This window comes from Staurois parvus, unplaced genomic scaffold (assembly GCF_062004578.1).
Source record: "Staurois parvus isolate SC_StPar_1 unplaced genomic scaffold, SC_StPar_1.0 ptg000425l, whole genome shotgun sequence".
Classification (NCBI taxonomy): Eukaryota; Metazoa; Chordata; class Amphibia; order Anura; family Ranidae; genus Staurois; species Staurois parvus.
The window spans coordinates 3,635,659-3,779,837 of NW_028318221.1; the positions used below are offsets into that span (position 1 = coordinate 3,635,659).

The 144,179-nt window shown below is 40.8% G+C and overlaps 3 protein-coding genes across 3 annotated transcripts in view; 1 reads left to right on the top strand and 2 right to left on the bottom strand.

The window, feature by feature from the left end:
• Window positions 1-286: 286 nt before the first annotated feature.
• LOC149454522 (uncharacterized) lies at window positions 287-35,386 on the bottom strand. The gene is made up of 5 exons (XM_089687445.1): window positions 35,216-35,386; window positions 16,962-17,155; window positions 6,979-7,173; window positions 999-1,081; window positions 287-917 (listed from the first exon to the last, which is right to left on the bottom strand). Exons 2-5 carry the CDS (start codon window positions 17,131-17,133, stop codon window positions 879-881), a joined length of 489 nt encoding a protein of 162 aa, XP_089543571.1. The 5' UTR covers window positions 17,134-17,155; window positions 35,216-35,386; the 3' UTR covers window positions 287-878.
• Window positions 35,387-35,439: 53 nt separating this feature from the next.
• PIGG (phosphatidylinositol glycan anchor biosynthesis class G (EMM blood group)) lies at window positions 35,440-95,285 on the top strand. The gene is made up of 13 exons (XM_089687444.1): window positions 35,440-35,709; window positions 42,598-42,803; window positions 50,086-50,295; window positions 52,113-52,301; window positions 52,888-53,026; window positions 54,435-54,647; window positions 54,828-55,045; window positions 56,038-56,319; window positions 61,877-62,325; window positions 72,548-72,739; window positions 76,816-77,125; window positions 87,754-87,917; window positions 90,804-95,285. Exons 1-13 carry the CDS (start codon window positions 35,556-35,558, stop codon window positions 91,027-91,029), a joined length of 2,952 nt encoding a protein of 983 aa, XP_089543570.1. The 5' UTR covers window positions 35,440-35,555; the 3' UTR covers window positions 91,030-95,285.
• Window positions 95,286-136,730: 41,445 nt separating this feature from the next.
• The window catches only part of MKNK2 (MAPK interacting serine/threonine kinase 2), a 140,717-nt gene continuing 133,268 nt past the window's right edge, over window positions 136,731-144,179 (bottom strand). Inside the window, exons 11-14 of the mRNA XM_089687446.1 lie at window positions 141,202-141,396; window positions 140,945-141,109; window positions 138,644-138,687; window positions 136,731-137,137 (exon numbers count right to left, since the gene is read on the bottom strand). Coding sequence (XP_089543572.1) covers window positions 136,897-137,137; window positions 138,644-138,687; window positions 140,945-141,109; window positions 141,202-141,396 — 645 coding nt within the window. The 3' untranslated portion in view covers window positions 136,731-136,896. The remainder of the gene's footprint in view (window positions 137,138-138,643; window positions 138,688-140,944; window positions 141,110-141,201; window positions 141,397-144,179) is intronic.

Genomic DNA, 144,179 nt, shown 5'->3' on the forward strand with positions numbered 1-144,179 from the left:
CCTACATGTTTAAAAAATTATTTAGGCTGAAGACTGCATAAACCCCCAAAACATTATAGATTTTCTGAAATCAAACACCCTAGAGCAGTGGTCTCCAAACTGCGGCCCTTTGCTTGCTTTTATCTGGCCCTTGTGATAATACAGATAATACAAATTAATCTATAGATTAATGACTGACAAATAACCACTGATAAGGTGACAACATTGGTGGCTTGTATTTTACTGTACAGGGAAGGTATAGTTATGCTCTTATCTATTTAGCCAGTACTGAAAAACATGCAAGCAGTTTATATTCTTATTTTTTTAATAAAAACAAATACAAATAAAAGACAATAGGCAAAAGAAAAGAAAGTGGTCACAACATAAGGAGAAAAAAAACACTGAACATACAAGCATACAATCAAAGAAGTAAAGTAAGCCAACCAAACAATCTTTTATTGCCTATAGTAAACAGTTAAGATCTTTGTTTCTTTTCAGTCTCAGAATGCAGAGGTTTGAACCCTGTTGGTTTATATAGTCAAAGAAATTTGCTGTTGGTACAAGCTTATATGAGCCCCAAATGCCTACAACTTGCATGAATCAGAGTATTCACACTTATCCAGTACCTAGTCATCTCACTTTAAATTTGGAATGGATTTTCAAAACCTTTAACACTTAATCAATAACGTTTAAAAATGAACAATGCTGATAAGATTATTATTGATTAAGATTGTCTAGAAGGTCGAAAGATTGTGATATTTAAAAATAATAATGCATAGTTTTGCAACTGTTGCTGTAAAAAGTGTAACTTGTTGTCTGCATACATCAGCGGCATTAGATTAGAAAGCATCAAACTGAGCTTGTGTACTGCAATATTTATCTGCAAAAGGCAAATGGTTTCATGCATCACTTAGCCGATTGACAATTTCTTGAAATACCTACAAGAAAAATATTAAATTTAATAGAAAAGCTTTCTATATAGGAAAATTTTAACAAAAATATATTAATTCTTTACTTACACAAAAATTTGTAAACAAATATGACATTGCGATGAAAAGTGTCTTCTCTTGGTCATCAAATCTCCAACAATGAATGACATGGCCTAATAAGAAAAAAAAAAAGGGTTTAAAGAAAACAAACAGTTAATAATATTATGTTATTCTTTCAACAACTACAGAGACTACAACGACAATTTACTTTTAAGTGGTCTTCACATATTAAATATTTGGGCACACTGATTCCTGCTAACTTAAAACATGTTTTTAATTGAATTTTTTCACTTTGGCTAAAAAGGTTAAAGCAGATCTACGAAACTGGAATTAAGTAGCCCTTACATGGTTGGGACGAAATAGTGTCCTGAAAATGAATATTCTATAACTGCTCCTTTTTTTTTTTATTACAAACTCTACTGGTGTCTTTACTGCAGAGGTTTCTGAAGAATCTAAGGGCCCAATTTCTGCATTACCTCTAAGGAGGAAAAAGGGGGCCAGAATCAGAAGAGCAACTTTAATTCTTCCCAAATCAAGCACTGCCATTGGGTTTCCAGACCCTATTAAAATATTATGCTGCTGACTGACTAAACATGGCTAGAACTAGAACAGGATGCAATTACTGCCCTTTTGGAAGGCATTATCTGGGAGTATCCTGCCTCCTCTATCAGCAGACATATTACAACCCACCCCCTTGTTAGGACCAACGTTTATACTGTTAAATCAATTTTCAAGACCTCTTTCGCCTCATCCTAGTCCGCTTCTGCTGATTCTCAATTCACATTTTTATTATCACATAGTTCTACTGATTTACAGTTCTACAATCTCTATGCCAGAGGGATATTTTGAAAATGCCATCTTTCATTTGAAAATAAACCTATATCCATTGCAGGCATACAAACCATGCTTGGTTCAGACTTGGATTTTTTTTTCCCTTGTTTTCAATTAAGTTCCTGCTTGAGACCCCTTCCACCAGAATATCAAATTGTTTGGTCTCTAGCATTATTTGAGAGGATTTGCGATAGAACAGTGCCAATTAGACATGCCCTATCGCAATCCTACTCCTTGTTGATAGCCAGAGACCATCAACGGGACCCAGGCTTCTTGACAAAATGGGAACAAGATTTGAATATTACGTTCTCCTCCACCCAAAAAGCTACAATTTTATTTTTTGCTAATAAAGCTTTGCTGGAAAACACATAACAAGAAAATGGTTATAAAATTCTCAACAGGTGGGAAAAAAAGCCACAACTTTTACATAAGATCAACTCTCAAGTGTACCCCCTATGCTGGCGCTGTCAAAAAGCAGAAGCTTCCCTTTTACACATCTTTAAGACTGTCCAATGATTAATATTATTTGGTCAGAAGTTAAATCTTCCATTAGAAATCCTACTAAATGGTCTCTTGCACACTTGCCAGCCACATACAGTCATGGCCGAAATTGTTGGCACCCTTGATATTTCTCCAGGAAATCATGTATTTCTCACGAAACGTATTGCATTAACACATGTTTTGCTATACACATGTTTATTCCCTTTGTGTGTATTGGGACAAAACAAAAAAAGGGAGGAAAGAAAGCAAATTCGACATAATGTCACACAAACCTCCAAAAATGGGCTGGACAAAAGTATTGGCACCCTTTCACAACTGCGGATAAATAAGAATGTTACAAGCATGTGATGCTCCTGTAAACTCACCTGGGGCAAGTAACAGGTGTGGGCAATATAGAAATCACACCTGAAAGCAGATAAAAAGGAGAGACGTTCACTTAACCTTTGCATTGTGTGTCTGTCTGTGCCACACTAAGCATGGACAACAGAAAGAGGAGACGAGAACTGTCTGAGGACCTGAGAACCAAAATTGTGGCAAAATATCAACAATCTCAAGGTTACAAGTCCATCTCCAGAGAACTAGATTTGCCTTTGTCCACAGTGCGCAACATTATCAAGAAGTTTGCAACCCATGGCACTGTAGCTAATCTCCCTGGTCGTGGACGGATGAGGAAAATTGATGAAAGATTGCAACGCAGAATAGTCCGGATGGTGGATAAGCAGCCCCAAACATGTTCCAAAGACATTCAAGCTGTCCTGCAGGCTCAGGGAGCATCAGTGTCAGCGCGAACTATCCGTCGACATTTAAATGAAATGAAACGCTATGGCAGGAGACCCAGGAGGACCCCACTGCTGACACAGAGACATAAAAAAGCAAGACTACAGTTTGCCAAAATGTACTTGAGTAAGCCAAAAGCCTTCTGGGAAAACGTCTTGTGGACAGATGAGACCAAGATAGAGCTTTTCGGTAAAGCACATCATTCTACTGTTTACCGAAAACGGAATGAGGCCTACAAAGAACAAAACACAGTACCTACGGTAAAATATGGTGGAGGTTCAATGATGTTTTGGGGTTGTTTTGCTGCCTCTGGCACTGGGTGCCTTGACTGTGTGCAAGGCATCATGAAATCTGAGGATTACCAAAGGATTTTGGGTCGCACTGTAGGGCCCAGTGTCAGAAAGCTGGGTTTGCGTCCAAGATCCTGGGTCTTCCAGCAGGACAATGACCCCAAACATACGTCAAAAAGCACTCAGAAATGGATGGCAAAGAAGCGCTGGAGAGTTCTGAAGTGGCCAGCAATGAGCCCAGATCTAAATCCCATTGAACACCTGTGGAGAGATCTTAAAATTGCTGTTGGGAAAAGGTGTCCTTCCAATAAGAGAGACCTGGAGCTGTTTGCAAAGGAAGAGTGGTCCAAAATTCCGGGTGAGAGGTGTCAGAAGCTTATTGATGGTTATAGGAAGCGACTGATTTCAGTTATGTTTTCCAAAGGGTGTGCAACCAAATATTAAGTTAAGGGTGCCAATACTTTTGTCCAGCCCATTTTTGGGGTTTTGTGTGACATTATGTCATATTTGCTTTTCTGCCTCTGTTTTATATTTGTTCCAATACATACAAAGGGAATAAACATGTGTATAGCAAAACATGTGTTAATGCAATACCTTTTTTGTGTGAAATACTTGATTTTCAGGAAAAATATCAAGGGTGCCAACAATTTCGGCCATGACTGTATCTCTTGCATGATACGTGATTATCTATCAAACTTTATAAACATTCACTCCTAAAACATCTTCTAAATGCTGCAAAAGCATGTATACCGGCCCTGTGTAAACAAATTACTCCGCCTACATTCGAACATTGGCATAATAGGGTATCTTACATCCAACATGGAACAGTTAACAACGTTCATTAAGAACCCACCCAAGAAACACTGTGAGATTCGGATGCCCTGGCAGGTATATTTAGACTCTCAATGAGTAGGCCTCAAAAGCCACAAAGGATGTTATCTTTGGAGGGTAGAGCTGGGTCCTCCCTGCCCCACCCCATCTCTCAATTTGTCCCATTCTTTCCACCACTTTCCAGCCTCCCTTCCTCCCATCTCCCTTTTTTTTTTCTTTAACAACTACTGGTTTATTGTTAAAAAACTGACCTCAACAGTGTATGGAACTTAATATCATGGCGAATTAGTGTATACATGATTACATATCTGATGTTTTCTCTTTTTTTCTTGTTTGTTGCACGTTTTTGTTTTTTTTCAAATTATGGTGACAGTAATTGTCTATTGACTTAAGGAGTGTTGGACTAAATATTGGATTGTAGTAAGATGTATTATTCACCCTGTATTTGGCCGGATTAAAGAAAGTATTTATAAAAAAGAAGGACATAAGGTTAGATAAAATGAATAAAAAAAATTAAAGCGCCCCCTTCCCAAATGCAAACGCATTGCATGCATATGTAAACGCCGATCACACCACAAAAGTGAGGTGTTGCGAATTTCAGAACAAGAACAATAATTCTAGTACCAGACCTCCTCTGTAGCTCTAAGCTGGTAACTTGAGGTAGGGTGGTCACAAAAACAGATGGCTGAGCTGCATTTTTATGATGCAAAAGCAGCAGGAACTAGGGTTACACATGCCGCAGCAAAAACTATATCCTCCCATCACATTTGGTGGGCAATACCACTGCTGAAGACAACCTATTCGCATGAATGGGGCCATGCCTAAACTGCCCTGCAACTGCATGTGATGCACCCAGTGGTGTAAAATGTACAGGATTAAAACAGGGAATGAGGAGGAGATATATTGCCCCCTCACCACCTGTCAAACGCCTCTGAAAAGTGTTTCACTGCAGAAAAGCATACAGTCAGGTCCATAAATATTGGGACATCAACACAATTCTAACATTTATGGCTCTATACACCACCACAATGGATTTGAAATGAAACGAACAAGATGAGCTTTAACTGCAGACTGTCAGCTTTAATTTGAGGGTATTTACATCCAAATCAGGTGAACCGTGTAGGAATTACAACAGTTTGCATATGTGCCTCCCACTTGTTAAGGGACCAAAAGTAAAGGGAATAATAATCATAAATCAAACTTTCACTTTTTAATACTTGGTTGCAAATCCTTTGCAGTCAATTACAGCCTGAAGTCTGGAACGCATAGACATCACCAGATGCTGGGTTTCATCCCTGGTGATACTCTGCCAGGCCTCTACTGCAACTGTCTTCAGTTCCTGCTTGTTCTTGGGGCATTTTCCCTTCAGTTTTGTCTTCAGCAAGTGAAATGCATGCTCAATCAGATTCAGGTCAGGTGATTGACTTGGCCATTGCATAATATTCCACTTCTTTCCCTTAAAAAACTTTGGTTGCTTTTGCAGTATGCTTTGGGTCATTGTCCATCTGCACTGTGAAGCGGCATCCAATGAGTTCTGAAGCATTTGGCTGAATATGAGCAGATAATATTGCCCGAAACACTTCAGAATTCATCCTGCTGCTTTTGTCAGCAGTCACATCATCAAAAATACAAGGAGAACCAGTTCCATTGGCAGCCATACATGCCCACGTCATGACACTACCACCACGCTTCACTGATGAGGTGGTATGCTTAGGATCATGAGCAGTTCCTTTCCTTCTCCATACTCTTCTCTTCCCATCACTCTGGTACAAGTTGATCTTGGTCTCATCTGTCCATAGCATGTTGTTCCAGAACTGTGAAGGCTTTTTTAGATGTCATTTGGCAAACTCTAATCTGGCCTTCCTGTTTTTGAGGCTCACCAATGGTTTACATCTTGTGGTGAACCCTCTGTATTCACTCTGGTGAAGTCTTCTCTTGATTGTTGACTTTGACACACATACACCTACCTCCTGGAGAGTGTTATTGATCTGGCCAACTGTTGTGAAGGGTGTTTTCTTCACCAGGGAAAGAATTCTTTGGTCATCCACCACAGTTGTTTTCCGTGATCTTTCGGGTCTTTTGGTGTTGCTGAGCTCACCGATGCGTTCCTTCTTTTTAAGAATGTTCCAAACAGTTGTTTTGGCCACGCCTAATGCTTTTGCTATCTCTCTGATGGGTTTGTTTTGTTTCAACCTAATGATGGCTTGCTTCACTGATAATGACAGCTCTTTGGATCTCATCTTGAGAGTTGACAGCAACAGATTCCAAATGCATATAGCACACTTGAAATGAACTCTGGACCTTTTATCTGCTCATTGTAATTGGGATAATGAGGGAATAACACACACCTGGCCATGGAACAGCTGAGAAGCCAATTGTCCCATTACTATTGGTCCCTTAACAAGTGGGAGGCACATATGCAAACTGTTGTAATTCCTACACCGTTCACCTGATTTGGATGTAAATACCCTCAAATTAAAGCTGACAGTCTGCAGTTAAAGCACATCTCGTTCATTTCATTTCAAATCCATTGTGGTGGTGTATAGAGCCAAAAATTTTAGAATTGTGTTGATGTCCCAATATTTATGGACCTGACTGTACATCAGAAGCAAACATAACCATTGCAAACAGTATGTATGGAAGACAGGTGTAGGCCGGTCCTTGACAAAGCAAGTGATTGTTACTTAGGGAAGAAAAAGGAGCTAGAATACTTTTAAAAGCAAACAAGAAAATAAAGGTAACTATTTTCATGTCAGCGGTCACCATTCCAGCAACCTTACCTTCTTCTTTTTGCAAACATCCTCCTGTTTCATCTCCAATAAAAAACAATCCTTCATCAAAGCTGATCTGATCATATTTTTCAAAGTTTACTAAAAGATGTGATGAAAGTGGATGATATAGGGTGCTGCCATTCGGCTTCCACTTTTCAGAATGGAAGATTCCTTTGTGGGCATGCAGCTGTACAAAACAATGTCCTGAAAGTTAAAAAGAAAATTAATGCAAAGTAAATACAGTCTACCTTTCAAAAGGTGACTGATCTCCCTAAAGACAAGAATACAAGACTTTTATTTTCACATTCACACACAGTATTCCTTTATTAAAAAGTTTGGAAGAGATATATAAATATGCTAAGAAATTGCAAACACAGGGTAAAAACATGGCACACAACTCCTTAAGGTATTGTAAAAAATCTCTTTCTGCACATCAAAACGATACACATGATTCATAATTTTTAACAAACAAAGATATCATGTTAAATAAAAGGGTTGTGAATGATGTAAAACAGATACCACAAAACAGAGACATAACAGTGAATGTCGTAGATGACATTTGCATTTTGGGTATTTGAGCATCCAAGAGGAGAGTCAGGATGTTCTGATAAGGTAAGTAGATAAGGGAGCTTAGGGAAAACCAGGGGGAGGTTACCAGGGGGAGGTGTCAAAAGAAAGAAAGAATCTAAAATAGTTGGGGGGTAGGGGAAACATCCAGGTTAAGGTATTAGGAGAGTAACAGCCCAGTGGTCCTTTAAAATGGCTAGTTCACGTCTGTATGATGCAAAAAGAGCCAGTTACAATGGGGAGCAGAGAACCTTGTAATGGGCCAAGGTAGTGAAATGTAAACAGAAGGAATGTGTGGACCTGAATTTGGCCTTAGAGTTTAAAAAGGGAGGCATTCAGGTCTTCCATTTTCATAATCTTCTGCACTTTCTCCAGCCATAAAGTTACAGGAGTTTTTTCCCATAGAGTGGGCCTACAGATCTTTGCTGCATTAAAGCGGAGTTCCAGCTGAAAAAAAAAAAGCTGTAGCTGCTGACTTTTAAAATAGTCACTTACCTGTCCCTCAGTTCAGCGGTGTCAACACCACTGGTTTCAATTGCTGTCTTTTCTCCCTGACGCCGGCATCTTCAGTGTGGGCACCCGGCTGTGACAGCGTGCGGCTTCACAGCCGGGTGCCCACTGCGCATGAGTGAGAAGCGCTGCACTTTGTGAATGGCCCCGTAGTTTTTTGGGACCTGTCACGTGTCCCAGAAGACTACGGGGAGGGAGGACAACTTTAGCTTCCGATCACCTTAGGAGATCGCAGCGGAAGTGGGAGCGAGTACCTGTCAAATTAGGGTACCTGCTCCCCAAAGGTGCCAATCCTTAATGGGGAGCGGGGGACAAGGAATTAAAGCGGAAATTCACCTTTTGGGTGGAGCTCTGCTTTAAGCAGATGTATTGTGATAGAGCTTTTATAAGTAGAGATTGGAAGAACGTTGAGGGAGACTATAAGCAGCTAGATCATCTCCAAAAGAGTGGCTAGCAGGGTATCCTTGACTGTAGACCAAAATATCTATCGATAAATTTCCCATAAAATGTACAACATTGCTTTAGGGCTTTTCTCACAATAACAAAAGACCTCTGGGGTGTGATTGTTATACTTGTGTAGAATGGAGTAAATTGTATATCCCTATTCCTGAGATGTATTTGCAATTGGGATTTTTTTTTTTACTTCTTTATTTTCATTAAAAAAAAAAGGACAGTCATAGGACAGTAGGCAAGTCAATATGCACAACAACATGGAAAGACATCTGCAAACCGCTTGTAAATGTCTCATGAACATTGAAAACTTCAACCCATGTAAGATCACAATTCAGCATAGATCACACTCAAACATCTGAATGATGAATAGTAACAGGGAAAGTTGTAACCTGGGGTCTCCTAAGATAGGCAGATTGTAGGAGCAGTGGTGGGTGGATATTCTAGTCCTGGATAGGGAGTCTTGGGAGGACAGCTGCAGGTTTGTCATATCTGCTAGAGAAATTAATCCAATTGAAATTTCTCCACAGAGTGTACTAAACACCGCAGAGGTTGCACAGAATCTATGCAGAGAGGTCCTCTGCCTGTACTAGGTGCCACATGGCACTAGGTACATAATTTCATATGTTTTGGTCATGCCCTAGGGTGGCACAGTTCTGGAGGGAGGTCCTCAACCTTGTAAATACTTGTCTGCAACTGTCCCTCCTGTGCACTCCTGAATTAGCACTTCTGGGCATACAGGATGATGAGCAAAGACCTAAGTACACCAAATCAGGGTGGATTTGATATAAATCAAGATTTAAATCACTAGTGAAAAGGCTTGATTTAAATCATAATTTTTAACCGCCTCTTGCCCGCCATATAAGGAAAATACGGGAGCACGGTGGTTCTCTCGTTCTTGGAGGATGTCAAATGATGTCCTCCCACTGTAACCACACGTGCACGCCCCCTGGAACACAGCGGATCACCAATCAACGGAAAGAGCCGATCACGTTGGCTCTGTCATGTGTCCAATCACAGCTCATGGCGTGTAAATAAGGAAATGCCGGTTATTGGCATTCGTCTCCTCCCCTCTTGGCATTACTCAGAGGGGACATGTGCCCTGATGATCAGTGTAGCCCCATCAGTGCCACCTGTCAATGCCACCTGCCAGTGCCCATCAGTATCACATTATCAGTGCCTACCAGTACACATCAATGCCACAGATCAGTGCCCATCTGAGCTGCCTTTCAGTACCACATATCGGTGCCAGTCAGTGCCATATATGAGTGCTGCCTTTCAGTGCCCATCAGTGATGCCTGTCAATGCTCATCAGTGCCACCTAGCAGTGCCTCCTCATCAGTGCCGCCTATCAGTGCCCATTAGTGCAGCCTATCAGTGCCCATCACTGCAGCCTCATTAGCGCACATCAGTGAAGGAGAAAAATCACTTATTTACAAAATTTTATAACAAACTACAAAAATCCTCCCCCCCCCCCCCCTCATTATCCTCTTGGGACTCTGATAAATGTGGTTTTACCGCTGTACAAATTGACATAGTTATTCTGGCTGAAAAAAAGACAAAAGTCCATCCAGTTCAATCATGAAGAAAAAAAAAAAAAAGTTATCCTGTACCCACAGTTGATCCAGAACAACAATTATAGGAACTGTCCTAGGAAATATGAAACCATTTGGCAGCTGTGGGTGGAATGCTGAGTGCTTCCTTCTCAATTAGGATGGGACTATACCCTTGGAATTCATAGGCTACCCTCGGGGGGTTTCTTCTTCTCCTTCTTGTCCCCCCCCCTATTATATTTGTAATGTTCTATTGGTTTGCTGTGCATTGTAACCTGTCTGCTATGTACCTTATGCTTTATGCTGTGCAAAATATTGTTGCTGTACCTTATTTTGATATCGGTTACCTTTTTTGTACCACTTCTTTGTTCAATAAAAGATCAATCCTGGTTGTTAAAATACATTTGTAGCCTAATCACAGAGTACCTGGACTCGCAGTCATATTCTTTGGTTTGTATTGTACTTAGAAGACCTGACCAACTGGACATAAAACTGGTAAAGGTATAAAAAAAAAGTAAAATAGGAAAATCAAAAAAGAGAAGCTCAAAAAAAGAAAAAAAAGGGTGTGGGTGGCGGGGTGGGGAAGGGTATAGTGTAGAGATAGAATGGACATATGTGACTGTAAAGACCTGTGGGGGAAAAATGTAGCAATTCATCCGAGGATCAACAATGAGATTTCTGGTATTTGAGAATCATGCATTAGAACGCGATACTCAGAGTAAGTAAACATGGTCCATTAGAGCCAACTTTTTTACAAATGTGTTTATTCTTAGAAATATCATCTGCCATCATTTCCTCTATAGTGTGGAGTTTGGTAACCTTAAATAGCCTGCAATTTTTGCAATTAATGCAATTTATGTGTAAATTTCAGCAATTGTTTTGGCTGCATGGGTGTAAATATCATTGAGAGGGTGAATTCACATTTTTTTTATGTACAGGGGGTAAAGTCATTCAGGGGAGCTATAAGTTCCTTGTATTAGAGAGGTAAGGTGTGTCTCACTGGACTTGTACCATTAGGCCTGGGAGAGCCAACCTGAATTTTTAGAAAGTCCATGGCCCTGAACTTTTCACGTGTTAAAACAGGGGTATCCAACCTGCGACCCACAAACTTAAAAATATTGATTTTTTTTTTTACACTTAGTGAACACATGCAACCATAGAAAAATTTGACAGTCTCTTTACTGGACTTTTATAAGTTTTATCTTCCCAAAAAACAATATCCCATTCTTCACAATCACGCCTTATTCATGTCATCAGTTTTCAGCAGCATCTATACCTGTGAGAAACTAATTTTCAAGGATGAAGTGCATGAAGGGCAAAATTAGAACCAAAATATCTGATGAGCACCTTGAGAATTAATTGAGAATTGCTACTATATCCATCTAATCTGGATATATTTGCGTTAGTTTATCAAGAACAGTGTCAAATATCATACTAGTTTTATGTTGCCCTCTTTTACATTTACAATAAAAAAAAATTTTAATTACTGAGATAGGTATATTATCTATATCAATGATCGTTAACTTGTGACCTGCTTGACTTTTTCTGTTCATCAACTATTATTATTGTTAGTGTATTTTTTGTGTGGCTCAAAACAATTCCTCTTCATCCAATGTGGCCCAGGAAAGTCAAAAGCTTGGACACCCCTGAGTTATAACATAGCAAAGATGGGGTCCCCCAAGATCATAGTCATGGGTGAAGGGTAAAGTGGGAAAGAATAATTTTCTAAACATCAGGACAGTCATACCTAGTTTAGACCAGGTAAGTTGAGAGTGTAGTTGTGGCAGGCCACCCCTGTAAACTTGATGCAGATTTGTGTGGAAAAAAAGAAGGGAATTTAACAAGGAGTGCTTGAAGATATTAAATATGTGGAAATAAAGTAACTTTTGGAGCATCGCAACTGCCAAACCAATTCAGGGTTAATTTTCTCCAAATGGTTAGGTCCGCTTTAATTTTGGTAATAAGGAGACAAAATTGGCAAAATGGTAGAATTAAATTAAACATTAGAATGGTGCCCAGGCACTTAATTTTGTTTTGGGCCCACCTAAATGGAAAGTGAGCTTGAATTTCTGAAAGGGCAGAGTGGTGTGGGGAAACAAATTCCAAATAATCCTATTATTTAGGGACTAAGTTACAAAGGCTTTTATATCATCCTGAAGGATATTGGAACAGGTAATTGTCATATGCCACAATCTTGTGGTGTCTTGTTTTTAGTAATGCTACATATAGAACAGAGAAATGGTTCCAGTGTAACTCATACTGCTGCCACTGAGTCAGAGTACAGAGCCGTGATCTATATCATGATAACCCCATACCAATATGCTGTAGAGTGAGTTCTAGAAATCATCATTCTACCTTGTTGAATGCTTTCTCCATACCTGTAGAATGTACAAGTGGTGGTATCAAATTTAGTAATAAAGGGAAGACAATTAGCTAGGGCTCTTGATGTCAGTTAGTATACGGTAATCTTGTAAGATAGAGTTGAAAGCTTGTAGTAAGTATCAGTAAGAAACAGTCTAGGTCAGTGGCTTTCCTGGATTGGATGAAGATAGGGCAAGCCTGAAAATTGGAATTCTTCCTCAGAAATATGGGTCTCTAGACTTTCTCTGTCTTCCGGACAGATATAAGGGATGTCAGGGTTTGTAAAAATTTTTTTCAAACAGTCAGGGGCCAATAGAGAATCTGGACAGTTGAGAGAAGGTTATATGACTAGAAATTAGAAAATTCTACTATGTCTGATTAGTATTTAGTAAGTTTGGTACCACTGGGTGAAAGAATGTTAATTAAGTAGGATCAGAGGTATAAGCCCGAAGGGCTCTAGTTAGCAGTTTACTGGGATGTTACACAATTCAAAGAAGGCCCTACCCTTCACACTTTAAGGGGGCTGGACTGTAGCCAGTGGGAGTAGAAAATGCCCTGGCATTGCTGGGAGTAAACATTACCATAGGCTTGGCAGTCAGTGGGAGTAAAAAAATTAAACCTTTGGTGTGAGTGATGAAGAATAGTACACTATCATCGGTGTCAGTGGGAGAATTAATTCCTAATCTCTTGCGTCAGTGGGAGGAATAGTGCCCCATCTTTGGTGTGAGTGGAAGGAATATTGCCTCATATCAGCGGAAGGAATAGTGTCCCAAGGGCCGGATAAAGGCAAGTAAAAGGGCCACATCTGGCGGCGCAGTTTGGAGACCTGTGGTCTAGTAAATAGCAGGGAGTTTAGGTTGTACAAAGAGAATGGAGTTCACGAATGACTAGGTGTGCTTGTGACGGTTTATGCTTCACCTCAGTTTCCTACATTCTGGACAACAAAAGAATGAATTGAGCAGTATAACCCTGTTAATAGGGGTTTAAAGTGGGCAAAAAATAGACTGATAGGGGCCTGGTCTGAGAGAATATTTATGAAAGATGGCTCTCTAATTAATAAAAGATCCCTATGAGAAATAAAGAAATAATTGATGCTGGAGTATGTTTTGAGTCAGCGAAAACCATGTTTCTTCCACTGATGGAGGGAGGTGAAGGAACGTCAGCAGTGTCAGCAATGAACGCCTCTAGTACCAGCAAGGCCTGCCCGAGTACTAGAATGTGAATGTGTCTTTGCACCTTTCCTTTAGCTTTGGAGGGGTTTGCAGTGGTGAACTGTGGTTTGGCTCTAGTAGTGTCTTTATTCTTTTGACTTGTATGTTGTTTTTCTTGCTGTTACAGACCAAAGCCCCTGACAGGTTCCAGTCTCTTAAAAAGAAGTGTGCTTCATGTAAAGATAGGCTCAGAGATATGTGGAAGAAACACATACCAAACTTTCTTATAAACAAAAAAGTTTAAACTGTTTAAAGTGGAACTTCACAATGCATTGCATAGCAGCGTAAAGCACCATCCAGCTGTGCAGTGACAAGAATGAAGTATCACTATATGACACTTCAAATTTAGTTGAAAAAAAAAAAGTAAAATTAAAAACAAGCAGCGTAATATCCTAAAACACGCAACACATTGCTCCTTGTTGGAGCCTGCTCTTCACTCACCTTCACAGGCTACTGTGAACTTAAGATGAGCCTAAGATGACAAATTTAATTTTACTTTTATTCTCACCTTTACCTTTCACTTCCTTGTGTGTTTCTGAGACAGGAGATTTCCTTTAATTTCCTAACAGTGCTTTTAAATACCCAAATAAAAAAAATGTTGGCTATAAATACAATTCCAATACAAATCTTCCCTTTCAACCACTTTCCCTCTAGAGGATTTACCCCTCTTAGTGCAGCGCCGAGTAGCAAAAAGAGTCCTGGTCATTAATTCAATTGATAACTGCGCAGTCATGCAATGCTGTACCCAAACGAAATTTACGTCCTTTTTTCACACAAATAGAGCTTTCTTTTGGTGGTATTTGATCACCTGTGCGCTTTTTATTTTTCGCGCTATAAACAAAAGAAAATTTTGAAGAAAAACAATATTTTTTTACTTTCAGCTATAAAAAAAATATAGTAAACTCAAAGTTAGTTATAAATTTAGGTCAAAATGTATTCTGCTACATGTTTTTTGGTAAAAAAAAATCCTAATAAGTGTATATTGATTGCTTTGTGTGAAAGTTATAGCGTCTACAAACTATGGTATAGATACTGCAATTTACGCCATTTTTTGCTATACAGTGCTGCACTAGTTTAATGGACAATTGCACGGTCATGCAATACGGTACAGAAATGAAATTGATGTCCTTTTTTCACACAAATAGAGCTTTCTTTAATGGTATTTGATCACCTGTGCGCTTTTATTTTTGGCACTATAAACAAAAAAAGTTTTGAAGAAAACAATATTTTCTCATTTTGGTCATAAAAAATATGCAAAAAAACTAAAATTTCGTTATAAATTTAGGCCAAAATGTATTCTGCTACATGTTTTTGGTTAAAAAAAATAGAGCTTTCTTTTGGTGGTATTTGATCACCTTGGTTTTTTTTTTTTGCGCTATGAACAAAAAAAGACCAAAAATGTTGAAAAAAATGCATGTCTTTGTAAAAGAAATCCCAGTAACTGCATATTAATTGGTTTATGTGAAAGTTATAATATCTACAAACTATGGTATAGAAAATGGAATTTACACAGCTTTTACTTTCTGACTGCTTATCACATTTCTTGAGGTGCTAAAATACCAGGACAGTGCAAACACCCCCAAATGACCCCTTTTCGGAAAGTAGACACCCTAAGCTATCTGCTGAGAGGCATATCGAGTCCATGGAAGATTTATTTTTTTTCCACAAGTTTCTGGAATGACATACATTTTTTTTTTTACACAAAGTTGTCATTTAAATGATTTATTTCTCGCGCAAGCAATGGGTATAAGTGGAATTACACCCCAAAATACATTCTGCTACTTCTAGTGAGTATGGGGATACCACATGTGAGACGTTTTGGGAGCCTTCCAGTTCCAATTCATTAAAAAGATACATGGTACCTTTTTTGTAAGAAAAAGGTCTGATGGAACAATTGTAAAGGTTACAAAAATAAACCATGCATTCTAGAGCATGCATGTAATATGGTATTGAAACTGCGCCAGGACACAAATGTGACATATTGCATTGCACACACACAGTATACACTATATTGCCAAAGTATTGAGACACCCCCTCCAAATCATTGGATTCAGGTGTCCAATCACCTCCATGGCCACAGGTGTATAAAATCAAGCACCTGAGCATGCAGACTGCTTCTACAAACATTTGTGAAATAATGGGTCGCTCTCAGAGCACAGTGAATTCAAGCGTGGTACCGTGATAGGTTGCCACCTGTGCAATAAGTCCATCCGTGACATTTCCTTGCTACTAAATTTAGAGCGGAGACTGCGAACCAGGCCTTCTCGTGCGACATCAGTACCTGACCTCACAAATGCGCTTCTGTAGGAATGGTCAAACATTCCCATAGACACACTCCTAAACCCCTAAACCTTGTGAAAGCCTTCCCAGAAGAGTTGAAGCTGTTATAGCTGCAAAGGGTGGGCCAACTCAATATTGAACCCTATGGATTAAGACTGGGATGCCATTAAAGTTCATCTGCGTGTATAGGCAGGCATCCCAATACTTTTGGCAATATAGAAAAAAAGAATTCCCATGGCGAGTTAGACGTATAAGAATATCAATCATCTATCCATAACAAGGTCAGTCGGGCAAGGCCAGGAATTTTCAGCCAGCCACCCCAAACCCTGTCAAATTTAACCATGCAGCCCCTATGCCCACATGCTCCACCCATTCTATAAGGGTAGGAGGGGAAATACTTTTCCAATGTAGCAACAATAGTTTGTGAGCCCAAAACAGTTCTCTAGATACCACCTCCCTAATAAACTAATCAGTCATCATATCATCGATTATGCCCCAAATACAGCACTTGGGGTCCAGAGTAAGATTAGTCTGGTAAGCCAGAATAATTGTGTTTAGGACGGACTACCAATATTTGCGCAGTTTTGGGCATCATGGTATTCTACTTAAAATGATTATTGTAATTTAAAATTTTTTTTATTGCAATTAAAAAAAAAAACATTTTTAACCTAATAAAAAAAGGCTAGCATAGAATTATGAAATACAACAGAAAAGATATATATGCGATATTCCTTTTTCCTCCATTTACTAGTTCCTTTTTCTAAAAAAGTCAGTACACCTGTTTAGGCATCTCCCTACAAAGTGTTTCACCCCCTATTGGGCTTACTTCTACAATTAAGCCCAAACAGAGGTTAAAACATTTGAGAGAGCAGCATATGCAGAGTGCTGCATATGTATCTTTTCTAAAGTATATTTTAGTTACCAAGAATAGACCCAAGATGGTGCCAAAATCTAGAGGTAGAAAGGCAGGACTGCATGGGATCCTAAAGCTGTGTGCTGAAGGAATGTGAAAGGCTGAATGTGAATACTACAAAATAAATTAGGATAATTTCTGACCTACCTCTTAACCTAGGTGGAGCTTTATAGTCATCGTTCTCGCCACTCTTATCACCTAAATAGCCATTTTCATTCCTTTTCCTTTTGTGGGCTATTCCATTAGAATGTTGTTCACCATTCCATGCAGAGAGACTGCCGTTACATAAACCAAATGTGAATGGATTGTCACATTCCATCTCTGGAGACTGATTTCAAAAACTGTTACCAAAAAAAAGAAAATAACATGTAAAGTAAGTATAAACAGTGTACAATGCTTTACAAGTGTAATACAACACAAAGAAAAAAATTACATAACTCATAATTGTTGTCAGAAAAAAATGCTACTGAAACATAACCCTTAAAAACAATCTACAGTCACCCGGATTTTTTTATTTTGGTATCATACTGTTTTAATTACCCGTGACTGACAAGACTTGGAATATCAGCTTATATTTACAGATATTATGAGGACGTTCAAGTCATATCAGGACTTTAAATTTTTCACGTATAAAAAGTAGGGATGCACCGTTATATCAGTGGCCTAAACATATCGGGTGAAAATAGTGTTATCTACATTTTGCAGATAATAAAGGTGCAGATACATGCATAGTCTCATAGACAAGTCACCCTCTAGTGAATTCAATGCAAAATTGCATCTCGTAGACTTTCATGCAAAGACGCGTCTCATAGACATTCATGCAAAAACGCCCTCTAGTGACTTCAGTGCAAAATGGTGTCTCATAGACATTCATTCAAAATCAGGTCTCAAACGTTAATGCGTCTCATAGACAACGTTAACGTGTCTCATAGATATTTATGCAAAGTTGCCCTCTAGTGACTTCAGTGCAAAATGGCGTCTCATAGACATTCATGCAAAAATGCCCTCTACTGACTACAATGCCAAATGGCGTCTCAAAGACATTCATGCAAAACCACCCTCTAGTTACATCAATGCAAAATGGCGTCTCAGAAAATTACGCAAAAATGCCCTCTAGTGACATCAATGCCAAATGGCATCTCATAGACATTCATGCAAAAATCGCCCTCTAGTGAAATAAATGCAAAATGGCGTCTCAGACATTCACGCAAAAACACTCTCTAGTGACTTCATTGCCAAATGGCATTTCATAGACATTCACGCAAAATCGCCCTCTAGGGACTTCAAAGCCAAATGGCGTCTCATAGACATTTATGCAAAAAAGCCCACTAGGGACTTCAATGCCAAGTGGCGTCTCATAGACATTCATGCAAAAACACCCTCTAGTGAATTCAGTGCCAAATGGCTTCTCATAGACATTCACGCAAAATTACCCTCTAGTGACGTCAATGCAAAATGGCATCTCATAGACATTCATACAAAAACGCCCTCTAATGAATTCAATGCAAAATGGCGTTTCATAGACTTTCTTGCAAAGTCGCGTCTCATACACATTCATGCAAAAACGCCCTCTAGTGACATCAAAGCAAACTGGCGTCTCAGAGATTAATGCAGAAACGCCCTCTAGTGACTTCAATGCCAAATGGCGTCTCATAAATATTCATGAAAAACCGCCCTCTAGTGACTTTGATGCAAAATGGCGTCTCACAGACATTCATGCAAAAATGCCCTCTAGTGACTTCAATGCAATATGGCGTCACATAGACTTACTTGTTACGTCTCATACACATTCATGCAAAAATGCCCTCTAGTGACTTCAATGCCAAATGGCGTCTCATAGATATTCATGCATAATCGCCCTCTAGAGCATTTAATGCAAAATGGCGTCTCATAGACATTCACACAAAAACGCCCCCTAGTGATTTCAATGCAAAATGGCGTCTCAGACATTCACGCAAAATCGTCCTCTAGTGCATTCAATGCAAAATGGCTTCTCAGAAACTCATGCAATAACGCCGTCTAGTGACCTCAATGCCAAATGGGGTCTCATAAACTTACTTGTTGAGTCTCATACAGACTCAACAAGTTGAGACTTGTTGACTTTAAGCAAAAGTTGAGACTTGCAGACTTTAAGCAAAAAAGCCCTCTAATGACTTCAATGCAAAATGGCATCTCATAGGCATTTATGCAAAAACGCCATTTAGTGAATTCAAAGCCAAATGGGATCTCAGACTTTCATGTCGCATATTATACACATTCATGCAAAAACGCCCTCTAGTGGCTTCAATGCCAAATGGCGTCTTATGGACATTCATGCAAAAACGCCCTCTAGTGACTTCAATGCCAAATGGCGTCTTATGGACATTCATGCCACATCGCCCTCTAGTGACTTCAATACAAAATGCCTTCTCATAGACATTCATTTAAAAATGCTCTCTAGTGACTTCAATGCAATATGGCGTCTCATAGACTTACTTGTCATGTCTCATACACATTAATTCAAAAACGCCCTCCAGTAACTTCAATGCCAAATGGCTTCTCAAAGACATTCATGCAAAAAGCTCTCTAGTGACTTCAAAGCAAAATGGCTTCTCAAAGACATTCATGCAAAAACGCCCTGTAGTGAATTCAATGCAAAATGGGGTCTCATAGACATTCACACAACATCGCCCTCTAGTGAATTCAATGCAAAATGGTGTCTCATAGACATTCATGTAAAAACGCCCTCTAGTGACTTCAATGCAAAATGGCATCTCATACACATTCATGCAAAAATGCCCTCTAGTGTCTTCAAAGCAAAATGGCTTCTCATAGACATTTATGCAAATACGCCCTCTAGAGACTTCAATGCAATATGGTGTCTCATAGACTTACTTGTTACGTCTCATAAACATTTATGCAAAAATGCCCTCTAATGACTTCAATGCAAAATGGCGTCTCATAGGCATTTATGCAAAAACGCCCTTTAGTGAATTGAATGCCAAATGGCTTCTCAAAGACATTCATGCAAAAACGCCCTCTAGTGAATTAAATGCAAAATGGCATCTCAAAGACATTCACGCAAAAACTCCCTCTAGTGACTTAAATGCAAAATGGTGTCTCATAGACATTCATGCAAAAACGCCCTCTAGTGACTTAAATGCAAAATGGTGTCTCATAGACATTCATGCAAAAATGCCCTCTAGTGACTTCAGTGCAATATGGCATCTCATACACATTCATGCAAAAAGTCCATAAGTGACTTCAATGCCAAATGGCTTCTCATAGACATTCATGCCAAAACGCTGTCAGGGAACAAGAAGATCGCGCACGAATCTGCACATGCGTAGGATCCCAACAAGACATACAGGCAGGCGGGCACTAGGACCCAGGTGCGCCTGTCGGCGCCGGGCGGGCTATTTAAACTGGCCATTGCAATGTCCAAGTTGCCGTATGGTCTTGATCCTCTGCTTGTGTTCTGATCCTGTGAGTGTACCTTGTTGCCGAACCCAGCCTGATCCTGATTACTGCTGACCGTCTCCTGCCCTGACCCCTGGCTTGCCTTTGACCACTCTTCTGCCTGCTCCTGATAGTCTGGCCTCCTGTTGCTGAACTTGGCCTGTGACCCGACTATCCTCTGCCTGCTGCTCTGTTCCATTCTGCTTCCACAGTTACTGACCCGGCCTGTCTGACTCCGCTACTTGCTTCACGGTGTGTTCGCATCCATCCATCCTGCACGGATCCATCCGTTTACCGCTCAAATCTGCCCTGCCTCTTCACATCAGGCTCTTATCCAGCTACGTCCTGCTGACGGTCCTCTCTACTATCAGTGGGTGTACCCGGGGGCCACGACCTGGTCTCAGCTTGCTCCAAGTCCATCCCCACCATTAGGGGCACTGGTGAACAAGCAGACTGGGGCTTAGACTCTGCACCCTGGGGAATCCCAGACTGTGGATCCATAGAGCTACCGTTAGCGAGTACGTGACAAACGCCGTCTATTGACTTCAATGCAATATGGCATCTCATAGACATTAAAGCAAAAACGCCCTCTAGTAACTTCAATGCAAAATGCCTTCTCATAGGCATTTATGCAAAAATGGCCTTTAGTGAATTCAATGCAAAATGGCATCTCAAAGACATTCATGCAAAAACACCCTCTACTGACTTCAATGCAAAATGGCTTATCATAGACATTCATGCAAAAACACCCTCTAGTGACTTCAATGCAATATGGCGTTTCATAGACTTACTTGCTACGTCTCATACACATTCATGCAAAAACATCCTCTAGTGACTTTAATGCAATATGGCGTTTCATAGACTTACTTGCTACGTCTCATACACATTCATGCAAAAACATCCTCTAGTGACTTCAATGCAATATGGCGTCTCATTAGCATTTATGCAAAAATGCCCTTTAGTGAATTCAATGCAAAATGACCTCTCATAGACATTCACGCAACATCGCCCTCTAGTGACTTCAATGCAATATGGCATCTCAAGGACATTCACGCAAAAAAAGCCCTCTAGTGACGTCAATGCAAAATGGCGTCTCATAGACATTCATGCAAAAACGCCCTCTAGTGACTAAAATGCCAAATGGCATACATAGACATTCATGCAAAAACGCCCTCTAGTGAATTCAATGCGAAATGGCGTCTCAGACATTCACGCAACATCGCCCTTTAGTGACTTCAATGCAAAATGCCTTCTCATAGACATTCATTTAAAAATGCTCTCTAGTGACTTCAATGCAATATGGCGTCTCATAGACTTACTTGTCATGTCTCATACACATTAATTCAAAAACGCCCTCCAGTAACTTCAATGCCAAATGGCTTCTCATACACATTCATACAAAAACGCCCTCTAGTCACTTCAATGCCAAATGGCTTCTCAAAGACATTCATGACAAAACGCCCTCTAGTGAATTCAAAGTAAAATGGCATCTCATAGACATTAAAGCAAAAAAGCCCTCTAGAGACTTCAATGCCAAAAGGCGTACATAGACATTTATGCAAAAACGCCCTTTAGTGAATTCAATGCAAAATGGAGTCTCATAGACGTTCAAGCAAAAACGCCCTCTAGTGGCTTCAATGCCAAATGGCGTCTCATAGACATTAACCACTAGCCTACAGGGCACTTATACCCCCTTCCTGCCCATGCCAATTTCCAGCTTTCAGCGCTGTTGCACTTTGAATGACAATTGCGCGGTCATGCAACACTGTACCCATATGAAATGTTTATCATTTTTTGTGACAGAGCTTTATTTTGGTGGTATTTAATCAGCTCTGGGTTTTTTTTATTTTTTTTTTAAACCAAAAACCACTGAAAATTAAAAAAAAATACTTTCTTAGTTTTTGTTATAAAATTCTGTAAATAAGTGATTTTTCTCCTTCACTGATGTGCGCTAATGAGGCTGCAGTGATGGGCACTGATAGGCTGCACTGATGGACACTGATAGGTGGCACTGATGAAGAGGCACTGGTAGGTGGCACTGATGGGCATTGACAGGCATAACTGATGGGCACTGAAAAGCAGCACTCATATATGGCACTGACAGGCAGCACTGATAGGCAGCACTGATAGGTGACACTGAAAGGCAGCTCAGATGGGCACTGATATGTGGCATTGATGTGGCACTGACAGGTGGCATGGATGAGCAGAGCTGGCACTGATGGACACTGATGGGTGGCGCTGCTGGGGCTACAAAGATCATCAGGGTACACTGATCATCAGTGCTCTGATGATCTGTGTAGATGTCCCCTCCGAGGAATGCCGATTACCGGGTCTCCTTTCCTCTCGAGCTGTCAGCGTGACAGCTCATGAGGAGAGAAATGCTGATACCCGGCATTTCCCTGTTTACATGTGATCAGCTGTGATTGGACACAGCTGATCACATGACCGAGCCGACATCTTCGGCTCTTTCCGTAGATCGGTGATCCGCTGTGTCCGAGGGACACAGCCCACCGCCGATCACCGCGCTGTGTACTCCCGGAGCCATGCATGCGCGGTGAGAATGGGAGGACGTCATATGACGTCCTCCCAGAATGAGAGAACCGTCTTGCGTCTGTCATATTACTATATGGCAGGCGGGAGGCGGTTAAAGCAAAAAAGCCCTGTAGAGACTTCAGTGCCAAATGGCGTCTCATAGACATTCATGCAAAAATGCCCTCTAGTGACTTCAATGCAAAATGGTGTCTCATAGACATTCATGCAAAAACACCCTCTAGTGACTTCAATACAATATGGCGTCTCAGAGACTTACTTGTTACGTCTCATACACATTCATGCAAAAACGCTCTCTAGTGACTTCAATGCAAAATGCCTTCTCATAGACATTCATGCAAAAATGCCCTTTAGTGAATTCAATGCCAAATGGCGTCTCATAGACATTAAAGCAAAAACATCCTCTAGTGACTTCAATGCAAAAATGGCGTCTCATTGGCATTTATGCAAAAAGCCCTTTAGTGAATTTAATGCCAAATGGGGCCTCAGACATTCACGCAACATCGCCCTCTAGTGACTTCAATGCAAGATGGCATCTCATAAACAGTCATGCAAAAACGCCCTCTGATGACTTCAATGCAAAATGGCGTCTCATAGGCATTTATGCAAAAACACCCTTTAGTGAATTCAATGCTAAATGGCGTACATAGACATTCATGCAAAAATGCCCTCTACTGACTTCAATGCCAAATTGAATTGAATGAATGCAAGACATTCATGCAAAAAACGCCATGAAGTGAATGCAATGCAAAATGGTGTCTCATAGACATTCACGCAACATTGCTCTCTAGTGACTTTAATGCAAAATGGCTTATTATAGACATTCATGCAAAAACGCCCTCTACTGACTTCAATGCAATATGGCGTCTCATAGACTTACTTGTTACGTCTCATACACATTCATGCAAAAACGCGCTCTAGTGAATTCAATGCAAAATGGCATCTCATAGACTTACTTGTTACGTCTCATACACATTCATGCAAAAACACCCTCTAATGGCTTTAATGCCAAATGGCGTCTCATAGACATTAAAGCAAAAACGCCCTCTAGTGACTTCAATGCAAAATGGCATCTCATAGACAAGGGGTGGGCAACTGTGGCCCTCCAGCTGTTGTAGAACTACAGTTCCCATGAGGCATTGCAAAACTGACAGTTACAAGCATGACTCCAAAAGGCAGAGGCATGATAGGACTTGTAGTTCACCAACAGCTGGAGGGCCACAGTTGCCCACCCGTCATAGATATTCATGCAAAAAACGCCCTATAGTGACTTCAATGCCAAATGGTTTCTCAGACATTCATGTAAAATCGCCCTCTAGTGACTTCAATGCAAAATGGCATCTCATACACATTCACGCAAAAACGCCCTATAGTGACTTCAATGCCAAATGGCGTCTCATAGACTTACTTTTTACCTCTCATACACATTCATGCAAAAATGCCCTCTAGTGACTTCAATGCCAAATGGCATCTCAGATATTCATGCAAAAACACTCTCTAGGGACTTCAATGCCAAATGGCTTCTCATAGACATTAAAGCAAAAACGCCCTCTAGAGACTTCAATGCCAAATGGCGTCTCATAGACATTCATGCAAAATCGCCCTCTAGTGACTTCTAAGCCAAATGGCGTGTCATAGACATTCATGTAAAACCGCCCTCTAGTGAACTCAATGCAAAATGGCGTCTCATAGACATTCATGCAAAATCGCCCTCTAGTGACTTCTAAGCCAAATGGCGTGTCATAGACATTCATGTAAAACCGCCCTCTAGTGAACTCAATGCAAAATGGCGTCTCATAGACATTCATGCAAAATCGCCCTCTAGTGACTTCTAAGCCAAATGGCGTGTCATAGACATTCATGTAAAACCGCCTTCTAGTGAACTCAATGCAAAATGGCGTCTCATAGACATTCATGCAAAAATTCCCTCTAGTGATTTCAATGCAAAATGGGGTCTCATAGACTTTCATGCAAAGTCATGTCTCATAGACATTCATGAAAAAAACGCTGTCTAGTCACAACAATGCAAAATTGCTAGCCACAATTGTAAAGGGCGTCTGACGCAATCACGGAAACCGGAAGTGCGGATGCGGCCATTTTGAAAGTGGGAACATGCTGGTTTTCCATACCAAGGGCTACACCTGTATTGTTCTGAGCATTGGAAGCTAAATTTCTTAAATTTTAATGTAAGAAATTGTATTAAAGGTGTATAATTTTATTACATACCGCTGATTATCTCCCCTTTACTCTAAGAGGATATGGAAGAGTGGGAACAGGAGGAGTAGGAAGTTTTTTGGAGAGTGCCACTATCCATTTGTATAAACCCTGACATTTATGTATAAGGGTAATTATCCATTTTTCACCAGTTGGAGATCACTTGATATTTCACGGTTATGTGTTTGAAGTGCTAACTATTAGTCTCCAGTATGTGGAGGTTATCATGTGTGTTCATCATTTTGGGTATTGCTATTTTCACTATATAATATTAATTTGAGTTATATAAAATTTATTAGAAATTTATATATATATATTTTTTTTTTTTCCGTCTCATTTTCACGTGTGAAGTGTGCACGTTATGCAGCTTGCATGATACACTTGCTGTCACGGTTTCATTTTGTATGAAGTTAACGGGTAATACACTATCTTAAGTTTTATTTGTTTTTGAGGTCCAAGAGGATTTTGAAAAGTCTACACTTTACACAGATATTTGGAACTATAATTTTTAGGACATCTATAAGTTTTGGGACATTTTATTTTTTTTTTTTTTTTATTGAATTTATATTCGGTAGATTTATGTGTTTGGGTTATTTATATTTGAATCAATGTGACAAACTCCTGCGCTCCTACTTAAAAACTAATACCTACCAACAAAGGTAAAGCTGCTACATACAGTCATATACCCATAGACAAAAATATAAATAAAACACAAATGATGCAGCGCTACTACCATAAAAATTCTTCACACATAAATGAATAAGTGAAACAGTGCAAAATTGGTGACACAAATAACATAAACACACAATATTAAATAGTGCCAAAAAACTCATAAACACGTGTGACAAGTGTCAATACGAGGTCCTAAAAGGACCAAATAACATAAATGGTGCCCCAAGTAATCCAATGGGATCAAATAGTGCTCCAAAACAAACAAGTCACAACAGGACTCAATGCGCTAAAAAACTTCCCACCAGAACTAAAAATCAGTTCCCACCATATAACACAAAACACACGTGCATCCCAATAAACGCATAAACTAAGAACTGATCATGCAAACAAACATGAATAAATGAATAAATATATAAAGTCCCGTGAAGTGTAAAACACCTGACAAATATACAAAAAAAAAATATATAAAGTCCACAGCAATTCTTGAAGAAAAAAAAAAAAAAAAAAAAAAAAAAAAAAAATGTGCTGATAAATGTGCAGAGATATCTGAAAATGGCTGAATTCCCCGCTCACCTCCCTCTTGCGACCTGCACAGGGTCAAAAGGCCTTCAGGATCACTAACACATGGACCCTTAATAGTAGGTAATCCTCCACAGCTCTCTACACTGACCTCCCCTCATGTACAGATTCAAGCACAGGCTCACAGGGCAGGGCAAATGTTTGCCCTGATGAAGTCACGTGTTAAGCGTGATGATACGCGTTGGCGGTGACGCACTTCCGGTCGGACGCCTTCTTTATTTATATTAGGTATCACAAGCACTGTGGATATAACTGGATATATATTTGTCCACATATGGCCAGTGTGGAATATATGAAACTTTGCATTATGTTTTTTCATCAAGTGTTCACAAACACTATGGAGTATTGTTTATGTTACACCATCACTGTTTAGGTTTATAAGTGCACATTCAGTAGATTCATGGATTATTAACATAGGATTGTCACTGTTTAGATATATTTGTAGTATCTGCATACATTATGAGCTGCATTTTTGATTTACTTTTGTGTCCTATTACTGATAGGCGGCGCACAAGTTGCGGGCCAGTCCAGAGACCATTAATCAAGATGGCAGACTATGTTAGTGCTTGTATGGAACAGCATATGGTGATGAAGTTTCTTGTGAACTAAGGCGTAAAACCCGCGGATATCTACAGAAGACTTCAAGCACAGTACGGTGATGAGATGCTCAGCCGCAGTAAGACATTTGAATAGTGTAAACGTTTCAAAAACATCCATACATCCATCAGTGACAATCCTGGCTGTGGTGGTTCCCAACGCACAGCACTCATTCCTGTGAACATGCTGCAGTGCATAGATCGCCTGATCCTGGATAATCGATGCATAACCTCTTGAAATTGCACAAGAGACTAATCTTCCTAAGGGAACGGTGAACACAATCATTTACAAACATTTGCATTTTTGAGACGTTAGCGCACGATGGGTACCAAGACAGCTTTTCGCTTTTGACCAGCACAGAAGAGTTGAAGTCTGCTCTGTGTTGAAGGAGCGATTTGGCAGAGAAGGCCAGGATTTTCTGGATCGCACCAATACATGTGACAAAACCTGGGCACATCATTTCACTCTAGAATCAAGATGAGCATCAAAGCAGTGGAAGCATGCAAACTCGCCACCACCAAAAAATTTCCAACAATTGCGTCTGCAGCTAAATTATTATTATCATTATTATACAGTATTTATATAGCCCCAAAAGGTTTGCTCAGCGCCGTAAATTATAGTGGGGGAATTGATGGCAAGTCTTTTCTGGGACAAATGGCACTAATGACATAGTGAAGCAGGCTGTCCTAGGATGGTTCGGGCACACTGGTAAATCTGTTCATGCCGAAGCTTTCCCGGCATTAGATAAGTCAGGCATGTCCAAAGTCCGGCCCGCGGGCCATTTACGGCCCGGGGGTCGGTTTAATACGGCCCTTCAAGAGCCATCCCTGTTCTGTGTAATGTGGCCCTCCCACGGCCCTCCCTTCTATGGCAGACAGTCTTCTGCTTGAGAGCAGAGGGCAGTGCGCATGCCTGACTGCGGCGCATTCTCCCTGGTCTGTGTAAATGCGGCTGTCGCACGGCCCTCCCTTCTGTGGCAGACAGTCTTCTGCTTGAGAGCAGTGCGCATGCGTGACTGTGCCGCGCTGGGAGCGACAGAGGGCGGTGACGTCAGGGCCGGGCTTCCAGCGTGAAGTGTGTTTCTCTTCCCCTCCCGGCGGCCGAGCAGAGACTTCAGCTCCAGCTACCTTTTTCACCCTTCACATTAGTGCAGGTAAGTTTTTTTTTTTTTATTTATTTTCAATACATTGTGAAAACTCAGCTGTCAGTTGATCTTAATGTTATGAAATGAAAAGTATGTCGTTTGCAAGTAACTTGACATAAAATAATTTATTTGCATTTAATTGTAATGGTTCAAATGTTCGGAAAAATGTTCGGCCCTCCACCATGTTCACTTCATCCAATCTGGCCCTCTTTGAAAAAAAGTTTGGACACCCCTGGGATAAGTGTATAAATGTAACAGGGGACTATGACAAAAAATAACTGCAGTTTCCACTCCCTGAAATGTGTTCTTTTATTATGCAAACTCAAAGGTCCCAGTTTGATTTGAAAGCCCCTCGTATATCGGGTATTACCAATTGGTCATACACTAATTAAAAATTGACTGGTCCAGCAGGGACCAGCCAAAAGACAATCCGTGTGCGGACTGCCCTGCTTGACAGAAGTTGATCAACTTATTTTGAAGGGACATGCTGTAAAATGTTCTATTGATCAACGGCTGCAGGCGCCGAATGATGAAAAATTTTCCAACATCAGTTGGAATAAGTATATTCCTACATCTGCTGGTGCCACTGTCAGAATGCAATGTCCAATCCAACCAAAGTTTGCTGTTCACACTGCTCTTATACAAGCTGAAGCCTACGTGAACCAGGACAATTCGGTGACAGATTCATATACATCTTAATGGCATGTACACAAATCTGTCACAAATTGTGCCATTTGTCACACTACTGCACAACATATTTCTAACAAGTATCTATGACACTCTTGCTGAATTTGAGTTTTGTTTCTACAAGGCAGAAACACACATGGACCCTGACATACAACAAGCACAGATAGAGCAGTAATGTTTTTTACATATACAGCATTTCAAAGCTGGTTATGTCCTCACTTAGGAGTCCTTATCAACAGCAACAGTTTGATTTAATACAATTTGAGACAGAGAAGGACCATGCTATATCCTACAGAGGAAGTGGTTCCTAATAGGAAACTGTTATTGTGACAAAAAGCTACAGCAGCCTTCTTTCAACAGACACCTCTGCAGTCTACCATACAAATAGTTCACTGTTAGCTGGCTAATGTTCCTGTTTTTGTATTTTGCACAGTAGAGCCTTCTTAAAACAAACCTTCAGCCTATATGGCATGTTGTGCTTCCCTGTTTCTTCCCCTCTTCTCTCTGACAGAGTTTTAATGCACTCTATCCTACTTTTGCTTCTCTCACCTAGGCAGAAAAATGCCTCACCCACCACTAGTGCACAGCTGTGCCACAGGTCTCGGGTCTGGAAAGATCCCCACAGAACTGTGCATGCTCCAATTTGCCTGTCTGTCTATCTGTGCATGCATAGGGTCCCCGCACATGTGCAGAGACCACAACCAGGGAAGTACGAACCTTCTGTTATTGCGTGTGTGCAATCACCTGTGTGTATGCAGATGTGCCAGCGCTGAGCGAACTATTGGAGCTTTATAAATACTGTATAATAATAATAATAATAATGTGCCGATGAGTTGTGCCAGGACTCAAGGGCCACACAGATCCCATCAACATATGTGCACATGTGCCATTATGTTGACTCCAGAGGCAGGGAGTGGAGTCAGCAGGAAGGTGGATTGAAGGTCCGCTTTGAGGGCTAATTGACATCAGCAGTCCAATGGGATCACTGCAGTGCCAAAGCGCCAATCTTGGCACGTCACACTGTTAACTTTTTTTTTTAAATCAAACTTAACTGAAATGTCACATTGAGTTCAACTGGTCACCATGTAGTGCAAAGTGGTGGATTACCTCGCACTGTCCTGCACAAAAAAAAAAAGTATGGTATGTCATACTTTTATTCAGTGCACACCACCCACACACCGCCGCAACGCAGTTGTGTAACTGAGCACACAGGAGACAAAGCATTTCTCCTTATCTTGTGTTGGAACTTCCCTGAAATAGCCGCACAATGCACTCCCACCACACCTGGTGTAAATGGACCCTAAGGGTTTATGTCCCTAGGGAGTTAAAGGTATTCCATGCAGCCAGCCTATCCTTTGCGGTGCAATTAGCGTCCATTAACGCAAATCGCACCGCAAAGTATCGGTACTTGGTATCGGCGAGTACTTGACCTTAAGTATCAGTACTCGTACTCACTGATAAAAAAAACGGTATCGGTGCATCCCTACTTGGTAGTTAGAGGATCTGGTTGCATGGCAGATTGGAAGCTACTAAGGATTAAGACAGTGTTGATCGGCTGACCCCAAGTTCCAGTCCCACACCAAAGTTTCTGCTGGCGAGAAGCTGCATTCCAGGCTGGTTGGAGGATCTTCTCATCATTGCTGATCTTGTCTTCAGGTCTCCGACTCAAAAGACAGACACTCTATCATCCTCAACTGATCTTTGCTGCAATATTCACCTGGAGGTATCTCTATTAATAACTATGTAAACGTGGGTATATGTGCACAATTGAACCAGGACTACTATCGTCAGAAAGAAAACAGCAGCAAAGCACATACAAATAACAATACATAATAAGTAATTGATGATCTCGCAGTAAATGCTATTAAAGCATAAAATAGATTATTATATAAGATAAATGCAGTAACAGAACATAAAATGGACATAAGCTACAGCATGATTAAAGATTACAGTAATAGCAAATAGAACATTGAAGGTAATTGCAGTAATTTCCACAAGAGAGTCACTGCATTAAAACAATGATACAGGGGAAGTCATGGAAACGCAGGAGACAACAAATGTAGTAAAAAATATTATATGTTCCCAAAAGACTCATCCATGTGACTGGAGCCCATATAGCCAAAGATGGTAATAGGGGTCACTAGGAAGAACCCCTAATGGTTAGTATAAATGCCATGTACATTCAGTTAAGTTCCCAATGGGCCAGAGACAACCACAAACACGACAACCATTATTATCATTCCCAGTTTCTTATAGAAACTGGTTTGTATGATTGTGACATAAATGTAAGATTCGAGTAGTTGAGATGTGATCAGTAGAAATATGTCATTGTAAATTTAGTTTCATTCCATGTTATTAACCACTTCCTGTCCGGACACTTTCACCCCCTTCCTGTCCAGGCCAAGTTTCAGCTTTCAGCGCTATCACACTTTGAATGACAATTGCGCGGTCATGCAACACTGTACCCATATGAATTTTTTTGAGACAGATAAAGCTTTATTTTGGTGGTATTTATTCACCACTGGGATTTTTATTTTTTTTGCTATATAAATAAAAAAGTCCAAAAATTTTGAAAGTGTTTTTCTTACGAAATTTTGCAAATAAATAATATTTCATCATAATTCTTGGCCAAAACGTATTCAGTTATCTTTTTAGTAAAAGGGTGATGAAGATTTTTTTTTTTCTTTTACACCGATTGCTTTTACACCCATAAAGGCTTGTAAAAGCAATTATTTCTCCCTCTCTCTGGCTGCATTCTTGCAGCCGTTGAGACATACTGTGTGAGCTGTGATTGGTCACAGCTTGTCAAGTGGAACAAGGCTGTTGTGAATAGCCTTGTACCATGTGTCTTCTGTGATCATTCACAGATTTCACACGTAGTAAGCAATGATGTCAGAAGTGACTCTTCATGTGATCACTGATTGGCCAATCAGTGGTCACATGATCGGGACCTCACACAGAGGTCCTGTACGACGATTGGTGTTCCACTCTGTCCGGAGAACACAGCGGGCACCGAATCGCGGTGCAGCGCGCTCCCAGGGAGCACGCACAGTCCAAAATGGCGGGCACCGTTTATGAACAGCAACCCGCCCCTGGACTGCCACCGTCCTGCTGTTTATATACAGAGGCCGGACGGCAAGTGGTTAAAGATAAGTGTTCAGTATTCAGAGACATATGTTCAGCAATTAGCATCTGAAAGGACAGAGCAGCTTCAAGCTGGAGGTGACACCTAGATGTCAATAAAATGTTGTCACCTATGTAGGCAGAGATTTCCACCTTCTTGAAATCTAAAAGAAGAGTTCCAGCCATTTCAGCTTCGGGAAGCAGCAGGAGACCAGGAGAGGGCTCCGCTCTGTCTGCCAGCTCTGACTTATACCCACAGATCAAAGGAATCTATTTCATCTCTCATAAAAGCTAAAATATTAGTTGCAGAGATATGAAAATACTTCCTTCTGATTGGACACACTGTAGGCTACATCTGCATGTAAAACTGTATTTGTAGCCTCTATAGAATCCCAGAGAAACGCAGAAAACAGTTATATGGCGCCTGATTGCTACAGCTGAACAGCGATTGATACTGTCGCGATCAGACTGATGCACCAGATTGTATACAAGATTTGTATCTGCCTGTGCTTGGTCAGCCAGCTGGATTGGAGTCTCCCTCTAGTGGTGGTCAGAGGTAGTGCTGGCTGTGAAAGTGTATCACGGACAGTCATAAGACCAGCATATAAATGCTCAAAGTAAGTCCCCCTCATTCCCTCTTACACAAAGTCACGGCCGGACGTGCACGCCTCGGTTAGCTAGACGCTGTGGGTGTGCGGTTTGGATCCGTGACAATGATATTATCTCATTAAGGCCTGGGGGGTGGATTGCATAAAGTCATTCAATCCACATAGTTTCCTTGCGTAGTAGTTTTTGATCCCAATTGCCACCACGTGGATCTTTAGTAACTACCTCCAGAACAATAAACTCACCATGTGTAGTATCAAATTTGTGATAAAGTCCCAGATGGTGGCTAATAGGAGTCACCATCTTGGCATTTGAGGAATAATATATATGGTCGTGTATTCTCTGATTAAACTGACGTATGGTCTTGCCCATATAGTAGGCTCCACATGTACTTAGCATAAGGTAAACTACTCCCCTTGTTTCACAATTGGCCTGGAATCTGGGGAGGAGTATTTCCCCATTGGGTAGCTGGAAACCTGTTCCCATTCAAACCGAAGGGCAATAACTACACTTCGCACAAGCAGTAACTCCGCTAGATGATATGGGGCCGTGGGCTCCTAGTGTATAATGGATAGATGTTACTGTATCTCTGATGGACTGAGCTTTCCGAAATACAGTTTCAGGATAGTCTTGAGTATATTTATTTAGGCCATCCTTGCGCCCCCATATCTGTCCCTCTGGATGGCCCCTCACCTTCTGGGAACGTAGAGGCCTGCCGTTTATGATTGGAGGGTTTATCGCTGCATGGTGCATGTTAATATTATATAGAAGTCCTATTATATTGTTATATAACCCTTTCTGTGTTTACATGATGTAATTTGGTATATTCAACATATGTATATATTTTCTAGATTTTACTACTAAGCCCCTGAAGAAGCGATTGTTGACGCAAAACATGTTGGGCCATTCTTCCAGCGGCTTAATGTCTCTCACTCCCCCCCCATAGGACCTTCTGGTGGTTACTGTATGGTTTATCACTAGTTCTGTTCCATTGAATATGGTGGGTTGTGGGACATTGTCTGCAGGGGACATTGTACAAAGATCTTATTTAATTGAAAGATGTTTTTCATGACTTATTGTCAAAATAAAACACAAGTGATTTTACTAATATGTATATTCTGTGTCTCTAAAGTCCATTTGCACTTCTCCCCCCCCCCCCCCCTTTTTTTTATAGTTTGAATGTTTTGATAAATACCCAAAAAAAACTAAAACTGTGCCTGTGTCAAAATATATATGGACCTAACTGTAGGTGTGACTTAAAGTTGCAGCGACTTCAAAGTAGTTTAATTCATTACTTTGATCTGACTTTCATGCAACTTGAGGGCCATATACTTCAAAGTTAAAGGGATACTAAAGTCTTGATTGGTTAAATAACAAATATGTCATACTCACTGGCTCTGAGCAGTGGTTTTGCAGAGAGCAGCCCTGATCCTCATCTTCTTCAGTCCCTACACAGGCGCTCCTGGCCCCTCCCTTCTGTTTGGTGCCCCCACAGCAAGCAGCTTGCTATGGGGGCACCCAAGTAGATGCGCTCCCAAGCCAGTGTGTCCATTCACACACAGAGCAGCGGCTCGGCCCCACCCCCTTCCTCTTCTGATCGGCTGACTGGCTGTGATTGACAACAATGGGAGCCAATGGCTCCCACTGCTGCCTCAGCCAATCGGGAGTGAGAGTCCCTGGAGTACTGAGGTTCTCGTGGACATCGCAGGATCAGGATGGGGCTCAGGTAAGTGTTGGGTGGGGCTACTACTTTTAGAAACCCTCAAACATTGCATGAAAATCATATCTGAATGTTTTACATGCAACAATGGGTCCAACTTTGCAGAGGGACAAGTCACATCCAAGTCACACTCATCCAAAGTCACACAGCTCTGAAGTCGTACAAGTGTGAATAGAGCCTTAATATTATATACTGGTTGCAGTAGTTCCTCTGTTCCCACTTACTTTGTTTAGATCAAGGCTCACCAAACTTTCAAACCATAAGACCAGTTTAATGTCCTTCAGACTTTGGGGGACCGGACTGTAGCCATTGTGAGTAAAAAAAAAAAAAAAAAAAAAAGGCCCTTACGTTAGTGGGGGAAAAACCATTTTACACCATCTTTAGTATCATTGGGAAGAATTGTGCCTCATTGTTGGTGACATTGGGATGAATTGTGCCCCGTCAGTGTTGGTATCACTGGATGAAATCTGACCCAAGGGCCGGATGAAAGCAAGTAGAGGGCTGCATCTGGCCCCCAGTTTGGAGACCACTGGTTTAGATTAACCCCTTCACCCGGCCGCACGCAAATGAGCAGCCTCCCGGCGTCTGGGCCTAGACGCCGAGCGGCCGTATGTAACAAAAAACATATGTGATGAGAGCGCGTGCCCCCAGCACACATGTGCGGTACTCACTGAAAGGTCCCAGTCGGCTCTTTCGATCGGGACCTTTCCCGATCATGTGACCGGCCGTGACGTCACGGCGGCCACATGACACTAAGCCCTGCCCACCTCCCAGCGCAGGAACTCCTCTTCACACCAGGACGATCCATCATGAAGGGGTTAATGGCTCATTTCCCAGTTATGGAATCTCCTCCGCTCTCAGAGGTCCTATCCTGGGTATTGGCACTGCGTATTGTCAAACCCACTCTTTCATTTCGTGAAGATTCTGGTTCTCTTATTTACCTACAGGCTTAGCACAATATGCTGTTTGGGTCGGGTGGGGCCTTTTCTCATACATGCCTTTTATGAAATCCCTCAGTATATAGAAGCTTTCCAGATAGGTGAACACCCAGAACATGTCACAAATCCTTACCACACTATAGAGGTGTACACAGGGCCGTGTGTAGTGCAGGACAGCTGTGTGATTGGATCTCCTGTCCACAACTGTACAGAAGTGACAACTGGTAGCGATGTTCTGCTCTCCAGTAAGATTCTATAGCCAGCACTACACTTCCCGCTTCTTGTGCTCTTCGTTGATTGGTAGTTCCCTCAGATCATGTGACTGCACTATAGAGGGAGCTCTCACTGATTTGTCCCCACACTGCGCCCCGTAATCCGGAAGTGTAACCAGGAAGTATCTCTGACTCTGTATTGTCCCATTCAGATGTGTACTTCGGCTTAGCTGGGAACCCGGGGACGGTGACAGGGGAGCCATGAGGGTCGGCTCGTCGGTGTTTGCTTGTTGCTGCCTGCTTGTACAAGTGGTGGGACTGGCTCTGTTCCTGCGAGGGTTTTTCCCAGTCCCTGTCCGCTCTCAGTCCAGGAGGAGCAGCGCCTCTGATGTACCTGCAGAGCCATCGGCAGCAGGTGAGAGGACGCAAAGCTAACAGCACGCCTCTGTGTTTGCAGGACTACTGAAATTCATGGTGCTGTATGAAGGAGAGAGAAGCTAAGGCTAGTCAATTGTAGAACACCAGCATTGACCTAGTTCTGCCCACAAAGATGTCATCTCATGTCAAAACATAGCAACCAATCAGCTTTTAGTTTTCATTTGCAAAGCTTAAAGTGATCACCTTTTCAGAAAAAAAGAAAAGGTGAAGTAAGACCCTATCCCTGGTGCCGGTTGCCCAAACCTCCATGGATGAAGAGCTGTCAGTGCCCACCCAGCCAGTATAGCAGTCCAGGGATTGGGCATCCTTACTCCTCTTCTTTCTTCTTTTTGCAGGGCTTCCAGGAGGGATCAGAGTGATTCTGGTCAGTGCCAGCATAGACCATCACTCTGATCTCTCCAGGAAGCCCTGCAGAAAGAAGAGTGGGGATTTCAGATCACTGGACTGCTGCATATGGCTCTGACAGCTCATCACGCACAGAGGTAGGTACAGTAGAGGCCAGGGTGGGGTGGTAAGGTTATACGGTGTTAGCTCACTTTGTCATTTTTTCTGAAAAGGTGAACTTACACTTTTGGCCTCATGCACACTGGGTATTTGCCCAGCTCTTCTGAATGCCTTTCACTTGGCAAGAGAAAAGCAGCGGTAAAGCGCCTAAAGCTTCATTTTTGTAAATGCATTTAGGTGCATTAAGCACTTGGGTGTTAAAGTGTTACTAAACCCACAACAGTAAAATCAGTCTGTATATGCAGTAAAGCATGCTTTTAAACTCACTGTGGAACCTAAGGGGTTAATCCTCCGCATTGTGTAAAAAGGATTTAGAGGTAGAAAAAAAAAGTCAAACACTTCTAAAAGTTGCATTTTTAACATCCAGTGTGCATGAGGCCCTAAGCTTTGCAAATGAAAACTAGATGCTGATTGGTTGCCATGCACAGCTGCTCCAGATTCTGTCTGCTCTACATTTGATTTTATATCACATCTTTGCAGATGGAACTAGGTCAATTCTGAAGTTCTGTTTCTTTCCAGCATTTGGTTCTCTTTCCTTTATTACACAAGCACCATAAATACCATAGGTTCACACTTGTGTATTTCAGTGAATATTACATTTTGCAGAAACGCAGTACAAACAATTTAACATAATTTCCTATGGATCTAGTTACCATATATGTGCTTTTTGAGCTGGTGCGTTTTTTGGAAAAGGTCAGGCACTTTTTTCACGCAGCAGATTGCGTTTTGCCTGTAACAGATTTCAATGGACCTGTAACAAAAACTTGTGTTTTTTATGCTGAAAAAAAAAAAGTATTGCCATGGGTGTGACTTTGATGCAACTTTGTATGGGTGCGACTTTGATTGCACTTTAATGCAACTTTTGATGGGTGTGATTTTGATACAACTTTTTTACTTGCTAATGGGAAAGTATAACAGCTTTGTTCATGTAATGCAACTTTGATGGGACTTTGCACCCTCTGGCACTCAAGTTGCATCAAAGTTGCACACATGAACAGAACTGTTATACTTTCCTATTAGTAAAAAAAAAGATGCATCAAAGTCACATCTATTCAAAGCCGCACCCATCCAAAGTGGCATCAAAGTCAATACTTTCCTATTGGCAAACTCCCCCACAAAATGCATTAAAAAGTGTTCAAAAACGCCCTGTATACATAATCCACAATCTGCATAGATGTGAACCTAGCCTTAACAAATAACTATTGGGGGGGGGGGGAGATGAAGAATTGGGTGGGTGGGTGTACAGTGTTCACATTTTTTATTTTTTCTCAGAAGGAGAACCAACCAAATGTTTAAGTGCGACCAAGCTCAGGCATGTTTCCACGCACCAAATGTAGAGCAGCCCATTCATTTCAATAGGAAGAAATATTTTAACCACTTTCGGAGCAGCTATTTACCCATACATTGCTGAAATCCCGTCTCATAGACTTTCATGCAAAGTTGCGTTCCCATTGACCTTATTACAAAAACGCCCCCTAGTGACTTCAATGCAAAATCGCATCCCGTTGATTTCAATGCAAAAACACCCTCTCTTGACTTCAACGCAAAATCGCATCTCATAGACTTTCATACAAAGTCATGTCCCATAGACTCTAATGCAAAAAGTGACTTCAATACAAAATCCTTAGCCACATTAATTGAATTAAAAAAAAAAAATTAAAAACTGTCTTTCGGTTTTCGGCCAAGTGCATCCTGAATTTTCGGTTTCGGCACCAGACTTTTCATTTCAGTGCAGCACTAATGTAAGGTATCATCGCAAACTTCAGATCGAGGGCAGTAATTCTAGCACCACAACTGCTATGTAAATCTAAAGTGGTAACCTGTAAAGGCTTTTAAAGTTTCACCTGTGGATATTAAAAATTTACGTAGTTTGTTGCTGTTGCATAGGCATGCACAATTTAAAGTGTGACATGCTTGGTATCTGTATACCCAGTGTAACATCTTTTATATCTTACCAAACAATTGGGTATTATAATGTGTGTGAATTAAAATTCAAAAAAGTGTTTTTTGTTTTTATTTTTGTTCTTTTTTTAAATTACGTTTGAAAAACCGCTGTGCAAATATCATGTGACATAAAAAATTGCAATGACCACCAGTTTATTCTCTAGGGCCTCTGGTAAAATAAATATATAATATTTGGGTGTTCTAAGTAATTTTCTAGCTAAAACTACTGATTTTTTTTTTTACTTGTAAGCAAATAGTATCAGAAAAGGCTTGGTCTAATTGTGGTTAAGAATGGTAAAAGTAAAGCTTTTCTTCCATTTTAATGGCTAACTCCACCTTTTGCACCATTTACATATTACACTTGTACTTACAATTTATCAAGGTGCAGTTAGGACCTGCCACTCCACCTCCATAAGAGCATGCAGGGGTTTTTCTCCCCTGCAGCCACTGTCTCTTTTGAAATTTGCACTGCTGTGCAGGGCTCCACCCACACAAGTTCATTCATTCCCAGAATGAACTACAAGACTTGTAGTTCTCAGTAAAAGATGAGTTTGGCGACTGTCTAACTTAAAGCTTGTAGCTCAGTACAGAGAATCTGCAGGAGCCTTCCTAATATCCCGAAGTTTGGCTTTAACTGTTTCCCAAAGGAGTTACATTCAAGGCATGCCACAAATAATAACTCTCACAGTTGCTTGTGCTCTCAGCAGAACTGTCAAGCCATCAAATAGCTAGTGTCATAATGGATCACATGTGTAGCACCATGGCAACTGCAGATTAAACAGAGGCTAAGATGGTAGCTTCATTGGCAGTGAAGGATAGGAGGGTTTAGTTCCATTATTTTTTTAATTATTTACTTAGTGGTATGCGACATTTACAATGAAATGGTAACTTCACAGAACAGATAAGCCATACAAAATAACATTTGAACCATCAATGTGTGTGTGTAAAATATATATATATATTTGGAAAAAAATTCCAGGAGAGGTGCTCAGGAATTGGGGGAAATCAGATATGAGCCATTCAACTAGGGTCAGGGCATACCAAATTTTATATATTATGAAAAAGAGGAAGAAGAGCGAGAATAGGAAAAGGGAAAAAAAAAAGGGGGGGGGTAGAGAAGAGGGAGAGGGAATAGGTCGAAGGGGGAGAGGGGTGAAAGTGGCCCCCTGGGAGTAGGGAACAGCAGTACCTGACATGCTGAAAAAAGAAGAAACAAAAAAAATCCTTCAAGGTGTTAAGCACAGAGCAAAAGTTATGTACAGTATGTTGGAGGTATTCATCTGAGAAGTGGAAAAGGTCCCAGTAAAACCACCTGGTCTTATGCTCCTCTGATTTGTCCTGAATAGCAAAAGTCAGATCCTCCATCTGTTCAATGTTACTCACTCTTTCGAGCCACTGGGCCATGGTAGGGGCAGCCTGTTGCTACCAATGGCTCGATATGCACGCCCGTGCCGTGTTTGAGGAGAGATTTATGATAGCGCTTCTTCGACAAAGGGTTGAGGTTAAGGAGGACCACAGCTGGGTCATTATGCAAAGATTTGTCTGTAAATATGTGATTTAGTCAAAGGACCATTGACAGTCTGGAGTTTAGGGCATTTCCAGACAACATGGACAATGGTGCCTGGGTGTTGTTCACAGTGCCAGCAATGGTCAGATTGATTGGGAAATAGTTTGGCCAAGGCTGATGGGGTTCTGGACCATCGTGTGGTAATTTTGTACGAGGATTTCTGCTATTTACTACAGAGGGATGACTTCTGCACAAAAAAAAAGGATATGTTTCTTCTGAGGTTCTGTGAAACTAGTTTGCAGGTCTCTCTCCCATTTCGCTAAGAACGGTGGGTCAATAGTGGCGTGAAAGTCTAACAAAGTTTTGTAACAAGTCGAGAAGGATCCAAGGATTGATCCCTCGCTGAAGCCGTGCCCCTCAAAGGAGTGAAGCTGCCGAGGGAAGAGTGTTTGTTTGGGCATAGAACACAGGAAATGTGAAAGCTGAATAGCTCTCCAGTGATCTAATGCAATAGGCATTCGTTCATCTAAGAGAGTTTTAATGGGAATCCAGTATGCTGACCACAGGAAATGGCGCGTGAAAGCTCCTTTTCGAGACTGCGTGGTAAAGATCAAGACTGTAAGGAAATCTGGGTATCCAAGGATGGGCGTCCTAGGAGAAGAAAAACTGGACAAGAAAGATAGGCGGAAAAAACCTATCCATCTCCACAAGAGTGGGGCCAATCAATGGGTGAGTAGCCAAGTAGGTAGTTTGTGGCTTGCCCACCCAAAGTAATCCTGCCAGTGGGACGTTAGCAATCTCCTGTTCCAGCTCCACCTATAGTTTCAATTCATTGTGTCAACTCTAATCTACTACCCGCGTCATATGTACTGCCGTATAGTATAGGGCAGGGTCTGGAAATCCTATGCCTCCCTTGAGCTTTGGTCGCAACAGCAAGGCTCTGCCGATATATGGGCACTTGCCACACCAGATGAACTTTATGAATGCTGAACATACAGCATGGAAAAAGGGCTGGGGTAATTTGACAGCTAAGGCCTGCAACAAGTACAACAGTCTTGGCATTGTGTTCATCTTAAGTAGGTTACGCGGCCGAACCTGGAAAGAGCTAGAGTGTCCCATTTCTTAAGGTCGGCAGCTAGCGTTGTCAGAAAGGGCTAGAAATTCAAAGGAAGAATGTCCTTCAAATTTGTGGGGATTTTCATCCCCAGATATTGTTTCAAATAGGCTGCCCATTTTAATGGGAAAAAGGGGAGTAGGCTTCTCGGGGTGGAATCTGATTTTTGGAGGTTAATTTTAAACTTAGCTAGAGTGCCATATTGCTTTAGCTCTTGCAGCAATTAAGGTAAAGATGTTAGAGGTTCAGCAATATAAAATAAGAGATTGTCTGTGTAAGCTGCCACTTTGTGTTGGTATTTACCTGCCTGAACACCTCTAATGTTTGGATTGTTTACATGACGAAGGAGAGGCTCTAGAGAGAACAAATAATAGGGGTGAAAAGGAGAAACCCTACCTGGTGCCATTTGAGTTTGCGAAAGTGTTAGATTCGAATCCGTTCACCTGGACTGTAGCCATAGGATTAGTGTATAAAGCAGACATCCAGGCCAAGATGGGTGTCGGCATCCCAACAGAGCGATTTGTCTCCTGGGGAAACCTTCAATCTACCCGGTCAAATGCCTTTTCCGCATCAGTGGACAGGTGTAGAAGGGGGATGTGGGATCTCTTTGCTTTCTCTTTACATTAAGTGTCCGGATGGTATTGTGTCTTGCCTCTCTTGTCTGGATGAAGCCGACTTGGTCTGTCATAATGAGATGTTGCAGCAGGACATTCAATCTAGAGGCTAAGATTCTGATAAATTTATTTATTTCAGGCACTTATATAGTGCCGGAAATTTACGCAGCGCTTTACATATATGTTATACTTTCACATCAGTCCCTAACCCTCAAGGGGTGTACAATCTAAGGTCCCTAACTCACATTCATATACAAGGGTCAATTTAGACAGGATCCAATTAACCTACCAGCATGTCTTTGGAGTGTGGGAGGAAACCGGAGTACCTGGAGGAAACCCACGCAGGCACAGGAAGAACATGCAGGAGGTACCGTGGCTGGGATTCGAACCAACGACCCTAGTACTGCCAGGCGGAAGTGCTAACCATTTAGCCACTGTGCTACCCTATAAATAGTTTGATGCAACAGTTCAGAAATGATATAGGTCATTAACTGGAACAAAGCAATGGGTCCTTTCCTGTTTTTGGGATAATAATAGAGGCACGCAACATGTTTGGGGGGATACTGTTCTCATCCAGGATACATTAAAGGATGTGATAAAGTGGGACGCCAGGTGGTCCTTGTATGTTTTTTTAGTAAAGAAGTGTAAATCCATCAGGTCCAGGGGCCTTCCCAGGTTTGGTTTCAGCTACGGCTGATGCAAATTCTTCTACTGTAAGAGACTGGGAGAGCGCATCCTGGTCTTCAGGTGTGAGGGCAGGTAGATTAGTCTCACGCAGATAATCGTGGATGGTCACGGGGGAGGTAAATGTCAGACCGGAAGATGAGTCTGATTCTATATTGTAGAATTGAAAAGCTTCTGCCAAGTCTAGGGAAGCATGAATTTTAGATCCAGATGGAGTGATCAAGTCTGGAATATAAGATTGGGTGTGTTTTTGTCCCAAAAAATCCTTGGCTAATAAGCGGCCACATTTGTTACTGTATTTGTAAAATGAACGACGGGTTTTGAGCAATATATGCTTTGCTTTATACAAGGAGTGTTTCCTAATCACCTCTCTGAGCCGAACCAACTCTGCCTCATTAGTACGATTAGTAACTGAATGGAGTTATTATGCCTGGTAAATTATTTTTAATTGTGTTACTTGTGCTTTCCAGTAATATAGTTTATTTGTAATCTTTACAGGTTTATCATCGAACTGGACTCGGCCTCCACATCCTATTTTCAAGAGGGTTGTCATTTTTCTCATAGATGGCTTGAGACAGGACTTTATATTTGGAAAAAAGGGCAAAGAACACATGTCTTATATTACACAACTTATTCAGAAAGGAACAACACACAGCTTTATAGCAAGAGCAACTGCGCCAACTGTTACCATGCCTCGGATTAAGGTTCGTACTAGTGTTTGGACTTAATGGTAAATTTTATGGTTTGACGGACAATCACACCTTTATATTTTGTACCTCCTGTAAACGCTGAATTTTGTTTCCACATTCTAGGAAGCTCCTTTAAGCTATTAATTGTGACCTGTGGAAAATAATTCTTAAGCAGCCTTACATAAAGAAACAGGAGAAGGGGGTAGTTGCTGTTTTCAAATTTACATTATAGGGTATTTGCATACAGTACTAAAGTATGAACATCAGATGCTCCTGCCATAAAAATCACGAGGATGGGCTGTATAGCATTTGCACTTACATGTACATATGCGTAAAAAATATTCTAGCTTTTTTTTTATAATCAAGGGAGTGTGGTTTACGTACATATTTGCACTTTTGCAAATGTACGTGCCTGTGCACATAGAAATAGTGACCATCAAGACAGATTCTTTCTTTTTCACTGTTCCATACACAGTGCAGGTTTACATGCCCATATCTACAGGTCCATTAAAAACAATAGGATGCATTTAAATCAGTAAAAAAAAATGCTTGAATGCCAAATAACATGTCTGAAACCTGCTGATTGCCTGTGTCCATTTTGAGAGGGAGTAAAGATATGATCTATCCTAGAATAGGTTAAATGGACATTGGAGTAATATGTAAAGTCGCGACTGGAAGTATGAAATTCCCATGCTATCTGATCGGTGTTGGGAGCATAATAAGTGAGGAAAGTCACCTGTTCCCCCTCTATCTCTCCTGCCACCAGAAGGTACCTACCATTAGGATCCCGAATCACGTTATGGGGCGAAATGGAGAGCCGTTTGGATATACATATTGCGACACCCAGGGTCTTGTCCGGCTCGTTAGCCAGAAAAAATTGGGGATAATGACCTTGTAAAAATGCAATAGGGAAGTGAGTCTCCTGTCACAGAACTACATCTGCTCCCACCGAGTGGTAATAATGGAAAGCTTTTCTATGTTTTACTGGAGAGTTCAGACCCTGAGTATTATCAGAAAAAACCATAAGGGGTTTGGGTGTGTTATTGGAGGCCATGAGAAAGGTCAAAAAAAGAGCTGACTTACCCTAGAGAGGTAATAACCAGGGAGAAGCAGGTGCCGCTTGGGTGGATTTGAAAAATAAAAACACTAAAAGAAAAGAGAATTATTGCAGTGAAGTAAGAAAAGAAGAGAGAACCTGCAATCAGGGAAAGAGAAAAGCAGAATAATAGTAAATTCCAAAACATCATGAAATACGGTATTGGGAGGTCAATTGCGGGCGTACCGCGATGACCACCAAACTTAAACTAAATACGTCCACAAATTGTGGAAAAGGGTCTGGGTCCACGTCCACCACAATAAAAGAGGCAGAGGTGGAATCAGAGTGGGGTGCAGTACTCACGCATCCAAACAACAAGACTGATGGAGAACACAAGTCCCCCAGTGGTTCTGGATCCGTAGCAAAGAAAACAAACAAGCTGATAAACGAAATATAACAGGACAACTGTGCAGGGGGAACAAAACTAAGGTCCGGAATTGAGAAAGGGTGAGGGACCCGATATACGAGACCCATATATCAGGTGAACAGGTAACATAAAGCGGAGCTCTACCCAAAAGGGGAAGTTCCGCTTTAATGCTTTGTCCCCCACTCCCTTTTAAGGATTGGCACCTTTGGGGAGCACGAGGGGGGGGGGTGAGTTGTCCTCCCTCCCCGTAGTCTTCTGGGACATGTGACAGGTCTTAGACTACGAGGCCATTCACAAAGCGCAGTGCTTCTCGCAGTGAGCACCTGCCGCAATCTGTCACAGCCGGTGAGGATGCCGCTGGACCAAGGGACAGGTAAGTGACTGTATTTTAAAAGTCAGCAGCTACAGTTTTTGCAGCTGCTGACTTTTTTATTTTTATTTTTTTTTCAGCTGGAACTCTGCTTTAAGTAGAGACCAACAAACTCAGTCCACTATATCAGGGAGGTTGGGACTTTTGCTTCTGATGTTGTGCCATAATGGTGACAGAGGAGCGGTAGTTTCCAGTCGACTTTTGTCTTCCGGGTAAGGTGAGTGATGCTGTGGAGCTGTAGTAATTAAACCCAGGCTTAACAATAAGGATTCTTCCTCACTAAAGGTGGCAAATAAATGACAATCGTAAGGGGAACATCCAATGATATTTAATGTTCAGATCTTGGAGAGGTTTCAACATTGTTTTAAATGCTCGTCGTTTCTGTATGGTGACCTGTGAGATATCAACAAAGATTTGGACGTCATGACCTCCTATCTGAATATTGCGGTTTTCTCTGGCTTCCGTTCCTTAACCCTAAAAAATGGGGCTTCACAATAATGTCCCTGGGAGGCCATTTGGACAGGGGGCCATTAGGGCTCTATGGGCCCGATCCAGCTCAAGATTATAATCCTGTGCATTAGGAAGCAAGGAGTGCATCAGTTCCAGAACTGCTGCATGGGTATCAGTATAAGCCTCAGGAAGGCCTCAAATTCAAAAGTTGTATCTTTGGGACCTATTTTCCAAGTCGTCGATTTCCGCCAGGGCTTCCTCTAGTTTTATATGTAATTGAGACATCTGATCAGTATTCTGATGGTTCTGGATACCGTGGCGTCCAGCTTAGTTTCTATGGTATTGATATGATCACCAAGATCTTTGAATTCTTGCTTAACCTCAGTGGTGATATGTTTACTCGCCTTCTCTAAGCCTTGATCCAGCAGCGCTGAGAACCTCGCCAGTATGATAGGGTCGCCCGAATATTCAGACTGCGGCTGCTGAGAAAGTTGGGAGGAAAGGGCCTGTAGCTCAAGGCTAGCGATATTGTTACTTTGGTTTGTTATAATCTCTCCCATGGCCCTGTCCAATGAGGAGCTGGTGGGTTGTGAAGAGCCTCTACCCAGGCAATCATCCTCAGAAGAGGAGAGTGGGAGATCTTGCTCACCCTGCCTGGGAGAAGAGAAGTCCAAAGATACAGCTCCCCGGGCCGCAGTCTGCCATGTGTCAGGAGCTGGCAGCGGAGTCGTGGTGGCCATTTTGGATTCGGCTCGGTCTGAGACTGTGTCTCCTGGAGGCGCACCGGTGCCGATTTATGTCTCCCCTTCACCATAGGGGGGATGCCAGTGGTGCTGAGGGCTGGCGGGAGGCGGTCTTGAGCGGCTGTGTCCATACCCCAACCCCATTCCCCCCCGGCTGCCAGTATTAGTGGCAATTGGCCAGTGTGTGGCGGAGAAGCAGAGTCAAGCAGCCGCCATCTTCCGCTGCACGCATGTGCCCCTATTTTGTGATATTTTATTAAAGTTTTAACAATGAAAGGCACTTTCTTTGACACGACAAACACAAGGTATTAATTAGTCCAAATTATTTCAGTAACAAACTGCTACCTGGGGTGTGTTTTGCTCACAGGTTTTTGGCCTTCCTGACGGCACTAGTCCCAGACTCCAGACTGTAAGCTCTGGGTTGCACTATTTGCACTTTTGCACTAATACTTATCTACTTTGTCTCAGAAGCCTTATTTTCTCACTAGATCAAGATTTGTGAAGGCTGATTTTATAAAGCTTGTCTGCCCATGGCGAGAGCCTTGTTAGCTGGATTGCTTTGACCTTCTATCATTTGGAATTGAGCTAGGTAAGGCCATGTGTGTCATGTAAAGATCCAGCACTGCAATGGAAATCTGCCTATTTTGGTAGGTCTTCTGCTTCATCATAGGTCATAAGTGTAAAAAATATTGAATGTAAATGTCAAAGAATATATACCCGTTTGCTTAAAATATGTGATTCCAGTAAATAGCAGATAGTCAGCATCTCCATAAAAACAGGAGTGAAGAGTACTTGCATTTCAGCTCCAGTACAGGCCTGTTTTCCTCATGCCTTAAGCCAGCCATGTATGGATTCTAATTTAGCAGGTTCAGAAGGGACTAGTTGAATTTTGATCCATGTTTGAACAGGCTGGTTGTACACAGGTTGATCTATTGATCGACTTGTCTACAACCAGCCTGTCAGGTTTTTGCCAAATGACCAGGCTCCCTGCTGTCAGAATACAATAGCACAGAGGGAAGGATTCCCTCAAGCACATTGAATGTGTGGATGGGGGAATCGGCCCTTGAACGAAAAAAAATGAATCATGTGTGGCAGCCTTAAAGTACTATGTTTGTTTTTTTTTCTTCACATCTAATGCCTAAAGACCTGTTCACCCTATGTGCAGTTACCTGCATTCAAGGACAAACACAGGTAACTACAATGACACACAGTAAACAATCACTTATGTGTGGTGTCACGTTCACACCAGAATATGGTGTTTGTCTGCATTCCAGAGCTGTGCTATAATATGCAACATTTGTGTATATAGCACTGCCCTGGATGGCCCTTCCTGTCACTCTGCGCTGCTGTGCAGTGATGTGCATAAGGTGTCACTTTGTGTACTTCACATAAAGTTCACTCAAAAATTAAAAAGTGAGCTGTGTGATGCAATAAAATGTGCACAGCACTGCCCCTCTGTCGCTCAGCTCGGCAGCTCAAAAAACTGGTACCTGCACACCGGTTTAGTGTGCATACAGCAGCATTTTAGGTTACAGGCTAGTGTGAATGGGCCCTTATGTGAAGTAATGATCTTTCATGTTATTATGCATAGTGTGTCTCCATTGCTTATATGCTTACACGCTTGTTAGGACCTCTGGCATGTTCGGGTCTGGTTTGGAAGCCGTACCCTTTTGTGTACCAGTGTTTTGCTGTGCTTCTATAAAGAGACAGAAAAACATATAACATGAATCCAGGAACACACTACAAACAAACAGCAACTGCCCAAACCTATAACTGGCCTTTGCAGCAAGAAGGAAAAGGAAGGGTGACGCATATCAAAAACACCAAAGAAAAATTCCCAGCTCAACTTACCAACCAGCCAGCAACCAAGCTAATTATCCTAACCGTTCACGTTAAAAACAGGGGTTTAGTTTGCACACATTTGCAAATACATGCGTAAGCTGCAGATGCTGTTCACGCCCCCCAGTCTTAACTGTATAAATTTTGAGAGCCTCCATAGTAGAAGTACATGTTTAATAATGGATAAATTTAGGGCAGGTATGCCAGGAGGGAGCCCACCTCTCCTTAAAGGCACAGGGGTGCACTGGACACCTAGCACATAGCACAATGGCAGCAAAGGTGTCCAGTGCATCCCCTCATCAATATATCAACAGTACAAACAAATAGCAACTGCCCCAACCTATAACTGGTCTTTGCAGCAAGGGGCGACATGGAAGGGCAACACACATCAAAAACAAGAACTTGCCGCAATGCACTGCAAAGATGTGAAGGTGATTTAAAACACAGAACGTGTTTGCATTTACAACAATTCCATTACATCACAATAAATGAACAGAAAGTTATAAGTATTTATTTATATTCACTTGTCCAGCACTTCATGTTCTGCTTTATTTTCCAGCAGTAGGTTGGGATTATCAGCCTATGTAGGGCCCAGTGATCACCTCCTGTCCCTGTGATCAGGACTGTGCAGCAGGCTGAATCCATTTATAGCTGGGAGCAGAGAGCTTTGATTATTTGAGTTGGTCACAGGTTGCTCTGATGTAAGTGTGCTATATTAAATTATTGTTTTATCGCACATTTTTGTGGCACCCTGCTCTTTTTTTTTTTTGCATGTCTTTGTGCTAACTTGCAGCTAATGTTTGCACAGTGTTGTAAGCAGTTAAAATACATGTCACCGGTTGCTTAGTTTACACTGTAATTGACAGTAGACACTCCTAATAATGATTGCTAACACAGGCAGTGACCTCAGTAGTGCCACTATACTCCCCCACAGCTACAGAAGCTGGATGGAGAACAGTTCCTAGGGGATTTTGGTGTCACCTAGCATTTCCAATTGGCTGCCGCTGCTAATCGACAAGAGTTTTCCAGCATGTCCTTTCAACAGAAGTCACTCTTAACTATTGACTTCTGTTGAACAGGGAGGGCCACACACAGATCAAAATTAGGCCAATCCCAGCAGAACTGGCCAAGTTTTGTTCCATCTATACCCAGCTTTAGTAAAAGGATATTGGCTTTTTCTTTTTCCCAAATTGTACACGTTTCTTTGCAGTTTAGGTCTCCTGCTTTTGTTTTGTATCACTCTGTTCAGAGGTTTATATACTGGATGCCATCTGTAATATTCATGGTTAGCCCTTTGGGAGGAGATTTCTCCAGGCTTATCTTCCTCCCTATTCTGGTAATTTCCCACTTAGCTTTTCATGTGTTCTGGAAGATGACTTGGGAAATCTAGAATTACTGACTAGGAATTATTTATTTCCAGAATTCTTCCTGCACTGCAGGATTCCACCTTTCTGTTCTATTTTTTATTTTTTTGCTTATGTATATGTTTTGCTTCATATTATGTCCTTTGACCATTGACCTGTTGAGCAGGACTTCGTTTTGAATGGGTTTTTGGATGAAGCATTTCTTGTTCCTGATAGACGAAGTGCCTATCTTTTTCATGTGCTGTCCTGGAAATAGAGTAACTGAATTTTTTTTTTTTGTAACAATCTTTGTTTGATCAGTGTACCCTTTACATTATTGCTGTGTAGCCATAGACACTTAGCACTACGCTTACTGACAACATAGTGATTGTTTCAAGCCTGTGTCGTGTTTTGCATAGCAAATCTTTTCCCAATGTCATGTCGATACATCACACGTTACCATGTGCAGCCTCTCCAACAATCCCTAGACTGCATCTTTTGAAACCGTATCATATGGTCTGCCTTTAGAAAAGAATTTTAAAGTGATTTTTAAGCTTTCTTTCATTAAAATAACAAACGTTCTATTTACCTGCTCTGTGCAATGGCATTGCACAGACCAGAATCTCCTCTTCTTAGGCCCCTTGCCATCAGTATTGGCTCCTCCCCTCCTCCAAGTGCCCATCTTAGGAAGCCGCTTGGGGACTTGCCCCCGAGCTGGGCTTTTTGTGTCTATTCAGACACACAGCCTGGCTCAACCTTCCCCCGCTCTTTGCTCACAGGTTTTGACAGACAACAGCGGGAGCCAAGCCTGAGAGGAGCTGCTGCAGATTTGCCCATTGCTGGAGGGGAGGCTACAGGGGGAGCTGCACGTAAAAGGTTTTTTACCTTAATGCAGAGAATGAATTAAGGTAAAACCATTGTTTTTACAATCATTTTTAAGCTACTTTGTAGTGTTTGAAGTAGATACATGTATCAAGGGCTTCTGTACTGAATGTTGTCTTTATTTTGGTGCCTTAAATTCTGCTTTAAGAAATTGTTTGTTTGGTCAAATCCATGTTATTCTAAATCTAACCAATTCTATGATTGCAGGCCTTGATGACTGGCACCATACCTGGGTTCATTGATATCGTCATGAACCTCAACTCTCAGGAACTGCAAGAAGACAATTTGATATGGCAGGCAAAGCAGGCAGGGAAAAGAATAATATTTTATGGTGATGATACTTGGATGAAACTTTTCCCCAAACAGTTTGTGGAGTATGATGGAACAACATCCTTTTTTGTTTCAGATTTTACTGAGGTATGTTGGTTGCTTTAGTAAATATATTTTATATGTAAGCTACGTTTCTAGGGTTTGACAAATTTTAAGTCGCATTCCTTTTTTTTCATTTTGGACATAGTGGTTTTTATCGCAGTCTGTGTTACATAGGTTGAAAAAAAGTCTAACTAGTTCAACCAATAGAAAACCCCAATATATGCAATTTTATACCCACAGTTGATCGAGGAAGTCAAAACTCCCCCCCCCCCCCCCCCCCCCAAAAAAATAAAACATGATCCAATTTGCTTCAGTGGGAAAAAAAAATCCTGATTCCCCAGGAGGCAATCAGATGTTTCGTAAATCAACTACTCCTGACATTACCTATAAATGTTAATATCCCGTTATATTTTGTGCATTTATGAATGCACCCGTCTCTTTTTTTATAACTATGTGCCCGATGCCAGTCAGCATTGGTTAAGGGTTCTTTTTCCCATTTTTTTTTTTTTTGTGTTCCACTTGAATGGAACCCCCCCCCCCCTTTTCCAAATACTGAACGACGTGGGCTTTGAGTTAGGATAGCATGGGGGCTGCCATCTCGCCACTCCTTGCAGTAGGCTTATTAGCCTGTATGCTGGATTGGCTCATTCAAGTTCGGCACTCCTCCATAAGCTAAAGATAGAAATTCACCACTTTAATGTTGGGCAAATTTCAGAATGATTCTACATCCTTTGAGTGATAAATTGGATGAATAGTACAGTAAAGAATTTTTCTATTGAAGTACAGATGTTGTGTGAATCCTGTTTAATGAAATTTACATATGGATGAGTGAAAACCACTGTGATCAGTAGAGGGAATGTAGAAAATCAAATCCTGGTTAAAAAAAAGGGAGAATGCCGAGTGACTGCCAGAAAGTCAGAACTTCTGACCTCAATGCTTTAAAGCGGAACTTAACCCAAAAGGGGAAGTTCCACTTATTTGCATCTTTTTGCCCACCACTGCCACATTTGGCACTTTTTGGGGGGAGGGGGGAGCAGGTACCTGTTTATGACAGGTAACCACTTCTGGTCAGATCGCTGCGGCGATGTTCAGCCCCTTCTCCTTCACACACACATCACAGGTCCCAGAAGACTGCGGGACCATTTGCAAAGTGCAGCATGGCTCAAGCATGTGCAGTAGGAAACCGGATTTAAGCCCTCGGTCACATCAAAGCCTATTTTGAAATCGTGAGACTTACTGTGAAGTCGCACAATTTCAAAATCGGCTGATCTGCCGATTTCAGTTGCGATTTGCAAGACATCTGACACAGATGTCTATGCAAATCGCAATAAAAGTAGTGCATGCACTACCTTAGAAATCGGTGCAGCTCCGACCAAGTCGGAACCGCACCGATATGACCTCTCTAATAGTAAACGATAGAGTGCGACTTGGCATATGATTTGCAAGTCACAGGGCATGCAAATCGCATGTCAAGTCGCACCCGATGTGACCAGGGTGTAAAGCCGTAAAGATTTACTGCCAGTTTGCCTTACCTAAGATTCTGGCACTAACACCTGAAGGAAATTGAAGATTCGGCTTGGGTGAGGTCCTCGCTGGATCCCTGGACAGGCAAGTGTCCTTATATTAAAAGTCAGCAGCTACAGTATTTGGGGAGACTGGAGCTCCTCTTTAAAGATCAAGGAGTTAGAGGGTACTAAAGTGTTTGGTGCTGCATTACAATCAAGAAAATAGTGTTTTCAAAAATAGTAGTCAGCCGCTTACATATTTTTTTTCAGAAGATAAATGTTTGTTTTCAGAAAATGTTTTTATTAATATTATGTATATACTGTAGCTGTATACCTGGTTGTTCTGTTTTTCCCTAGGTTGACAACAATGTAACCAGACATTTGGATGATGTTTTAAAGAGAAATGATTGGGATATGTTGATTCTTCACTATCTTGGACTAGATCACATTGGACATCTGACTGGACCACACAGTCACTTAATTGGACCAAAACTTTATGAAATGGATATTGTCTTGAAAAAAATTCACTCTGCTCTTTTGTTAAACGTGAGACACTTATCAATGCTGCTTTTAAAGAAATATATTATCAGTGTGCACACATTTTGAGTTATTATTGCAGTGTGTGTGTGTGTGTGTGTGTATGTATATGTATATATATATATATATATATATATATATATATATATTTTGATTTTCCATATCCTGGCAGAGCTCTGAGCTCCTCTATAATGTGTTTACAGAACTCAGTAGATAAAGCTGAAATGTACACACAGAACTGAATCAGAGGGGAGACTCCTCCCCTCCTTAATTGGCTTTGTAGTGGTGGCTATGATGGCAAGGAAATCTGTAAATTCAGTGGGCATATCTTACCACTGGGGTCTCAGAGAGATACAAGAAGGTTCCAAACTATCGGTACCTACTTGTATTTGCACTAGTATCCTTTTGGTGTTTGCACATTTGTTGTACTTCTTTGTAAGCTTGAAGGACCTTTCTTGCTTTCTTCCATTCCTTTTTCCTCTCTCTCCATTCCAATTTATATATTGTTTATTGTTACATCTTTTTGTCTCAGACTTTTTCTGATTTGAAGCACATTTCAGAAATCAGAGTGTATGTTTTATTTACTAAAATATAGGATGAAGATTCCACTCCAAGTTTAATTGTTGTCTGTGGTGACCATGGTATGTCAGAAGTGGGTAGTCATGGGGGATCATCTGAAGAAGAAGTACAGACTCCACTTGTTTTAATAAGTTCAGCATTTCAAAACAAAGCTGGTATGTTGTAGATCTCAGGCTGTAACTGGTCTTTTTTAAACTGAAAGTGAAGCATTAAATGTGTTGACATTTTTGTGAATGGGCATGACTCTTTAAAAATACTTTTCCATTGTAAGTACCTTTTGGAAAGTACTATGAAGAATGCATTGGGCTGATACTCAGGATCATGACAGATCAACAAATATAGACCTTATCACTGACCCCAATTCATGATTACCCAAAGTACATGAATTTTGCCAGTAACTTATGGCTAATGTAACCGCTTTTAACTGAGGTGGTGGCAAAGCTTAAATGTGATGATTTCAAAGCTACACTGATTACCTGTAAATTAATGAAGATTTGGGGTAAAGTGGAGTGGAATATAGGTTGTTGCTTTTTTGACATTCAGTCTGCAAGTTTTGGGTAACAAGTTATGCTAATGAGATGTGTGTTGTTCTCCAGATGCATTGTAAAGTCATCCTGAAAATGGGGAGTAATAGCTTTTGCAACCAGTCATTATGAACAAGAGGAGACTGTAGATGTGCTCATATAATGATCTTTTCTGTCAGGTCTGCGTTCACCGTATGGCCTTCTCATTCATCCTGCACAAACAACACAGCTTTGCTGTTGATGAACTGTGTCTTTTGGATGCTACTTAAGAGGTGTTTTACCAAATTTGTTAGGGCCATTTCACACCAAATGTAGTCCAGTGCCATTGTTTTCTGCATAAAAAACACATGGCAAGTAGGTTATATGGGTTCCAGTGGCATAGTTCACATCAGTGCAGTCAGCTCCAGGGCGTTCCAGTTCCAGAAAAAAAAAAGTATAACATGTTGCATTTTTTGTGTAGTGGAATGCAGTAAAACGCATCAAAATGCATAAAAAATGCCTCAAAACCACACCGGACCCAGTAAAGAAAAAAAAAAAAAAACAGGAAAAAAGTATCTGGAAACACAAAAAAAACGCACCATAAGGCATTCAAAATGCGCATGCAGAAATGCATCTAGAATGGCGACCGCTCATCTTGACAGCTCATGATGTGGTAGAGAGGCCTGGTCTGCAGATATACTGTATGCAAGGACTGCATCTTGGCCACAGCTGTCACCTTTGATTGAGCCTCACTGCTCCTTGGTACTGCCTCTAAACTTTCTGACTGAATAGCTGATTTTGAAGATAAACTCTTCTCTCAGTATGCTTGAAAACATCTGTCATTGTTGTCTCTATAATGTAGATTATGAAAGCAGTACCCGAGAAAGTGTAAAAAGACACCTAAATGGCTTAGGTTTATACAGTATATTTTGAGTTTCTATTTGTGACTATGAAATTGTTTCCATCTTGGCATAAGACTTTTCATTTGACATTGTTATATTGCTGACAGAACTGCATAATGTTTGATGATTACCCCTGAATTAATTAGCTTTCTCTTTAGGTCAATTTACAGTACCAGAGACAATCCAGCAGACTGATCTGGCTCCAACCTTGGCGCTGGGCCTTGGGCTGCCAATTTCAAGAAGCAGCTTAGGAAAACTTATAACTGAGGTTGTAGATCACAAGACAATGAGAGAGCAATTGAGATTTCTTCATTTAAATGGACATCAGTTGTGTAAACTTCTGAAGGAGAACTTGGAAGCTTATGAGAAAGGTAAAAAAAAAGCAGAAGAGTAGCTTACGTGTATGAAAACTAGTACTGATTTATTTTGGAAACTTTTATAGCTGTTTATCAGCTGTTTTGGAAAATAACTCCCTTAATGTTTACAGTATGTACAAGGTGACTTTAACAGCCTGTATATAGAATTATTTTTATAATCATTAATATTAATAGATGAAGGCTTAGAACAATTTAAGAAGGCGGAAAAATATCATGAAAATTGGATCAAGCTGTACTTGGAAGGAAATACATCTGAAGTCCTCACTAACCTTGGCCGAAAAGTTCTCAAGCAGTATTTGGAAGCATTGAAAAAGTTGAGTTCTACATTAAGCAAACAGGTGGCAGAGTATGATATCTATTCAATGACTGTTGGTGCTATCATAACGTTAGAGGTAAGGATTGACATCACATATACAAAATCTGATATTTTAATTAAACTGTTTTCTAAGGTGGTATTTGTAATCGTCTGCTTGAAAATGGAATGTGTGGTCACCAACCATTATTGATTTACGGGCAGCATTCTTCATCTATCGGACACTAAATCGCCATTCTGGGCAACATAATATATATGTGTTTTAATACTGGCACTACAAAAAAAAACAGCTTTTCAGTGCCAGCACATTTCACAGTATGCACTTATTTTGCCCTTTAAAAAAGAATTGACAGCATAAGACTTTCCTGCATCGTTTTCAGTGTCCTGTTGCTACCATGTTATGTGACTACATCACCAACTTGAGCAGGAGCAACAATACCACCTTGTAGGCTTTATTTTTTCTAATAGGAAACAGATCATCAGAATCAATCGACCTGGCTAAGATGTTTTTATCTTAAATTTACAAATACAATTTTGAAAGTAAAGGATTTTAAAGGGTTAGTCTACCTAAGTGATAGCTTGCTTACTACTCTGCATGTGATCACTGATTGGCCAATCAGTGATCACATGATTGGGACCTCGCACACAGGTCCTGTACAATGATCGGTGTTCTACTGTGTCCGGAGGACACAGCGGGCACCCGCCCCTGCACTGCCACCGTCCGGCCGTTTTATATACAACAGCCAGACAGGAGGTGGTTAATGCAAGTTTTGTTTTTTTTTTCTGTACTGACCCATGTTTTCTTCTGGAGACTTGATTTTGCTTTAAAGCCCAACTCAAGTCAAAGATTTTTGAGTCCAGCAACCCCCCTGATTTCTTGTCAGGACAAGAAATCCTTCCAGTGTGGACACAGACTGACAAAATACTTATTAACTTTTTTGGTCAAATGGAGAAGGATTAGAACATCTGTGATATTTACTGTTTGTGTTTTCTTGTCTCAAATAAAACAATTTCGGCTGGCAATAGTCTTTAATTATGTAAATTAATAAAATATTTACTGTATGTTTGCAGATTTTTTTACTACTTTTGCTGAGTGTTCCGAATGCTCTTGGAAACAAAGCAGAGTTTGATTTGCCTCTGGGATCACCACTTTTCTCACTGTTTTTCTACCTGACTTGTCTATTGCTGGCTGCTGTCCATGTCATTGTATGTACATCTTCAGAAAACACATGCTTTTTCTGTAGCATATCTTGGCCGCTTGCAATGGGGATTATGGTACTCGTCTCTGCACTTCTTTGCATTATTTTATCCATTTTTGGGAAAATGATACTGCATCTAAAACCATCGAATGAAGTAAGTAAAATAACTAAAGTTAAATGGTATTTAATTATATTCAACCACTCTTTGCACCCATTGCAGGCTTGCTCAAATTGATTTTATGACCACTGATGCAATACAAAATAATCCCTAACAGAGAATGGTCAGGTTAATTTATTGCTGTATATTCTTATATGTTCACCACAGGACACAGGAGAATTATTTCTTAGACTTTTAGTTTATGTTGTACCTCCAGGTAATTTGGACACTTGATATATGGCAAAGCTTGACACTGCCCAACAATAACCCCGATTCCCCAGTTCCAGCACTGTCTCAGTTTTTTGCTAGTGTCCATAGATGATGGTCCTATCTCTCTGCTGAGATGGGCTTTTCTGCATTGATGCATAAATTACTACTTTAAACTCCCTTTTACTTTTGACAATTGGTGCTCTAAAGCGGTGGCAGTTTTTTCGGATCAGACCTATGGATGTTTCTGTCCCAGAGGAACAGTATCCAGACCCCGGTGGAAGAACAGGGACAATCTTTAGGGTGCATTGGCACTGAATCCTGAATGTGGCACTCCCTTTTATCAGGCGAATGCATCTGTGAGTGTTAGCTGGCAGGGGGCTTTGCAGGCCTTATCCTGGAGAAGGTGAAGACTGAGCCCATTCTCCAGCGCTGCTTCGTGTTTATGTAATTGCCCAATTGTGGAAGGTCCCCTGGTGCTATCTCTGTGTCTTTTAGGTGTTCGACTGAGAGGTGGGCGATGGGTGTTTAAATCTATGGTCTTGACAGGTTCCAGCTAACCCATGCCAATATAGGGCGCTCTCGACATGTTCGTACAGGGCACACCCTCCACCTTGTGTGGACACACTGATTCCTTCTTGGCTGTTCAGTGAAGGTCGCCTGTCTTTTGCACATGCACGGCTTGGTGGCACTACTGCATAAGCACTACCGCACTCCTGTGATACTTTGTATGCTCAGGTGCCATTTTGGAACCTCTCCCTTTTCCCCTGGCACACTAGCCCAGAAGGATAAAGTTTACTGAGCTCCCACACCGCACAGGCCACGACACAGATGGACCCTGAAGCCTCTAGGTGGTGGGACACTGCAAGGCTACCCCTGCCCCCCCTCTCCTTGGTGCTAGCGCTTATGATTGCGAGTATTGCACACACTTTTGGGCCTGGCAGGCATGACGGATCTGGCAGTAGGGGAATTGGGACTAGGACTTCTCATCTTAGGAGACAATCTTGCCTCCACAAATTAATTTTTGGGGCAGCAAACTGACTCAACTTTTTTTTATTTTGCCCAGGCCTCTCATGTGTCTTTATCTCAGTGGTCTGCAGTGAGTGTTCTTGCAAAAGCGGTCTGTAAGAACTGAATTGTCACCACCAAAACCTTCTGGGTGTAAGGTACCAGGATTGGGGACTTCAAAAGCGCCAAAACCAACCAAGTCTTTTCTGTTGCATCCTCATACCGAACTGGACCTGTACAAGAACTGTGGCAATTGGGACAAGGTATTTGTGCCCCCTAAGTGGTTTGTGCAACAGTACCCAATGTAAGACCGTTTCTGGAAAAAGTAATCAGCCCCTACTCTGGATAAGACCCCTATTGTACTAGTGCACAATGTGCTGATGTTTAAGGACACTGCAGATGAAAAATTTGAGTCGTTTTTTTAAAGCATCATTTTCTTTGGCCAGTGTGGCCATGTAACCCACTATTGCATCCATGTTCACAGTGCCTAAGCCATGTACGTACTATTTTGGATCTGAAGTGTTTACACATTAAAAAGTTGCACAGTCTATAGGGTCATTGGTTGCTTGCATCCATCTGGGGAATGTCCTGTCCTCAGTTGACATCAAGGATGCCTACCTTCACATCCCTATAATTCTGTTTTATCAGTGCTACCTGAGATTTGCAATGGGGGAACAACATTTTTAGTTTGTGCTCTGCCCTTTGACCTAGCCACATCGTGAGTGTTTACAAAGTTAGCTTTACTGCAAGCCAGGAGAATCCCCATTCTGGGGTAACTGGATAATCTATTTCTGTGTAAGCAATTGAGAAAAGGCCTCATGGCCAATATGCAGCAAATAATGCAAGTCCCACAGAACTTCGGCTGGCTCCTCAATCTTAAGAAGTCGACCCACAAGTCATCATACCAAATGGAATATGTGGGCCTTGTCCTGGACACAGCTCTCGCATGAGTTTTCCTTCCCCAGGAAAAGCTTTTTAACCCATCTATCCACAATGCAGGAGTTGAGTTCCCTGGGAAGTTTTTTTTTTTTTTTTTTTTTTTTATTTTTGCTTCTGCATGAGGATTTTGGGGTTGATGGTGGCATCCTCCGATACAGACCCGCATACGCAGTTTCATTCAAGACTGCAACTCAACATCCTGACAATGTGGGACAAACAGACTCTGTCCTTGGATCATCCCATGTCTCTGAACAGCAAGACCAGGTTATCCTTGCAGTGGTGGCTATTCAGCCCGGCACTGGAATCGGATAAATCTTTATCCTTGTAGTGTGAAACATATTGTGAGGGAAGCCAGCCTGTCAATCTGGGGAGGAGTCCTGGGCTCCCTGTCAATTCAGGGGATGTGGTCGTCAGAGGAAGCTCCAGATGCTGATAATCATCTTAGGGCCATTCAGCTTGTCTTCAACACTGGACCCGCCTGTTCCAGGAATGTCAGTGAGGGTGCAGCACTTCAACACCATGGCAGTAGTGCACATACATCACCAAGGCAGTACCAGAAGTCAGGCCGCTTTTCTAGAAGTGCAGATTTTTCAGCCTTGGACGTAACTCAGTGTCCTGGTGGTACACATCCCTAGCATAGAAAATGAGCAAATGGACTTCCAAGTGTAGATGTAAATACATCTAAACTCAGACACAAGCTTGGCATATTTGTGTCCAGGGATCCTTGGGTTTTCGGCGTAGATACCCTAATCACTCCAAAAAATCAGTTCAGCCTGATTTATGCATCCCCACCCTTTTGGCCCTAAGCTCCTGCCTCATCTCCTTTGGAGGTTGGAGACGGAAGGAATTCCGGTGTTTCTGTTTGCGCTGAATTGGTAAAGAAGGATGTGGTTCAGTGACATAGACTCTTAGTGGCTTTTCCATGGGCTGTACTGGAAAATTGAGACTTTCTCTCTCAAGGTCCCATATTCCATCCCGATTCATGTTCACTTTCTTTGATGACTTGGCTGTTGAAGCCCATATCCTGAGGGACAGGGGTCTCATGGACTCCACAAATCCTACTTTGCTGAAGGCCAGAAAGCCTGCGTTTTCATACATGGAAAGCATGTTTTGCTTCCTGTGAAAAGGGAAAACTTAATTCCAGGAACTACTCCTTAGCATGGGTTTTATTTTTCCCTCAGTCAGGAATGGAAGAGTCCTTAACCCTGAAGATTATAAAAGGTCAGGTTTCTACCATGATGTTGCTTTTTCAGAGACTGCTGGCTGCCCATTTTTGATCGGAGACTGTGTGCAAGGGGGTGGCTCACATTGTCCCACCAGTACGTTTCTTGCAAACTCCATGGGACTTCAATCTTGTATTGTGAGTCCTTCAGATGCAAACAACTTTAACACATACTGAATGTTTCTCTCTTTTCTATCATGCTAGGTTGCCTTTCTCATGGCTATGTTGTCACCTCGGTTTGGAGGGTGTCTGGGCTTGTGGCTTTGACCTGTAAAGAGCCTTTTTTCCTAGTTAACAAGAACAATCCTGATTATTATTATTATTATACAGTATTTATATAGCGCTAAAAAGTTTGCTCAGCGCTGTACATCATAGTGGGGGACAGTACATGAGACAATACAGTAGCAAAACAGAACACGAGGGATTCAAGGGCCCTGCTTTTTCGAGCTTACAATCTAGGAGATTACATAATGTCTTCTTGTCTAATGCGGTCTAAGCTTTTCATTTGAAGCAGGACATAGTGTTGCCTTCCTTTACTGTGGCTGCAAAACGTTCCAACGAGATTGCTCTTCACTGCATGGATATGGTTAGGGCTATGCAAGTCTATCCCACATCCCCACTTACGATTTGTCAATCTGACACCCTGCTCGTGCTGCCCAAAGGCTACCGGAAGAGACAGACTACCTCTTGTTCATCAATTGCTAGGTTTATTAGGCAGTTCACTTTAAGTAGCACGATTTCAAAGCCGCTGGTCAGTGCGATTTTATGTGCGGCTTGCCTGACAGCTGTATGACTTCATGCACAAATGTCTATGCAAGTTGCACATGAAAGTGCTAAAATAGTGCAGAAATCTCTTTTCAAAATCATTGTTGCTCCGCAAAGTCGGAGTCACACCGATTTGAATGGTTCCATTGTTGGCAATGGGGTGCAAGTTGTCATGTGATTTGGAACTTTCAAATCGCGCCAGTGCTAACCAAGGCTAAAGGAACCCACTGAAATAATGTTATAATAGTAACAATATAACAGTTATTTAAACTGTGGGAAAACAATGTCACCAACAAATAAATCCATAACCCTTCTCATTTGCTTTAATGTTGTGAACTGATCAGCATCCTTTTAAAATGTCAGATTCAAAATTCATGATCATTTATCAGATCCTGTCACCTATTTCCTTTTGCTGTAGTATTATTGAGTACCTATATTGAGTCACCTTATGAGTGGTTTCACCCACATATAGCAGGGTGCCTCAGTGGGCCTACAACACAAGTACTTTGACATGTAAAATGATAAAACGTACTGTTTAGAAGTCCTACATTCCAAAAGGAGTTAAGCTAGCAATACGCTGTTAGTTTTTTTTTTTGTTTTGTTTTTTTTTTTTTTTTTTTTTGTTTGTTTGTTTTTTAATAAGAGCGGTTGGTGGAGAAACCTCTAACCCCACCAATGAGTATGGAGTGTGATATCTCAATAGAATTGAATGAAATTTGCAGTGTGCATATCTGGAGAAGATTCTGATCAAAAGCTGTGTGGTACCTGGGAGGCCCCACGGCCAGATCTCAACAGATGGGCATTGGGGTAAGATTGGATAGTTTTACCTGTACTGAAAGTAAGGATTTCGGTAAGACAAAATAAAACTTTTGTCTTTGCCATGCATTGGTAGTTGTATCTCTGAGAGAGACCACTTTACATAATAACTCTGAATGCTGGGACTCCTTGTGATCCTTGCCTAACACTGACAGCACACATGGTAACTTGGACCCATCACATTTCCCCGTAGTACAGTTAAGGATCTGCCGTACTTACAAAGAGGCTATAGAAAAAGTTGGCACAATATGCTTAATGGCATGAAAAGCTTCTTTGACTGCATAAAGCAGTTGTTACTGCCCTCAAGGTCATCAGACGTGACCTCAAAATTTGGGGCAATACTTGCTTTTATTTAGCTGTTTATGGACATTGTAACTCGCATATAATACATTTACTGTTATTGTCTTATTTTCACATTGAAGCTATCTGTTTTTTTTTCTCAGAGACTCCTAAAATATGAACAGTGTAGCTGAAAGACATGATGTTATGCTGCTACATATATGTCCCTTATCACTAGTATGGTTATACTATGCATTTGTATATTATGTTGAACAAATGCAAAAAATTATAGTAACCTTTTATTAACCATTCCTCCAGGTAACAAACTCTGCCAAGCAGTCCTGGTCAGAGCTGGACATCCTCCTTTTGATAGGAACTCTGGGTCATGTGATTAGTATGGGCTCAAGTAGCTTCATCGAGGAAGAACACCAAACATGGTATTTTCTTGTTAGTACACTGTGTCTGGCGCTATCCCAGGAAATGTGTCGGAAATACTTTCTTGTAAAAAAAGGAAATTTATCAGACTCTGCAGCTTTTAATCAGGCAGAGGAAGAGGAAGCATACATTAATGAGATTTATGATGCCCATAAAAAGGAGTTACAAGAGGAAAAGTTACCAATTATAACTCGGTTTATTAAAAACAATGAAAAATGGATTGCATTATCCAGTCCAGGCCTTATTCTTATTTGTTGTCGATTACTTCGTCCCCTCAATCAGACAGGAGTTCAGTGGATTCATCGACCAGACTTTGGGCATTGGTTGACAAGGTAACTAATGTTTCTTTCTTACTTATGTTAATCTTTTTTTATGGTGTGTAGATTTTTCCTTCTAGTTGACCTAGACCTCTTTGTTCTGTTAGCAGTTTTACTATAGACGTTATGCAGTTCATTTGTTATTAATGGGTAGGTTACATGTGGCTTAGTTTGCTAAGATTATCCTGATCAGCTTCACAGTGGATTGACATGAGGCTTGCACCATATGTTTCTCATTTTGGAGTTGCCAGCTTAGATTAAAAGGTTATCCAGTTATTGCAGGCCTATGCCAAGGGTGGCAGGATCATGATAAGCAAAGTCAGGTGAACCTGCCATAAGCCCAATTTTTTTTATACAAAAGTTATACAATAAGTTAAAGTCAAATTGAAATCCAAAGATTTCCTATAATAGGGAAACTTTTTAGAAATGTAAATTATGTGATTATGTAGTACCCTAAAAATGTTACTTTTTGTCTCAAGTTTATGCTACAAAGTAGGAGTTTGCTTCTAAAATAGTGTGTAATATACACTCACCAGCCTCTTTATTAGGTGCACTTGTTCAGTTGCTTGGTTAATCAGCCAATCAGATGGCAGAAACTCAATGCATTTAGGCATCTAGATGTGGTGAAGATGACTTGCTTAATTTCAAACCAAGCATCAGAATGGGGAAGAAAGGGTATTTAAGTGAATTTGACATGGTTGTTTTTGCCAGACGGGCTTGGCTGAGTATTTCAAAAACTGCAGATTTACTGGGATTTTCATGCACAACCATCTCTAGGGCTTACAGAGTATGGTCCGAAAAAGAGAAAATCTCCAGTGGGCAGCAGTTGTGTAGACGAAAGTGCCTTGTTGATCTCAGAGGTTAGAGGAGAATGGGCAGACTGGTTCGAGATGATTGGCAACAGTAACTCAAATAACCACTCATTACAACCAAGGTGTGCAGAATACCACCTCTAAATGCACAACATGTTGAACCTTGAAGCAGAAGACCACACCAGATGCCACTCCTGTCAGCTGGGAACAGGAAATGGAGGCTACAGTTCACACAGGCTCACCAAAATTGGACAATAGAATATTGGAAAATCATTGCTTGGTCTGATGAGTCTCGATTTCAGCTGCAACATTCAGATTGTAGGGTCAGAATTTGGCATAAACAATATGAAAGCATGGATCCATCCTGCCTTGTATCAAGGGTTCAGGCTGGTGACGCTGGTGTAATGGTGTGGGGGATATTTTCTTGGCACGCTTTGGGCCCCTTAATACTAATTGAGCATCGTTTAAATGCCACGGCCTACCTGAGTATTGTTGCTGACCATGTCCATCCCTTTATGACTACAGTGTACTCATCTTCTGATGGCTACTTCCAGCAGGATTATGCACCATGTCACAAAGCTCAAATCGTTTCAAACTGGTTTCTTCAACGTGACAATAAGTTTACTGTACTCCAATGGTCTACACAGTCACTAGATGTCACGTACCTGGTGTGAGAGGCCAATAGAGAGAGGGCTTCCCTTGCAGCTAAGTTCCAGACTCCCCTGAGTGTGGGACAGCAGGAGTCAGGCCCAAAGTGGCACAGGTCGCCTGTAGGAGTGCTTGTTGGTGGTCCACCCAGGAGTACAGCTGATGCACTGAGATGAGGTTTGCAGACAGGTGGCGCCTGTGCGAGGTATGCAAGCTCTTCCGGGGAGCAGAGGATTACTGGATAGCTGGTTCAAATCCAAGGTCAGGTACCAGGTGGGAATCGGAGCAGGCGTAGTCAGATGGGATAGCCAAGGTCATACACAGAGGAGCAAAGAGGGAATATCTGTTAGCCAAGCCGAGGTCAGATCAGGGGTTAAGCAGAGCAGACAGGTCCAAGAGCAAGCCGAGTTGGTATCAGGAAATCACCGATCACAATAGCACAGGAAACAGGAACAAGGTACTGGGAAGCCAGAGATCAACCAGCACCTGAGAGTAGGGCAGGGCTTCCTTATAAAGGCTGTTTGGAACCAAATTTGAGTCGATGTGAACTTCTGCCATGCAAGGTACTGGCAGGGGTGCCAGGCCTCCTAACACCTCTGCCAAGGACAGAGCCCTGACACCAGAACTCAATGCAAAAGAGCACCTTTGGGATGTGGTGGAATGGGAAATTTGCATCATGGATGTTCAGCCGATAAAGCTGCAGTTATGCTATCATGTCACTATGGACCAAAATCTCTGAGAAATGTTTCCAACACCTTGTTGAATCTATGCCACAAAGAATCAAGGCAGTTCTGACATCTGGTACTAGCAAGTTGTACCTAATAAAGTGACCGATGAGTGTATATTAGTATATAAGTGTGCCTAGTCAGTGTAAGATTAAGTCACTGCTGCCAATTAGGAGATTTGGAGCAAGATTTGGTGATGCCACTACAGTGCTGCACACTGATGTTCTCACTGGAAACTCTGACATGCAGTGCAGAACAAGGCATGTATGGGCCATTTTACACTAGCTGTGTCCATTTCGATCAGTGAAAAAATCCCCTGCTGAATCTGAGATGAACAGTATGGATGTCACTGCTGTGACACCTGTGTCTGTTCAGGTTTACCCCCCCTGGAGCTTAAAGGAAAAGTTCACTTTTTTACAAAAAAAAAAAATGCACATTTTTTTGCAGGTAAAAAAATATGCATTTATTATTTTCTTTGTTGGAGACCTGTAAAGCATTGCACCCATGATCAGCAGATCGTGGGTTTAATTCCATGGTCCTGCAGACTGCCTATCTGTCTGCTCAATTAGCTACCTAGAGCAATCACAGTGCATCGGCAGTTCATTGAAAACTAAAAACTGACAGACACAAAAGCTGTTGGGAACACTGTGAATGAATGATGCAGCCGAGCATGTGGCCCTAACGGCTGCATTTTTGTTTGGGGAGAATATCCCCACTTGCTGTCAAAACAGGGACCTGGGGGGGTGCGGGGAATGGTGCATTTGTAATATGTTACATGTTACACTGTGAATATGTTACAAAAGGGGAACTTATCTTTTAACAGACTCATGTTAGTTCTATGGGCAGGGCCAGGTAATCAGTATGGAATCAAGTACCTTCATCAAGGAAAAACACCAAACATAGCATTTTCTTGTTATAGTACCTGGTTTTATCCTGGGAAATGTGTTTGGAAACACTTTCTTCCAAAAAAAAAAAAAATAGTGCAATTTATGATACCTATAAAATTACAGAAGGAAAAGTTACTAATTATAACTCGGTTTGTTAAAATCAATGAAAAATGAATTTACATTATGAAGTCCTAGCTTTATCTTTTATTTGTTGATTATTTCAGAGATCTGTAAATGAATAAACTACCACCACGGCAGAGCGGTAGTTTTCAACAGAGCACAAGTACGGTGATTACAGCACTTGTAATGCATTGACACCTTCTCCAGCTCTGTAACTGAAAGTCTATACCTCGGTATGGATTGAGAGCTGGAGGAAGAGAAGAAAATTGTAAAAAAAAAAAAATCACAGAATGTGTTGTCGAACTTGAATGTGTTTTTTCTATATTAAGGTTATATTACTCATCTCTAGAAAAGTTATTTATGGTAAAAAGGTATTGCTATTGTAGAGGAAGTGGTTTGGTAAAGATAGGGAGGTTCCCCTGGTGTAGGTTTAGATATTATTGGTGGGTCCTATGGATCATATTGGTGAGGTATATAAATAACCTACATTGAACATGACATACACAGGGTTGGATGAGTGTTAAGAGTACTATATTATCTTAGAATGTTAGAGGCCTACATGATAACAATAAACATATAGCCATGTTTAATACTCTAAGATATTATAATCCATCAACTATTTGTTTGCAAGAAACTCACCTAACAAATGAGTCAGACTTTTGAAGAGGATAAGATAAACCCTGCAGTATCATTTAGGGCAGGGGTCTCCAAACTATGGCCCAACAAGTACCATCATGCCTCTGCCTCTGAGAGTCTTGCAAGGCCTCATGGGACTTGCAGTTCCTCAACACCTGTGGGCCATAGTTTGGAGACCCCTGATTTAGATTATAGACATTGTTCTAGAGGAATGAGCATAATAATTCCAGCTGGTACACCCTTTTCTGTTTTTCAATCTTTGAGTGATAGATTGGAGAGGTACCTTTTTTCTATTATTTAATTGGGACTCACACGTATGCATGTTGGCAGTTTACTGCTAGTCAACCTTTAGTTCCACTTATTGTAGTGGGAAATTTTAATATTTTGGATTCTATACTAGATATATTTAAATATTTCAGCCAATGGGACCAAGGGGGCGAACCCCATTTGCTTGCCATATTTTGGAGGCATGGCTGAAAGATCTATGGATATGTCACCCATTGGAACTGCAGCATTCTTCTTTTTTTTTTTTTTTTTCTTCACGGACACATTTATCACTATCACGTATTGACTTTGAACAGGTATTTGGAAATGATCTAGTTTTTTTTTTCTTCTTCACCCCAAATTAAATATTTAGCTAGATCACATCAGATCACTCTCCAGTTTTATCATCTATGAATTTAGGGGCACAAGGAAACAAAGGGTTTTGGAAGTTAAATCCATTTGGATTACACTATTTAAGAATAGAAAATAGAATGTGGGCCTATACTTAAAATTTTTTTTTGGGAGAACAGGGACTCAGCATCTCCACTTATTGTATGGGACACATTAAAAGCTTATTTTAGAGGTTTATGTTTAAAGAAAGTATCAGTTATAAAAAATATGAGGGAATGGGAAACAAAAGCAAGACAGAGGGTGACTGAGACAGAATTAGAATTTATATAGAATCGTAATAGAGAAATAGAATGGATATAGTTATATGCTCAAAAATTTTACTAGGTTGAGGTTATAAGACAGGGGTCAGCAACCAGTAGATCGCTGCCAGGTGACTGGTAGAGCGCTTCTTACCCACAATCCCAGAGCATCAAACAGAGTGCAATGCAGCGGTACTACTTGTAAAGTTGTAGCTGTAGTAGGTAGCAAGAGCCACATAAGCCGATGTCCCCTTTAGCTGCTGTGGCCAGGGGTGTACACATGTCGCAGTTGCAACAGGACCTATGCATCCTGTCATGGTTGGTTGGTGTACCACCTGCCAAGCATTACCCATTCCAAGTGAATGAGGCCATTCTGCAAGTGCCCTGCAGCAATATGCAGTACAGCAAACAAGGAGTTAAAGCAGACAGCATTCTGTTGCTTTCTTATCACTTTAACCCCTTGGACCCTACAGAAGCATACAGTTGTGGAACGCTTGCAGAGTGGCCCCATTTACTTTAATGGGTCATGTTTGGCAGGCGACAGCACCCACCAAAAGCAATAGGGGGTTTAATTCCTGCTGCGGCATGTGTACACCTTTTGGCTGCTGCCTCAGCAACTAAATGGAGTAGGGACTGGGGGTGGTAAAACCACAACTCAACCACGCACCCCCAAATTTACATGTGAAGAAGCCCTAAGGGTGCTATTGCTGAATGCAACTAAAGGCTCATTCACAAGTGTAGCAGGCACTGCTGCTTCTCTGAAAAGTGTATTTGACAGGTGGTGAGGAGGCGATATGTTGCCTCCTCACCACCTGACTTAAACCCATGATTGCCGTGCAGTGCTTGCTACGTGGTAGTACAGCTATTATAACCATATATGTGTAACTTTTCTATGAACAGAATAAAACAAATCAAACCAAAATATAGAAAATAATGTCCAAAAGTCCCACCGTGTCCAAAAAACAAAAATAAATAAAAATAAAAATAAAACAAAAAAAAGTCCCACAAAAAAATAATCCTCACAAGTGTAAACTCAAAACACTTAAACTTTTTCTTCTTCTTGCATCACCACAAACCTTCTTAATACCCGCAGATCCTGATATTCATGCACCTCAAAAAGAAAAAGAACTCGACATAGTGTCATACCTTAAATAATGTAAACACACGTGCCACTATATGTGCCGCATGCAAAATCAATGTGTATCCTCCAACCAAGTGTCAGAACACATAAGAGTGAAAACACATTCCCATAGAATATGTCATATAATGTGTGAGAAACCACTTCACAGATAAACTGCCAGTGTATCACACTACACCCTATGTATATGTAAAGTGGAAGCCAACACCCAAAACACCACTCTCCAACTCTAATAAGGATGGGTAATTACCCTATAGAAGAATCAGCAGGGCAGATTAACCACTCAGGGTTACAATCTCCTCTCATTGATTTTCTCCAACGGTTAGGGTCACCTCCTCCACTTTCCTCCAGAAAACCAGTCAAAATAAAAGGTATTCTTCTTTATTAATAACTCACATAACATTCCGTGGTAACAGCTCCTCACATAATATTCCGTGGTAACCGCTCCTCCTCACAAGCAGTGTGTACATGGACAGGTTCAGGGAAACATAAACCGCATGTTCCCACTTCCAAGATGGCCGCGATCGCACTTCCGGTCAACGTCGATGCGTATGACGTCACGTGTTCCTGACGCGTTTCGTCACTTCCTTTGACTTTTTCAGAGAAGGATTTTTTGAGGATTATTTTTTTGTGGGACTTTTTTTGTTTTATTTTTATTTTTATTTATTTTTGTTTTTTGGACACGGTGGGACTTTTGGACATTATTTTCTATATTTTGGTTTGATTTGTTTTATTCTGTTCATAGAAAAGTTACACATATATGGTTTCACTGGCCTTCAAGGGTGAAGGTATACCACTTTTCTGGGTTATTATAGGTTTAAGTGTTGTGATATTTAAGTATAAGTACAGCTATTATAGGTTTAAATCAGGCGTCAGGAGGCAACACTGTGCCTGGTGATCTTTAAATTTTCCCATGTTCAGGGTAGATCTCCACCTCTTTAAGGTTGCCTACCGCTGCTATAAGACAAGCAGAAAGAAGGAAGTTTTTTTTACTGCTCAAACGTTTTTTGAAGAAGGGGTAAGAACAGGCTGTTTACTAGCAATTATTGCAAAATCTCCGAGACCTGCTACATATATATAGATATATATCTATATATATATCGGCGTTGGCGATAACATGGTCACAGATACTCCATCAATATCGCAGAGGTTTAGATGGTATTGTGAGGATCTCTATAGTACTAAAATGGTAGATGACAATCAAGAATCTAAGGACTGGTTAGATAAACATTATACTACCTAGATTGGCATAAGAAGATAGAGATTTTCTGAATGCTCCTATATCCCTAGAAGAATTACAGATAGCAGTCTTAAAGTGTTACTAAACCCACAACCGTAAAATCAGTCTGTATATGCAGTAAAGCATGCTTGTTATACTCACTGTAGAACCTAAGGGGTTAATCCTCTGCATTGTGTAAAAAGGCGGTTTGATCCTGACTTCTCTAATCCTCCCCTTCTTTCAGTGTCCCTCTCTTATCTTCTGAAAAGACATATCGTGTGGAGTCACTCTGCACATGCTCAGTTTAGTGTGTATTGCTAGAGAGGTTTTTTTTTTTTTTCTTTTTCTTGGGATAGTGCATGTGATCAGCACTGGGATAATCAGCACTGTCCAGACAGAGGTCAAGAGTTCTGCAGACTCATATAGCAAAATGAAAACAACTCCTACAAGCTTTAACCAGTGCTCTGCTGGACATTGATAGAAGTCACAAGACTGCTCTAACTGCAGATGAGAAAAGGTATTTAGCCGTTTTATATTTACTAAAATAATTGCATTTCTATTTTCTGTGTGCTGTGACCAGTTATAATGAATGCAGGATCCTGGGTTTAGTAATACTTTAAGCTTTGCTAATTCAAAAGCTCCTGGAAGTGATGGGTTACCCATTGAGATTTGATAAAACTTTTGGTGAGATACTTCTTTCAGAATTGCTTTTGGTAATTAATGAAGCTAAGGTTCTGGGAAGGCTCCCCCTATGTATGCACAAAGCAATAATGGTGGTGTTATTAAAACCTGGCAAGAATCCGACTTTGCCAGACTCCTATAGACCAATATCATTATTGACGGCTGATCTTAAAATATTGGCCAAAGTATTGTCTATCTGCTTGTCTAAGGTTATAATGAAATTAGTGCATCTGGATCAGTCGGGGTTTATCCCTAAGAGATCGACTGCAGTAAATATTCGCAGAGTCTATCTGAATATTCAAACCCCCTCCAATAATATGGGCCAAATGGATATAATGTCTTTAGATGCTGCTAAGACATTTGGTAGTGTAAAGTGGCTTTATTTATGGAGTGTTTTGAAGAAATTTAACATAGGGGAAGAATTCATCTCATGGGTAAAATTGCTATATTAATATATTAAGTAGAGGTACCAGACAGGGATGTCTATTATCCCCCCTCCTATTTGCCCTGGCACTGAAACTGTTGGCTGTATCCATACGTGAGGATGGTCAGGTGGTGGGACTCAGCAGAGGTGAACGTGTGGACAAAATAGCATTATACGCAGATGATGCTCTGTTGTTTCTTGGAGATATGACTGGATCAATAGGGCATCCGATGTGCCTTATTAACTCCATTTTCAGGCTTTACCATAAATCGGAGTAAGTCTTATGTTGTTACCACTTGACCCCCTCCAAGGTCCTTTGCCATTAATAGCATCTCAGATAAAAGTGGTGGAAAAACTAGTATATTTAGGGATTACAATACATAAATATATTTACCAGTATGCTTGTTTGAATATAAATCCTCTCTTGATCAAACTTAAACAGAAGACTAATTAGTTGGTGCAAACTACTGCTCTCAGTAGTAAGGAGGGCAAACTTAATAAAGAAGCTCCATTGTGGCTACCTATGTCTACCTTAAACAAATGGAGATGATATTCCGGCTGTTGATATGCAAAAAATGTAGTCCAAGGATTAAATTACATACATTACAAGAGTCTAAGGAAATGGGTGGATTGACAGTCCCGGTCACCTTTTATACTACTTGGCAACATAGTTACAGCATTTGGCAGGATGGAAGGGGGACCTGTGGATACAGACTCTATTAATGGTACCAGGGATATTGAAATATCATTGGGTGGTGCATAGTCTGGAAGCAGAAGAATTTAGGAAAGATAAGCAATACCATACGTTGACTATGATTGCTAAGTTATGGAATAATATCAAAGCATATTTTGAATATGTGGGATATACTGATTATACCTGCATATTCCAAAACTTTAACTATCCTGAATTAGTCAAATTACAAGGTTTTGATCAATGGGGGACATGGGGTTTGGAATATATTCCACAGTTATATCAGGGACAAGTCCTGTAGGACTTTCGTACCCTACAAGATGAGTTCAATTTACCAACCAAATGTTTTTACCAGTATTTACAGCTTAGACATGCTATACCAGCACAGTTAAGGTCTAAATAGTGGACTTATACCACACCTACAGTGTTAAATAAAGTTAGAATGGCAAGTTCGAAGAGGGGCAAATATCAGTAATTTATAGGGCATTATTGTAGAGAACCAAGGCAACAACATTAAAATGTAGAACACAATGGCAAGCTGAGATAGATGTTATGAGTGATGAGGAATGGTTGGATATACTCAACAGTGTGGAGAAGGTTTCTCTGTCAGAGTCACAGAAATTACTAATTTGTTCATCATTCATCAGCCGTATAGGACACCCCAGAAATAATGCACAGGATGTGGAGGTGTCCTTAATTGTTCAGATATTGGACACGGGTGATGGATATGATCAACAAGATATATAGGTTTAATATTGTGATGGACCCCAGGGTGTGTTTGTTGGGGTGTCTGGATAAAAGGTTGTTTTCAACATATGGTTGGTTGGCAGTTAGCTGACTATTGTTCCTGGCAAGGAGGTTGATTGTACAAAGCTGGATGTCCAAGACACCTCCAACTCATGTACAGTAGGTTAAAATGACAAATGACATGCTACAAGAAGAGCATATGGTATATCAAAACAGAGGTAATTTAGAGAAATATGTTAAAATGTGGAGTGATTGGCTTAATAATATGGAAGTAATGCCACATCAATTGTTAAGGGACAGGCTAATGTAAATAGATAATGGAATATTAGTATATAAAAAGTGGAGAAGTGGAGGTATAAGGAACCTTGAAACTATAAGAGGAAGATGGATAATCAGAGACTAGTGATATAATATCATATGTTGGTATGTATGATGTAAGGTATAAAAGGTGTTGTGATGTGTTTTAAAAAAAGTGGAAAAAAAACCTTTTGTATTCAATAAAGATTAATTAAAAAACAAAATAAAAAAATCACAAGCACCAATTGTTTTAGGTTTCAACTTTATATGTATATTTGTTTTTTTTTCCTTTTCACAGCTCTGAACACAAGGCAGAACTGTCATTTCTGGTAGCTGTCTGCTTAATTATGATATTTATTTTAATTCAAGGAAAATGCTCGGTAGTATCTAAAGTGGCATTGATGTTTGGACTGTTAGGGGTGTACAGTTACCGAGCTGCTATAGGACATGTTTTGTATCCATGGCAACAAAATACCAAAGAAATTACAAAGTAAGTATTCTTGAGGTATTTTTTTTTTATTTAACTTCAAATTGTTGAAGTTAACTATATAAAGTAAAATAAAAAATTAGTTCAAACTATTTCTTTGTACATTAAGTTCAGACAAGTTCCCTTTAAGGTTTTGCACTTTTTACACTGCAGGGCAATATAGCTGTTTTACTGAGGTACACCTAATAATGCTGTTCCTACAGATTTCAGTGAACCCTACAAGTAGTTACTGTTGATGGTTCTCACAGGTTTCAGTGAACCCTACAAGAAGTTACCATTGATGGTTCCCACAGGTTTCAGTGAACCCTACAAGTAGTTACCGTTGCTAGGGGGAATGGGTAAAGTTTGTCTTTAGCCATATGGTTACTGTTGGGTTTTCTGATTTGGTCAGCAAGTAATAAGATGTCCTACCATATCTGCTTCATAGTTGAGCGGTACTGAACCAGGTAATACAAGTGCTTCTGCCATGATTCAGTAGGATTTTTTCCCCTGCTTTTATACTTCTTAAGCTACACCAGGGGTATTGAATTGAAATTTAAGGAGGTTCACTTTGTAAAATTTTCTTCTAGCAGAGGTCTGAATGTCGTGTTCATGATTTGACTGAGATCCTAGTGTGCCGTGCATTCGTAAAGTATTTAGACCCCCTTCACTTTTTTTCAGTTTTGTTATGTTGTAGCCTAATAATTTTTTCTCTCATTAAACTACCTTCAGTACCCCATAATGACAAAGTGAAAACAGATTTTTAGAAATGTCTGTAAGTTTATTAAAAAGAAAAAACTGAAATATGACGTGCTTAAGTATTCAGACTCTTTATTCAGTGCTTTGTTGAAGCACCTTTAACCACTTGCCATCCGGCCGCTGTATATAAACGACGGGACGGTGGCAGTCCAGGGGCGGGTTGCCGTTCATAAACAGCGCCCGCATTTTCAAGCTGTGCACACTTCCTGGGAGCTTGCAGCAGCGCAATCCGGTGCCCGCTGTGTCCTCCGAACACAGTGGAACACCGATCATCGTACGGGACCTCTGTGCAAGATCCCGATCATGTGTTCACTGATTGGCCAATCAGTGATCACATGAAGAGTGGTAAGCATGATGTCACTTCTGACATCATTGCTTAATACATGTGAAATCTGTGAATGATCACAGAGGTCACATGGTACAAGGCTATTCACAACAGCCTTGTACCATGTGACAAGCTGTGACCAATCACAGCTCACACAGCATTTTTCAATGGCTGCAAGAATGCAGCCAGAGAGGAGAAATGATTGCTTTTACATCCTTTATGGGTGTAAAAGCAATCCTTGTAAAAAAAAAAAAAAAAAAAAAAAAAAAAATCTTCATTACCCCCACAAGTAGTACAGTGTCACCATGGTGACACTGTACTGCTAGGGTGACAGTATTTAAAAAAAAAACATAAACAATAATATAAAAATGTAAAAATAATTATAATTTTTGGTTATAAACTAGTTTGGTTTTTTTTTTTTACTAAAAAGAAAATGAATAAATTTTGGCCAAGATTTTTGATGAAATATTATTTATTTGCAAAAATTTTTAAGAAAAACACTTTTTTCCCCAAATTTTTGGACTTTTTCATTTATATAGCAAAAAAAAATAAAAATCCCTGTGGTGAATAAATACCACCAAAATAAAGCTTTATCTGTCTCAAAAAATGCTAAACAATTCATAGGGATAAAGTGTTGCATGACTGCGCAATTGTCATTCAAAGTGTGATAGCGCTGAAAGCTGAAAATTGGCCTGGACAGGAAGGGGGTGAAAGTGTCCTCACCTGAATTGGTTAACAGCAGTCACAGCCTTGAGTCTTTTTGGGTATGAAGCAATAAGCTTTGCACACCTCAGATTGGGGGATTTTCTGCCATTCTTCCTTGCAAATCCTGTCAAGCTCAATGAGGTTTGATGGGGACCGTCGGTGCACAGCCATTTTCTGGTCTCTCCAGAGATAATCAATAGGATTCAAGTCAAGGCTCTGATTGGGCTACTCTAGGACATTCACGAAGTTGACCGTAAGCTACTACTGTGTTGTCTTGTCTGTGTGCTTAGGATCATTGTCATGTTGAAAGGTGAACCTTTGTCCCAATCTAAGGTCCTGAGTGCTGTGGAACAGGTTTTCATTGAGGATATCTCTGTACTTTGCTCCATTCAGCATTCTCTAAACCTTGACCAGTTTCCCAGTCCCTGATGCTGAAAATCACCCCCACTGCATGATGCTGCCACCACCATGCTTCACTGTTGTGATGGTGTGCCTGGTTTCTTCCAGACATAACATTTAGAATTGAGGCCAAACAGTTCAATCTTGGTTTCATCAAACCAGAGAATATTGTTCCTCACAGTCTGAGAGTCCTTCAGGTGCTTTTTTGCAAACTCCAAATGGGCTTTAATTTTTTTTTTTTGCACTGAGGAGAGGTTCCTGTCTAGCCACTCTGCCATAAAGCCCAGATCAGTGGAGGGCTGCAGTGATGGTTGTCCTTCTGGAACTTTGTCCCATCTCCACACAGGATCTCCGGAGCTCATTCAGAGTGACTATCGGGTTTTGGTCACCTCTCTTACTAAGGCCCTTGTCCCCCAACTGCCCAGTTTGGCTGGGTGACCAGCTCTTGGAAGAGTCCTGGTTGTGCCAAATTTCTTTTATTTGAGAATTATGGAGGCCACTGTGCCCTTGGGAACATTCGGTGCAGCAGAAATTTTTTGTAGTCTTCCCCAGATTTGTGCTTTGCAATAATCTTATCTCTGAGCACTGCAGGCAGTTCCTTTGACCTTATGGCTTTTGCTCTGATATAGTATGCATTGTCAGCTGTGAGGCGTTTTATAGAGAGGTGTGTGCCTTTTCATTCATGTCCAGTCGGTTTAATTTTCCACAGGTGGAGTCCAGTCAAGATGTAAAAACATCTCAGCAAGGATCAGGAGAAATGAGATGCACCTGAGCTAAATTTCAGTAGTTGTTGCAAAGCTTTCTTGTGGCCCCAGGACCTCACAAAAAAGCACTCGGTTTCATTTCCTTCCCACAAATGCACAATCTGCTCTCTTTCACCCATGCCGAATTCTGAGATCATCCACTGTTGAGAGGGAGCGGGACTGTGCATGGTAGGGAGCAGCTGAGTGCTCGTTTGGAGGTGCTGGGGTCGTGCATCCAATGGTGTGTATGCCCTGCCATATAGGCAGGATGGAGAGGGGAGTCCAAAAGGAAAAAGCAGCTTGAAAGTTAAGCATTATTTTACAAAAAGAAGCACTGCATGCTAGGGATGCTGTAATGCATAGGTGAGCTAACCCTTTAATGTCAATTGTCATACACAAGTACTGTACAGTATATAGAATTATGCACGTGAATCTAAAAATTTGTTCACAATATGTAAATATGTAACACAATTTCATGTCCACACCATTACCATTTTAATAAGACATATGCTAACATGGTCATATCGTTGTAGCTTATACGTTGCAGTCCAGACGGCCATGCTAACTTTTTGTCTACATTATGTATTAGCAAACATTCTCCATATTTGTGAGGTCCACTTGGAACCATAGTGCACAGCTCTGTGGCTTTGGCACAGCCATAATGTAACCATATCCCCAATATTTCTATGCAAAGCACATAACTAGCTGCATATGTCAAGTAACGATTTTATCTCACTCTTAGGCAAGCCATAGATGATGCAATTTTCCTGAGGTCGCAGGAAAGAAAATCACTCAATTCCCCATCAATACAGTCAGTGTTAATGGGGGTATCACTCCCGCAGTGCTATTTTGTTCTGCCAGAGGAGAGCCTTCCCTGTCGGCAGAACACAATGATCACTGCTAACGGCTATAGCTGGTGGCGGTATTCAAATGCAAAAAATCAAATAGTCTGGTTGTACTGAAGTCAATTGATGGATCAACCAATTAACAGTACAACCAGCTTGCCCATAGATGGATTGAATCTTGGCCAGTCCCTGCTTAAAAAACACACAAATTAGCTTCAATTATATAAATTATCTGTTCAGAGAATTGGGCACACTTTTCTAGTTGTATATACAGTATGTTTGTAGTGTTTTATAAATATTCATTCTGTATATCATTGTTTTTAGGGGAATTACAGAAGCTCGTTTTGTGTACATATTTGTCCTTGGAATTCTTATCACTGGCATAAAGGACCTCTTGACATCACATGTTCTAAATGCAGATTCAAAAGCTAAAGCTGTTGGCTTATGGGAAATTTATAGTGGACTTATTTTGCTAGCAGCCCTTTTGTTTAGACCACACAACCTTGTAGTTCTGGTTTTCTGCCTGTTGATTCAGCTTATTTTCACTATGTTCATCTGGAAGATCTTGAAATACGATGCTGCTGAAATCACGATAATGCATTATTGGTTTGGACAGGCTTTTTTCTTCTTTCAGGTAAGTTGCTGTGTGTGTAACTGGAAAGAGAAATAGGCAGTTGTCTGGTTTTATTTTCTGCATACATCACTACTACATAAGAGGAGGAAGCTGTAGGTAGAGTTTTATTTGAAACTAACATATGTCAAGTAAATTTATTTGGGGAATAGTGTGAAGAGAATTAATTGGAAAGAGTTGCACTATTTTGACTATACAGGAAAACCCCCCACTAAAAACAAGTATGGGAATTCGTAATAAGGCAGAATGTTAGGCCACGGTCTGCTGCAGTGCTGAGATGGCACCAGATAAAACAGAGGCATAAAGCAATAGATGAGTGATATAAGAATGACTCTGTACTTCGCATTCTGTGAAACATTCACAGACTGTAAAACCATCAGTGCAGCCAGTGGGCTTCCACGCAGATTAACTTCACAGTATAATTCACTTTGATATGCATGTACTGCACACATTCTGGCAACTTCAGTATTGTTTTGTGTACTTTAGAATTAAACCTGCTGGGAGTCTAAGCTGTTAATTGGAAGCTGGCATTGGGTGGGTAAAATCCAGTAATCTGATAGATCCGGGACCTGCATTCTTGCACAGAAAATGGCTACCGTCTCTAGTGTTATTGGTGTAGTGGCATGTTAAAGCAATCATGAGTAAGATCTTTGGAGTCTTAGTATAGCATGTCAGTTAAAGGATAAGTTCACCTTTGGGAACATGTTACATGTTCCACCTGTTTTTAGGGAGGAACATGTAACATGTTCCCACTGCTGCAACAGCCACCCACTGCCCTCTCTTCCTGTGACAGCAGTACAGGGAGAGGTTCCCCATACCAGCTGTCACTTTTTGAAAACAGTGCGGCCATGTGGGGCTAAGCTCATTCGGCTGCATCATTCATTCACAGACCTCTGTGAATGAACTACAAGTACTGACATCCTTTGCAGATGTCAGTTTGTAGTTCTTAATAAACTACCCCGGTGCTGTTGAGAGCTGTGGTAGTTCATTTGAGTCTGCATGTCAGTGTAAAACTGTCTGCCTGTACAAGGTATGCGCAAACAGCTTACAATCACAGTGTGCTGGACTCCTGCATGACACCAGCAATCTGCTGATAGCAGAAAAAAAAATATAGTAAATGCACATTTTTTTACCTGCAGAAAAATGGGCATTTATTATTTTTTCTTAAAAAGTGAAGTTTAATTCATGTGAAGGTGGATCAGTGAGCACAGCAGTCAATATAAGTAGGCATGATCTAGTAAAAAAAAGGTCAACCTGTGTGTCTTCAGGTCATCATGGCTCCACCAAGTAGTAGTGTGCCCTATATTACAGGACAATGAACCACAACATTCCACACTGCAATGTAGTTCATTTACAGTGCCTTGAAAAAGTATTCATACCCCTTGAAATTTTCCACATTTTGTCATTTTACTACCAAAAATGTAAAAGTATTTTAATAGGATTTTATGGGATAGACCAACACAAAGTGGCACATGATTGTGAAGTGGAAGGAAAATTATCAATGGTTTTCAAATTTTTTTACAAATATCTGAAAAGTGTGACGTGCAGATGTATTCAGCATCCTTTTACTCTCATACCCCTTACTAAAATCTAGTGGAACCAATTGCCTTCAGAATTCACCTAATTAGTAAATAGAGGCCACCTGTGTGTAATTTAATCTCAGCATAAATACAGCTTTTCTGTGAAGCCCTCAGAGGTTTGTTAGAGAACATTAGTGAACAAACTGCATCATGAAGGCCAAGGAACACACCAGACAGGTCAGAGATAAAATTGTGAAGAATTTTATTGTAGGGCTAGGTTATAACAATTAATACAAGCTTTGAACATCTCCCAGAGCACTGTTCAATCCATCATCTGAAAATGGAAAGAGTATGGCACAACTGCAAACCTACCAAGACATGGCTGTCCACCTAAATTGACAGGTCGGGCAAGGAGAGCATTAATCAGAGAAGCAACCAAGAGGCCCATGGTACCTCTGGAGGAGCTGCAGTGATCCATAGCTTAGGTGGAAGAATCTGTCCACAGGGCAACTATTAGTTGTGCACTCTACAAATCTGGCCTTTATGGAAGAATGGCAAGAAGAAAGCCATTGTTGAAACAAAACCATAAGAAGTCCTGTTTGCAGTTTGCGAGAAGCCATGTGGGGGACACAGCAAACATGTGGAAGAAGGTGCTCTGGTCAGATGAGACCAAAATTGAACTTTTTGGCCTAAAAGCAAAGCGCAATGTATTGTGGAAAACGAACACCACTGCATTGAACTACATCACCCTGAACACATCATGCCCACCGTGAAACATGGTGGCAGCATCATGTTTTGGCAATGCTTTTCTTCAGCAGGGACAGGGAAGCTGAGTTGATGGGAAGATTGGTGGAACTAAATACAGGATAATCTTAGAAGAAAACCTGTTAGAGTCTGCAAAAGCTTTAGAATAGGGAGGAGCCAGCAGGACCACGACCCTAAACATACAGCCAGAGCTACAATGGAATGGTTTAGATCAAAGCATATTCATGTGTTAGAATGGCCCAGTCAAAGTTCAGACCGAAATCCAATTGAGACTCTATGGCAAGACTCGAAAATTGCTGTTCACAGATGCTCTCCATCCTTCTGACAGAGCTTGAGCTATTTTGCAAAGAAAAATGGGCAAAAATTTCACTCTGTAGATGTGTAAAGCTGGTAGAGACATACCCAAGAAGACTTGCAGTTGTAATTGCAGCAAAATGTGGTTCTATAAAGTATTAACTCAGGAGGCTGAATACAAATGCACGACACACTCTTCAGATATTTATTTGTAAAAAATTTTTGAAAACCATTTAGCATTTTCTTTCCACTTTACAATTATGTGCCACTTTGTGTTGGTCTATCACATAAAATGCATTTATGTTTTTGGTAGTAACATAACAAAATGTGGAAAATTTCACAGAGTATGAATATTTTTTCAAGGCACTGTAATTGACCTAAAGTATTTATATGTCTATTATGATTTTACCATGCTAAAGTGAAATTAACAGTTGTTCATGGTGTTAGTAAATGTGTAAGGGTTGCAATTGAATGTGCCACAATACAATTTTGCACTGTGCATAGAACTGTAATAGGGCCATGGATCAAATATTGGGAAACTTATATGAATCATTCCATGTGAAGTAATGAATTTGTGAGTAAATAATGCAAGCTAATAAAATAAATCTGCTAAATCCTTTGCTTGCCTAAATGTGTTTTTCCCAGCGTTATTTGGGGAACACAGTAGACAAGTAGGTATATTTGCCTGAGATAGACACTTAGACACTTAGATATCCTCCTACACAGGCAGTCTTCTCCAGGTGTACCACTTGACTGTTTCAGATAGCCGTCCAGTTTCTGCAGATTTGCTTCCTTCTGCTGATTCCTTCCCTATAGTCCCCAGGCTCTTCTGTCTTTGTGACCATTGCTTAGTATTTTAAGGAGCACATCTCTCCACACCGTGCTGCTGGTTCAAGATTGAAGATATAAATGCTATGCTGTAGACAAAGTCACACCAGGCTCCTAAACCTTGGAGTTTCACTAAAGCCTTTGCAGATCATTTGCTCTAGGGCAGTGATCGGCAAGCCGCGGCTCGCGAGCCACATGCGGCTCTTACACAATTTAATGCGGCTCTTCTGTGGGCCGGGCACCCGCTCCCCTCCCTCCCTCCTCTCGGGCGGCCGCCCCAAAAGTCAGGACTCTGCAGCTAGCCCAGCAATGGGCAAACTACGGTCCGCGGGCCGTATACGGCCCGGCGAACCTTTTAATCCGGCCCGCGGAGCGTGGCAAACATTGGCTGTCAGGATGTAGGCGGGGCAGCGTGACGAACTCCTCTCCTCTCACAGTCCGCCCTGAAGACCGGAACGGCGCGGGAACACGGCGAGAGGAACGCGCGGAGCAAAGGTAAGTGAATTGACACAATATGGGGAATGAATTACTATAGGGGGGATGAATTACTATAGGGGGGATGAATTACTATATGGGGGGATGAATTACTATATGGGGGGATGAATTACTATATGGGGGATGTATTTTCAGTTTTAAAAATGTGGCTCTCAAAATAAATTTCAATCGTGGTTTTGGCAAGATTTGGCTCAGTTGAAAAAAAAGGTTGCCCACCACTGCTCTAGGGCTACATAGTACATAGGCCTAGTAGCCTAAAGTCCAATTTAAAGGCCAGAAGGGTATTACTTTTCTGTTTAACATTTGTTTGCACAGCAACATTTCAGACTGTTGTGTTTCAGACTCGGGGGCTGTGGCAAGTGATCTACCTCTGTTTTGGGCTCCTGTTTATTTTAAACAGTCCATATATCTTAGAATAGGAAGAATGGGCAGCACAGTAGCTAAATGGTTAGCACTTCCGCCTGGCAGTACTAGGGTCGTTGGTTCGAATCCCAGCCATTGCACCTCCTGCCTGGAGTTTGCATGTTCTCCCTGTGCCTGCGTGGGTTTCCTCCGGGTACTCCGGTTTCCTCCCACACTCCAAAGACATGCTGGTAGGTTAATTGGATCCTGTCTAAATTGGCCGTTGTATGTGAATGTGAGTTAGGGACCTTAGATTGTATGCCCCTTGAGGGTTAGGGACTTATGTGAATGTACTATATATATAATGTGTGTGTGTATGTAAAGCGCTGCGTAAATTGACGGCGCTATAAAAGTACCTGAAATAAATAATGGAAGTTGCCATGGTGATGATGACTTTGACAGTATATTAATTATTCTCTCTGTGTGCATTGAAACACCAGCATTGCTAATGGTCAGGTAGACTCAGTATGACCCACTAAGACCCCTTTCTGAAAGGTGTGGCAGTGGCAAAAGTCTCTCGATCACAGTGCCTAACCCCCATCCTGAAAGGGTTCTGGTTTGGCTCATTGGGAAACTAGACCATCAAGTCCACAGGGGCTTTCATAAGAAACCCATTTCTATTCCTGATATCTCTGCCCTCCCAAGGTCAGAACATGTGCTTTCTCCAGAGTCTTCAATTAAGTCATCAGCTAAGCCGGCCATGCATGGATCAAAATTCAGCCATTTCAGTAGGGACTGGCTGAATTTCAATCCATGTTTGGGCAGGGTGGTTGTACAGAACTCGATCTACCAATCGAGTTTTGTACAACCGCCCTGTCGGGTTTTCCCTGATTGACCAGTGCTGCAGGCAGCACTAATCAGTGCATTTTGACAGCAGGGAAGTTTCCCCATTGTCAGATTACAATAACTCAGCGGGAGTAAGTCAGGTCATTATTTTCATTCTACCCACTGGTTGAACAAAAAAAAGACTAATATGTTGGCTGCCTTAGCAAAAGATCTCTGAGGGAAGGTGCTCTCACCAGGAAAGAGCCATGGACTACCTAATTGAAATCATGGCTCAGATATTCAGGTTTGAGGATCTGTCCACAACTTACAGCGTAAGACTCCTGAATCTGTGTTCAGAAACAAACGCACACTTCTAATGTCGTTCCTTTCAAGAATTTGATGACGCTGTTTCTATGACATTGAAGCACTATAACAAGACATTCCCTGTTACAAAAAGTTTTGACAGTATTTACTCTTTCGCTGAGAAATTGGTAAAGAAGTGGTCACTTTTGCCTATGTTGGGTCTACTAGTGTTCTATCCTATTTGGGACGAAGATCACCCTGGTGACAGATTGTGCACCCATTAAGGACCCAGAGGACAAAAAGATGGAAAACCTTGCTAAATTCTTGACTCACACGGATTCTCTTCTCAAGCCAAAGTTTGTTTATCTCTGGGTGACTCTGACTTCTGCTGTGTGGGCTAGTGTCCTGCATCAGGATTTAAGTACAAAGGGATCAACTTAATACCTTTTGTGATTGGCTGGACCAGATAGTTTAATAACGGCAAGTCCCTATATGATGCCTTGCTGGATTTGACTCACTGCATCTTTCCCATTAGCTTTGCAACTATTGAACTAAAAAGTGCTGGTCTGCAGACCATGTTTCCAAAAAGTCCCTTGTGGCATTGGCAGTTACAGGTTCATGCCCATTTGAAAAAACTTTGGGCAAAATGATCAAGGACGTAACAGGGTAAAAGAGCAGTCATCTTTCCCAGTCACAGTGGCCAAGATGTTCTTCTGAGAAGAAGGCCTCATCCTACTTTTCCATCTTAAAAACATTGCAGCCTAGAAGTCCATGATGGTATGAAAATTTGTCCCCATCTTTGACCAGCAAGATGTCTGGGTTAGGGGCAAGGGTGGGTTTCAAAAATATCCTGATAACTGTTATCCACATATCCAAAGTGTGGGTATTGGAGGTTGTTATAACCAGATGGAAAACAGAATTGATATCTCTCCCACATGACATATTTCTCACTTCAAATCTCCCTTTCTTATCCTGGGTCATGTAGTGTATGATTTAGTATTCAGGTACATTGGGTTTTGCTGCTGTCTTCAGGAGATTTGGCATTAGCTAAACAAACCTGTAAAGACAGCCCAGTATGACTCCTCACACTTGAAGCCTGCCTCAGTTTTTTACTAGTGACATGAAAAAATGGTCATCTATCTGCAGATCAACTGCAACATAGGCAAGGATTAGAAGATAAAGAAGCTGCATACTCTGTGAGTATATCATATGCTGAAAGTGCTTAAACTGAGCGTTTAATATCACTTTACTTTTACTTTCATATTTGGGAGATACAAGAATTAGTTGGTAAAAGTGTAAACCATGGCGCAGTGGTGGGGTAGGTTGCAATAGAAACCCTGTACTTTTACAGAAATAATACATAATAGGGTTATCTTGGTGTAAACTTTAGTGTTAAAGTGGTTGTAAAGGAATTAAAAAAAAGGAAAAAAAAAGAAATATGTCTAAACTTACCTACGCTGCAATAGAATTGCACAGAGTGGGCCTGAACCTTCTCTTCTCGTGTCCCCCACTATCATGCCTGGTTCCTTCTCTATGGCTGGTGCTCTCAATAGGAAGCCGCTTCCCATGGATGCAGTCATGCGGGCCTGCTCCTGAGCTCCACTGCTGCGTCTGATGACACAGACAGCAGGACTCATCTCCCCCCTGCTCCGACCTCACTAGAGTGACAGCAGTGGGAGCCAATAGAAGTGAGGGAAGAGAAGAGATGCAGACTTGCACAGTGCTGGATAGAATGAGGGCACAGGTACAGTGGGGCAAAGAGTATTTAGTCAGCCACCAATTGTGCAAGTTCTCCCTCTTAAAAAGATGAGAGAGGCCTGTAATTGGCATCATAGGTAGACCTCAACTATGAGAGACAAAATGAGAAACAAAATCCAGACAATCACATTGGCTGATTTGGAAAGAATTTATTTGCAAATTATGGTGGAAAATAAATATTTGGTCAATAACAAAAGATAATCTCAATACTTTGTTATATATCCTTTGTTGGCAATGACAGAGGTCAAACGTTTCCTGTAAGTCTTCACAAGGTCGGCACACACTGTTGCTAGTATGTTGACCCATTCCTCCATGCAGATCTCCTCTAGAGCAGTGATGTTTTGGGGCTGTCGCTGGGCAACACGGACTTTCAACTCCCTCCAAAGGTTTTCTATGGGGTTGAGATCTGGAGACTGGCTAGGCCACTCCAGGACCTTGAAATGCTTCTTACGAAGCCACTCCTTCGTTGCCCGGGCGGTATGTTTGGGATCATTGTCATGTTGGAAGACCCAGCCACGTTTCATCTTCAATGCCCTTGCTGATGGAAGGAGGTTTGCAATCAAAATCTCACGATACATGGCCCCATTCATTCTGTCCTGTACATAGATCAGTCGTCCTGGTTCCTTTGCGGAGAAACAGCCCCAAAGAATGATGTTGCCACCTCCATGCTTCACAGTAGGTATGGTGTTCTTTGGATGCAACTCAGCATTCTCTCTCCAAACACGACGAGTTGTGTTTCTACCAAACAGTTCTATTTTGGTTTCATCTGACCATATGACATTCTCCCAATCCTCTTCTGGATCATCCAAATGCTCTCTAGCAAACTTCAGACGGGCCCGGACATGTACTGGCTTAAGCAGGGGGACACGTGTGGCACTGCAGGATCTGAGTCCCTGGCGGCGTAGTGTGTTACTGATGGTAGCCTTTGTTACGTTGGTCCCAGCTCTCTGCAGGTCATTCACTAGGTCCCCCCGTGTGGTCCTGGGATTTTTGCTCACTGTTGTTGTGATCATTTTGACCCCACGGGGTGAGATCTTGCGTGGCGCCCCAGATCGAGGGAGATTATCAGTGGTCTTGTATGTCTTCCATTTTCTAATTATTGCTCCCACAGTTGATTTGTGCACACCAAGCTGCTTGCCTATTGAAGATTCAGTCTTCCCAGCCTGGTGCAGGTCTACAATTTTGTTACTGGTGTCCTTCGACAGCTCTTTGGTCTTTACCATAGTGGAGTTTGGAGTGTGACTGTTTGAGGTTGTGGACAGGTGTCTTTTATACTGATAACAAGTTCAAACAGGTGCCATTGATACAGGTAATGAGTGCAGGACAGAGGAGCCTCTTAAAGAAGAAGGTACAGGTCTGTGAGAGCCAGAAATCTTGCTTGTTTGTAGGTGACCAAATACTTATTTTCCACCATAATTTGCAAATAAATTCTTTCCAAATCAGCCAATGTGATTGTCACAATTGGTGGCTGACTAAATACTTTTTTGCCCCACTGTAAGTATAAGGAGGTATGAGGGGCCAATACCGATGTCTAAACTTTTTTTTACCTAAATGCAAGGAATGCATTAAGGTAAAAAATGTTTAGGCTTTAGAACCACTTTAATTTTCATGTATACACATATATATATATATATATATATATATATATATATATATATATATATATATATATATATATATACACAGTGGGGATCGAAAGTTTGGCCACCCCAGCTAAAAATTTGTATTGTGCATAAAGAAGCCAAGAAAAGATGGAAGAATCTCCAAAAGGCATCAAATTACAGATTAGACATTCTTATAATATGTCAACAAAAGTTAGATTTTATTTCCATCATTTACACTTTCAAAATAACAGAAAACAAAAAAATGTCGTCTGCAAAAGTTTGGGCACCCTGCAGAGTTAATATCTTGTACTGCCTCCTTTGGCAAGTATCACAGCTTGTAAATGCTATTTGTAGCCAGCCAAGAGTCTTTCAATTCTTGTTTGAGGTATCTTTGCCCATTCTTCCTTACAAAAGTCTTCCAGTTCTTTGAGATTTCTGGGCTGTCTGTCACGCACTGCTCTTTTAAGGTCTATCCATAGATTTTCAATTATGTTGAGGTCAGGAGATTGTGAAGGCCATGGCAAAACCTTCAGTTTACGCCTCTTGATGTAATCCCCCGTGGATTTCGAGGTGTGTTTAGGATCATTATCCATTTGTAGAAGCCATCCTCTCTTTAACTTCAGCTTTTTCACAGATGGCATCAAGTTACCATCCAAAATTTGCTGAAATTTTATTGTATCCATTTTCCCTTCTACTCGTGAGATGTTCCCTGTGCCACTGGCTGCAACACAACCCCAAAGCATGATTGATCCAACCCCATGCTTAACAGTTGGACAGAGGTTCTTTTCATTCAATTCTGTGCCCCTTCTTCTCCAAACGTACCTTTGCTCATTCTGGCCAAAAAGTTCAATTTTAACCTCATCGGTCCACAGAACTTGTTTCCAAAATGCATCAGGCTTGTCTATATGTTCATTTGCAAAGTTCAAATGATGATTTTTGTGGTGAGGACGTAGAAGAGGTTTTCTTCTGATGACTCTTCCATGAAGACCATATTTGTACAAGTATCTCTTTATAGTGGAATAGTGTACCACAACTCCAGTGTCTGCCAGATCTTTCTGGAGGGATCGTGCAGTCAAACGTGGGTTTTGAATTGTTTTTCTCACAATCCTGCGAGCTGTTCTGTCTGATATTTTTCTTGGTCTTCCAGATCTTGCTTTAACTTCCACTGTTCCTGATGACTGCCATTTCTTAATTACATTCCGAACAGAGGATATTGACATCTGAAAACGCTTTGCTATCTTCTTATAGCCTTCTCCAGCTTTGTAAGCGTCAACTATTTTCAGTTTTCTAGACAACTGCTTAGAAGAACCCATGGTGCTGATTGTTGGGGCAAGGTCAGATGAGTCTGGGCATTTAAAACCTTTGAGATTGACCTGGTCTTCCCAGACGATGATTGAGAACAATCCATGACACTGGCAGGTCTCAGCTTTGCAAAGGGGGCAATGCATGCTATAAATTCTGCAGGGTGCCCAAACATTTGCAGACGCCATTTTTTTGTTTTCTGTTATTTTGAAAGTGTAAATGATGGAAATAAAATCTAACTTTTGACATATTATAAGAATGTCTAATCTGTAATTTGATGCCTTTTGGAGATTTTACCATCTTTCCTTGGCCTCTTTATGCACATTAATACAAATTTTTAGCTGGGGTGCCCAAACTTTCGATCCCCACTGTGTGTATGTGTGTGTGTGTGTATGTGTGTATATATATATATATATATATATATATATATATATATATATATATATATATATATATATATATAGTCTGGTGTTACAGCAAAACATATGTATAATATAAACCAGCTGCTAACGCAAAAGTTTAATAATACCTGTGTGTTTTATACAGAATCTCTTTAATTTGTTTTTTTTTTTGCATCCTTTTTACTTTTTTTCAGGGTAACTCAAATACTATAAGTACTGTAGATATATCGGCTGGCTTTGTGGGACTAGATAACTATGTTGAGTATCCAGCTATTTTCCTAACTGTTTTTGTGACATATAGCGGGCCCCTCCTTTGGACTATGCACCTGCTTTATCACCTCAGTGCTGAAACTAACTGGTAAATATACTTTTTATGCAATTATAGAAAAATATCTCAGGTATTAAGAAATGTGAAATGCCATTGTAGTGGTGTGATTCCCTTCTTTTACAACATGGGTCACATGGACTGTTGTTTAAAGCAGAATTTCTGAAGCATGACTCATTGGTTGGGGTTCTTTGCGTACCTATGGAGTTTGCGTTCAACAATGTTGGACTCTGAGATTTATTAGGCTGGCACCATAGCACTGAAAAGCAGCTGATGTTAACCATCCTGTTTTTCCCCTTTGCTGTCTGCTCAGTTTTTCCTTTCATATACACAATAAAATGCACATTATAGACTTGGAAAAACTGCTTAGGACCTCTGGAATCATAGTATTTTTTTAATGCAAAAGACACATGGAATGCAAAAAATATCAATGCTCAATATTTTTATTAAAAATACACTAAAGTGTCATACACTCATATACTCTATAGCTTCCATGTTTAATATCTATTATTCTATATTCACTCACCCGCCACTTTATTAAGTACATCTGTTCAATTGCTTGGTAACACAAATTGCTAATCAGCCAATCACATGACAGTAACTCAATGCATTTAGGCATCTAGACATGGTGAAGACGACTCGCTGAAGTTCAAACCAAGCATAGAATGAGGAAAAAAGGGGGGTTTAGGTGACTGAGTGTGGCATGGTTGTTGGTGCCAGAAGGGCTGGTGTGAATATTTCATAAACTGCTGATATACTGGAATTTTCATGTATAACCATCTCTAATGACACTGTAAATTATACTTTAGCAAGTTAAATTGTAGCATAACAAAGAAATTGAAGATAGCAAGAAAGCAAATGTGCAGTACTCCTGCCAGTCACTGTCATACCCTCCACAATGCTGCTCTACACATACTTCCCTCTGTCATGACCTCCATACACCACTTCTGCCTATAGAAAACTTTTATGTCCTCCTTTTTACAAATATGTGCACATTGTGTCTACTGCTAAGTGACCTTTCTTTATATTCAGCATTGTTTGTGAAGCATTTCAAGCTTCCCATCAGCAATCCTGAAGTCTTCTTGCACCCGTTTGGCTTTGGGTATTCTTAAACTCCCTGTTTGCTGTCTTTCTCAGTGTTCAGTTTACCCTCCCAGCTCTGTTTTGCAGAAGGACACCTTCTGTATTCAGTCAGCTGTACTGGAGGCTTCCTCTGTACATTCAGCTTTATACCCTCATGGCTCATGTAACACCTCTCTATCATCTCTACTCAAAGTGTTGCATTACCCTCTTACAGCTTCCCTCCTTTACAGTATTACATTATCCTTCTGTATGTCTGCCATTGCTCTACTGGAGTATACAGACTCTGGAGTCGTTGCTTGTCCAGGCAGTGAAGGCTGTTTGCCCATCTCCTTTACAGCACGCATAAAATGGAGTGGACATACACGCAGGACACAAAAAGGGGTCACTAAACTCCCCCATACCCAACAACATATGCTCATTGTTTCTTCTTTCCCTCACTGCTCTATTCAGCTGTTTGGAGGCAAGCTAAATACCCAACAATTCCAGGTATGGGTTCCTTTCAAATGCTCTGGGTTTTTTGTTGCTGAGCCGAAACTGTTGAAGCCAAACACAGTCAAGAAGAAGGCCAGCAACGACAGGTTAAATATTTTTCTAATGAAAGGCATGCTGTAATAACAGTGGAGATTACACACTGCTCAAAAAAATTAAAGGAACACTCTTTTTAATCAGAGTATAGCATCAAGTCAATTGAACTCCTGGGATATTGATCTGGTCATTTAAGTAGCAGAGGGGGTTGTTAATGAATTTCATCTGCATCTGGCGCCCTGTGCTTTTCACAGATGAGAGCAGGTTCACCTGGAGCACATATGACAGACGTGAAAGGGTCTGGAGAAGCCATGGAGATTGTTATGCTGTCTGTAACATCGTTTGACATGACCATTTTGGTGGTGGGTCAATGATGGTCTGGGGAGGCATATCCATGAAGGGACGTACAGACCTCTACAGGCTAGACAATGGTACCCTGACTAGTAAGTAAATGTATCGGTATGCTACTAAATGCTAATATAATAAGTGATAACCCCAGATGCCAAATTATACTTTCTCCCCCGAAAGTTAAAAAACACTTGTGAAAGAAGGAAGAATTTTCTAATAGAAAACATCTGCACTATTGGGTTTTCTTTGACACAGAGATGCTGAATAACAGTTGGATTAAATGGTACCCTGACTGCCATTAGGTATCGGGATGCCGCCAGGTTGCGCCTCAGACTGTTCAGGAGATCAATGATGCCCTGGTCCAGATCTGGGAGGAAATACCCCAGGACACCATCCATCTCATTAGGAGCATGCCCCAACGTTGTCAGGCTTGCATACAAACACGTGGGGGCCATACAAACTACTGAGTACCATTATGAGTTGCTGCAATTAAATTTCAGCAAAATGGACTAGCTTGTTGCATAATTTTTTCACTTTGATTTTTGGGGTGTCTTTGAATTCAGTCCTCTGTAGGTTGATAATTTTCATTTGCATCAAACGATGTGGCATCCTTACATTCCTAACACATCACCCAGTTCATATCAGTATTGATATACAGCATGATATTTTTTCCCCATTGAGATCTGATATGTTTTCAGTGTCCCTTTAATTTTTTTGAGCAGTGTGTGTGTTTATTTTCATATATATATATATATATATATATATATATATATATATATATATATATATATATATACGCATGCACACTTTTTAAATGCATTAATATTTATTCATTACATTCATTGATCATGATCAAATGGGGGAAAAAAAAGAATGTGTGTCAGAATAATGCATTTCTGTACTGTCTGCTATGTTGGTGATCTAACTAAAAGTAATAACCAACTTAACCTTGCTCTCTTCCAGGAATTCCACTTCTGTTGCTCATGGTTGTTACTGCTACGCAATAATTCGCTCCCTACCGGTCACCGTGTACATTCTTCTGGTGACAGCTCTTCGTTACCACTTGTTTATATGGAGTGTTTTTTCTCCAAAGTTGCTCTATGAAGTGATACATCTGTCTATCTCGGCAGTAGTTTGTGCAGTGTTCATTGCTGTAGATAAGAATCAAGTTAATAAATCTGAAGGCTGAGGTGTCTCAGTGAAGATTCAGAATCGGAGAAGCTGAGATGGCTTTGTTCTATTTTTATAAACTGTAAAGGAACTTTGCATTTGTTTTTTGATGAACCTTTATATATGTGCAAGTGTAACTAATGTAATAAAAGGTTACAAAATATTTCTAGGTGCATAAGGAGATCCTGATCGTACCCCCTGTTACATGCTTAAAGGACAAGAGTAGTTTTAGCGCAAGATGTAGAAATCTAGTCCCCTAGCCTAGAAACTTCCCATCCAGCTGTTAAAGAATATGTAAACCCAACATTTCATATTCCTGATAAGTACCATGTACTTGTATGAAAAACTATCCTGTTCTCTTTGTATTGAAACTCCTGGTGTTCCTGGCAGTCACATTGCTTTCCTATTAAGCCCTCATGCACACTGGACGTTTGTAGAAGAAAACGTCAAAAGCCAAAAACAGCAGCTGTACAGCCAGTAAACTCCCCAGCATGTTATCCTATGTGTCCATGCACTCATAGACTGTAATCCGCTTTTTTGGCAGGGGCATTTTTTGGCTGAAAAAAAACCCAGAACTTTGGCTGTTTTTTTGACCAAAAAAAAAAAACCCTCTAAAAAACGTCACTAAACGCTAATGCAAAAATGCTGAAAAACCTGCGTTATTAATGTGACTTTACAAAGCTAACATTACCAGCGTTATTAAAACGCCCAGTGTGCATGGATCCTAAAAACTGGCCATTCTAGGTAGTCGAGCATGGTGTGGTCAGTTCTCTAGCTGTGCTGGGAACTCAGTGTGCTCTCCTCCAATGATCAGGCTTGTCCTGACACTCCACCCCCTGCACTTCTTTTAACTGGGAATATCCCTGTGTGTCTCCTTCCCCATGTCTTATGCAGCTGAGAACAGAGGGTATGTGATCACTTATAGAAAAAAAAAAAGGGTATTTATAATGTTTATTTGTATAATGGGTTTTTTTAATATCTATACACAAATGTTTTGCCTTTCATTTCTATTTTAAACTGAATGGGTTGTTTTACAAGGTGAGGGTTCACAATCACTTTAACTTACCTCAGCATGGCACGATGCCTGCACGCTCATCTGCTCTTTACATTCTATATGCAGAAAACGTTGGCATTAGATGCATCTCCAGGACTGGAGACTTTGTGACCAAGGCTCAGTTAAGTCTATGAGGAATAGAGGAAGTGTGCGGCCTGGCGGAGGCCCAGCTCTGTGCCTGAGGTAATTACGCAGCTGGTTAAGGGGGTTTCTTGGTTAATTTAGGTTAGGGGGCTACGGAGGGTGGTGAATTTTTATTTAACTAAAAGTGAACTTGTCCATTAAGGTATAAAACAGTGTCTGTAATGTGTGTTTGGAAAAAAAAGATGTCCGACCTACTGAAGATTTTCTTATTAAAGCACTGCACTTTAGGACAAAATGTTTTTACACCAAGATTAAAAAGACTTGGATTTTATTTATTGTGAAATGCATTATCACACAATAGCTGATGGCATAGTAATTTTATACATACAAATGAACAGAAACATTGTATTTTAATTTTTTTTTTCTTTTGGTTTATAATGACCTTAGTTTACCTCATCCACATACACTATATTGCCAAATGTATTGGGACACCCCTCCCAAATCTTTGGATTCAGGTGTTCCAATCCCCTCCATGGCCACAGAAGTATAAAGTTAGGCACCTAGGCATGCAGACTGCTTTTACAAACATTTGTGAAAGAATGGGTCGCTCTCAGGAGCTCAGTGAATTCAAGTGTGGTACTGTGATAGGTTGCCATCTGTGCTATAAGTCCATCCATGAAATTTTCTTGCTACTAAATATTCCACAGACAACTGTTAGTGGTGTTATAACAAAGTAGAAGCAACTGGGAAGATCAGCAACTCAGCCATGATGTGGTAGGCCACTTAAAATGACAGAGCGTTGTCAGCACATGCTGAATCGCACAGTGTGCAGAAGTCGCCAAATGTCTGCACAGTCATTAGCTAAAGACCTCCAAACTTCAGATTAGCACAACAGGGTGTAGATAGCTTCATGAAATGGGTTTCCATGGCCGAGCAGCTGCATCCAAGCCTTACATCAAGTGCAATGCAAAGCGTCTGATGCAGTGGTGTAAAGCACGCCACCATTAGACTCTAGAGCAGTGGACACGTGTTCTCTGGAGTGATGAATCACACTTCTCTGTCTGGGGAGGAGAATGGTACTTGCTTGACTGCACTGTGCCAAGTGTAAAGTTTGGTGGAGGGGGGGGGTTATGGTGTGGGGTTGTTTTTCAGGGTTTGGGCTTGGCCCCTTAGTTCCATTGAAGGAAACTCTTAAGGCGTCAACATACCATTGAGTCCTGACCTCAACCCGATAGAACACCTTTGGGATGAATTAGAGCGGAGACTGAGAGCCAGGACTTCTTGTCCGATATCCGTGCCTGACTTCACAAATGTGCTTCTGGAAGAATGGTTAAACATTCCCATAGACACACTCATAAACCTTGTGGACAGCCTTCCCAGGAGAGTTGAAGCTTTTATAGCTGTAAAGGGTGGGCCAACTCAATATTGAACCCTACGGACTAAGACTGGGATGCCATTAAAGTTCATGTGTGTGTAAAAGCAAGTGTCCCAATACTATTGGCAATGTAGTGTATGTTATTTAAAGAATATATGCAATGCATTTGAACACTGATTTGATTTTATTTATCAAGTTTTTTTTTTTTTTTGGAGCAAAGCTCTATGCAGATCTGAAGACACTACTGCTTTGCTCTTCCTAATGTAGGCCAGCTTAGCCAATAAAACCAACTGAACTGCAAAGGGTTTTATGAGGCCAGCTTGTGTTAGGCTTCAAAAATCTGATTGCAGCTAGCCCTGTAGTACTTCAATAGTCTTGCTCCCAACAGTTTAAGTAGTTGTAAACTTCTGAAACCCCTGAAGCATGTCTTTCTATAGTTTGTACTCATCTCAATTCAGTGCACTAAATGTCATTTCTGTCTGCTGCCTCTTTCCTCTGTTATCTGCACGAGTCAGGTCTGACACCAAGAAATAAAAAGGTGATGGGGAGGGATTTCCAGCACACAGCTTGTGATTGACAACCTCAGCTTTGTTCCTGTGTGTTGGGGGGTGTCCCTTCCCTTCCCTCCCCCCCCCCCCCAACCAGATCTCCTCATTGAGTGTAACTTCAGCTACCTGACCCTGTTTTCTGAAAGCTCAGACAAACTGTATAAATTAATCACTTTGAATAAATATAAAGGAGAAAGAGCTGCAAATAATCAGATACAACGTATGTAGTAAGATTTGTTTCATCTGTGCATCACTTGAGGCTAGTCACTTCACTGGGTATATGTAAGGGTTTACAACCACTTTAAGGGAAGGGGCAACAGTTGCCCTATCCGTTATAATTGTATCCACATTAAAGGGCTTTTCCACCAAGTGGACTAAAGGTAAAAAGTCCCAAAGCCCCTTTAACTTACTTTAACAGTGTTCAGCTTTCAGATGGTATAGAAGCTCTTGCAGCATAGCTACCTTTAAATCTCTATAAAATTGCAATCCTTGCAATCCCATAAAACCACCACTATAAACTGTTTGTCTCAGTCATTTGCACTTGCTTTGCTCTTCTTTTTTAATTCTGTGCAGGACATTTATCAAGCAAAATAGTGACATTTGGACACAGATTGGGCAGCCTCTCATTTAGCAAATAATTTGCACATGTATTTGCAACCCCTACACTCAGAATCCTAGGCAGCCAGCTTCAACAGATTTTTTTAACGCATATATGACAGATCTTCACTGCAAACAAATGCACAATTAAGAAGTGGTCAGTGTGTCAGGTATAATTCCATTGTATTAGAGAAGGTGAGGGATGCACTTATGAGTCAAGCTTTAGTGTAGTAAATCCCCCCACCTGTTAGCATTGCAATATTGTGCGGCAGAATTGTGTCCGCTTGTGGCTACTGCTGAAATACATAGATTCAGTATGTTGGACATGTCTCCAAGATTGTAGAAGTAACTAATGAATTGCTTGTAAAATAAAACTTGAAATGTAATATCGCATTAAAACACTTGAGGCTGTCAATATGTATGTTCTAGGAAAAAGTGTAAATATTTTTTTTTTTTTAATGTATTTGTATATTAGTATATTTGTAGAAGTACAGTGTTTTGAAAAAAAGTTTTCTGCTTTTATATAAAATGGTGACCTGGTTTTAATAATAATTAACAAAAACATTGCCTTTTCCCTAATGTTTTGCACCAATAAAAATATTAAGGGTTTGTTTTAATTTACAGAGACTTTTTACTTTCCTCAAGTTTGAAGGAAGCATCTTATGCTGAGAAGTTGGTTGTGTGATGACTTTGTAATGATGTCATTCATCATCACAGCCATTTTCCACCTCACACAGTTCATGAATACTTTCCTTTGAGATTTACTTAACCTCCCTAGCGGTCTGATTATGTCAGTATTTCTGTGCTCAAAGCGGTACTTTTTTTGCATGGAAATATGTTTTTTTTATTGTAGGCCTGTAATTTTTAGCAATAACTGGCTGAAAACTGTCCGAACAAGTCTAGTAAACATCCCGCATGTTAAAATTTGAAACATGAAATCATAAATTATATTTTAATAAATAATCATAAAAAATAATATAATACATTTAATTCAATAATATACTCAAACCAAAAACACTGAAATTTGAAATCGAGCGCCAAGTTTGCACATCACGGAGCAAAGTGGTAAAATCGTTTTCAGTGTCTGATAACGAATTTCCCCACGAATCATCACTCAATTCTGAAAGTGGTTCTAATTTACTATCGCTGTTCTCCAGCTGGTCTAAAACCGCTTTTGACCTAAAGGGACGCTTTTTGGACGCCATGGACATTTCTCAGTTTCCAGGCAGAAAGAACAGTAAATATGCAGGCAGGGCACAGGACAAAGCACTAGGGACAAAATGTATGTGAAATGGTTTGATATTGTAATGTTATACTATGTGATTTTAGTGAATGTCACCTTTTGACATTTTTAAATTTCCCGCCGGTTCCGTTCCCCGTACGTCCTGACGTCGCAGGGAACGGAACCCCGGAATACGGATGCCGGCATCGGCCGGAGGAGATGGCCGGGGACACTGAGGGGGGATATCGCGGGAGCGAAGGACAAGGTAAGTGCAAAAGGGGTCCCAGAGCAACGCTGCAGGGTATTCCCGAGTGTAGCTTGGGGTTACCGCTTTTGGCACTGAAACTTTATCCCGAGCTACACTCGGGAATACCTTCAGGGAGGTTTAAGTGTTACTAAACCCAGGACCCTGCATTCACTCTATTTGGTCTCCCACAGTACACAGAACATGGAAGTGCTATTATTTTAGTAAATATAAACTGATAATTACCTTGTTAGGGATCCGGGTATGACCAGAAATGTGTGGACTGACACAGGGAAACACAGGCTCCAGGTATAGTATAAACAATACAATTTATTAAAGACTAAACAATACATAAACGCAGTGCAAGACTAAACATAAACACAGTGCAACCAAACCTCCAACAGATAACAATAAGAACAATACTAAACGTAGTCGGGCAGGCCGGGTCAGTAGCAAATGGGCAGGCAAGGTACAAGGAGCAGGCGGAAGCGTAGCCGAGGTCAGGACAGTTCATGCAGACAGGATTAAAGCAGAATCAGGATCAGGCAGGAAGCAGACAGGATGCAGGTACAGGGGCTCATGGGAAACATGCACCAAGGCCCTGATCACAGGCCTGGCCATTCCTTAAATACACCTGCTGTAATCAGCTTCAGGTGATGGCTCATTGTAGGAGTGAGCCTCTGGTTGCTGAGAGCACCAGCTGGCCAGCCCTGGTACTGCAGCCCACAAGGCAGGCGGGTCCCACCACCACTGGCAAGTCCATTCCTGACATACCTTTTCTCATCAGCAATTACAGCAGCCTTGTGACTTCTATCAGTGTCCAGCAGAGCACATGTTAAAGCTTGTCAGAGGAGTTTTCTTTCTGCTCTAGGAGGATGCAGAACCCCTGACCTCTGTCTGGACAGTGCTGATTGGCCCTGTGCTGAACACGTGCACTTTCCCAAGCAAAAAAAAAAAACCTCTCTAGCAATACACACTAAACTGAGCATGTGCAGGGTGACGCCACATGATATGTCTTATCAGGAGATAAAAGGGGGACGCTGGAAGAAGGGGAGGATCAGAGAAGTCAAGATCAAACAGCCTTTTTACACAATGCTGAGAATTAACCTCGTAGGTTCCACAGGGAGTATATCGAGCATGATTTACTGCATATATAGACTGGTTTTACTGTTGTGCATTTAGTAACACTTTAAAGTAGAACTATATCCAAAATGAAAAAATAAACAAAACAATTGCCTAGAGTAAGATAGGAATATAACCCCTGTCCGATTATTTTTTGCTATCTTTGTCCCATTGAGATTTACATTCACTTCCTGTCCCATAGCCAAAACAGGAAGTGAGAAAATTATGAAAATTAAGGGAATTCCTTAGGGACGCCCAGGTCACCAGAACTAGTGACCCCATTGAAAAATGTCCTCTTTATAACTTTGCTGGGGACTACCCAAAATGTGGGTTTCTTTTACTTTCACTTTCGATAACGGTAAACAGGACAAATAGGGTGAATCTCCTTAATGGGGTTGCAGACCATAAAACCTGACAGGTATTCTAATCCATTTCCACTCTGTCCAAAACTAAACAAAAAGTTATGATGTTAGTTATACTTTGTTGTTTTATTGGAACAAAAATTGAGTTGAAATGTTATATATTTGATCGTAATTAACCACATAGAGCTTGATTTTATTTGATTATTGTTTGGCTTCAGAGTGTCTGCTCAAGTACAGCTCAGAATCAGCCTAAAGCTGTACTCTAGGGGAAAGAAAATTGGGCCACTTGTGTAAAAATAATTATTGGTATCGCATGTATGGCTGCTATTCCATTCAGTAAAACTGCTGATTTCATTTGGACCCTGCAGTGGAGGAAACATCGAACACTTGTAGTTCCTGCTTTAATACACTGATCATAGCAGGTTCCTCGTTGCACACCTCCATTCAAATTAAAAAAACTTGTATTGTTTTCATTGAATACAAGGCTTTTTGTGACTAAAGGAAGGGCACATAAATGTCATGCTCTCCTTTCCTCCAATCAAAGAAAGCTTTGCTTTCTGTAATTGGCTTTTTTCTGAATGGAGGAGGAATACAGTGAACAACTAGCTATGATCAGTGTTCTGCAACTGGAATTACAAGACACCATGCTGGACGTTTGGCATTCACAGTACTGTGAGGGCTGAATGAAAGTAACTGTTTTACTAAAAGAACCAGTAGCCAAAGATGGGACAGACCTCAATAAAGATTTTAATTTTTACACCAAAACAGGAACATATTTACACATTCTCTCTTGAGAAAAGGAGATTAAAGGGGATTTGATCAACATGTATAAATACATCAGTGGTTCATATAGTGAACTCGGTGTAGAGTTATTCACCCTGAGGTCATCACAGAGGACAAGGGGGCACTCTTTACGTCTGGGGAAAAAAAGAAGTAAAGGTTTCTTCACAGTAAGAGCTGTGAAAATGTGGAATAGACTCCTTCAAGAATTGGTTCTGGTCAGCTCAGTGGATTGCTTTAAAAAAGGCCGGGATTCTTTCTTAGATACACAGAATATAACTGGATACTAACATTTATAGGTAAAGTTGATCCAGGGAATATCCAATTGCCTCTGGGGGGATCAGGAAGGAATTTTTTTCCCCTGCAGGAGCAATATGGATCATGCTTTGCTGGGCTTTTTTTTGGCTTCCTCTGGATTAACTGTGGGTATAGGATTATAACTTTTTTTTTGTAATGGTTGAACTGGATGGACTTTTGTCTTTTTTCAGCCAGACTACCTATGTAACAGCAAATGGTCCAAAAAGTTTTTTTTTTAATTGCTGCAACTGTATCTCAAAGTGTGTCTGAGCTCCTGAACATAAATGTAATTTTCTTGGAACTTGCCAAAACTTTTTGATGTGGTAGTTGCATTAGTTTTCCCTTTTTCCCCCTAGGTTTTTCCCTTTTATTTTTCACTGATGATCCTGCCAGTAATACACAACCCATGCTAGGGTGGGAACACTCACTACACTGTATCTATGGAGAGGCAGTCTTGTTACCCTTAAGATGAGACTACAATAACCTCTCTTCTCCATAAGGCTAGTTTCACACCTATGCAGTTTGCATTTGATCGTTTCTGCAGTGTGTTTTTGCCGCGTTTTGCATTTTTATTTTCAACTTGTTGCTGGGCAGCATAAACCTTATTAAAAACGCACTACATGCTTTTCTGCAACGTCACTCAAGTAGCGTCAAAGTAGTGCAGGAACCTTTATGTGACCTAAGTTGCATGTTAGGTTTAAGCGGTAATTGTTAGGGTTGAAATGCTAACCCTAACAACCCTAACTCTAGCCCTTTACCCTAAACCTAATTCTTAACCATATCCCCACCATCGAACCCTAGCCCTTAACCCTAACATGCAACTTTGGTTACATAAAAGTTCCTTCACGACTTTGATACAATTTGGATGCTACTTGAATGCCAGAGTGTAAGGTCACATCAAAGTTGCACTACAGTAACAGAACTGTCATACTTTTCTGGTACCAAAAGAGCTTTATTGAAAGAGTTCTTTTACAAAATTGAAATGCAAGTGTGGCAAATGAAAGAGGCTTGTTTAGTATATAATGAAAGTATGGGCCTGCGCAGGGGCCTATTTGGCAGTAGTAACAATGAAACAAACCTAAAGAGATCACAATCCATATATTGATAGCATAGTAGCAGACAAAGATTAAACTGATACATCTCTGGAAAAAGATCATGCAACCTGGTCCACATGATCTACACCTGCAAACAGTAGCGACAATATGAATAAGTGGGACTTAAAAATTGTAAATGTGGAAATGTGAATGTGGGGTTGGAACAGATCAACAAGAGATGTTTAAATGTTGTGAAATATTATGTATTCCCAGTAATTTGATTAACTTCTAAAAAAAAATGTAAAGGACCCTGGAGTGTGAAGTATGGGGGCCCTATTATGAATCTTACCAAATAGTGGCACAGAAAAGGGAAGGGAGAGAGGAAAGAAGAGAGAGGGTTTGCCATGAGGTGGTAGCAGTCACCCTTCTGCCCTCAAAAGGGGTAAGAAGGGGAAGAAAGAAGTTTCAGGAGAAAGAGGCAGCTTGGTTGTTCAAGGGTCAGAGGTGAAGTAATCATGTTGTAAAGCGGTAAACGGGTTGGTAATCCAACCAAGGTTGCCAGATAGGGAGAAATGTATCATGTTTGTCTTCTAGTATTGCCATCAGTTTTTCATTAACAAGAAAACCTTGAATTCTGGATTTGACCTCAAATTGAAGCCCCGGAATCCTCAATGCACAAGCTATGGTTTGTTTTGTTGCCATAAAGATGAACGCAATTAAAGCATTGAAGCCCCGGGGAGCCTTCGTGATCCATTTGATGAGAAGGGCCTCAGCTGGGTTTTTCCATAAGTTGAGCTGCGTGACGCAGTAGACACATATCCACAGTCTGCGAGTCACTGGGCAAGACCACCATATATAGTACATAGTTTCCTTGGTCTCACATTCTCTGAAACAAGAGGCGTCATATCCGTGGACATATTTTGCAATACGCGCAGGGGTAAAATACCGTCAGAAGAGGAACTAGTGTTAAAGTTTCTTGTAGGTCTTTTTCCAATTGAGCACAGTATGCGGGTAAGGATTCAGAAACATGGTTTTGAAGGGCTTTATAAATAAAGGATAAGGCTCCTCTAGTAGCAGCAGATGATTTATAAAGAGATTCGAAACTGGTTAGAGTTTTAGGAGAGGTGGTATTATGTATCAATGGCGTAATAAAGCGGCTAATCTGTAGGTAGCAAAACAGTTCATTTGAGGGCATATTTGCATGAATGTCTATGAGACACCATGGGGTTTATTTACTAAAGCTGGAGAGTCCAAAATCAGACTCCCTTCTGCATAGAAACCAATCAGCTTCTAACCTCAGCTTGTTCAATGAAGCTTTGGCAATGAAACCTGGAAGCTGATTGGTTTCTATGCAGAAGGGAGTCTGATTTTGGACTCTCCAGCTTTAGTAAATAAACCCCCATTTGTCTAGAGGGCATATTTGCATGAATGTCTATGAGACGCCACTTGGCTTTTAAGTCACTAGAGGGCGTATTTCCATGAATGTTTATGAGATACCATTTGGCATTGAAATCATTAGAGGGTGTATTTGCATGAATGTTTATGAGATACCATTTGGCATTGAAATCATTAGAGGGTGTATTTGCATGAATGTCTTTGAGAAGCCAGTTGGCTTTAAAGTCACTAGAGAGCGTTTTTGCATGAATGTCTATGAGACGCCATTTGGCATTCAAGTCATTAGAGGGCTTATTCCATGAATGTTTATGAGATGCCATTTGGCATTGCAATTACTAGAGGGCGTATTTCCATGAATGTTTGAGATGCCATTTTGCTTTGAATTCACTAGAAGGCATTTTTGCATGAATGTCTATGAGACGCCATTTGGCATTTAGGTCACTAGAGGGTGTATTTCCATGAATGTTTATGAGATGCCATTTGGCATTGAAATCACTAGAGGGCAAATTTGCATGCATGTCTTTGAAATGCCATTTGGCATTTAAGTCACTAGAGAGCGTTTTTGCATGAATGTCTATGAGACGCGATTTAGTATTTAAGTCACTAGAGGGCATATTTCCATGAATGTTTATGAGATGCCATTAGGCATTGAAATCGCTAGAGGGCGTTTTTGCATGAATATCTATGAGACGCCATTTGGCTTTTAAGTCACTATAGGGCGTATTTCCATGAATGTTTATGAGATGCCATTTGGCATTGAAGTCACTAGAGGGCAAATTTGCATGAATGTCTTTGAGATGTCATTTGACATTTAAGTCACTAGAGGGTGTTTTTGCATGAATGTCTATGAGACGCCATTTGGCATTTAAGTTTCTAGAGGGCGTATTTCCATGAATGTTTATGAGATGCCATTTGGTATTGAAATCACTAGAGGGCGTATTTGCATGAATGTCTTTGAGATGCCATTTGGCATTGAAGTTGCTAGAGAGCTTTTTTGCATGAATGTCTAAGAGACGCCATTTGGCATTTAAGTCACTAGAGTGCGTTTTTGCATGAATGTCTATGATACCATTTGGCATTTGTCATTAGGGCATATTTCCATGAATGTTTGAGATGCTATTTGGCATTGAAATCACTAGAGGGCGTATTTGCATGAATGTCTTTGAGATGCATTTGGCATTGAAGTCAATAGAGAGCGTTTTTGCATGAATGTCTATGAGACCCCATTTTTCTTTGAATTCACTAGAGGGCATTTTTGCATGAATGTCTTTGAGAAGCCATTTGGCATTGAAGTCACTAGAGGGCGTATTTGCTTGAATGTCTATAAGATGCCATTTTGCTTTGAAGTCACTAGAGGGCGTTTTTACATAAATGTCTATGAGATGCCATTTGGCATTGAAATCACTAGAGGGTGTATTTACATGAATGTCCTTGAGAAGCAATTTGGCATTGAAGTCACTAGGGAGCGTATTTTCATGAATTTTTATGAGATGCCATTTGGCATTAAAGTCACTAGGAGGCGTTGTTGCATGAATGTCTATGAGATGCCATTTTCATCGAAGTCACTAGAGGGCGTTTTTGCATCAATATCTATGAGACCCCATTTTGCTTTGAAATCACTAGAGGGCGTTTTTGCATGAATGTCTTTGAGAAGCCATTTGGCATTGAAATCACTAGAGGGTGTATTTACATGAATGTCCTTGAGAAGCAATTTGGCATTGAAGTCACTAGGGAGCGTATTTTCATGAATTTTTATGAGATGCCATTTGGCATTAAAGTCACTAGGAGGCGTTGTTGCATGAATGTCTATGAGATGCCATTTTCATCGAAATCACTAGAGGGCGTTTTTGCATCAATATCTATGAGACCCCATTTTGCTTTGAAGTCACTAGAGGGCGTATTTGCTTGAATGTCTATAAGATGCCATTTTGCTTTGAAGTCACTAGAGGGCGTTTTTGCATGAATGTCCTTGAGAAGCAATTTGGCATTGAAGTCACTAGAGGGCGTGTTTGCATGAATTTCTATGAGATGCCCTTTTCATCAAAGACACTAGAGGGCGTTTTTGTATGAACGACAATGAGATGCCATTTGGCATTGAAGTCACTAGAGGGAGTTTTTGCATGAATGTCTATGAGATGCCATTTGGCATTTAAGTCCTTTTTTTTATTTATTTAAATATTTATTAGTTTTCAACATATTAGGACATTTAAAATCCACAACACAAATTCTTTACATTCATATGTATCCAAAAAAAAAAAAATAGAAACCCCAAATTATTTACTCATTTCCCATATTTTCCTTTTTTCTCTCATGCCTCCCCTTAGCAAATCTAAGATCACCCCCCCCCACCACCACCACCACCCCTCCCCTCGTCTTCCTCTCATAAACACTAAAAAAAGAGGCCTTAAATACAGTCAGGTCCATAAATATTGGGACATGGACACAATTCTAACATTTTTGGCTCTATACACCACCACAATGGATTTGAAATGAAACACACAAGATGTGCTTTAACTGCAGACTGTCAGCTTTAATTTGAGGGTATTTACATCCAAATCAGGTGAACGGTGTAGGAATTACAACAGTTTGCATATGTGCCTCCCACTTGTTAAGGGACCAAAAGTAATGGGACACTTGGCTTCTTAGCTGTTCCATGGGCAGGTGTGTGTTATTCCCTCATTATCCCAATTACAATGAGCAGATAAAAGGTCCAGAGTTCATTTCAAGTGTTCTATTTGCATTTGGAATCTGTTGCTGTCAACTCTCAAGATGAGATCCAAAGAGCTGTCACTATCAGTGAAACAAGCCATCATTAGGCTGAAAAAACAAAACAAACCCATCAGAGAGATAGCAAAACATTAGGCATGGCCAAAACAACTGTTTGGAACATTCTTAAAAAGAAGGAACGCACCGGTGAGCTCAGCAACACCAAAAGACCCAGAAGACCATGGAAAACAACTGTGGTGGATGAGCGAAGAATTCTTTCCCTGGTGAAGAAAACACCCTTCACAACAGTTGGCCAGATCAAGAACACTCTCCAGGAGGTAGGTGTATGTGTGTCAAAGTCAACAATCAAGAGAATAATTCACCAGAGTGAATACAGAGGGTTCACCACAAGATGTAAACCATTGGTGAGCCTCAAAAACAGGAAGGCCAGATTAGAGTTTGCCAAACGACATGTAAAAAAGCCTTCACAGTTCTGGAACAACATCCTATGGACAGATGAGACCGAGATCAACTTGTACCAGAGTGATGGGAAGAGAAGAGTATGGAGAAGGAAAGGAACTGCTCATGATCCTAAGCATACCACCTCATCAGTGAAGCATGGTGGTGGTAGTGTCATGGCGTGGGCATGTATGGCTGCCAATGGAACTGGTTCTCTTGTATTTATTGATGATGTGACTGCTGACAAAAGCAGCAGGATGAATTCTGAAGTGTTTCGGGAATATTATCTGCTCATATTCAGCCAAATGCTTCACAACTCATTGGACGCCGCTTCACAGTGCAGATGGACAATGACCCAAAGCATACTGCAAAAGCAACCAAAGAGTTTTTTAAGGGAAAGAAGTGGAATGTTATGCAATGGCCAAGTCAATCACCTGACCTGAATCCGATTGAGCATGCATTTCACTTGCTGAAGACAAAACTGAAGGGAAAATGCCCCAAGAACAAGCAGGAACTGAAGACAGTTGCAGTAGAGGCCTGGCAGAGCATCACCAGGGATGAAACCCAGCGTCTGGTGATGTCTATGCGTTCCAGACTTCAGGCTGTAATTGACTGCAAAGGATTTGCCACCAAGTATTAAAAAGTGAAAGTTTGATTTATGATTATTATTCTGTCCCATTACTTTTGGTCCCTTAACAAGTGGGAGGCACATATGCAAACTATTGTAATTCCTACACCGTTCACCTGATTTGGATGTAAATACCCTCAAAATAAAGCTGACAGTCTGCAGTTAAAGCACATCTTGTTTGTTTTATTTCAAATCCATTATGGTGGTGTATAGAGCCAAAAATGTTAGAATTGTGTCTATGTCCCAATATTTATGGATCTGACTGTATGTTCTTATTACTGATGGGTAGAAATAGAGATGCCTTTTTTCATCTATTCACTTTTGATCTAAACACTTCCCATTTTTCCCATTTCGCATGATATGTCGCCAACCTGTCTTCTTGAATATAGAGTAATTTCTCCAATCTACCAATATGGTCCACTCTATCCAGTCTTCCTCTTTTGGAGCTTCTACTTGTCGCCAAAACTTTGGGATCAAACCCTTGGCCGCATTTAAGAAGTACCCTACACCTGATTATATTTATTTGCTGATGATTCTGTATTATGTAAAAGGCAGGTTCCAGCATCCAAACTAATATCCGTTTTCGTAATCTTTTTAATTTGATAAACCACTCTTTCCAGAATATTTGTATCTTTGGACATTTCCACCATAAGTGATAGATCGTGCCTATCTCTCCACACTCTCGCCAGCACAAAGGTGATTTCTCCCCACTCATTTTATGTTCTATACTTCTCTTGTCAAACATTTGTAATTCATTTCCACCTCCCGTGCACTTATATTCTCATGAACCAATCTAAATATTTTCCTCTGTTTACCCTCATCTATCTCCACCCCCAAATCTCTCTCCCAATTTTCTATATACTTAAATTTTTTTCCACCTATATCTAACTCAGTAAGAATTTTATATATTTTTGCCGTACCATGCTTTCCATCACCCCGTGATTCCAACAGCCTCTCAAACAAATTCCAGTCTGCTCTAGTTCTCAAAGGCTTAGGTTATTTCTCCACAAAACATTTTAATTGATTATATCTCCAACTATCTATCTTAGTGAAAATCTTTCCTTCTTCCTTTTCCAAATCTTCAAGTGCTCTCAATTCTACACCTTTCATTATATCTCTCAGCTGAACTCCCTCATTCTTGATCCATTTCCCTGAATTTTCCTCCCTTCCTGGCGGGAAATACCTTGACTTTCTCAGTGGCATAAAAAATGAGTTAAATTCCCACTTTAACTGTTTGTGCATTCTATCCCACACTCTTAACACATTCAAAGTGTACACACTCGTGCTCTCTTTTAACCCTCTATACTCTGATGGCACCCATATACTCCTACTTAAATTATTACCACTAAGTGAATTTTCTATTGTGACCCAATTTTTCCCTTTTACATTATGTGTCCAGTCAAATATTCTGGCCAAAATTACTGCTTTATAATATCTCTTAAAATCTGGAACTCCCAATCCCCCTCTTTATTTCTAGTTATCACTTCATACGATACTCTAGGTTTTTTATTTCTCCAAATATATCTTATCTTTTTAATCATCTTAAAATATATCTCTGGATTCTTAATGGGGACCATTTGGAATTTATAAAGGATTTTGGGAACCACTATAATTTTTATCAGATTTATGTGACCCAACCAGGACTGCTTTTCATCTCCTAATCTCTTTAGTGCCTCTCTAATTTCATTTAGCATTACTATATAGTTTGATTTATACAGGTTTTTATATGCCGAGGTGAGTTTTACTCCCAAGTATTTTAATTCTCTCTCTTTCCATACAAAGGGGAATTCCCTTTGTATCCCTCTTTTTTCCTTATTTGGAAGATTTATATTTAATATCTCTGTTTTAGCCAGGGTCATTTTTAGATTTGACATCTCTCCATATTCCTTCAATGCCCTCATTAAGTTAGGGAGCGTTATCCTAGGATTACCGACATAAAACAATAAATCATCCGCAAAAGCGGCTACCTTATGCTCTGTATTTCCTACACATATTCCTTTTATGTCTAAATTTCTCCTTATTGTTCCCAACAGTGATTCCAAGGACAATACGAACAACAATGGGGACAACGGGAAGCCCTGTCTTGTTCCATTTGTCATCTCAAATGACCCTGACATCTCCCCATTTACCATAACAACTGCAGAGGGCCTCCTATACAGTTTTCCTATCCATGCTCTCATTCTAGCTCCCACTCCCAGGACCTCCAATGTAACCCCAGTTAACTCTATCAAATGCCTTCTCTGCATTTACTGAAAGGACCACAACTGGAGTCCTTCCCTTTCTACTTTTCTGAATGAGCAGCAATGATCTCAACCCATTGTCTCTGCCCTCTGTCCCTTGAACAAATCCCACCTGATCTTCATGTATCCATTCGGGCATTAAAACTTTCAGTCTATTTGCCAGGATCTTTGCATATAACTTCGTGTCTGTATTCAATAATGATATTGGTCTATAACTTGAGCACTGGATGGGATCTTTTCCTTCCTTATAAATGAGGACCACCTGAGCCTGCAATAATTCTCGTCTCATGTCCATCTCTCCCCCCAAAGTGTTAAAATAGGCCTTTAATTTAGGTATTAACAATTCACTATATTTTTTATAATATCTAACAGTATACCCATCTGGTCCTGGACTTTTACCTGTCATAGAGTTCTTTAATGCTATCTTTATTTCTTCATTTGTAATTTCAGATTCTAGAGAGTTCAAGAGATCTTCATTTAATTTCGGTAGACCTGCATTTTTTAAATATATTCTTTTTTTTTCCGCCTTTGCTATTCCATCTTTAGATGTTAAATCTTGGGGGGCAATGTTATAAAGTTTACTATAATAATCCCTAAACACCTTCGTGATATCTCTCATTGAGTGAACCAGTTCTCCCTTGGGGTTTTTTATTTTATCTATATAATTCCTATTTTTCTTTTTACTCAAAGCTCTCATTAAATATTTTCCTGTTCTTTCCCCCCTTCTATATCTTTCACATGCTACTTTATTAAAGACTCTCTTCTTCCATCATAATGTCTAGTTCTTCTCTCTTTTTCTTTACTTTCTGCATTATTTCTTTTGTTATATTCTTCTTATGCATCTGGTCAATCTCCGCTAATTCCTTTTAAGAGCCCACTGATTTTCTCTCTCCTTTCTCTTTTCTTTCTTGCCCCAATTGCAATAAGGATTTCCCTTATATATACCTTGTGGGCCTCCCACCCCGTAGCCTCCAACACATCTCTGGTTTAATTTTCCTCAAAATATCTCCTATTCTCCTCTCCAATCTTCCGCTCAGTCTCTTGATCCATTAGGAGAGCTTCATTCAACCTCCATCCTGGCCCTCCTGGAGGCCTCTTTCCCCATCCCATTCTCACTACAGGGGCATGATCTGAGAGTGACATTACCTCTATTGTTACTTTAACCAATGACTCTATTAATTGATGATCTATCAGTATATAGTCCAACCTAGAATACATCTCATGAACCTTTGAGAAGAAGGAATAGTCTCTATCTTTCATGTGTGTAATTCTCCAACTGTCCACCAACTGATACTCTCTTATCACTTTCCTCAGTACTCTTAGGGACTTACAACCCTCTCTTTGCGTTAAAGAAGTTGTATCCATTTGTAGGTCAAAACATAAATTAAAATACCCAGCTACTATCAAAAACCCCTTTCTAAAATCCATCAATCTCTTTAAAACTCTTTTCAAAAATAGCTCCGGCTTCTTATTTGGGCAATAGATATTAGCAACTGTACATTCAATATCTTGTATTTTACCTCTCAAAAATAAAAACCTCCCTTCCGGGTCTGTCTCTCTATCTTCCAACTCAAACCTTATATTCTTTGCAAATCCTATAGCTACACCCTTTGCTCTCTTAACTGGGGAATCTGCATAATACCATAATGGATAATATCTAGAATTCAGTTTTACATTTGATTTCAATTCAAGATCCGTTTCCTGCAGGAAAACCACTGAGGCGGCTCTATGTTGTAATTCCTTATATAACTTAAACCTTTTCCCTGGGCAGCTTAGCCCGTTCACATTATAAGTTATAAACCGTAAATCTTCCATTTTCTTTGTCTTTTCACTCCTCTCCACCCTCTCCTCTCTCCCTCTTCCTCCGCCTCTATTTCTCCCTTCTTCCTCTAGGCTATCCCCCCTAATACCCTCCCCTCTACCCTCCCTCACCCCTCTACCCTCCAATCTACCCCCCTTTTCCCTCCCACCCCCCTTCTTTTAATCTTACTTTTTTCCTCACCCCTCCCTGTTTTAGGCTTGTAGTTTGCCTATAAATCTTTTGAGGGTCAAAACCCACCATAGATTTACTACTTTGGGGTTGAACTCCACCCATGAACGGCCTCCCCCACCTCCCACCACCCCAGATGCCCCATCTCTATTTCATGAACTCAACATGGTTTCACCAGGTGCTACTTCATGAGAGCAAACAGAGAGAGAGGAGAAAAAAAAACACCCTCTCCATCCTCTATCTCCCTCTCCCAATCAACTGCCAATCTTCCTTTACTCTGGCCCCAAAGTCTCCTTCCTCTTCCTCCCAGCCAGAAATCTCTATAATTTGTAAATCAAGTCTGTCACAGAAGTCTCTTAAATCTCAAATAAGCTGTAACTCCGTTCTTCCATCCAATTAGACACTCCGGAATACCCCATCTATAGTGCACATTTTGTTTTTTCATCTGCTCTAATGGGTTTCAAAGATCTTCTTCTCCATAGTGTCTTTGATGTTAAATCTGCAAATATCTGTATATCCATTTCTCCATACTTAATGATTGATCTTCCCTTAATCTTTCTCCATATCTCTTCTTTATCTCCCATCTTCTGGAATTGGACAATTATACCTCTCGATTTCTCTTTTCCACTTCCTTGTTGGATCCTTCCAATTCTAAAGACCCCTTCCACAATAACCAATTCTGTTTCTAGTCTGTCCATTATGGAATTTAGGATTTTACAGACAGTCTCTTATTTCCTCTCCCTTTACAAGCTCCGGAACGTCTCTTACCCTAAGATTCTTCCTCCTCTCCTTGTTTTCCTGTACCTCCATCCTATAAAGCAGTCTTTTTTGCTCTTTCCTAATATCTTTTGTCCTTTTTCTAAACCGGAGATAAATTGGGCATGGTTTTTAATTCTTTCCTCTGTCTCCTCCATCTGCAATAACATCTGCCCCAAATCACTCCGTATAGTTGTCAGTTCTTGTTTTTATTGCGGTTTCTAAACTCTTAAACATATCTGCCATCTCTTTCTTATTTGGTGCTTGTAATTCACTTTCCATTTCTCTCCTCTCCAAATGTTCTGTTACTTGTTGACTATTATATTTTGTTCCCAGGGAGAGTCTAGGGCTGACTTCCAAACTCATTTCCAGCTAACTTTTTTCACCAATGCCTTGCGATCTTTCTGGAGTCACATTTCCTTGGGACGTATACTTTTTTATCGTACCAGCTTGGGACCCCTTTAGCCCACTGCTTTTAACATTTTTTATTCTTCATCTCTTCTGTGTATCTTATTTGCTTAAAATACAGGAACCACAATGAATTAACGAATGCAAGCCAGGGACCCATATTTTAATCCACACTTATTTTCCACTATATTCTCCTTTTTCTTCTAGGGCTGCTAGTTCCTCCTTATCTCATTCCATCCTCCCCAGGGAATCACCCCTTCTGCTTGCTTTCCTTCTGTTGAGACAGCTACAGGCCACCAGCAGAAAGCTTCAATCTTCCATTGCTCTCTTCAGGGGGATTCCTCTGGGTCTCTTCTTTTTTCAAGTCCCACTCCCCTGTGTATAGACTTGGTTCACAAGGGGAGCAGGTTGTCCATGGAGAGTTTCACTCGTGTGCTGAGGGGGGAGCGAACCAGCATCTTCGCTCTCACTTCGGACGCCGGACGGCTTTTCCCCTTCCCAGTACTCCTCCGCGGCTGCCCACGTGGTCACGCCGACTTCCTCCAGCGAACCCAGCTGTCATGGCCTGCCTTCTCCCCACCGCTCCCGGGACCGCCGACTCCGCTCTGGACCCCGCCACTCTTAGGTAGGTCCCCGGTTCACACCTCTGCAGGCATCTGGGGCAGTGTAGATGTCTCGGAGAGCACGTGCTCTGTGCCCTCCTACACTGCCATGGCTAGGCTCCGCCCCCAACAAGGACACAGTTCGGAAAAACCCGGCATTTAAGTCCTAAGATGGCGTATTTCCATGAATGTTTATGAGATGCGATTTGGCATTGAAATCACAAGAGGGCGTTTTTGCATGAATGTCTATCAGACGCCATTTGGCATTTAAGTCACTAGAGGGCATATTTCCATGAAAGTTTATGAGATGCCATTTGGCATTGAAATCACTAGAGGGCGAATTTGCCTGAATGTTCTTGAGAAGCCATTTGGCATTTAAGGCACTAGAAGGCATGTTTATGAGATGCTATTTGGCATTGAAATCACTAGAGGGCGTATTTGCATGAATGTCTGAGACGCCATTTGGCATTTAAGTCACTAGAGGGCATATTTCCATGGATGTTTATGAGATGCCATTTGGCATTGAAATCACTAGAGGGCGAATTTGCATGAATGTCTTTGAGATGCCATTTGGCATTGAAGTCACTGGAGAGCGTTTTTGCATGAATTTCTATGAGACCCCATTTTGCTTTGAAATCACTAGTGGGCGTTTTTGCATGAATGTCTATGAGACCCCATTTTGCTTTTAATTCACTAGAGGGCGTTTTTGCATGAATGTCTTTGAGAAGCTATTTGGCATTGAAGTCACTAGAGGGCGTTTTTGCATGAATGTCTTTGAGAAGCCATTTGGCATTGAAGTCACTAGAGGGCGTATTTGCTTGAATGTCTATAAGATGCCATTTTGCTTTGAAGTCACTAGAGGGCGTTTTTGCATTAATGTCCTTGAGAAGCAATTTGGCATTGAAGTCACTAGAGGGCATTTTTACATGAATGTCTATGAGACGCCATTTGGCATTGAAGTCACTAGAGGGCGTATTTGCATGAATGTTTATGAGATGCCATTTGGCATTGAAATCACTAGAGGGCATATTTGCATGAATGTCCTTGAGAAGCCATTTGGCATTTAAGTCACCAGAGGGCGTATTTTCATCAATTTTTATGAGATGCCATTTGGCATAGAAGTCACTAGGAGACGTTTTTGCATGAATGTCTATGAGATGCAGTCACTAGAGGGCGTTTTTGCATGAAGGACAATGAGATGCCATTTGGCATTGAAGTCACTAGAGGGTGTTTTTGAATGAATGTCTATGAGATTAAATTTAGCACTGAATTCATTAGAGGGTGTTTTTACATGAATGTCTATGAGATGCCATTTTGCTTTGAATTCACTAGAAGGTGTTTTTGCATGAATGTCTTTTAGAAGCCATTTGGCATTGAAGTCACTACAGGGTGCATTTGCTTGAATGTCTATAAGATGCCATTTTGCTTTGAAGTCACTAGAGGGTGTTTTTGGATGAATGTCCTTGAGAAGCAATTTGACATTGAAGTCACTAGAGGGCGTTTTTGCATGAACGACAATGAGATGCTATTTGGCATTGAAGTCACTTGGAGGCGTATTTGCATGAATGTCTATGAGATGCCATTTGGCATTGAAGTCACTAGAAGGCATTTTTGAATGAATGTCTATAAGATGCCATTTTCATCGAAGTCACTAAAGGGCGTTTTTGCATGAATGTCAATGAGATACCATTTGGCATTGAAGTCACTAGAAGGCATTTTTGAATGAATGTCAATGAGATATCTTTTGGCATAGAAGACACTAGAGGGCTTTTTTTCATGAATGTCTATGAGACCCCATTTTGTTTTGAATTCACTAGTGGGCGTTTTTGCATGAATGTCTATGAGACACCATTTGGCATTTAAGTCACTAGAGGGCGTATTTGCATGAATGTTTATGAGATGCCATTTGGCATTGAAATCACTAGAGGGCGTATTTGCATGAATGTCCTTGAGAAGCCATTTGGCATAGTTGTCACTAGAGGGTGTTTTTTGCATTAATATTTGAGACGCCATTTTGCTTTGAATTCACTAGAAGGCATTTTTGCATGAATGTTTGAGATGTCATTTCACTTTGAAGTCACTAGAGGGAGTTTTGCATGAATTTCTGTGAGATGCCATTTTCATCGAAGTCACTAGAGGGCGTTTTTTCTTGAATGTCAGTGAGATGCCATTTGGCATTGAAGTCACTAGAGGGCGTTTTTGCATGAATGTCAATGATTTGCCATTTGGCATTGAAGTCACTAGAGGGCGTATTTGCATGAATGTCCTTGGGAAGCCATTTGGCATTGAAATAACTAGAGGGCCTTTTTGCATTAATATCTATGAGACGCCTTTGTGATTTGAAGTCACTAGAGGGCGGTTTTGCATGAATGTTTATGAGATGCAATTTGGCATTGAAGTCACTAGAGAGTGTTTTTGCATTAATATATATGAAACGCCATTTTGCTTTGAAGTCACTAGAGGGCATTTTTGCATGAATGTTTTTGACATGCCATTTTGCATTGAAGTCACTAGAGGGCGTTTTTGTATGAATGTCTATGAGATGCCATTTTGCATTGAAGTCACTAGAGGGCGGTTTTGCATGAATGTCTTTGAGACGCCATTTTGCATTGATGTCACTAAAAGGCATTTTTGCATGAATGTCTATGAGACTCCATTTGGCATTGAAGTTACTAGAGAGCAATTTTGCATTAATATCTATGAAACACCAATTTGCTTTGAAGTCAATAGAGAACGTTTTTGCGTGAATGTCTTTGAGACACCATTTGGCATTGAAGTCACTAGAGGGCATTTTTGCATGAATGTGTATGAGACGTAACAAGTCAATGAGACCCCATTTTGCTTTGAATTCTCTAGAGGGCGTTTTTGCATGAATGTCTGTGAGATGCCATTTTGCAACAAAGTATACTAGATGGCGGTTTTGCATGAATGTCTATAAGACGCCATTTGGCATAGAAGTCACTAGAGGGCGTTTTCTGTATGAATGTGTATGAGATACCATTTTGCATCGAAGTCACTAGAGGGCGATTTTGCGTTAATGTCTATGAAACGCCATTTGGCATTTTAGTCACTAGATGGCATTTTTGCATTATTGTCTATGAGACGCCATTTTGCTTTGAAGTCACTAGAGGGCGTTTTTCCATGAATGTCTTTTTTAAATCCATTTGGCATTGAAGTCACTAGAGAGCGCTTTTGCATGAATGTGTATGAGACGCGACATGAAAGTGTATGAGACCCCATTTTGCATTGAATTCACTAGAGGGCGTTTTTGCATAAATGTCTTGAGACTCCTTTTTGCATTGAAGTCACTAAAGGGCGATGTTGTGTGAATGTCTATGAGACGCCATTTTGCATTGAAGTCACTAGAGGGCGTTTTCGCAAGAATGTCTTTGAGAAGCAATTTGACATTGAAGCCACGACCCCGGTTCCCTCCTCTGCCACCTTTTTTTTTTTTTTTTTTTTTTTTTCTATGGTTGAACTGGATGGACGTTTGTCTTTTTTCAGCCAGAGTAACTATGTAACTATATCTTCCACTTTGTACAAGTTGCATTCTCAAAACTGATCTAGATTGTAAGCTCCGAGGAGCAGGGCCCTCCTAACCCTCTTGTATTGAACTGTATTGTTGCTGTATTGTCTCCCGTTATATTGTAAAGTGCTGAGCAAACTCTTGGCGCTATATAAATCCTGTATAATTATAACTGGCAGATTATTGTACAGCTTTATATTTTGTGTCCAGGAATACACAGAGTATTTCGGATAGGTCTGTCACTCAGGAGGTAGGAGACTGGTATCTCTCCTTTTGTATGTGCTAGCTTAGTCATGTATGACCTTGATTTGTTCAGCATATTCCCCATTCAAATATATATTTAACCACTTACCCTCCAGAAGATTTACCCCCTTCATGACCAGGCCATTTTTTGCTATACGGCACTAGGCTTCTTTAACTGACAATTGTGTGATCATGAAACACTATACAAAAATGAAATTTGTTATTTTTCTCACACAGTGTATTTGATCACTGTTTTTTTTTTTTTTAATATTTTGCACTATAAACAAAAAAAGATTGAGTTTATTGGATATTTTTTATGACAGAAATGAGAAAAGATTGCTTTTTTAAAAAAAAAATTAAAATTTTCGTCATTAATTTAGGCCAAAATGTATTTTGCTACATGTCTTTGGTAAAAAAAATGCCAATAACTGCATATTAATTGGTTTGTGTGAAAGTTATTGAGTCTACAAACTATGGTATAGATATAACATATTTATTTATTTTTACTTGGAATAAAACATACCACCCCAAAAAAAAATTTCTTCATAAATTTAAGTCAAAATGTATTCTGCTACAAGTCTTTGGTAAGAAAAAAAATCACAATCCATGTATATAAAGTGGTTTGTGTGAAAGTTATAGTGTCTACAAAGGGTGATATGCATACTAGCAGCAGCAGCGCACATGTGCCTCCTAACTGGAAATTTATAATCATGTATATTTACACGATTTTGCACAGAGCGGTGGCCCTGTAGCAGTAAAACTGCTATAGGGCGTTTGGGAAGTGGTTTTAATAGTGTGTCTTTGTCCTGTTGGATTTTATGAATTGTGTAGGGATTTGGATAAGTTGTGAATTGGGCAGACATCTCAGAGAGGTCGCCCATGCCTGGCTGCTGTCTGAATAGATGTCATATGGCATGCTACGTGTTCCTAGCGCTTTAATTGCCTTACACATTATGTGTGACAGACCAGATGGATTTTGTCGTTTTACGATAGATCAGAGGGAAATGTTAATTGGTAGGGTTTTTCATGGTCTGTAGAAATGGCATCCTGTCAGGACTCAATTAGCTGTTTACAGCTCTGACTAAGGCATGTGTGCTGGTGTCTGCTGTCCCTAAGTTGAGATAACAGGCTCCTTTGAAGTGAGTTAAAAGTTAAGGCTATGGATTCCATAGACTGCAGAAGGAGGGAGGTGGTAAGATTACTAAGCTCATGAAAAAAAAATGGCTGTGCCCTGAATGTCGCTTACAGCTTTCATGTGCCCAATGTGCACAACCATTACAGGAGGTGGTAGAGGAGGAGTTAGGGTAAAGTATTAACTGCCTCCCGCCAGCCCTATAAAGAACTGACAGATGGGCGGCGGTTCTCTTGTTCTGGGAGGACGTCATATGACATCCTCCCACTCTATCTGCGCATGTGCACCCCCAGGGGTGTGCAGCAATCAGTGATGAGCTGTGTCCCTGGGACACAGCGGATCACCGATCAGAGTAAAGGGCCGATGATGTCGGCTCTGTCATGTGATTGGCTGTGTCCAATCATAGCTGATCACATGTAAACAAGGAAATGCTGGTTATTGGCGTGATGAAAGGAGAGCCGGTAATTGGCATTCCTCAGAGGGGACATCTACACTGATCATTAGGGCACTGATTATCAGTGCCCTGATAATCAGTGCAGCCCCACCATTTTTACTCATTCTGCTAACATTAGTAAATAGATAGGAAAGTATGTTATACTGTATTTACTTGTTTTAACCTTTTTTTTCCTGTATTTCTGCAGTTGCTTCCTGGTTTCTGGCCTAGGTCAAAATGATGTCATAAATCCAAGGAGTCTTAATGGGCATTTTTTTTTTCATTTGGAGGAGGGAGGGGGGTTTCAGTTAAACACACCCTCCTGTCTGAGCTAAGGGCAGATGGATTCCAGGAAGTAAATGCTACGTGAATAATCTGCCCTTACTCAAGATGGACATGGTCAGAAATACTAGGGGGTGTTTTTCAAAATGATTTCTCAACAAAATAAAGCATGGAGACATTGATAGACGGGTGAGCTTGCTTTAAATTGTAAAAATAAACTAAATAGCGTTTTTGGTGGTCAGATACAGTTAGTTCTGTTTTAAGGTCTTTTGGCAATGATATTATATGTACCTGGATAGAAAACTGGTTGCAGGAGTGTGTCCAGAGGGTGGTGATTAATGGAATATCTTCTGAATGGTCTAGAGTCATGAGTGGTGTGCCCCAGCGCTCTGTCCTGGGGCCAATTATGTTTAACTTGTTCATATACGATATAGAGCAGCCTTTCTCAACCTTTTCAACACAGAGGAACCCAAAATATCTTTCTGGTATCAGGGAACCCCTGCACAAAATTACTATGTCTAAAATTCATGATATAATAGTGTGATGGTCAGTGGGAAGAATGCTCCTAACACTTGTGTCATTGGGAAGAATTACCCCCTTACAGATAGCTAAAAATATCATTGGTATCAGTAGAAATGTATCTGAGTCAGAAATTTCTCATTGCTAAAGGACCCCCTAGCAACCTCTGGAGGAACCCTGGTTGAGAAACCCTGATATAGAGGATGGAATACATAGTTCAATCTCAGTGTTTGTTGATAAAAAGCTAAGCAGTAACTTCGTAACAGGATATAGCAACTTTGCAAGAAGACCTAGTTAAAATAGACGAGTGGGCATTTAGGTGGCAGATGAGGTTTAATATTGAAAAAAGTAATGAAATGCACTTGGGAGCTACAAATATAAATGCAAGTTACTTGCTAGGCGGAGAACCTCTGGGGGAATCAAGGATGGAAAGGGATCTGGGGGTCCTAGACTCTGCAATAGCATGCAATGTCAAGCTCCAGCAAGCAAAGCTAGCAGACTATCATCAGTTATACTGTGGGTGGGAGGCATGAGCAGGCCCTTCCAAAGCCTCTAGGCCACTGATTTCTGCTGCATTTCTATGGAATCCCCCACACCTAGCGGGAATAAACGAATAATAAAAAAATAAAGAATAAAGCAGGGTATACATCTTGGGTTTCCTGTGTAGTGGATTGAAAAAAAACAAAACTGACAGATGCCTGCAACCACACAAGCTGTGTGGATGCAGGTATCTCCCCTATTGTATTCTAACAGCGGGAACTTCCCCCACTCACAGTATACACTGGTCAGAGCTGCAAGCATTAGCTGCATGAGTTGATCGAATACTGGTTTTCCAGCAGGACCCTTCAACAGAAGACTGGCTTCTGTTGAATAGACAGGTAAACACAGAGTGAAGTTCAGCTGGATTCAGCTGAACCAAACAATTTTTGGTTCACGTCGCACTTTGAATGACAGTTGCAAAATTGTACCCATATAAAATTTTTATCATTTTTTACACACACATAGAGCGTTCTTTTGGTTGTATATAATCACCACTGGGTGTTTTATTTTTTGTACCATAAAAAAAAAAAAGCAAAAAAAAATTTTTTTCTTTATTTCTATTATAAAATTTTGTAAACTGATGTGTGTTGATGAGGCTGCACTGATATGCAGCAATGATGCTCACTGACGGCACTGACTGGTGGCACTGCTGGGCGGCACTGCAGGGCACTGATCATCAATGCCGATCTCCTCTCAGCTGCCAGTTATTGTCAGTACTTTCCTCACGTTGTGACAGCTTGAGCAAAGTGCTGCCGATAACCGGCAACTGTATTTACTCCGTGATCTGTCATTGCACACAGCTGATCACGTGGTAAAAGGCCGCTGTGATTGGCCTTTTACCTCATCACGTGATCAGCTGTGTCCTTAGAACATAGCGATCAGGGAGATCACCGGGTGCACGTGGGATTGCGCGTTCTGGGAGGATGTCATATGCCCTCCCAGAACTGGGTAACTGCGCTGTAGCCATCATTTGGCTATAGTGCGGTTACCAAGTGGTTAAAGCAGTAGTAAACTGTAGGAAAAAAGCTATTTTTTAATGCATTGCATACTAGCACATTATGTAGGACTTACCTTAAAACGAAGCCCTTCAGCGGTGTGCTGTCACCACAGAGGCTTCCTGGTCTTCCTTCCTGGGTTCGGGAGCTCCGGCCATCTGACAGGGGCTAAGGCCGGAGATTATTCCCCCTTCTTTACCCCATCAGGTAAGAGAAACAGTCAGTTATGAGAGAAGACAGTGAATTTCTTTTGACAAACATGACACAACACACATTGTCAAATATTTAACAAATTTTATTGCTTTGCAGGGGAAAAAAAATAAAATTATATGGAACTGGTGAGAACAAAAACCAACTTAGCTGCATCAGAAATACATAACTGCCTCCATCTTTATTTTTCAACATGGAGTTAGCATATATTTGTAAATCACCAGGTCTGATCTACTACCTTTTTAATCAAATTTATAGGTTAAACGGAATGGAATTGTGTCTTTTTTAAACCTCAAATCTCCTACGTAAACCATAAAGAAAAGCTCCACACATGAAGGTCTCTTCTCATACAGGCTACTGTGGTATACTCATAACTGCAAGGTTACAAGTGTGTGTCCTGTTATCAGCCTACATGCCCTTCAGAACTCAAGAACATATAAGAAAGAAAAAAAAAAAACCTCTCCTCTAAAAAACATTAGTTTGACATGCACTAGGCTTATTCACAACTCTGATACCACAGTAGAATGCACTGTCAATGGAAGAATAAAGATGAATTCCAGCTTCCGAATGACTAAAAATAATTTGTTTGGGCCAAGCTGGCCCAAGTGTACTATTTCTTTTAAATACCAATGCAGCTGGCTGTAACATAATTTTGTAGCATTAGCTACATACAGCATGCAGCAAAGTGTTCTAGCAGCAGAACAAGCGACATCCCGTCTGCTGCTGAAACTAAATAGAGTCGACCTGAATGTGCTCTGCCATTCAGGAGAAGCCTTGTATTTTTATCAATGAATATAAGGCGTCCTCTGATTGGTCAAGGTGGAAATTGACCTCAACCAATTAAAGCAAGGATGGGCTGGATATTAGAAATGCATATCAGGCTGTTATTGGGTGGGAAAGATTTTCCACAATGATGGTGTTGAGAGACATATATATATAGATATCAACTTGGCATAAGGTCTATACCCATCTAGGCTTAGCACCAAGGGGATACCATCCTGTATGCCATGGGGTACCAAGGAGATATAATTTAGGTGATTTTCTTTAAAGTTGATTTTCTTAAAAAAAAAAAAAAAAAAGTGTAAATTGTTGAGTAATTATCTTGGTGTAGAAACAGAATTATTTCCTCATATTGTTAGAATGCTTGTTCTCCATGTTTATTGTTTCAAGTATCCCTTGCATCCCTTCTGTTAGCCAATTATTTAATCTTCAAGGTAGTCACAGTTCCAAAGTACATCAAAATATATATTGTGCATAAGTACCTTAAACAAACTACACATAAAATTTGTATGCGTAATCAGCGGCAGAACAGTGCATAGCAGTGAACAGTAACTCTCAAATTCCCAAAGTTAATTCAAAACAGAAAAAAAAAGGTATAGGTGAGTAAATTACTTTATTAATTCACGCTATATAAGACTTGAATATATTGCCCTGTCCAAAAATACTGAATACATTCTGGTCTTAAATAGTCATGTGTTGCACCTTTTTTTTCTTTTCGTTTTGAAATATATTGTGCATTTGCCTTTTGTAGTTTACATTTTTTTTTTTTGTTTTTAGAAAAGCATCACAATATTTTATAATTCAAAGTCATTCAGTCACATCAAAGAATTGTGTGTTGGTATTCCAAGCTTTCTGATTGCAAATTAACAGGTATACAATATGTACTTACAACTTTGTAGTTATACATATAACTATAAGAATAAAAAAAAAAAAAGAGTCTGATCAAGTTTACTTTGTATGTCCTTTTCCAGTTTGTCACAGAGAAGAGGTATTTGTTCCATTAGCAAAATCAATATGCTTCTTGTAGACAGGAAAGCAGAAAAAAAAGCTTTTGATGTTGTTTTATCATATAATTACTACAATGCTGTTACTTAAAGGAAAATAACTGCAAACACTACAAATGAAGAGATTAACACTGACAAAAAGTGGGCTTGTAAGAAGCTCACAAAATTAAAGTTAATGCACCAGGATCCCCATTTTCAAAAGCAAATTATTTTTAGGCAGGTATGACAATATAGATCCTTAACCTAGTCTAAAAGTTTATGATCTAAGACTAAAGAGTTAAAATGTATGTTTGTTGGTGGTAACCTGACGGTCTCTCCCTGCTCAGCAATGACATTTAAAGCATTGCACCATGACTTATCTCTGCCAGTAATTTAGAACACTTGGCTGCACAGGATATATACATAGAGTATACACTTATACATTACAGTTCTGTCAAGGGTGAGGAATTTCTGCATCATTATCTAAATAAATTACCAATAATTTCAGGGACTTAGGTTGACACAAGTTTAAAACTTGCAGCACAGGTTTTTTTTAATAGCAAACAAAACAAACATTTTCTATGCTATTGACTATTGGCACTAAAAACTTGACAGAGGTTCTGACTCCACTACATCAAAAACGAAAAATAGTTTTAGCAGGAGATAATGTCCGTTCTCTACATCTGTTAATCTAACCTATCACCTTTAGGATCATCAAACACTTGATAATATTACTTTAAAATGAACTTGTGGCCAGGCTGCAAACATTTAGGTATTAAAACAAACACTCTTTGAACTCTGTAGCAATTTTTCTTCAAAATGCATGCAGAAGAATTGAAGTCCATTTCTCACCAGCTCAGCTAACCCCTGCTGTCCTTACTGGAGCTCCTGCTCTGTGTTTACAATATAGCCTAGAAGGCTGGAAAACTGCCAAGTCACTGCTAAAATAGGTGAATCAGAGCTACTAACAGAAAGACTTTGGTGCTTCTGCTGTGAAATATGATGAATTGCTGCATAGTGCCTGCAGCTAAAGAGCTCAATGAGGGCTTGTTGTAAAACAACTCTGTCACCAAAATAACACCTATCCTCTATGGTTACTCCCACGAGCCCTATAGGATAGAGTAATGACATAGCGGCTGGTGAATTGATCCACTGAGCACAGTGGGGGGGACCAGAAATTTGACAACCCTGGAACTGTCAGATTCTGAAGATTTTTTGGGTTGGCTTATTCTCTTTAATACAGCAGAGAATGGTGGCATGGGTGGTGGAAAAGGCATACACTATTTTTTATGCAGGGGGAACTTTTTTTGCAATGTTAGACACAGAGATACTGGCAGGGTCCACATAGCTGTCTATAAGAACAAAAAAAAAATTAATTACTCATAAAAACACTTTCTCTTTGTGAGTCAATTCTAGTGATTTAGCCAACACAATCATTCCTTAAAACTGCACACTGCAGTGCTTGATACCCTTTCAAATTAAATCTATAAATTGCATTTACTTTTAGTTATGCTTCTGAGTGAAAGATATCTGCCAGCCTATGGTTATTAAGCATAAAAACATTAAAATAAGCAACAAATGGTGTCACAGTTTGATTTAAAAAAAATTACAAATGGTGAGAAAAGCCTCACCTAATCCCTGAAAAATCTCTGGATTCTTCACTATAAGGAAGGATAAAATAATTCTCCTAATGTCAACAAATATGTACAGAGCAGATTCTTTAAACAGAATGTTCAGGTCTTAACAGAAGACAATGCTCTTTTATAAGCTTCAGTCAAAACAAATCAGACTGAGTGGCTAATTCTTCATTCAGAATTGTGCAGCTATTACCCATTTTGATTCCTCTTACCAGAAGCTACAGCTAAAATTTCAAACAACTGGCTGCTATGGATAATGAGACCATTTTGTAATTTGTTATAGCCCAGTTTTTATTTCTATATATCATTTAAGTGTGACAAGAAAATATAGCATAAGTGCTGGCATCAACAACATGCAAATACTGACATGAAATGCTGTAAAAGCAGATTAGATGCATCATGTTTCCCTGATCTGATACCTTTACATGTTAGGACATCAGATCCAAGCCGTGCCCCACTTAAATATTGGGACACTGTTCAATATGCAAAGCACCGTGCAACAGTGTTTTGGCTGCAAAGTTAATTGGTGCACAATTTAATAAAGGAAAACTCTAAAAAGATGGCTCAAGTTTGAACATTTTTTAAAGACAAACTTTTCAAAGAAAATAATGCATTATCTGATGGGACAAAGGTAGATTGTGGCATTCATTTACCCCTTCTCTCCACCTTGTCCAACCAGAGAACAACTGTATTCACTGAAAAGAATACAAAATGTTTTCTGAATAGAGGAGGTGCGGGGCAAGCGTCTCCCTATCATCAGTGTAAGGAACAGGAAGTTCCTGAAGCACAAATGGAAAATCAAGGCTCTTACGGTCCCTGGCACAAACTGCAACTGAAAATATATTTATCCCCAGCAGCCATTCAGATGTTATATACTGACTATTATCATGTATCAAAACATGTAACTAGGCTGGACCAATCTAACTGTTATATATCTTTTCTTTCCCACCACTTGCGTTGCCACATACCTGTGTGTGTGTGTGTATGTATATATATATATATATATATATATATATATATATATATATACAGTATATATACACACACACACACACAGTGAAGGAGATAAGTATTTGATCCCTTGCTGATTTTGGATGTTTACCCACTCACAAAGAAATGATCAGACTAAAATCGAAAGGTAGGTGTATTGTAACACTGAGAGACAGAATAGCAACATCTTGAGTGAGAACCTTTTTCCCTCAGTCAGGGCATTGAAAATGGGTCGTGGATGGGTGTTCCAGCATGACAATGACCCAAAGCACACGGCCAAGACAACAAAGGAGTGGCTCAAGAAGAAGCACATTAAGGTCCTGGAGTGACCTAGCCAGTCTCCAGATCTTAATCCGACTGAAAATCTGTGGAGGGAGCTGAAGGTTCGAGTTGCCAAACGTCAGCCACCAAACCTTAAATGACTTGTAGAGAATCTGCCAAGAGGAGTGGGCCAAAATCCCTCCTGAGATGTGTGCAAACCTGGTGGCCAACTACAGGAAACGTCTGACCTCTGTGATTGCCAACAAGGGATTTGCCACCAAGTACTAAGTCGTGTTTTGTGAAGGGGATCAAATACTTATTACCCTCATGAACATGCAAATCAGTGCATAATTTGTTAGACATGCATTTATTTTGAATTTTTTTGTTGCTATTCTGTCTCTGTGTTACAATACACCTTCCATTCGATTTTTAGACTGATCATTTCTTTGTGAATATATACAGTGCTCAGCATAAATGAGTACACCCCTTTTGAAAAGTAAGTTTTTAATCAGTATCTCAATGAACACAAGAACAATTTCCAAAATGATGACAAAATCGATTTTCATAGTATATTTGTTTAGCTTATTGCATGAGAGTACAGTTAATAATAGAACGTCGATTACAAAATCTTCAATTTTACTCAAATTAGTTGATGCAAAAATGAATAAACCCCACAACAAAAACTAATACATCTAGTATTTTGTATGACCTCCATGATTTGTAAGGACAGCACAAAGTCTTCTAGGCATGGAATGAACAAGTTGGCAACATATTGCAAAATCTATCTTTTCCCATTCTTTAAGAATGACCTCTTTTAGAGCCTGGATGCTGGATGGAAAGTGATGCTCAACTTGTCCCTTCAGAATTCCCTATAGGTGTATAATTGGGTTCAGATCAGGAGACATACTTGGCTACTGAATCACTTTCATCCTTTTCTTCAGAAATGCAACAGTGACCTTAGATATGTTTTAGATCATTGTCATGTTGGAAAAGTGCACGATGACCAAGAAAACGGAATATAGAAGCAATATAGGGTAGTTCATCTGTGAATTCATGATACCATCAATGAAATACAGCTCCCTGACACCAGCAGCAGTCTACATGCCCAACAGGAGGACACTGCCACCACGTCTCACAGTAGGCACCATGCATTTTTCTTTGTACTCCTCCCCTTTGCGACGCCATACAGTTTTGAAGCCATCAGTTCCAAAAACATTTATCTTTGTCTCATTACTCCAGAGTACAGAGTCCCAGTAGTCTTTTTTTTCAGCATGGCCCCCGGCAAATTCTAGGCAGGCTTTGTGCATGGGCTTTAGGAGCGGCTTCTTTTATGGACGATATGTATGCATGCCATTCCTCTGTAGTGTATGCCGTATTGTGCAATGGGAAACAATTACCCCAGTTTGGCTTTCTACTTTAGCCAACTGCTGTGAACTTGTATGGCGATTTTCTTCAACCCTTCTCATCAGAAGACGCTCCTGTCGAGGTATTAAACTTCTGTGGACAGCCTGGACGTTTCTGTGAGATGGTTGCAATTTCCTCTTTGTTAAATTTTTTATCACATTTGCTACAGTATTCTGACTGATAAGTAAAGTGTTTGTGATGTTCTTGTTGTCTTCACCTTTCTTGTGTAAAGAAATTATTTTCTTTCTAGGGCCTTGTGACATTTCTCTTCCATGTGGTGCCATTGCTGACAGCATGAAATGGGAAGGGGTTTTCTTTGTTAAGTAATGCCCTTTTATAATCAACTGTCTGCTGGACACCTGTTTATTGAATAATTAGACTCACTTGAAGTTGAATTCTTGTTAATTAGGATTTTGTCTAAAATTTACCTTTGCTCCTAAGACTTTCATTGGGGTGTATTCATTTTTGCAAAATGGTCTTTAATGAGTTTGTGTGTGAAAATTAACAAATCTTGTTTGCAATCAATGGCCCGCATTTGTGGGAGTATTTTGTAGTATAGTGTCCCATAGAAAATATTAATTCTGAAAGGAATGTAGGTTTTCTGACAAATCTGTTGGGGTGTTCTCATATATGCTGAGCACTGTATATACCCTGTAAAAGTGCATTATTTTCCCTATGCTACTTTACTGCTCTAGTTAGGTAGATGTATGTAATTACCTGGATGTCACAGTGCATTTAATGCTTTGCATTGTTTGTGGGTAAAACTTCACTTTAAGGGCCATTTCACACCATGCCCACAAAGGAAAGCACTGTGCGTTTCTGTGCGATTCACACCGCATGCAAAAGGCAATCCATTTAAGATCTGCAGTGGGTGTCAATACAAAATTAATAACACCTCAAACGCAGGCCGAAAACAGTGTGCTTTCCCGGGCCAGATCGCATGGTAATTTTGTATTATGCAATCCTGTTGTAGTGCGTTTTGAAAAAGTAGTGCATGCACTACTTTTGGTGCGGTACAAAAAAATGGGGTGAGATAGCACCACACAGAGCCGCATGTGACTTGCACCGGAATGCACAGGGCATTCCTGTGCGATTCATGTGTGGACATGTTGTGAACCAGCCCTCATAGTAAAACCTGAAAATAAAAAAAAAGGAGTACTAACCATTGGAAAATCTAGTGCTGGTAATGGAATGTTTAAAGAAAAACACAATGATCCACAGAGAAGGCAGCAAAGAAAAAAACAAGGGGTTAAATTACTAAAGGCAAATAGGCTGTTCACCCTGCAAGGGATAATTCACTTGGTTTAGTGAATGTGGTCCAAATTCACTTTGCAAAGAATCCCCAATTGCAAGCAAGGAAAATAACAATGTTTTGCTTGTACATGACTGAATGATGAAAGTCAGCAAAGCTTTACATCATTCACTAAGCAAAAGGGTAAAATTAATTGAAAAGTAAACATACCTACTTGCCTACATGAAGGTATCATAGGGCTGATGTATTTTAGATACCTTTTTGCAATTCTCCATATATGTATAGGAAAAAACGATGCATATATGCAGAAATGTAGTTGGGGAGTCACTCTTACAAAATTGTACAGCAGAAATATTTACCAGAATGATTCAGCTGGCAAGACAAAGGCACTTGTATTTATTATAATGTCAGGAAGCATTATGAAACCCATACCACTTATGGTAATCCTTGTCCTGCATATATAACAGATGTATTGCTATGAATTTCTCACAAATAGTTTCTAAAAATTATTTCCTTGAGTTGAGGCAACTTTCTTTTAGACCACGCACTTCTAGAAAATGCATATAAAAATTAAAAGGCTCAGTACATTTACATCTTAATTCAGTTTTGGTTAGATGCTAGACTTTAAAAACAATCGACTCCTGATATTTTGGGGATTTTAGTGGCTAGCTGAGATAATAGTTCTGCAGATTATCAGACATGCCTATATCTATGAATCATGTACATGTTTAACCACTATACAGTGTTCCTTCCTTTGGAAGGGGGGTGAACTTCTACTGGCCAGTGATCAAGCCAGTGAAGAGCAGAGTCAGCACTGTATGAAAACACATTAATGACTGCTATTGCAGTGACAAACTTAATTACACCCTGTTACTGCCCTGTCATAGTACTTATGGCAATGGTAGTAAAGGGGCTTAGGAGGGAAAAAAGAAAAGCAGAATGACAAATCAATGTTACATAGGTCCCTAAGCCTGGTTAAGCACATGGCACAACATGACAGGTTTTAGCAATAACCTGAGCTCTTTTCCCTGTAGTAAAACTGCTACAGCAATAAAATATAAAAAAAGAGCTAATAACAGGGCAGACCTTCCTTCTATCCCTCCGAGAAACATCATGATATTGTTCATTTGCATGATATGCAAAACAACAGCTCTCTCTTGTGTGTACATTCAAAAAATTCAGACCTAATCTGATTTTCTAGAATGCTGATAGAATTCTACATAAGCAGAAATGAAACTAAGTGTAACTATGGCCAAAATAATAAATGACATATAAGATACAGTCAGTAGCATTAACACAGCAGTCTTTATTTTTCCAACCAATAAAGTGGAACTAGAGATTTAATCTCCAAATACGGAAAGGTTTCTTCACAGTAAGAGCTGTGAAAATGTGGAATAGACTCCCTCATGAGTTGGTTCTGGCCAGCTCAGTGGATTGCTTTAAAAAAAAGGCCCGGATTCTTTCATAGATATTTATAGGTAAAGTTGATCCAGGGAATATCCAATTGCCTCTCGGGGGATCAGAAAGGAGTTTTTTCCTTCCAGGAGCAAATAAGATCATGCTTTGCTGGGTTTTTTTTACCTTCCTCTGGATCAACTGTGGGTGTAGGATTATAACTTGTTTTTTTTTAATGGTTGATGGACTTTTGTCTTTTTTCAGCCAGACTAACTATGTAACTAACCTGAAGAAAACCACAAGCAGGCAGCTCTTTATGCAGAAGAAACATGCTATGTATTTTCTGTAATAATACACACTTACCTACCTGTTCACTGCTTTCTATTCAATGTACACTGAGCCGGCATACTCTGCTGGAATGACTGACTCTTGTATGCATGTGCAGGATGACATCATCCCTCACAAACCAATCAAGAGATGGAAAACCCAGCACCCAGAGAGAAGATGACAGAGGTCAGTGAAGGATCTAACTGCCACATTGCTGGAAGGTTGAGGTAAGCATATGCCGACGTTTAGCTCCACTTTATTTTAGCGGTATTAAACCCAAAAACAAAAATCTTATATATTGCAGTTTAGATATGGTGGCTGCACTAGTTTTCTTTTTTTAGGCGTTTATTTAACTTGGTGATCCCAGTCAGTAACATACTTCTTGTCGTAGGGTGTCTGCAATCTTGATGAAGTAATAAAAAAGACAACTTTGGATGGCAGTATTGTCAATCTAGGGGGAGGAAAATCTTAAGACTAGCAGATTTAGATGGACTTGACTATTAAACTGAAGCTGAACTCCAGCCAAAACTTGGTTGGTATAAGTGGTTACAGCAAACAGTTTTTTAGTTCTGGGATAAAGGTTTTACATAAATAAATAAAAGTTGACCATTGTAAGCACACCTGTCAGTGCCTGAGATTTGTCTCAACTTTCTAACTGCTATTTTGCCTGGACAGTTTGGTCTGGCAAAATAAGTTGAAAAATAACAGACTTACTGGCCAGATCGCTAGGTGAAAATAAAGAAAATAAGCATAAAAAAGAAAACTAATGCAGCCACCACATAGAAGAATTGGTAAACTGCAATTGTAAAACATTTTTGTTTTTGCACTTTATACCGCTTTAAGTCTGTTGTTTTTCAAGCTGTCCTGAAAAATGGCAATTAAAACGTTGAGAAAAACTATTTAACATTGACAGTAGTGCTTGCAATGGTCACCTTTTATTCATTTAGACAAAACCTTTACAAAAGAAAAAAAACTATTGTTGTAACTGCTTAATAGGTGTTAGCTCGGCTTTAAACTTATGACACCTATACATTCTATCTAAATGTACCAGTCAGTCAATCTAACACGTCCCTCTCCATTGACTGGCAAAGCTGCTGTCCAAGGGTGGTTACAATGCTCCTTCAAACACTGTGTACACAATTATTAGGCAAATTGTATTTTTGCGGATTCATTTCATTCTTGAACAACTTCAGTGCTCTCAGTCAATCCAAAATGTTAATAAACCTCAAACCTGAATATTTAAGACAGTAAAAGTGAGGTTTTGGTTTTCTTAGGAGAATATCTATGTGTCTATAATTATTGTGTAAACTATAAGTGTGCAGAATTATTATGCAACCAAATGAAAAACTAAAATTTTCCCATCTCACTTTTTTTATTTTTTTCTGTTAAAGTGAGAATAATAAACAAACAACTAAAAATGTACAAATAAACATTTCTGACAGTTCAAAAAAAATCAGTAACCAATATAGCCACCCTTCTTTTCAATAACTGTCATCCTTCCATTCATAGAGTCTGTCAATTTCTCGATCTGTTGACAATCAACTTTTTGTGCAGCAGCAACCACAGCCTCCCAGACACTGTTCAGAGAGGTGTACTGTTGTTTTCCTTCACCGTAAATCTCGCTTTTAACAAGGGCAGTTTTGGAATATGACTACAGCACTGGAAGATAATGGGTTTCGGATAGCTTCACGATTGATTTGTCTCAAATCTTTGGCAGTTAATTTGCGTCTCTTTTTCTCAGCACGTTTCATGTGACCCTGTTGACTATTTGCAACAAAGCATTTGATGGTTCCATGATCACGCCCCAATATTATTATTATACAGTATTTATATAGCCCTAAAAGGTTTGCTCAGTGCTGTACATTATAGTGGGGGACAGTACATGAGACAATACAGTAACAAAACACGAGGGGTTCAAGGGCCCTGCTCTTTCGAGCTTACAATCTAGGAGGGAGGGGATAGTGGTACAGGAGGAAGTGGCAGTGGGGGATGGAGTGGTAGGAGGAGTGGAGGAGATCGGCTGTTAGGTGAGGGTGGGGTAGGCTTCCCTGAAGAAATGGGTTTTCAGGGTGCGCCTAAAGGTGAGGAGGGTAGGTGACAGCCTGATGGAATGGGGTAGTGAGTTCCAGAGGATGGGGGAAGTCCTGGAGAAGTCCTGCAGTCAGGTGTGGGAGGTGGAGACCAGGGAGCTAGAAAGTAGGTCTTGTGAGGAGCGAAGATTACGGGTAGGGTGGTATTTGGGTATCAGGTCAGTGAGGTAGTTTTGGGCAGGGTTATGAATGGCTTTGTATGTCTGTGTTAGTAGTTTGAATTTAATACATTGGGCAATCGGGAGCCAGTGGAGGGAATGACAGAAGGGGGTGGCAGAAGCGGAGCGGTTGGTAAGGTGGATGAGTCTGGCTGCTGAGTGCAGGATAGACTGAAGCGGGGATAGTCTGTGATGAGGTAGGCCAGACGGAAGGGAGTTGCAGTAGTCCAGACGTGAGATAATAAGGGAGTGAACGAGTTGTTTAGTAGTGTCTGGGGTTAGGAACGTACGTATTTTGGAGATGTTGCGGAGGTGGAGCCTGCATAAGTTTGCCAGAGATTGGACATGGGGTTGGAAGGACAGGTTTGAGTCTAGAGTGACACCTAGGACTTTGGCTTGCAGGGTGGGACTGATGGTGGAGTTGTCGATCGTGATGGAGAGGGTGGGGGGCGTGGGCTGGGGGGAAAATCAGGAGCTCGGTTTTGGAAAGGTTCAATTTGAGGAAATGGAGCGACATCCAGTCTGATATGTCGTTCAGTAGGTGGGTGATACAGGAAGAGACTGAAGGGGTAAGGCGAGGGGTGGAGAGGTAAATTTGCGTGTCATCGGCATAGAGGTGATAGTTGAAGCCGTGGGAGTGTATCAGTTTGCTGAGGGAGGAGGTGTAGATGGAGAAAAGAAGGGGCCCGAGGACAGAGCCTTGGGGGACCCCAACAGAGAGGGGGAGGTGGTAGCGTTATAGGTAACGCTGAAGGAGCGTTGAGATAGATAGGAGGAGAGCCAGGAGAGAGCGGAGTCTCTGATGTTGAGGGAGTGTAGTTTATTGAGGAGGGGGTGGTCAACTGTGTCGAAGGCCGCGGAGAGGTCGAGGAGTAAGAGGACTGAGTAGTGCCCATTAGCTTTGGTGGTTAGCAGGTCATTGGTGATTTTGAATAGGGCGGTTTCGGTGGAGTGTAGGGGACGGAAGCCAGACTGCAGTGGATCGAGGAGGTTGTTGTCAGTGAGGTGGGCGTTTAGGCGATTGTAGACTAAGCGCTCAAGGAGCTTGGAAGTAAATGGCAGCAGGGAGATGGGTCTAAGGTTGTTCAGGTTGGTGGGGTCCAGCGAGGGTTTCTTGAGTATGGGGCTGATGTGCACGTGCTTTAGGGGGGAGGGGAATGCGCCAGTAGAGAGGGAGAGATTGAAGATGTGGGTGAGGGAGCGTAGGATGGAGGAGGAGGGTGACCGGAGTTGTGTGGGGACAGGGTCAAGGGGGCAAGTGGTGAGACGGGCTTCTGAGAAGACCTTAGTGACCTCCTCAGTGGTAGCAAGGCTGAAGGAGCGGAGTGTTGGGGAGGTTATAGTGTGTGGGATGTTAGGTGTGGTGGGGGGTAGGGTGGTTGCGAGGTCAGAGGAGGGGAGAGTTGATGGGGTTATAGTGGGAGGGAGGCTAGGTGGGGAGGTAGGTTGAGCATTGGCGATGTCCTTGCGGATTGCGTTGATCTAATTTTGGAAGTGATTGGAAATCTCGTGGGCGGTGAGTGAGGTACTGGGGGGGGGGGAGAGTAGGGAGTTGAAAGTGGAGAAGAGCCGACGAGGACAGGCGGAGAGGGTGTTGATGAGGGTTATGAAGTAGGCTTGTTTGGCGGTGTGGAGGGAGGAGGAGTAGGTGAGGAAGGCGGATTTGTAGAGGGAGAATGCTCGAGGAGATTTGGTTTTGCGCCATAATCGTTCCAGCGCGCGACTGTGTAGTTTAAGATTTTTGGTGTGGTCATTTTGCCAGGGCTGAAGCGATCGGGGTCTAATGCTACGTGTGGTTAGGAGTCTAAGGCAGCTGACAGCGAGTCGTTATACGCAGTAGTGGCCAGGTCAGGGCATGACAGTGGAAGGATACTGTCGTATAGACGGTCAGCTGCAGAGTGGAGAGGGGCTGGGTTCAGGTTGCGGAGGTTACGGCTGGTGATGGTTTGATGTTTGGGGAGGAGGCGTTAGAGGACGGGGAGATGGAGAACGTAATGAGGTTGTGGTCAGAGAGAGGGAAAGGGGTGTTAGTGAGGTTGTGGGGGGTGCAGAGATGGGAGAAAACGAGGTCCAGGGTGTTCCCATCGGTGTGGGTGGAGGACTGTGTGCACTGTGTGAGTGCAAAAGAAGAGGTTAAGCGGAGAAGTTGGGATGTAGCCGGGTTGTTGACATTGATAGGGTTATTGAAGTCTCCGAGGATGATGGTGGGTAGCTCAGAGGAGAGGAAGAAGGGCAGCCAGGCGGAAAAATCATCGAGGAAGCGGGATACGGGTCCAGGAGGCCGATAGATTACTGCAATCCTCAGAGGTGGGGGAGAAGAGTCGGATGCAGTGGGCCTCGAAGGAGGAGAAGGATAGAGAGGGGGGGTTTGGGAGGACCTGGAAGGTGGTCAGCGGTGACGAGCACGCCGACCCCACCACCTCTACGACCACTCGGTCTTGGTAAATGGGACCAGACGAGACCTCCATTGGAGAGTGCCGCAGGGGAGGCGGAGTGAGTGGCTTGGATCCAGGTTTCAGTGACTGCTAGGAGGCTGAGGGAGTGGGAGATAAAGAGGTCATGGATGGCGATGATGTTGCAAACTGATCGGGCGTTCAGGAGTGCAACCGAGAGTGGAGGGGTGGATGTGGGGAGCAGGGGGACAGGTATAAGGTTAAGGGGGTTGGGCGGTTCATGGGAGTAGGAGGGTGCCTAGTGGGTGAGTGGAGGGTGAGGGACCAGGGTTTGGGGAGCTATCCCCAGAGGTTAGGAGAAGAAGGGTGAGGACAGTAACATGGGGGCAGGAAGGACACGAGCGCACATGCCTTCCATTCCTGGTGTTTGGGTCAGCAGGAGAGTAAAGTATCAGCAGGAGGTGATGAGAGTAGTAGTAGGGAGATGGTAGCAGTGAGGGTGAGATGTACAAGTTTTGGGGTGGAGCAGAGGGATAAAGAAGTGAGATTTTGGGAATGCAGGAAAGTAATATGAAAAGGAGGAATGGAGGGGACATATTAAAAGGTACACGAAGTGGGACTCAGACTTGTAAGAGATGTTTCCCAAGGTGTTTGCTTGCAGTCTGTCCAGCATGCAGTAGAGTTTCTTGCTGTTGTTGTGTCTTCCTGCTGCTTGTGTTCTGCTTTAGTTCAATTGCTGTGTTTAACTGCTTCTTCTTAGCACTCCATCAACGCAGCAATATCTTAGCAATTTCAAGAGTGCTGCATCCTTCTGACAATTTTTACTTTTCAGAGTCAGTTAAATCTCTTTTTTGGCCTATTTTGCTTGAGGAAAAGAAGCTGCCTAATAATTATGCACACCTTGATATAGGGTGTTAATCTCCTTAGGCCACACCCTCCCTTGTTACACAAATACACATCACCTGATATACTTAAATCCAATAAACATTCAAGTTTATACAGCTTGGAGCTGGACAATCATAAAAATGACTTAATTGTGAACACAGTGTAAATACAGTGGAGGAGTGAATGTAATTGCCCTAAGACAGAAGGAGTGTTACTGGCCAATCACTAGATGGAAAAAAAAAAGAAAATTATTGCAGCCACCATATCAAGGGATTTATACAAAATACAGTATCTCACAGAAGTGAGTACACCCCTCACATTTTTGTAAATATTTTATTATATCTTTTCATGTGACAACACTGAAGAAATTACACTTTGCTACAATGTAAAGTAGTGAGTGCACAGCTTACATAACAGTGTAAATTTGCTGCCCCCTCAAAATAACTCAACACACAGCCATTAATGTCTAAACCGCTGGCAACAAAAGTGAGTACACCCATAAGTGAAAATTTCCAAATTTGGCCCAAAGTGTCAATATTTTGTGTGGCCACCCTTATTTTCCAGCACTGCCTTAACCCTCTTGGGCATGGAGTTCACCAGAGTTTCACAGGATGCCACTGGAGTCCTCTTCCACTCCTCCATGACAATATCACAGAGCTGGTGGATGTTAGAGACCTTGTGCTCCTCCAACTTCCGTTTGGAGATGCCCCACAGATGCTCAATAAGGTTTAGGTCTGGAGACATGCTTGGCCAGTCCATCACCTTTATCCTCAGCTTCTTTAGCAAGGCAATGGTCATCTTGGAGGTGTTTGGGGTCGTAATCATGTTGGAATACTGCCCTGCAGCCCAGTCTCGAAGGGAGGGGATCATGCTCTGCTTCAGTATGTCACAGTATAGGTTGGCATTCATGGTTCCCTCAATGCACTCATGCAGCCCCAGACCAGGACACTCCCACCACCATGCTTGACTGTAGGCGAGACACACTTATCTTTGTACTTCTCACCTGGTTGCCGCCACACACGGTTGATACCATCTGAACCAAATAAGTTTATCTTGGTCTCATCAGACCACAGGACATGGTTCCAGTAATCCATGTCCTTAGTCTGCTTGTCTTCAGCAAACTATTTGTGGGCTTTCTTGTGCATCAACTTTAGAAGAGGCTTCCTCCTGGGACGACAGCCATGCAGACCAATTTGATGCAGTGTGCTGCGTATGGTCTGAGCACTGACAAGCTGACCCCTCACCCCTTCAACCTTTGCATCAATGCTGGCAGCACTCATACGTCTATTTCCCAAAGACAACGTCTGGATATGACGCTGAGCACATGCACTCAACTTCTTTGGTCGACCATGGCGAGGCCTGTGCTGAGTGGAACCTGTCCTGTTAAACCGTATGGTCTTGGCCACTGTGCTGCAGCTGTTTCAGGGTCTTGGCAATCTTCTTATAGCCTAGGCCATCTTTATAGCCAAGCGCAACAATTCTTTTTTTCAGATCCTCAGAGAGGTCTTTGCCATGAGGTGCCATGTTGAACTTCCAGTGACCAGTATGAGAGAGTGATAACACTAAATTTAACACACCTGCTCCCCATTCACACCTGAGACCTTATAACACTAACGAGTCACATGACACAGGTGAGGGAAAAATTGCCAACTGGGCCCAATTTGGACATTTTCACTTAGGGGTGTACTCATTTTTGTTGCCAGTGGTTTAGACATTAATGGCTGTGTTGAGTTATTTTGATGAGACAGCAAATTTACACTTATACAAGCTGTACAATCACTACTTTACACTGTAGCAAAGTGTCATTTCTTCAGTGTTGTCACATGAAAAGATATAATAAAATATTTACAAAAATGGGAGGGGTGTACTCACTTCTGTGAGATACTGTATTAATTTTGTGCTTTTGGGTTTAGTTGCACTTTAGTATTTTGGCTTATATTGTGAAAGGGTCAACTTTAAACATTTAGACCTAAGGGGTACTAAATCATACCTTGAAGACATTAATTAAATAGAAAAAAAAAATATATGGTCTGAGATTGGAAAGATTACACAATATGGCAAATCAAGTCATTTAAGGCCAGCAAGGAACAATTCTGAATACTATTATCCTGAAATGAAAGGCCTAAACTCTTGCAAGGCTAAAGACAACCCAATATGGTAAAATGCAAGTTCAGCAACAGAACTCTCTTTCTCTTTTCATTTTCCTTTCCCTCTGAGGTAACTGGTGTATTTAAAAAGACTATTGAAAGGAGCTTGATTTTTTTTTTTTTTAACACAGAAGCTGGTACCCATTAGCTGCATTCATAAATCAGCTTTGCAAGCAATGGCTGTGGTACCATTTTTGCAGTCTGGAGCACTTACTTGGAAGAATTTTGTTGCTAACAGCTCTATATGGATTCTCAGGAGCCAATTTGCTGTACTTGACACCCTTTTTTGGAATTATTTATCATTTTACATTTTCTGACTATGATGGGGGAAAGGCACTATATGGGATGACTAGCAGCAAGAACAACCCTAAGAAACAAACAAAAAAAAACCCAGCCTGTTCTGCATAGACACACTACACATGGATGACAAAGGAACCCACATATGAATAACATCAATCACCCTAGATTATATCATTGGTGTGGAAAGCAATCCAGTTATATAATAACTGCAATTGCATACCTGTGGTGTTCATATAGCCACTTTAATTCTCTGTATCTACTGGAAGTTTACCTCATGTTCTAAACATCCAGTTAGATTTTGTCAGACACATTAATGTTGCAATCTGAAAACATAACACTAGCAAAATGAGACCCAATCAGGAGGTCCAACTGAAGCATGTATGGCCAGCTTTAGAACCACTGTTCAAAAGGTACAGTTTACAAAATATTTCCCCCTTTTTTTTGTTCATGTTTTGTTTCCTGTACTGTGCATATCCTGTAAACATTGTACAAACCTCCTGTGGACATGTATATGCTCCAGTGGCACCTGAACATCAAAGTTTTACTTTAATGACTATGGCAAAATGTGCCAGCACACTGTGTGTCTGTCTATGGCTGCTTGTAGTCCAACACGGGAGCATGCAGGAAGGGGTGACAAAATGTCAACTGAATTAAGTATGTGCTGTCACCCTAGGAAGGGAAGTGTCAGAGGATACACCATGCTGGTGGAATCACCTGGTATGGTTGCAGGCAGTATACAAAAATATAAAATGTAGCTTTATGACATTAAAGGGATTTGCAACAGCATCTGTTGTTTAAGCATTAGGGTTTACATAAACCTTAATAGATCACTTCTATAACTTGGTCAAATGCCATTTCATTCACAGTTTTACCCCCACAAGCTTCCAAACAACTATCTTTTCCAGAGTTTTAGAAAATGACCATTGCAAAAAATGTTCGACTTTCAGAAACATTCATTATGCATACAAGTAAAGACTTTGATTATAAAATATGTTCAAGTCTTTGTACAATTTACAATACATTCATAAAACACCCTCTAACAAGCCAATCAGTACCAGGTGCTCATATAGCTGTGCAAAATAATGGCCTGCCTGCAACCAATCACTGACAATAAGAAGAAGTGCTATACTTTGAGGAGAAATGCTTCCCTTGCTGTCGCCTCTTGGCCAACATAGAATCAGAAGGAGGGGAGAGGTGCATGGAGCCAGACGTAACTTTCACCACAGTGGGACATGCCGCAGAAGAGTCCGCTATTTGCTGCTCCTCTTCTTGCTCCATTAACTGACGATTCATTGCTATAGCTTCTGCAGCAAATGAGGTCAGGTCTTTGGCACTACTGTTCCTGTAAGAAATCAGACTTTTAATGACATGCTAGAAAGTAAATACACAACTAAGTACACAACATATTTAAAGTGCATTAGGTACAACATTACAATGGATCAAAATCCTCTGCTATCCTTAAAAGTATTTTACGTCCTTCCCAAGTGCCCTCACCAGAAGGGCAATGCTGTCCTATACACAAAACCAATACCTAAACTACCTTCAGCTGTCAGCCCAAAGCAAGGTGGCAATAGTGGGTCACACAGGTGCTGATAAAAGGTGAGCAATACAGCCAATCATTGGCTCTGCCTGAACATAGATAACTATGTGTCTCACATCCCAACCTGATCCTTGGAGGCCAAGTTGCTGGTAGGTATTTAATTTTGCCAATTAGAGTTGATATTTGGCAGGGCAAATGTGTCACTTAAAGTAGATTTGATAACAATAGGTTTTTGTCTGCTTTGCAAGTTTTCAGCAAAATAGTTAATAGTTTCAGTTAATGCCAAGTTACTTTCCTCAAGATACAGTATGAAGAACCAGGCTATTGGTGAAACGTGGTAATTGGTGTTACTTGTTAAACATTATTTATATCTCTACTAACCACAAACCATAGCCCAAAGAAACCGTTCAGCTAAGTTCATGTCAGCAGTCCTCAACTCCAAACCCAAAAACAAAAATTGTAAAACCTTAACCTTATATTTCTCCTAAGAATAGGTGCCAGAGCTGATCTCTGTTGCAGCGCGTGTGAACACCCTAATGGGACCCTCAACTGCCTTTTACAGCACTGTTCCAAACTACAGCATTATTATGCTGAGGTGATCAGCACCATAAATGGTTTGTTGGGAATCAGTTTAACTGCAGATCAAATTACCTGTACTCTGGGTCATTTTGGAACATCCTCTATAAATGATCACCTGACATTGGCAATCACCAGATTTCTATTTGTTGTCTATGCAATGCTCACTTTTGAAATGGTCTTCTCCTAATCCACCCCAACTTTAGAATGGATTAATGAATTTAACAGATACATATCTAGGAAAAAACACATTTGCTTCCTGTGTACTGCCATGTGCAAATTCAAGTCAATCTGTGTCTGCTTGACTGACTATAGGTGTCTCACTGTGTCTAGTAAACCTGATACTTGTTTCCCTCCAAAACCGATATCATCCCCTATGAATGATTTTGTTTATTATGTTTAGTACTACGATGTACCTTTTTTCTTTTTCTAATTGCCTTGAATAGCAAGTTATTCTTTTTGCTCTGTAACCCTTATAAAACTCTATATAAAATCTGATTTAAAAAAAAAAAATGTTTTATATTTTTTAAATAAAAATTACATTTTAATTAAATATAACTCCAAGGAGGTAGTGCAACAGAATTTTCAGCAGTTTCTTGATGGCAGTGAAAATGGACAAAGTAGCAGTCTTGCAAGTAACACACAACTATGCATGTCCCAAAAAGACTTCCCACAACAAAAAAGAGCCTCAGTAAATACTAATAATATTGTCAAAGAAAATGCAAATACTACCTTTGAAGTATACTTGGGGTGGGGAGTGTATTATCTGGTGCACACTGTGATAAAGGAAAAAAAAAACAATTGAATTCTCCACTTGATAAAATCAAGTTTTGTGAGAAGAGAGAAAAGAGAAGTGATGAAGAAAGAAGAGGAAAAAGAGAATGTACTCATGAGGGAAACATTCATAATGGTGGAGCAAATTATAGTAGCCGGTTAACAGATGTTCTACATCTACTGAACATACAGTACTGTACAAAAATTTTAGTCATGTTTTGAAGAAATGCTGTAAAGTAAACATGCTTTCAAAAATATATATTTTAATTTGTTTATTTTTTTTTTATCAGTTTACAAAATCCAAAGTGAGCAAATGGAAGAAAAATCTAAGTCAAATCAATATTTGGTATGACTAACCTTTGGCTTCAAACCAGGATCTACACTTGCACAAATTCATGGATTTTTTTTAAGATTAGATTCAGGTGTATGATTAAACAATCATACCAAGCAGGTGCTAATGATCATCAATTTTATATGCAAGCTGAAACACAGTAATTAGTTGAAACAGAAACAGCTGTGTAGTAGGCCTAAAGTGGGTGAGGAATAGCCAAACTGTGCTATCAAGTTGAAGTTGTGGAAGACCGTTTCGTCGGTCTTACACCATGGCAAGACTGAGCACAGCAACAAGACACAAGGTAGTTATACTACATCAGCAATGTCTTCCCTAGGCAAAGATTTCAAAGCAAGCCTGAGTTTTTCTGTTGTGCTGACCAAGCTCTTTTGAAGAGGCACAAAGGAATGGACAACGTTAAGGACCATAGACCTAGTGGTCGGCCAAAAAAACTTAATGCAGATGAAAGACACATCATGCCCTTCAACATCAGAAAATGTCCAGCAGTGCCATCAGCACAGAACTGGCAGACACCAGTGGGAGACAGGTACACGTATGTACTGTCCAGAAAAGTCTGGCCAGAAGTGGTCTTCATGGAAGAACTGCAGCCAAATAGCCATACCTCAGATGTGGAAACAAGGTTAAGCGACTCAACTATGCACGGAAAGATAAGAACTGGGGTGCAGAAAAATTACAGCAAATGCTCTGGACTGACAAATCTAAAAAATATTTGGCTGTAGCGTTAGGCGGTTTGTTCCCTGAAGGGAAGGAGAGTGGTGGAGAAATAAGTGTCTGCAGGAAACAGTGAATTATGGTGGAGGTTCCTTGCAAGTTTTGGGCTGCATTTCTGAAAAATGGAGTTGGTGATATGGTCAGGATCATACATCATACCATACCATCAAGGAGGAGTGTGATTGGCCCCAAATTTATTTTGCAGCAGGAAGCATGACAAAAACCCCAAACATACCACCAATGTCATTAAGAATCATCTTAAAGGAGAAGTACAGTTACTCAGCCAGTCCAGGCTGGGGAAAGATCCAGACTTTAGAGTCAGGATCCACCCAGATCCCAGGACAGGCACCTAGCTGAGAGCCTGAGCCAGCCACGCCCGCTCCCATCCCAGCGATCAGCGGGGGGGGATTCAGCGCAGAGAGTGGTATTTGGTCACTAAATTCACAGACTTAGAGTTGGCAGTTGACAGATGCAGCATCAGACCAATTCAACTTCTCTTTTAAGCGTTAAGAAAAACGGGGAGTCCTGGAAGTGATGGTTTGACCCCCACATAGCCCTGATCTCAACATTAAGTCTGTCAGAAATTATAGGAAGAGTTAGAGGGATATGTGACAACCTACATCCACAGAAGATCTGTGGTTAGTTCTCCAAGATGTCTAAAATAACCTTCCTGCCGAGTTTTTCAAAAACCATGTGCAAGTGTGCCTAGAAGAATAGATACTGTTTTGAAGACAAATAGTGGTCACGCCAAATACGGATTTGATTTGGATATCTCTTCTGTTCATTTACCATCCATTTTATAAATTGATAAAAATAAACTATTAACACTTCTATTTCTGAGAGCATTCTTGGTTTACCATATTTTTTTAAACCTGCCTAAAACTTTTGCACAGCAATGTATTTGTAATTTTTGTTTTGATACACAAGTAAAATGTTTATACAATGCTGATTTTACTGTTGCACACTACAGCTATAAACAGTGCATAAAATAGTTCCAATAAGCAGAAGCATGGAAGACTGGAGATATTACTTAAACTATCCCTCTTCAAGTACACTCCCCTCCTCCCCCATATTTCCGGGTGGCCAAACTAAGCTTAATACTGAGAAGTAACCATTATTTAATTTTATTTGTAAATAATACTTTTATTTCCTGTTTGAAATCAGTGCCCTGAGCACAAAGACCCGAAAGGACTTACCCCCTGTACCCATGGGTGTTGTAACACCTGTGCTGCACTTAGTCTCTTTTTTGCATCTCGAAGTAGCAATTTGGAGATCAGATCTTTGGCACCAGATGAAATGCGAGCCCAGTCTTTTTCTGGAAATTCATACTTTCCTTCCTGAATACTTACAAACAGCATGTTCTGTTGAAGTTGTAAAAAAATTAAAAATCAGTGTTCAGAGTAAGTGGAAAAGTAGATACCAACATTTTAATTTAAAACATGGCAAAAATTACCTGACAAGCTGGGCAGGCCTCTCCTCTATCCCAACCACAGTCACTGCCACAACGCCCTACAAATGGTGGATAGCCACTCAGCATGATGTACAAGATTACTCCAAGACTCCACAAGTCACAGCGCTTGTCATATATTGATGCTTCTTCATTAAATGCCTCGACTACTTCAGGAGCCATGTACTCTGCTGACCCACACTGCAGTAACCAAAACATCAAATACCAAAATATTACTTTCAAAACATTTTAAGATTTATGCAGTCATATATGATACAGGTCATATACCTGTATCTTTATAACAAAAGTGAAAGAAGGAACCAACACATAATGAGACTAAATACTTTCTATGCTATCCCGCATTTATTCAATAGCTACAACATATTCCCTCTACAAAATAAAATATTTCTTGGTAAATATTTTAACGTATTAGGGCCCCTTGACCAGGGTGAAAAAAAAATGGCTCAGGCTGCAATACCCAGCTCATACTTTATCATCACAGGATGAGCAGGGTTGAGTGATGTCATATAGTATGAGCGTTATAGACTACGTATATACAGTACTACAATCATTACATTAGGGAAATTACATTTATTCTGAAATCAAACGTTATGGGCCAGCTCACTCTATAGAAACGCAGTCCAGATGCGTTTCCGCATGCACATTTTTGACGCGTTATTGACACGTTCCAGTGTGTTTTTTATTCATTGCAGTTCATTTTTCCCCCCTCTTTTTTTAATTTAAATAGGGACATGTGCTTTCCAGTGCGTTTTTGGTGTGTTCCAGTGCGTTTGTGGTGCGTTTTACAACGTCCCAGTACAGTTCTGTGCAGAAAAATGCAGCCTGTTCTACTTTTTTTTTTCTGTAACCAGAATGCACTGAACTGCAAGCACTTATGTGAACTATGACATTGACAACCATATAATCTACTTTCTGTGCATTTTGGATGCAGAAAATAGCAACTGAAAAACGCATGTAGTGTGAACTCGCCCTAAAGCAAACAAAAATTTGACGTTCTTTCAAACAACATTCAACAAGTCATCAAATTTACTAATGGGAATTTTTGGACGAGTTCAGCAGTCAAGCCAGCATAGGCCTGATTGGACTACTCAGGGATGAGTGAGAGGTGCCCTTTCCACAGTAAAAAGAGGGTAGTGGCGTGGGTAAGAACCAGTTCAGAGTAAATGCAGTCGGATTGTTAGCATCAGTTCCTTCAGTGAATCCAAACATTCTGATGTCGTTTCACCTCTATTTTCATTATCATCCAGTTTTACTACATTGGAAATAGAGCTTTGTAAGGCAAGTCAGGAATCTTGTTTAAAGCTGAACTCCAGAATTTCAGCAGTTTGATAAATGTGCCAGCACACAATGAGTTAAGTCCAGCAAGGTGCATGTCACCATGTGGACATATAGTATCTCACAGAAGTGAGTACACCCCTCACATTTTTGTAAATATTTTATTATATCTTTTCATATGACAACACTGAAGAAATGACACTTTGCTACAATGTAAAGTAGTGAGTGTACATTTTGTATAACAGTGTAAATTTGCTGTCCCCTCAAAATAACTCAACACACAGCCATTAATGTCTAAACCGCTGGCAACAAAAGTGAGTACACCCATAAGTGAAAATGTCCAAATTGGGCCCAAATTGTCAATATTTTGTGTGGTCACCATTGTTTTCCAGCACTGCCTTAACCCTCTTGGGCATGGAGTTCACCAGAGTTTCACAGGTTGCCACTGGAGTCCTCTTCCACTCCTCCATGACGACATCACGGAGCTGGTGGATGTTAGAGACCTTGCACTCCTCCACCTTCCATTTGAGGATGCCCCACAGATGCTCAATAGGGTTTAGGTCTGGAGACATGCTTGGCCAGTCCATCACCTTTACCCTCAGCTTCTTTAGCAAGGCAGTGGTCATCTTGGAGGTGTGTTTGGGGTCATTATCATGTTGGAATACTGCCCTGCGGCCCAGTCTTTGAAGGGAAGGTATCATGCTCTGCTTCAGTATGTCACAGTACATGTTGGCATTCATGGTTCCCTCAATGAACTGTAGCTCCCCAGTTCCGGCAGCACTCATGCAGCCCCAGATCATATCACTCCCACCACCATGCTTGACTGTAGGCAAGACACACTTGTCTTTGTACTCCTCACCTGGTTGCGGCCACACACGCATGACACCATCTGAACCAATTAAGTTCATCTTGGTCTCATCAGACCACAGGATATGGTTCCAGTAATCCATGTCCTTAGTCTGCTTGTCTTCAGCAAACTGCGGGCTTTCTTGTGCGTCAACTTTGAAAGAAGCTTCCTTCTGGGACGACAGCCATGCAGACCAATTTGATGCAGTGTGCAGCGTATAATCTGAGCACTGACAGGCTGACCCCCCAACCCTTCAACCTCTCCAGCAATGCTGGCAGCATTCATAGGGTTTAGGGGTATACTCACTTTTGTTGCCAGCGGTTTAGACATTAATGGCTGTGTGTTGAGTTATTTTGAGGGGACAGCAAATTTACACTGTTATACAAGCTGTACACTCACTACTTTACATTGTAGCAAAGTGCCATTTTTTCAGTGTTGTCACATGAAAAGATATAATAACATATTTACAAAAATGTGAGGGGTGTACTCAATTCTGTGAGATACTGTATTGTCTTTAAATTTAGATATGACACAGTTGCTACATTCTGAGAGGGGATACACTGTGTTTTCACACACAGAATCCCTGTCCATCCCTCTGCCACCCACTCACAGAAGCCCTTGTATTTTGTGAATGAGTTCACAAAATACCAAGGATTCTGTGAATGGGCAGTAGAGGGGAGGGCTGGGCACAGCAGCTGCATGCGACTCTGCTGCTGAAGGACCAGTGTTGGATAGTGAGATCTATCCTTCTGGAATCAATAAAACTGTCAGATGTAAATTAAAGAGATAAGACCATGAGATGGCATACATAAGACTTAATGCACGAGGTGGCATGCATTAG

Excerpts from the sequence above, each read along its gene's own strand:
- LOC149454522 (XM_089687445.1), bottom strand. The coding sequence starts at position 17,133 with ATGGAATGTGACAATCCATTCACATTTGGTTTATGTAACGGCAGTCTC. Across the intron at positions 7,174-16,961 it reads AGCTCCACCTAGGTTAAGAG|GACATTGTTTTGTACAGCTG; the intron begins GTAGGTCAGAAA and ends TTTAACTTTCAG. Across the intron at positions 1,082-6,978 it reads ATGTTTGCAAAAAGAAGAAG|GCCATGTCATTCATTGTTGG; the intron begins GTAAGGTTGCTG and ends TTTTCTTATTAG.
- PIGG (XM_089687444.1), top strand. The coding sequence starts at position 35,556 with ATGAGGGTCGGCTCGTCGGTGTTTGCTTGTTGCTGCCTGCTTGTACAA. Across the intron at positions 42,804-50,085 it reads TTACCATGCCTCGGATTAAG|GCCTTGATGACTGGCACCAT; the intron begins GTTCGTACTAGT and ends CTATGATTGCAG. Across the intron at positions 53,027-54,434 it reads AGCATTTCAAAACAAAGCTG|GTCAATTTACAGTACCAGAG; the intron begins GTATGTTGTAGA and ends CTTTCTCTTTAG.